This window comes from Marmota monax, unplaced genomic scaffold (assembly GCF_021218885.2).
Source record: "Marmota monax isolate L192 unplaced genomic scaffold, Marmota_monax_Labrador192_F-V1.1 WCK01_AAM20220418_F8-fsc00037, whole genome shotgun sequence".
NCBI lineage: Eukaryota > Metazoa > Chordata > Mammalia > Rodentia > Sciuridae > Marmota > Marmota monax.
The window spans coordinates 995,277-1,139,455 of record NW_026693245.1 but is presented as its reverse complement, the minus strand read 5'-3'; the positions used below and the strand labels follow the sequence as shown (position 1 = coordinate 1,139,455).

General features: G+C 37.1%; 1 long non-coding RNA gene across 1 annotated transcript; it reads left to right on the top strand.

The window, feature by feature from the left end:
• The first annotated feature begins 88,372 nt into the window (after window positions 1–88,372).
• Window positions 88,373–137,915, top strand: LOC131424630 (uncharacterized). Its single transcript, XR_009227983.1, has 4 exons — window positions 88,373–88,486; window positions 130,375–130,583; window positions 134,930–135,088; window positions 137,749–137,915. It is a non-coding gene; the product is annotated as an uncharacterized LOC131424630 (long non-coding RNA).
• Window positions 137,916–144,179: the final 6,264 nt, after the last annotated feature.

Below are 144,179 nucleotides of genomic sequence, written 5' to 3'. Positions count from 1 at the left end.
TCTACCTACTGACACTATTGTGATGGCAAACCATTGCTGGTTTTGGTAGTCAAATTCCTTCCCATTTCCTAATCATTGACTCATTTAGCTTTGCATTCAGATCTTATCATGAGTGAAGGCAGCTACACTACTTCTCTGATAAAGCAGTCACCTTTGGCAGGGGTATGAATGGAATACAATTTTTTCTTTGACAGTTAAGTTGTAGGAGTTTGTACATCTGCCCTCTGAAGCAAGCCCTTTTCATTTCCCCAGTTGTGCAGGGCTGCAGTAACTGTGGACCCCCTGTAGCCTGGACAGGTGAGGCTGTGGACAACTCCACAGGTCTGTACCTGGCTCCATGGGCTATGGCACAGGCTTCCCCATTCATTTAGGGACTGGAATGTATCTACTTTCCATGGAGGAATTATTTAGTTAAGTGATGAACTGGAGAGTGGAGTAAAAAGGTAGTGAGTGATTATATTCATTAAGAAAATATTATATTCATTAAGAAAACTGAAAATTTAGTTCCTCGAAGTGACCATAAGCTAGGCAAACAGAACTGAATGAGTATCATTATGTCTACTTAAAGTCTAAAGGAAATGAACCATGGCAATGAATGAACAACTCGAAGATGTACATTTTCCTCTCCAGCTTCGCAACCAACATTCACTAGGGAAGTAGTCTGGGTATTAGAATAGGCCAATGGAATCTTGGCACTTTTATCGATTTTTCAACAAACTGATCAAATTTTGGTGATATGAGGTTTCAGAAGGTGAAACAGACTGTCCCTACATTGAAGGAAGAAATCCAGGATTGAGATGTTACTCCCTAACTGTGCAGCAGGGACACAGACTGGTCCCAAAATCGGTTGAAATCACGAAAGAGGAATGGATTCTGTGCACATCAGTGTTTAATGTAGCAAGGAGTCTAGATGCAGCTTTGGTGTTGTATAGCATGCCTTCTTCAAATCCACTGCCTATATTCCATATTATATTCTTTGGTTTTAGAGCAAAAATTCTTATTCATCCCCAGTATGCTGATTTCATGTCTTCTTGGAGTGAGTGTGTTTTTAAAGAATGAGCTCTAATTTTTCTACCTGTCAGAAAATTACTGCCACGCCTGGATTATCTGGAGGGTAGAATAAGCCAACCCCCATCCTTGGAATGGCATCACACCTTAAAACTGGAGGAGGAATGGAGGGAGAAGAAAGTATTTCCAATCACAAAATGAGCTAGGATTTAAAAAACAATAACCATAAATAAATAAATAAATAAATAAACAAGCAAACAAACTGAATAAGCAAGTGAGCACTGGAGACTTAAATACCTCCAGGTAGTGCAATCGTTATTTACCAGAGCAGAACCAAATAGCACGCCCTTTGCTACAGTGGGTCTGAGAGCAGAAGCAACAGAAGTGCAGGGAAGAAGCTTAGAGGAGAGGGTAGAAATAGAACAAAATAAATCAAAATAAAATAGAAGAAGCATAGCTCCATGGAAAGGTATAGAAGTGGTGACTGCTTGGCTGTGAACAGGGACCATAACTTATGCAGGCTCTCAGTGACTGTCAGGCAGTGACAGCGGGAGCTTTTGCTAGGTCTGGGAGGAAAAAATGGGAACCGTTATTTGGTGTAGAAACTCATGATCCTACAGGTGTTGGCTCATCAGGAATTGATTATACAGCATGAAAAACTGAGGCTCCTAATTAGGATCTTCAGTTAGCAAGGAAAGTTTGAATTATGCTTGCATATTTTACTAATGAAGGAAAAGAAGTTCATAATACATGAGTTGTTTCATGTAAAAGAGTTTGCATTAAAGAGTTAAACCCAGTGGTCCGGGAAAGTGTTATTTAGAGTTATTTATTCCATAAAATATTGAAAAATTGATGTGGAAATTGTGTTGTACCTCATCACGAAGATAAAAAGATTGGAATTGAATTTCACAGAAAAATAAATAATTGCCTTGAAATGACTGCCATTGTTGTTGAGGCAATTTGTGGGATGTAAATGTTGAAGAATGCAAGGAATAAAGGTAAAGATACATACTCCCAACTTCATACACACTCACAGCCTCCACGCACACCCATGCCCATACACTCATGCACCTCATGCACCTCACACCCCACACACACACATACACACACAACTCCTAAGCTCGTTCACACACACACACACACACACACATATTTACCTCACTTACCTTACAATAGAAAAAAAAACTATGAAAAAAAGCAGCTACTCTTCCTATTTCAATATTTCTGAGTATGAAACCTACCTAGGAGGTGGAAGTGCCAGTAGGAGAAAAGTCTGTTTGTGTACTGAAAATTCTCAGCAAAATGCAGCTCTGGGAGAGCATTCATCTGAAGCCTGTCACCAAGTGACTCATCTCTTCCCCCTCCAAGTTGGCCTTAAGCACACATTTCTAGGGCTTTCTGTGCTCATATATTATTGACAAGTACCATCCTCCATTCCCGGGGGGGGGGGGGCTGCCGTGTGAATCATGTCAAGCGAGCACTTTAGCCAGGGGAAGCTGCTGAGGACATGGATCATGGGTCATCCCAGCAAGCAGAATGGCTGCCCCTGACCTGTCTGCCAACTGGTGGAACCAACAACACTCATTAGGAACAGGGAGGTCTGGGCTTTATAGTTCAATGCCATCACATCACTGCCCCCTTCAAGAAGAGACGGAGACCCAGAAGGAGAAGATTGTTTGGAAGGAATGAAGACGCTTACATCAAGGCTAGATGGAGATCACCTTGGAGACTCCTGGAATGTATTATTTGCCTTCTCACTTTTAAAACACAGGGTTGTAAGGCACATGTCTGGGATGCCCCAGAGGTTGAAGGGACAGGTAAACATTTAGACAGTGAACAGATAAAGAAACAAGAACTGTAATTCCTTGAGCTGGGAGGGAGCTCTGTGTTTGCTTGCTGACCTTCACAGGGAGTCCAGGGTGGGAGAACAAAAGTGATCCTTGTGGCACCAGCTGCCTGCTGGGCTTTGGTGCTGAAGAATGCACAAATGTTTTTTGGGCTAGTAGATTTTCTTAAAACTGCAATAATTCTCTGGGAATTCCTTTGGAAAATTTGAAATATGTCATAGAAACAGGAGAGTGAGATTTTTTTCTCTCTCTCTCTCTTTTCTCCAAGGAGTTAAAATGATCCAAATTTAGACTCAGCTTTGAAAGCACATTCTCACTTTGTCTAAGGAATTCAGAGTGAGGGAAATTAAGTGTCCTCGGTACTGGAACTTTCAATGTGTGTTGGAGGAAAAGCAAAGCCCTGGCTCATTTTCACTGAGCACAATGATGTGAGAGATTTAGAGATTTTAGGTCATAAAGGGCCCACACATTCACTTGTTCCCAAGTTCTGCTATTGGTGTGGAGGCATCTGAGTCTTCCAGGTATCTTGGTCAGGGTCCCCTGCTGTGGTGAATCCTAGAGTTAGGAGGAGGGGGAGGAGGGAGGGTGGAGGAGGAGGAGAGGGAGGGGAGGAGGAGGAAAATGGGGAGAAGGGGGAGGAGGGGGAGGAGGAGGGAGAGGAAAAGAAGGAGGAGGGGAAGGGAGGGGGAAGAGGGGGACCAGGGAATAGGCAGCAGCCAACTGGGTCTCAGAGGCAGGAGTCAGCAGCAAGAGCTTTGGAGGAACTGAATAATTGGAGATGCGGAGCAGGTAGGCAATCAAGAATACCATTCAAGGAGTTGTTCTTGCAAATTAAAATGGAGACCAGATTCAAAGAATCCCTGAGCAGACAAAACCAGTTGGGTTTAGCGACCTAAACCTTACTTGTTTTGTTGACACAAACAAAACTTAACTTGAGCTATTTCTTGTAAATACCTCTATTAAAGAAGGGTAGAATTTAAAGCCCAACCAATCAGAAGTAGCCAATAAACTTATGCTTCTATAACTAGGGACTTTCTTTTTCTTTTTTTTTTTTTTTAATTTGTTTTAATCAGTTACACATGGCAGTACAATGATCTTGACATATCATACAAACAGATGGGGTATAATTTCTCATTTTTCTGACTTTCTAATAGAATAGATCAAAGAAGGCCACTGTGTGCTGAAAGGAGGCTAACATCCCCCATGCTGTGGCCTTCTATAGGTCCTCCCCTGCTTCCCCTTAGGAGGGCTTCTGAACCACTTCCCATTTGAAGCTGGTTGATTCATGAATTATTGTTTCTTAAATAAACTTTTTCAAATTCTATTATGCTTCAGTTTGTCTTTAACTCTGTTGGGTTGACACCATAACCAGGGAGGTGGGGACAGATTCTTCCAAGGCCAATTTAGGGCAACTCTTCCATTCTTACTTCAGACTCAGGACTAGGAAAATGTATTTTCCCTTCTGGCTAAGGTGGGTTCTCAGCTTAGCTGACCTGCCCTGGTGTCATTGTTACTCACCAGGTCACACCAAGTTCTCTTGGAATAGTTGGGAAAGTCCCCAAGTTCATCCTATGCAGCTAGTTTTCCGATTCTCTTTCCCAGAATTCTGGTGCATGCTTGGAGGGAGAAGGAGGAGGCTGAATTATCATCTTTCTTTTATCAAAGCTGTTACATTTCAGCTTTTCTCTACTAGAATTCCCAGTAAGCTTTCCTTTGGGAAAAAGAAGGGAGTTCTGTTGAGTAACAAAATGTATGAAAAATCACTCACCTAATCTCTTCTCGTTTTACAAATGAAGAAACTGAGACCTAGATCTGTCAATTGATGGATCTAGGACTTCACAGTTAACGACACAGATTGAGTTACCACTCTAATCATTTTACACCAGGGTCCTGGTGGTGGTGGTTTTAAAGGAGAAATAGAATACGAGAAGGCTCCGTATGTTATCTGTGCTTTAGCTATAACTCTATTTTATACAGATGCACGGTAGCAATCATCCATATTTGTGTGTCACATCAATTTAAAAATGGCATCACTACGTGTAGATTGGATGACATTAATAAAGTCTTTTTTATTTTATGATGGTTACATAATAATTCTAAAGATCTATTTTGCTGGTTTGCATCTTGTACGACGACAGAACCAAACTCCAATTTCTGGTTTTAAATAATTCATTTGATGACTAAAAATAAACCAAGTTGTAAACGTCTTCAGAGTTTTGAGCCTATTTCTTCAAGAACAGAAATAATTATACTTATTGACCTTTACAATGTATAGGAACATTTAATTTCTTCCCTTTCCTCTCCTTTTTAGTTGGAAATCCAGACCTCCTTTGATCACACTCTGCTTAACTTGAAATTACTGTCCATCATTGCTTGTTAGTAACTGTAGGTGTTTATCTTCAATAGCAAACAAAATGCAATCAGTACCTGGCAGTGAATCATAATACTTAACAGTATTAGCAAACCAAACCAAAGGTCATATAATAGGACAAATTTAAGGTTGGAATTACTGCTGTGTTCCAGTTTCTCTGCTGTCAATTGTCAACCTTTTCTATAAAGCATCCTTAAGACTTTAACTAGCTGCTATCTTTTTTCTTTATTTATACATTTTTTTTTGGAACTGAGAATTGAACCCAGGGACACTCAACCATGAGTCACATTCCCAGCCCTTTTTATATTTTTATTTAGAGACAGGGTCTCGCTAAGTTACTTAGGGCCTGGATAAGTTGCTGAGGCTGGCTTTGAACTCTTGATCCTCCTGTATCAGCCTCCTCAGTTGCTGAGATTACAGACATGCGCACCACCATGCCCCACTATGTGCTGTCTTCTAAGATCATCCCAGGTGCTGTGGTTACAAATGTGAGCAAGGTGTGTTCCTTGCCTTCACAAGTGTACCCTAGAGCTATATAAAGAACATTCTGGGATCCAGCAAGAGGAACAAATAAAACAGCCTGGGCAGGTGGGGTGTGGAAAGACTTTTAACAGAAGCAAGTATTTTCAGACTCGTGTTAGAACTGAGGAATAAACTAAAAGGACAAAAGCTGGTCAGTGAGCACCACCTTTGAAGCTCTTAGCTGCACTGGAAACACAGGCCTTCAGGGACTCTGTAGAGAGGAAAGCACATTTGCGTGAGATGGGGGCTCAGGCTAGATTGTTAAATTTAGTGCAATGAAGTGAAGGGTTTTAAGTGTGGAGTCACAGAGCAGGGCAGCAGTTATCAGGAACAGAGGGAAAGTTAAAGTCTGAGTGAAGGCAAAGGCGTATAATTGCCAGGCAGTGGTGGCCAAGCTGAGTAGAGAGGGGAAAGAGTGTAGTTAAGAAGGTCAAGGTAGTAAGCTCAAAGCCAGAGTGTGGGATCAATCATCCATTTTGAGACAGGGATGTCATTCTCAGCAGTTCAGGGGTGAAGGTGAAGAAGAAACACTGGTAGCTACTAGATGACCAAATCCTCAACAGATATCAGGGAGAGTCAGGAGTTTGATAGAAGAGATGGTCTCAGTATGGTGGAAGAGATGTGATTTGAAGAAACATAGGAGGTGAGGGGAAGTCTTTTCCTTCTCTAAGTCCTGACTGAGTCCCCTGCAGGAGAGGTGGGAGATGGAGTGGGCTCCTCTTGAGCAGGGCTCGAGTTATGTCAAAGTTCAAGGGAAAAGCATCTATGCGTTTTCTACCTAAATGATTTTAAAATTATTAGGCATATATTGCTCAGAAATGATTACTAAATATTGCATAAAGAGCTGTGGCTGTTTCATGGAGTAACAGATCCTGATTACTCAATATCTTTTTGCATTTTCTCTAGTCTACGGAGATATTTGCAGCATTCCTACACCTGTCAATATCTCTACTTTTAGTGCTGTAAGTTTATCTCCATCAATTTGCCTTCAAGTGAACTGAAGTTTCATATTCATGATTTTATGGATATTTAATGTGTTGCCAGTATTTTCTGAGCACTATTGTGTATTAGATGCTGAAAATATAAAGGGGAACAAGTTAGAGAAGGTGTCTCTTTATTCCTAGAGTTTATGTTTGGGTAGATGTGAAGTCTTAGTGGTATTTTTTTAAAATAATTTATATCTTTCCTTTAAGAACCAGAAAAAAATGAGTAGCTCTTTATAGAAACATTATAGCACTTATCATCAAAGATGAATATATGCAAAATGTAAATATATCAATATATAGAAGTGACCATTATTCCTTAATTATTGTGATACATTGATTAATCCAGCCTGTGTTTACTTTTTACATTTGAATTCTTAGAATTCTTTGACATTTTAAAATCACAGTCTATGTTCTTCAATATGGCATTCAAAGTCCCTAAAATCATAGGGGTTTTTCTACCACACATATTCCTTAGTTTTTGGATTAAAAGTAAAGATTTGTCTGTACCCATATTCCTGTTTTCTCTCTTTGAGTCTCATTTTCCTTATGAGTTGTCTACAGTCAATTTAGGCAAATATCTGCGTGAGTATTGAATATCTTTATGACAGTTGGCAGAGATGATCAATTTTTTTCCATTTCATAAGAGAAAGATAATTTTCCTCATTCCCTGTAGAAATTAAGCTCATTTGCTATTTATTTTAATGATAATTTGCACTAAATTTCTCCATAGCAAGGAACCATCTGAGTTGCAATGAGGAAAATTCAGTTTACACTCTAAATTGCTTTTATAAAAGGCTCTACATTTCCTCTCATATTTTTTTTTAAAAAGCAAAGAATGAAAAAAGTCCATCTTAAAAATAAAATTAAAAATGGCTTACAATCACAGGTATAGTAAAACTCCAGTGATTGTTACAAATCCAATCAAGAATCAGGTGGGTAAAATCATAATTATGCCATGTATAGTTTTATCATTTTAAAATATATGTACAAAATTTAAGGAATATTTGAGAGTAATGTGTTATTAGCAAATTACTTTCTAAAGTAATCTTAAAAGGCCTTGGATTTTTTTTCTCTTGAGGTGGTCATATGTAGTTTGCTCCATAGAGCTTTTAAAAGGCACAAGGATCCAAGTTATTTTATCTTACATTTTGATGTAAAACAGTCCCAGATATGGGACTGTTTGTATATAACTATAGACATATATCTACACAATATTACGCTAACAACAGTATGTCCTTGTGGTCATTGTTAGTTGCATATCCAACAGTTGCTTCCCTTTTCTTTTTTTTTTGAAAAGTTGTTTCTCAAGGTTTGAAGAATGATTGCCCTCCATGCCTATAGCAACATATTACCAAACAGTATGCTCTGAGCAATGAGCTATGAGTTGGAATTCCAACTGGGGCTTCTGGGAAAGATTTTGTCTTTTGAGGAAATGGTTACATGCAAGAGGAGAGTTCTCTGGTTCTATCCCTGTCCTTACTCTCCTGCCCTGAGTGCAATTATGTGAGAAAATGATGGTAGTTCTGTGTCAGCCATCTTGGTTGGGGCCACGGGACCACAAGACTAAGGACTGTAAAGGCATCGTAGTTGAGATGACAGAAAATGGAAAAAAGAAAGAACAAAAATCAGGTTAGAAACAAACCTATTCTCTGATGACATCACTTTCCTACTGTACCAAATTTAGAAGACTCTACCTGGTGTTTCATTATATATGAGATAATTAAAAGTTGGCTGTGCCAGGCCCCTGTTGGTGGCTGAATGGTAACTAATATATTATAACGTTTTCCTGACTCATGTCCAGTTTCCTGTTTGATCTGTTATCAGCAGCAGATATTTAAACCTGGTTTCTGGACTGAAAGACTGGTGTTTCCTGTCCTTTTTATCTGTGTACATAGTTACAATTTGTGAAATAAATACAACAGTGTGCAGTGATCACATGAATTCCCCATTCTGAAGAATTTCCCTGATCTCATTGAAGGCCCTGCTTCTTTCTTAACCCTCTGCCCTCACTCTGACACATTGTAGGTGAATTTTCCTTGATGGTCATTTGTCACTGAATGTTCACTTGCCTCGTTAGGACTTTGGGATAGTTGCTGAACATCAACTGTATTCCATAATCCTTATAAAAGAAAAGTTTATATTAGTATCTTTATATATTGCACAGTCTTGTTGAGTACAGAGGGGTTCATGGGACTCAATTTATCGTCACTATTCAATTTGTTAAAAACTAGCTCAAATGACACAGATAGCTAGTTTTCAAATACTTTTTTTGTGCTGTAAACAATTAGTATTAACTACTAATAAGAAAGCAGACCAGTTTGTAATAGTTGAAAAATTACCCATTGATAGAAATTTGATATGTGGGCATTCACAAGAGAGAGAGTGGAGACCAGGAAACTCATGATTGCCTGCCAAGGTCTCCTTTGGAGAGGGTTTGTTGCTTGCTTTGGCTCTTTAATAAAGAAGCCTTTAATATAAAACTAAAGTTTATATGAATTCACTGTTGTTTGAACCTCAGTTTATGTTTTCTAATGTATATGTCTGTATAGAAATTATACATTGAATAAAACCCATAATTAGATGCTACATTTCTATTTGGCCTGGTCTGTAAAGAAGTGGTTGTACTTAACATCTTTCTTCAATTTGCAATGGTGGCAGTCCATCATTTTTTTTCCTGTTGATTTATCTCTTTCTCAACATCACGCACGAAAGATCTATATTTAGATATTTACTATGGGGGTAACTGAAATCTCATTGTGGAGTTATTCATGTACCCAAAGAAACCACAGAGATTCTCCAGTTAAAGCTCATGGCCCAAACTGGGGATTATAATGAGAATTTAAGAATTTGGAATAAGGAAAAGGGGAAAAGCCTTCCAAGAATACCATAAAACTGATACATTGATACATAAGTGAACAAAGTGGAGATTTATTGAGATACTAAATATAGAAAAATCATCCTAGGCCATGGGGACCTTGATTTTTGGTCAACTAAATATACCAATATATTTAAAGAAAGAATGTGTCCAACAGATGGATGACTGAGAAGCTGAACAACATAAGAAGAGGGAATCTATAGGAGATCTTTGTTCTATTCAGCTAAGACTTGTCTGGATATGATGATGTGAACCAGGGCCCTCTGCTTCTAGGCAGGCACACCATTGCTCTGATTATTATTATTAACCTCTAGTATGTGTGGGCTGTTTTCTATGTCAAGTGCTACAGCTTTCTAATCCTCAAAAAAACTTAAATATGTAGGCACTGATATAGATTCCTATCTTACAGACGAGGATGTTAGAATTGAAGGAGATAAAGTTGTTTGTCTAGAATCTTGCAGCTAGTTAAAAGTCTGCCAGTATTTGAACTTGGTCTTGAAAGCCTGCACATGTAACCACAATTGTGAGAATTCATAAGGGTAAATAGAAATCTTCTCTTCAGTTTTGCAAAGAAGAATTGGAGGATCAGAAGTGTGTGACTAGCCCAGTAGGATATGACAGAAGTTGGAATTAAGTCAATAACTTTGGTATCCTGAATCTCTGTTCGATGTATTTTCAGTATACCAGGATGCTTCTCCTTCATGGGGAAGTTAAAGAATAGACCAATAAAGACTATATTGCATTCAGGGTTGAGACAAACACAGAGAACTGTACTCTTTGGAAGAAAGTGACTAGCATAGATCACTCTTAAGAAATGAATCTATCCTCCACTTTCTTGAAGATAGATTATTTACATGAATTGTTTGGAATTCTTCTGTGTAGTACATTCATGTATTCTTACCTATTTATTTATTCAATCACTTTCTTATCTCAACATGGACTCAAGGGCCATTTATTTATTTTTGAGTTATAATTCAATAGATTTTTACTTATTTTCTTGCTCAGATTGTTCCAGCTTTGACCACTGGAGTGTGTTCATTTGAAGTCTGCACCATTCAACATGTCCATCGTTTTATGTGTGTGCATGTGTGTTTATCATTTCACTTTCTGGTACTATGAGATGCTCTAGTTTTCCTCCCTCTAACCTCTGAATTGGCCATGTCTCTAAAGAGCCCTATTTTCTCTTAATAGTGAATGATATTAGAAACCAAGGTCTAGGTTTGTGCCAAGTGTACGAATCTTGCTATAAATAGTAGCCAATGCTTAGAAGTCAAGGTGGTGACTGCTCTTGGAGGAGGGGAACTGGATGGTGACTGGAAAAGATCACAAGGGTCTTCAAGAGCATCTAATCTGTTTCTTGATCTCCATCCTGGTTGTCTGGGTTTCTTCATTTTATGAAAATCCATCATGCTGTATGCTTAATGATGTATGCTTCTCCTTTTATGCTGTATTTCAGTAAAACCTTTTTTTTTAAATTAGAAACTAAAGGGAAAAAACCCACACACCCAAAAAACTAATTCTTGCTTACTGAGTATCAGGCAATCTCTGGAGTCTGAATCTTTGGGTTTACTTAAACCAAATATTCTAGCTATATAGTAGTACCTTCAAGTAAGTGCTTAATTTTCTTCATTCATAACATAGGGAGAGGGTTACCATTTGCCTCAGATGGCTGCTGGGAACATTAAATGGGTCTGCAGATTTTCCTACTTGTTCACATTTATTTGAAACCCTCAAATCAATACTTGTGCCACTTTCATAGTCACTCAAAGCATTTGAGAGTTGCAGGATGCTCATTTTCCCAGTGAACTCCTATGAAGTGAAGCTCTGCCTTCGTGCTTCAGCTGTCACGCTGTGCACAAGTGTCCCTGCTCAGCATGTTTCATACCACACATTTCCCACTTTGTCGTGTTTTCTTTTTGTTGTTGTTGTTGTTGATTTCACTATTGAAAATGGCCCCCATGTGTGGTACTAGTTTCATCTGATGTTCCTAACTGCAGGAAGCCCAGGATGTGCCTTACAGAGAAGATAAGTATGTCCCATAAGCATGGCTCATACTTGAGTTACAGGGAATCAGCATTATAAATCAAAGACAATGCATATAAAACAAAGTTACTGATTGACTGGTTGATGGAAGTGTTAGGCCAGATGCCCTTGGTTGTACATTCTGTGTGTAAGGAACTGCTGAGCTAGAGCGAGCCCAAGGCCAGATGCCCTTGGGAACCTAACCCTGTATTTCTTCTGGAAGCAACAGTTTAGCACTCACTAACCATTCTTACTATTTACATCAACTTTATAGACCATGGTTATGATAATGAAACCAACTGTATACTAGGTATTAACTGTATGTTAGGTATTATTATCTAGGTATCTGGTTAGATTTGCTCTCCAGTACTTCACTCCTAGGAAAGTTGATGATTATTTTTTAGCTCCAAATAGCATTGCTTCTCCACCTTCCTATCCCTGGTAGAGAAAGAGCATATATCCAAAAGCAAATATCCAAGTCTTATTGAACTTACATTGTAGTACAGATTGAAACCCCTCAATTCACCCCTATATAGAGAGCATCTAGTATTTAGTACCTACTACTTAGTCCATACTTGATATTTTTTTATCTGAATTATCTAGAAATATTAAGGAAAAGGTGTAAATATAAAAGGAAAGAACGGTAATGTAGGAGACCAAGAGGCAGAGTAAAGGAATGGGTAAGGAGAGGCAATGCAAAATGAATTCTTAAAAAATTATGCTATGTGCATATATAAATACACCATAGGGAATTTCACCTTTATGTATAAGTAAAAAGAACCAATCAAATATAAATAAAGGAGTGAAAAGAGGAGAATGGGAGGGGAAAGGGAGGATGGGAGGGGAAAAGGAGAGGAAAAATGAGTGGAACATAAATTGAAATAGAATTTTATACATCTATGAATTTCTCAGGATGAACGCAACTACTAAGTATAACTATAAAGCTCTAATAAAATAAATAAATAAGGGACAATGAAAAAAAATAGTAAAAGAAAAAGTGGAGTTATAATGAAGGAAGATCAAAGTTTGAAGTTAAGCTACTATATTAGACTAAAATAGACAAGTATGCAAATGAGCCATGGGTTAGGATTGTATAATGATTTGCCTTTGTCCCGAAACTCAATGTTCTGTGAATAGGTGTCTTGAGCTCCACATAAACGATGACAATCCTGCCTGATATAGGAAATGAACACATGTTCCAGCTTTCAAGTCAATTAGGGCGATATTCCTATTTTTTTTCCTTTGGTTAAGGAAGCAAATCTGTTCTGATGAGATGCCAATTAAACACACGATCTGATTGTTCCAGTTATCCTGTGCCAAAAAAGCAAAAAGGACTTTCCAGGGCTCATTATGGAATATTGAACATATTTGCTGTCTGTAGGCCTGAAGAACAAGCCACTATTAAAAGCTTTCTAGGCAATTTGAATTAGGTTGCTGTGCTTTGAAAACCACTCTATAGCTAAGTGTAGAACACCAAAGAACTTAGAGAACAGGCATGCTTAGAGCATTTTTAATAATGCTGCAATCAAGCATACGAGCAGTACTCAGGGCAGTACAGACACAAATAACATGAGGATGGATTTTAATGGAAGGGGGGGCAGGGCAGGGACGGTGTCCTGTGTGATTGTAATACAGGACAAAGACAAGCCTATTTTACCTGAATAAGAAAAGCACAAATTTGGGGAAATCTAAGGGGTACGATCATTGGTTGAAGTTAGGTGAGGCCCAGAATATGTATGAATATGAAATCATACATAAGTTGTTGCTAGAATTGGGCCCAAATAACTAAGTTCAAAGTCTTCTGGGCTGTCAAACTGTACAACCTGGATGTCTGATTTTTAGGCAAATGATACAAAAGGAATATCAGGAAGCCTACTCCAGAAACATGGAGTTAAGAGGTAGGGGTGAAAACCTGCTTAAATTAACACAGACCTGCTCATATATATTACTCAACTATTTCTAAAGACCTCTTTAATCTCTAAAATACATTAATTGGGAGAAAGAAATATACTATTCTATTTTCTCCTTCCTTCCTTCCTTCCTTCCTTCCTTCCTTCCTTCCTTCCTTCCTTCCTTCCTTCCTTCCTTCCTTCCTTCCTTCCTTCCTTTCTTTCTTTCTTTCTTTCTTTCTTTCTTTCTTTCTTTCTTCTTTTTGTACCAGGGATTGAACCCAGGGGTGCTTAACCACTGAGTCACATCTCTAGTCATTTTCTTTAAGCAACAAGGCCTCCCTAAGTTGCTTAGGACCTCACTAAGTTGCTGAGTCTGGATTTGAACTTGCAATCCTCCTGCTTCAGCCTCCAGAGCCACTAGGATTACAGGTGTGTGCCAGAGAAATATTCCATTGTTACTGCATTCCAGGAATCATTTTATCACCAAAATTGTAAAAAGTTCTACCAGCACACACAACATATACTGCTTGTGTTTTTCCTCTTTGAGGGACTGAAATTCTTCTTTTCACAGGGAAATCTATAAGATAGAGCTAACAAAACACCAAGGTGGCTGGCATACGTGTGGAGGCTTGAGGTGCATTGCTCAGTGTTCTCTCCAGGTAAAGTTGCTTCAAGCTGGGAGGTTGCAAAGGGCCTCCAGGTAATCCTCCTTCTAATTCTGTGGGACACTCATACTAAAGCTATGTTTTCTTGGGTTTCCCTCAGCCAGCAACTGAGCATGGTCAGGGTACACGCACCAGGACATTCCTGCAGAAGGTGGGTGTCTTCTACTGTGTAACCTTTGTTCCTGGGCTAGTCATCTTTCCAGAAAAATTTCTAGAGCTCTCTATAGGCTCAAGTTCTTTATACCACATCTTTCATGTTTCCCTTTTCTGATACAGAGGTCAGAACTTCATCTCAGCTCGAGGACTATCCCCAATGCAATCCCAGTCTTTCTCCTCCCTTCTCCATTATCCTTCATGGACATCCCACTCATCTCTTGAATATTCAACTCTGTCTTCATGTCTGCTTCTTTGAATCATAAATTGATACATATGAAACAAAGGATTTTCTACTCAATACAATTCAGGGAGGAAGAAAGATGATCTCTATATTTCTGAGTCTGGTCAACAGGAACTTTCTTTGACTGAGTACCTGATGAAGTCAAGAACAATAGACACAGACTGGCCCCTTCTTCTTGGGCAGGAGGGACACATGACCCATCCTGACACAGACTGGGGATGGAAAATCTGGGCTATATCTTGAAACACAAGTTGATTTGGAGTGAGAAGGATTAGACAGATTCTTACAAACAACCTCTAATCAACTCCAAGTCTGGCAACTGAGAGGGAAGTTAGAAACTGGCCTAGCAGAGAAAGGCAGAGGTGGTGTATTCAAATTCATGCTATTTCCTTCACACTTTCCATTTTAGATCCAAAAAGTGCTTCCAGATCCTTCCTTTCTTTCAGGGTGCCATGAATTTTCCTTGTCCAGTAACTCCTAAATGGAAATGCTGGATGATGTGTCAGGAAGGAAAATCTAGTTAGAAATTGGAAGTTTCAAGTCTGTCTTCCAAACCCTGTGCAGACTTGCTGTGTCTCTACCATGAAGGCTTCAGACCTTGCTGACCCTCAATGTCGTGCACAGACATATGAACTGATCTAGAATACAATGAGAAGCTCTGACATTCTCTGCCACATATTGCCCAAATAAAAAACTGACACACAGAATATAATCCCATGAAGACATATTGAAATTGGGGTTGTCCTTCTCAATCTGGTCAGTCATCTTTGCAACTCCAGTTCTTTCTAAATAAAAGTTTTTCCTAAGTATTCCATTGGAAACCCTATCTACCTAGAAAACTTAATAAAGAACCTTTGGTAGATATAGAAGTACATTATTCTCTGCTTAATTCAGAGTTTGGTTACCAGGCCTGTTCAACCTAAAAACAAAGGCACTTTACTTAAATCAAAGTTTATAAAGAAGATAGATTACTTATAAAAAAGTAATCTTGTAATAAATGTCATAATTATTCCAGGAGTATGACAAACACATACTTATTTACCCAAAACATTAGCTACCAAATAGAATTTTAGATTAAAATTTTTTAATAAAAATTATTAAAGAAAAACAAATCTCCAATATTCCAACATCTTATATTAATTTATTTCCTGAACTCTAAGCAATCAACTTTATTAAAGGAAAATGGGCTGTGTGAAAAACAAGCATAGGGAAGATATACGGGGGAGTGCAGAGTAAACATAGCAGGCTCATTGTTCAGGTTAAATAAGTATAATTATCTGACAACTGTTGGTAGTTTCCATAAAATACCTCTCCTTTCTGAATTCAATGCTACTTGCATTGCTTTTAATCTCTTTGTGCACCATCAGCAGCTGGTGAAAAAAAAAAAGGAAAAGAAAATTGAAAAGAAAATAGAATCACTTAGGTTTGGCCTTCATATCATTCTGTCCCCAAATTGCACTGAGAGTTGACAGATGGATGACCAGCTGCAGCCGCACAGGACCAGGGTCTCAGGGGACCACCATGCTGCTGGCTCCAAAGCTGCTGAGTCTCCACTGAACACCCAGAATGGTTTTCTCTAGCCAGCAGCACACACTCACAGGGACCGAATGTTGTGTCTCAAACCAGGAACATTCTTTACAGGCAGCCAGGAGTTATTTCATTGCCGTTTACTTTTCTATGTATTGGTTCAGCAGTCACTCTGAGAAGAGGTAACCTCAGCCACAGCAGAGGGGAAGGGCTCTGCCAGGGCTGCCTTCTGACCCTGAAGGGAGATGTGTGAGGGAAAGAACTTGGTCAATTGAAACACCCTTCCAGGAGCAGTTTGCACTTAGGAAAAGAAGACCACCAGCTTCAGGAGTGGGTACCAGCAATAGGTACCCTTTCCTCCATAATGCAAGACAACTTATTCATCTCATTCTGTGAATTAATTGAACACAGAACTATCTTAATTTCTTATTCCACCAGTTCCCAAAATGTGGGCTCTGGACCAGCAGCATCTGATTACCTGAGAGCTTGTCAGAAGTGCATGTTCTCCACTGCCTCCAGATCCTGCTCAGTGGGAGTTCCTGGGGGTGGGGACCATAAATCTGTATTCAGCAAGCACTCCAGGTGACTCCGATTCAAGCTCAAGTGGGCAAATTTCTATTTTATGCTTTGTGCTCATGTTTCTATAATAATATTGATATTTTCAAATTCATACCGTCAGACTTCATATTTTCAATTTTAGACTCACAAAGCATTTCATCCTACACCTGGGAAAACATACCTAAGTTGGATTAGGTGACCTACAATGACAACCTGTGAGTGACAAAACGAGAAAGAGAATACAAGTCTTCCAGTCCAGGAGGCTTCCCATTCCACTGCAATAAAATGCAGAAATCATGTTCCCTCTACTTGGACATTACAGGAAAGAATGATGTCAAGGTCACCTGAGGCAGGTCCCCCTGCTCTACCTTGCTTGGTAAATGCATTTTCAACAACAACCCCAAAGTCTTTAGAAATCTGTATTGTCTGAAATCCAAGGAGGATCAGAGGCCAAAAGCAGAGACCAAAGCTCATGACATAACAACTCTAGCAAACATTCTGATTCTCCTGCAAAATGTTGGAAGAAAACATGTGTATATATATTTAGTTCCATAGCTAAAATGTAAAACAAAATCAAGTTGAGAATACCCTGATTTGTCTACCTGAGAACTGGACCATTTTGAGGCTCAGAGAGGAAAATACAGATAAAAGCTCTGAAAGTGAAAGGTTAAGCAGCAGTATTATTATCATGTACCTGTACACATTTGAGGATGTAACTTGACAAAAAATACTAACTAAATTTTACTAGATTAACTCAATATTGTTGGTGGCCCCCTTGGAATTCACTCAGATTTTCAGCATTGGTATTTAGAGCCCAGCACTTCCAAACTGCCCTGGAAAATGAAAGTAATATCTATACACATCCACTCCTTAATTTGGGATAGAGAGGGTCTCTCAAGCAATTCCCTTAGTTTGCTTGTGGCTGAAACGGCAGTTTCAGGATAAATGAGGAAGTCTAAAGAGGGGAGGGGAGGCTTTGATCTAGAGGCCCTGACTCTGTTTGCTGTCATGTTTGCAGCTGTCCAAGAACTCAGACTGGAAACTTCCTTTTTCTCCCTGTTCTGGCCAGTACTGCTTAGGTTACCCTATCTACTAGATTTTTACAAACATTTCTTGGGGGTCTTTGAATAACATTGGTTCCATTGACAAACCTAAATAAACCCATTTCAACCTGGTACATTACTTAGTAAGCAGGCATTATTTGTAAATTACAAATATATATAGACACACACACACACACACACATATATATATACATATACATATATGGACACATATATATGCATATATAGACACATATATGTACATATATATATATATACATACATAGACACAATAATTGTACATATTTGTGGATTACAATGTGATGTTTTGATACATGTATACAGTATTCAATAATCAATTGATATTTAGTATATGTAGCCACATATATTTGTTATTTTTTGTGGTTTGAACATTTAAAAATCTCTTCTATTTTGTAATACTTGATACATTATTGTTAACCACTGTCACCCTACTATGCAATGGAATGACACAGTGTGTTCCTCCTTTCCAGCTGTAACTTGGCACATGTTGACCACTTCTCTCTATTCTCCCTTCCTCCCCAGCTACCCCAGCCTCTGGTCAGCAAAATCATGTGTTTCTGTGTCTGGCTTATGTCCGTGTTTGTCCGTGTTGCTGCAGTGACTGGATTTCATTATTTATGGATGGACAGCGTTTCATTGTATATGAACACCACATTGTCTTTATTTCTACATCCTTTGATAGATACTTACTAACTACTAATTTTTACTAACACCCTAGATTCTATCTCTTGGCTATTGTGAATAGTACCTCAATGAACATGGAACTGCAGACATTTCTTCAGCATATGATTCATTTCCTTTGAATGTACACCTACTAGTGGAATTGCTGGATCGTGTGGTATTTCTATTTTCAAAATGTTTGGAGGAACCTCCTAAGTTTCATATATATACATGAACTCTTAAAGTAATTATGTTAACTGCCTTAATAAATAAAATTTCCCACATATTAAAATAACTATTACAAATATAGAAAAAACTTACTAAAGTACTAAATAACCATTATAAGTATTAAAAGTATAATGATGTAGTTTGAATCTTAAATGTCACCCACAGGCCCATGATTAAAGTCCTGGTCACCAGGCTGTAGGGCTACTGTGAGGTGGTAGACCATTTAGGAGGTGACGACTGGTGGGAGCAAGTTCCCTCCTCAGGGTGTATCCTTGAGGGTAACTTAGGGATGCTGTTTCCTCCTCTTTCTGTCTTTGCTTCCTGGCAGCCATCTGTGAGCAGGCTTCCCCCTCACTCCTGCCATGATATTCTGTACAAAAGCAGGTCCAGAGCAACAGGGTCAACTGACTGTGGACTGATCCTCTGAAACCCAGAGCCAACACAATCCTTTCTTTCCTTAAGTCTCAGGTGTTTGGGTGGTGTCAGAAAGCTGACTAACACAGAAACTTAATAAGGAGAACCTTTGTTATCTTGGATATTCCAATGTTCTGCACAGATGTAGCATAATTTTTACTTAACATCCCAAATTTAATGAGTCAATTGTATATTTTTTATATTGACATTATTAGGCTGTTACTTCAACAGGCTAAATCATTGCAGGTATTTGAAATGTTTGATATGAAAAGTTTGGCACGAAAAGCAATATATGTATACAATACACACACACACACACACACACATATATATATATGTTAATTCTACTTTAACATAAATAATATGCTAGTATTTTGATGTCCCTGAAATTTTCTTTGATTAGTTATATGTTTTCCCAAGTTTAAAAGACACTTCCCTATTTATAGGAGTTAGCAGCCTCCCTGTTAATTTAGTTGCTTAGGGCTGGGATTCTTGAGAATGACCATAGTGGATTTCATGAAACCCTGTGTTGGAACTGTGTCATGGGCTTTAAAACTTAAAAAACGTAGGTCTCCTTGGTCCTGTAGCTTGTATTTCTGGCTTCAAGTTATACATATTCCCTATTCTCTTTATTCACAGAAATCTGCAAACTCCATCCAAGGTGATTGCTTGGTGACTCTTTATATACTTTTCCCATATAAGACATGTAAATAAAGGTGCCAAATCATACAATGGTGCTGGAAAAACTGATTATTCATATATAGAAGAATGAGATTAGACTCTTATCTCTCATCCTGCACAAAAATCAACTCAAAATGTATTAAAGACCTAGGAACTAGAAAAGAAAATATGCCACTCATAGAAGGAAATGTTGAGTTAACACTCCAACATACAGGCACAGGCAATGACTTTCTCAACAGGACTTCTAAAGCTCAGGAAATAATGCCAAGAGTTAATAAATAGGATGGCATCAAATTAAAAAGCTCCTGCACAGGAGAACAATTAAGAATGTGGAGAGAACCTACAGAATGGAAGAATGTCTTTGCTAGCTACTTTTCTGACAGAGAATTGATATTTAGAATACATAAAGAACTAAAAAAACTTAACACCAAAAACCAAAAAAAAAAAAAAACAACAACAACAACAACGAATGACCCTATTAATAAATGAGAAAATGAATTAAACAGACACTTTTCAAAAGAAGAAAAAAGGCCAACAAATATATGAAAAGGTGTTCAACATCATTAGTGATTAGAGAAATGCAAATCAAAACTAAGTTTTCATGTCACTCTAGTCAGAATGGCAACCATTAAGAATACAAACAGTAATAAATGCTGGAGAGAATGTGATGGTGTGGGGTGCGGGAAGGAACACTTTTACAGTTGGTGGCATTGTAAATTAGTACAAGCACTGTGGAAATCAGTATGAAGATTCTTCAGAAGACTAGATATTGGAACCATCATTATGATCCAGCTATACAAATCCTTAGAATTTATCATAAAGAATTGGTTATCATACTATAGCGATAGATGCCTATCCATGTTTACAGCAGAACAATTCACATAGCCAAACTATGGAACCAGCCTAGGTGTCCATCAATGAATGAATGGATAAGGAAAATGTGGTATATAAACACAATGGATGGTCATAAAGAGGAATCAAATTATATCATGTGCAGAAAAATGAATGGAACTTGAGACCATTGTATTAAGTGAAATAAGCCAAACTCAGAAGGTCAAGGGTCATATGCTTTCTCTCATATGTGGAAACTAGAGAGGAAAAAGGAAAAGAAAAGTGGTGGTGGTGGGAAAGATTTATAAGTATATTTTCTCTCAATTTATTGAGACTATTGATAGAATCTTATGACGTTTAAAATTATATTTTCTATTAAGCGGCATAGATATTTTTCTTGATGTGATTCTGCTTTCTTTCTTGGTCATAGAGCTTTGATGAATATTAAAATTGATATCCAGTTGAATTTTGGATACCTCACTCAGCCTTTTCTGATTTGCTGCCACAATTGATGGGGCCATTCTAGCAACATATACATACAAGCAAGAATTCATTCACAATTGCAAAATCTCAGGTTCACATGTCTACTTTGCAATGTTACCTCAAAATGCTCAACTTTGCTTGGGGTAGAAAGAGAGGGATTGAAAGTTCTTTTATTCCCTTGAGAACTATCTATGTTGAAAATGTAAATCAATAGAAGAACTGAATATAAGAAAAAGGCAACTCATAAATTCACAGTGGATTTTATTGGTATAGGATAGCACTGTAGTTTTTCTCAATGGGATGCCCAACTGGTTTAAAATATCTATTCCTTGAGCCCTTGCTACAGGTCAAGCATGGTTTCAGGTGATTTGATATATCTGAGTGAACCTAATGAGCAAAGATGGATCATAACACCTTAATCATAACACCACAATCATAACACCTTAGTGGTTTGTATAATATCCCAGAAGAGGCTAAATGTTACTGGGAAATGGAACAACAGAGTAGGGCATCATGGGAGGAAGAAGGGCAAAAGCTACGATGTAAATAGGGGGTCTGAAATGGGATGATTGGACCAAGGTTTGAAGGGAGTGAGGGAATGAGCTCTAGAGGAGAGCCATCCAGGCAGGGAGAGGACCTAAGCCAAGGTGTAACTGAGGAAAGTATTACTGGGTCTGGGGAGAGGGGGACAGCTCTAGTGGGAGCCAACTCATGTGGGGCTTAATGTCCTTTCAGGAACTTACTTTTTCTCAGAGGGAACAAGGGAGTCATTGTAAGTTATTGGGCAGAGGAGTGACATGATCTAAAGCATTCGTTCAAAGCCATGTGCTTTGAATAGACCTTTGGGGGACTATATAAGATCCAGCAAGAGAGTAATTGTGGGTTGAGCCACAATGGTAAGCACTAGAGATGAAGAGCAGTGGTTAGGTTTGAGGTAGCCTTTGAAGGTAAAGTCAAAAGCATTTTTCTTTTTTTTTTGCACCGGACATGTATATGAAAATATCACTATAAAATAAACTTACAGTTCAGTAGACATTTTCCTACTCAATCTATAGAAAGAATTTCCAGAATTAATCCAGAGATTTCAGCTTCTAATGAAAGGACCTAATTGCAGTGTATGCAATTTTACATTTTATTCATTTACATATTGTCATTTCACTCATGATTGTGAATGGCACAGGTTTTATTATGTGCAACCAAGAGTTAGATTTGATTTGCTAGTAAATGGATGGAACTGGAGACTATCCTTCTAAGTGAAATAAGTCAATCCCCCAAACCAAAGGCTGAATGTTCTTTCTGATATGCAGACATTGACTCATAATAAGGAGGCAGGGAAAGAAGAATAGAAGTTCATTGGATTAGACAAAGAGGAATGAAGGGAAGGGACAGGGGATAAGAATAGGAAAGACAGTGGAATAAATAACACATAACTTTTCTATGTTCATATATGAATATATGACCAGTAAAACTTCATATCATGTGCTACTGCAAGAATGGGAAGTCATAATCCGTGTAAGTATGTCAAATACATTCTACTATCATCTATAACTAAAAAGAACAAATAAAAAAAATTTCCAATAAGATTTATTAAAAAAGAGAGAGTTAGGTCTGAAGACCTCAATAAAATACAACCGTATTCCATGATGAGAGTGTCATTTGACTTGAAACGGAGCCCATTCTCAGCATTTTTTGGAAGCAGCTTATATCTTCATTTTCATGACTCAAACAGAGGCAAGACAGTTTTCATCCTCAGATGTTATCTAGGTATAGCACTAAGAATATTGACCTAGAGGTAATTTTTAATTATGTCATCTTTTTTTTCTGGTAAGAAGAATATCTGATAATTAGTAAAGAGATGCAATTGTTTTAGAAATACATATAGACAGTCCCTAGCTTAAGATAGTTTGACTTTTGACTGTTTGAATTCATAATGGTGTAGAAGTGATAGGCATTCCGTAGAAACCCTACCTTGAATTTGAATTTTGATCTTTTCCTAGGATAGTTGCATGCAGGATGATATTCTTTCATGATGCTGGTTAGTACAGCCAGCTCCCAGTCAGCCCCCGATGGCGAGGACAAACAACCCAGGTTCCACTGTGCAGCCAGGCCATGATGTGTGGTGGGTCAGGGGTACTCAATGCATTTTCAACTTATGATGGGTGTATCAGGATGTAACTGATCATAAGTCGAGGACTATTTGTAATGTGTAATGGGAGCATGTCCTGTTATTTTGCCCGAGTTTCTCCGTTCAGTGCTGTCAGGGGAAGGCAGCCAGGCCGAAATGTTCCTACCTGCAGACGTTTCAGAAAATTCCCAGAGGTTTAAAATCACAGGGACATTGCTGGGATTGCTCCAGCCATCTCTCGGACTGTGATTAATTTGGTCTCTAGCCATGATTTGTTGGCTTAGGCGGATGGATTTCTGAGTGCCGGGCAGAAGTACTGCAACTCAGCCCCTTCCAGGCAAGTGATACTAAGCGAGCCTCGGGAAGCTTCTATTCCCTGGGACAGGGAACAGCTCAGCAAGGCCTGATGAGATTTCTGTGGGCTCTCCTCAAGCTTGCAGCCTCTCCACTCCTGACCCGAAGGGTTTGATGCCTTTCAAAATAGAGAGTATATTGATCTATTTTCTAGGCAACAAATGCTGAAGCCCTGTCTGCTAATGTGACTTCAGAAGGTTAAATATGGATTTTGAAAGAATTACCAGCTGCCCACAAATGTTTTATAGATGGCTGAGTTGCAGACACGGAGGAGGAAGAAACTTGGGGGTGGGTTTTTGTGTGCATCTATGCATCTCTTATTTTATTTGGCTCTACAATATCCTGGGTCTTTATTAGACAATGTCAGCCCCAGAAGAGTAGTAAAAAATGGGATGAAAACAGAAATTGTGAAGGAAAGGAAAGCAGTTCTCGCTGTATTTCTCTATTATGCATGTATTAATCTGCATGCCTGCCATTCTCCCTGAGTGCCTCAAAAGAAGAAGGTGGAGAGAGGAGAACAGACGTGTGGGGGGGGGGGGGGAGGAGAGAGCAGAGGGACTTCCTTTAGTGGGATGCAGAATTTAAATTTCTTGATGCAAAGACACAAAGAATTTGGCAATATGTTACTAAGCGACAGATTTAGAAAGTTCTTTGTCATTTGATCTTCAGGCTTTTCCTCTTTTTGCTTTTTATACTGAGCGTAGGCAGTAAAAATAGTTGTGTTGGTTTTCATTTTGAGTCTGGTTTCACTTCTTCGTCTTTTATGTGGTGGTAAGCTGCAGTAGACTTGAATTTATAGAAAATACCTCAAGGGAACACTTACAATGTGCCCTTGATTTTTGTTTAATAGAATTTTGTTTAATAGAATTTATGGACTGATTCATATTCAACTGAGTTTTTGCTGACCGTTTCAGTCTCTGAAATGGTTTAAGTCATGGCTGTTCTATCTCCTAACCATGTGACCACTGAGAGGATTATGTCACCTCTCTGTTCACAATTTTTATGTATGTGATGTTTGAGTTCACATGACTGTGCACAGAGTTGTTTGGAATGTTTAAGAAAAAAAGTGAGTTAGTATATTACAAAGTACAAGGCCCACCAAGGGCTAGTTACTTATATGAAACTATTTCTACATTTTTTGCATGCTATTATTAGGAGAGTATATTTTTGAGAAAATTTCTAAAATTGAGCTTGGAGCTTTTCTTGGAAAACAAGAGATGTGGAGACAGACTAAAAATGGAGGGGGGATTTTTCTAAACAGGCATATGGATAAGCTGCTACCTATGAGATATGTCTGTGATATTTCAGGGTGCTGCAAGTGATTTATTGTGGTGCCTATTTTTCTGCCTCTGCTAGTTTGTGTGCAAATGTAATGTTAAAGTATGAATTATATAGGCAATTCAAGGCCATGAGACTGAAAGGTGATGCTGTCCCAGAGGTATAGTTTTGCAGGATCAGATTTCTACTGGGCGTGTTCCTTTCCAGAACTGAAAGACAGCACCCCTACCCCAAAACCCACACTGTAAAAGTAACACAGGGCTGCATGGCTTAGAAAAGTTTCCCTTCTGCTGGTTATTGGGCAGGGCCCAAAATGAAAATGAAATACTGCTTGTCAAGACGAAATGCTTAAAAGCATATGATGTGGTGCCACATACAGCAATATGAAGTTCTACTGGCTTTTCTCTGAAGGGCAAGGCAATGACAATTCTGTCGTGTTCTGTCTGTTCTGAGGGTATTGTGGATTCTCCACAATTACTAATCTGTCCATGACGATGGTTTCCTTCCATGATGTGACAGACTTTGAATGGCGGAATAGATTTGAATCATCAGTTATTTGCTTCCCAAATAAATATTCATGTTTTGCCAGGTCTGGGGGAACAGAACATCCCCCAAAACAGGAGAGTAAAGAAGCATATTCATTTCATAGGTGAATGATATTAATTACAGATGTAATGAGTAGAACCAAATCAAAAAGTTTTCTTTTTCTTTCTTTTTTTTTTTTACTAGTGGATTGCAATTTATCTAAAGAGTTGGGATGTCTGTGACTTTAAAAATACTCTGAATAAACTGCTTTGTGGTTATAACCCAACTATAATACTTCCTTGCTCTGACACTTTTGGGAAGGTTGCTTAGTCCCTCAACCTCAGTTTCCTGCAAAATGAGGGTCAAGCTCATTTGTGAGGATTGTGAGGATTCCATAAATTACTATGTTGAAGGCGCCTGAAGGCATACCTGGGGCATGACACTAAGAGGCAGCTAGTTAGTATTTAAACATTTCAGAAAAACCACTGAAGCAAGGAAATCTCCCTACACACTGAAATCCTTGTAAAGCCACAACAAAAACAATAAGCTCAAAATCTTCTGTTGGCATTTGTGTAATGGCATTTGGCACAATCATTGTTATGCTAATAGGATTGCTGGGAACAAAGGGTGTTGTGCTAGAAGGACCCAGGCTTCATTTTCACTGCATGTCACCTCACTTTGATTAAAGAGGGACACTGAAATGTAGTAATACAAAATCATCCTGATTTGTAACAATTGGGCTTGAAATTTTACAAATGCATTGAGTAAAGTAGGCTTGCTCCAGATCTCCACTAGCTGTCTAGACACAGTTTCTACCCTTGGTCTCTGAGGCACATGTGCTGTGCTTATGAAACACCTGGCAGGTGGCTGTGCCTCAGGGTCTCAATCTAATTCTTCTGGCTGTTCCAGGCGGCACTCTATGTCTTCCTCTCTTCTTTCCTTTATTTTCCCTTTTTCTCTCCCCCTTCCAGTTTCCTCTTACTACACTCCTTACTTTCATGATTTTTAAATTCTTCTTCCTGTGAAGTTTGAAGTTTGCCGGAAGAAGCTTGTAGGTACCTGTTACCACCAACGAAGGACAGAAATACAGAAATTAACAACTTCTTACTAAATAGAGGAAGGATAGCATAACTTGGCCTTTCTAAATGTTAGAGTCCCTGCGCTTACCTTTTGTTTGAATTAGTCCTGGTTTCCAGTAATTACTGAGCTTAGAGTGGTATTGAAAATGAAACTTATTTACATTTGTAATTCTTACAGATAGACTTTGAATATAGCAAGTGGTCATTTAACCTATGCAAGGGATTTAAAAAAAAACTAACAGTGGATGTGCTTCTATTGCTCTGGGGTTGTATAGTTATTAATGTTTTTTGAGAAAATGAAATAGAGATGTCAATAGAGATATAATTATCACAAAGCCAAGGGGAAATGCTGTGCTTTAAAACAATGGAATTGAAGTTAGAAGAATGTGCACTTGGGTAGGGCCCCTGAATGTGGAGGCAGGGCGGTTAGCGAGGACCAGAACACATTTACTGGGTTGAGCTCTGACAGCACAGAGCAGCAGACTTGGTCAAAGGAATCTGTGTACATAGGATCAGTAGAAAGAGAAAGCATGGGAGAAATAGACAAACTCTAGATAGGGCAGAGGGGTCGGAGGGGAAGGGAAGGGGCATGGGGTTATAAATGATGGTGCAATGTGATGATCATTATTATTCAAAGTACAGGTATGAAGACATGAATTGGTGTGAATATACTTTGTATACAACCAGAGATATGAAAAATTGTGTTCTATATATGTAATAAGGATTGTAATGTATTCTGCTGCTATATATAAATAAAAAATTTACATAATAAAAAGAAAGAGAAAGCACTTGCCAAAGAACAGGTGATTAGGACTCACCCAGCCATGGAAACAGATCAACTTTCTTTTCCAAGTTTAGTTTGAACATAGGGTGCAACCACAGCGACTCTCTACATGTTGCTATTGTGAAAATAAAGGGAAAATCGTGATGAGAGCCACATGGAAACAGCTTTTCAAAATGGAGTCTGGAGGCCTGGAGGGAGCAGGACCTAGATTCCAGCTGCTGCCTGGAATGTGAACTTTGGTTTCATTTGTGACTTTTGACTGCAGACATCTGGAATGATGGTGACTGGGTAATGACGCTAGGCCCCAAGGCTCAAGATGCATATCAAGAGGTTACTGGGCTCTTGTGCTATGGACCCTTCCTTTCTGCTTACGTGTTCTTTTCTTTATCTTCTGTGGGTCACTTAGCTCCTGTTCCTTCTCCATGTTCCATAGCCTGTACAAGGTCTCATTTTTTCCTGCTTTCTTCAGAACAGTGATTTAGAACCTTCTGGACCCGTGACTTCTGAATTGCGATTCCTAAGATCTCAGATAAAGTCCTTTTTCTGCATTTTGGGATGATTGACATCACAGACCGTCCTTGGCATGATGGATTGCCCTTCTCCTTTGCTTGTATTACTGTTATCATATATTCATTTTCTAGTTAGGCCGGAAGCTTATCCTGTGTACAGAATTTCCTTGAGTTCTACAATTGCAATGTCATATTTTCTATACTCTTTCTTTCTTGGTCAAAGGATGCTTAGGTGACCGCAAATTTCACCATTTTGGGCATAAGTCAGAATCTCTTCTACATTGGCCTCAAGTTTCTACTGTCATTTCTGACTATCACAGAACCCAAGATGTGTATGCCAAATGTACGGAAGTTGATCAAGATATCAGAAAAACTCAGAGTCCATTGTGATGTACTGAAAACTGGGACAGATACATATTTTTGACCCCACCCCTTGCTTTGGGGCTACCACTAGGATATGTGTGGGGCCCTAGGAAAATATTTTTGTAGGCCTCTTATTATGTAATAAATTCCATCTTGAAATACTGTGCAAAATTTGCAAACATATGTGAGGCTTGGTAATTGCCACTGAAGATTTAGAATGGTGGTTTGAGAAAAGGTAGTGATGTATTTGTTTATTGTCTATTCAGAGCACTTGATGATTCTTCATAGTATTCAGACCTCATCTGTCTCTTTTCAGAGCCAGTGATAATCTCTTCATATTTTCTGTCATCAAATGTGCCGTGCTGGGTAATTTCCTCTCTTTCCTTGTGAGAAAAAGGTAACGGTGTTATTCTTATTCTAGTCCATAGCTAGTTACAGCTTCACGGCATAGAAACAGCATTGCTCTTCTGCACTCTGTTTCCTGATGCCTTTTATTTCTTGATGGTTACATCATGAGACTGCATTATCCATCTTGCTAAGTGAATACTCCCACCTCCAAAGGCAATTCCTGTGCTTCTTAGAAGATGACCACAAATGTGCAGAGTATGCAGGAAAATGTGAGTGATTATTTATTTTATGATTATGTTAAATTTATCTTTTAAAACTTTATGGTGTACACATAGAACAGCACATCTTTCAACTATGTGTTGAATTCTTTAATGTGCAATCACAGCAGCCCTATAATGTTATTTCTTTACATGTTGATTGCACCCCTGGTTTCCACACACTGCCACCAGTAGTGAGAGGTAGGAAAGGGGCCTGTAGGTGAGGTTAGGAGAATGGTCCCATTTTGCAAGGAATCCCTGACCTTCATCTGTTTCAGCTTAACCTGGGAGAGCACAAAGTCAACACATTAAATAGAGGCAATAATAGGTATGAATGGATTGGAAGGACCAAATCTCTTGGAGGAGACAGGTGGAGCTAACCCAACCGGATATTACATGTGGTGCAGAGGGTGGAGGGAACTTCTCTGGGTGCAGCAACAGGGGACACACTCGATGAAGATCACCTGTCACTTCAGATGCAGTAAGTAGACCAGAGGCAGCATTGCAGAGGTAGCATGGTGGGTGACTGAGGATGCAGGAGACCACAAAAGCAGCTCAAAACCCAGGGCTGGCTGTGGTTTGTAGGGCGTCAAGAGCCCTGAGTTCAAAATCAGACACCATTTCGCAACCCTATCTCACACCACCCCATGAGAGCAGCTCTGAGCCTGTCAGCAGAACTGATCCAGTCACTAGACTGCTTTCCAGAACTGGAGTCCAGCCCTGGGGCCCCAGGATGACTTTGCAGGAATGAGTTTTGCAGTTCTTTGGGACATTGTTAGTGGGTAGGAAAGAATTGTAAAGGGTACAAAGGATGATTGGGTGCATGTTTGTCCCCATCCAGGCTCAGGGAATCCACGCCCATAACACTCAAAGCTCCTGCCAGGCCAGGCACAAGAGAGTTGGGGATGGAGGACTCAGAACATGTCAGGGAGGCATGGGTAATTGTGTGTCCCTGAAGCATGAGGACTGAGGCAGAAGCCTCCCTTCCTCCCTCTATTCCTTCTATCCTTTATTGCTTCCTTCCAATCATACAGTTCATATTCCACATATTAGGAGAATTTAAGGTTAAAGAGTTAAAGGAAAGCTTTAGCTAGATCTAGGATGAGTGGCTTCCTGGGGAGAGAAGGTATGAGAGAGGCAAGGTAGGGTTAAATGATCCAGAACTTGTCTTTGGGTATCTAAAGCAGATGAGAAAATGCTATGTAGAACCTGAGTGAAACAATCATGATAATGGGTATGTTTTGGAAATGTGACGTGAAAGGCCTGCTTTATTTTGATTTTAAAATGTCCATATTTCCAAAGTAATAGCTGCTAGGAGCACCACAGCAAACCATATGATTAATAATACAGGCCTTGGGGAAAGTGCCTGTGATTAACCCAAGATTTTTCCCTTTACCACCTGCGTGATCTCAGACCAATTATGTCACCCTTTTTGTTTGTTTGTTTTGTTTTGTTTGTGCCTCAGCTCCCTCATCTGCACAAATCAATAATAAGAGTTCCTGTCAGGAATACCTTTGGCTACAAGTAACAGAACCGTGACTTATAGTGGCTTAAACAAAGAGAAATTCCAAAGTAGGGGCTACTGATCAATAGCGTCAGAGAAGTGAGGCTTTTTGTATCTTTTGTTTTTGCCCCACTTTCTGTGTTGTTGCACTTTTTATGCAAGAAGAGAAGAAAAGGGACATGGGAGAATTATAGCTGACTAGGTTTTCCTATCAAAAAAATCCAAGCTTTGCTGAAAGTTCTTTTAAGCAGAAACTCACTTATGGAACTGAGGAGTGTCTCTTGGCCACCTTGACTTGAAATTTTTAAAACTATATATTGACCAATTGAGCAAATTTATTTATGGGGTGCAAAATGATGTGATTTCTGAATATAAAGTGTCCAAATCAAGTCAAGTAACCATCACCTCAAATATTTGACATCCGTTATAAGAACATTTGAGATCCACTGAAATGCAAGTGCATGACTGTTAGTTGAGCATATATTATGATACAGATCTGGAAAAACATCAAACTTACTCCTCCTATCTAAGTGGGGCTTCATACCCTTTGATTGCCATCTTATCATTATTTCTCACCCACCGCGTCTAATATCTACTTTTCTACTCTCTGCTTTTACAAATTCTAATATTTTAGCTCCCACATATAAGTGAGGAATAGTGTTGAGCTTATTTTACATAGTACAATGTTCCATTCCTTTTATTTCTCACATTTAAGTACAATATAATTGTACATAATGGTAGTATTTATTCATACATACTCTTATATGCACACAATATAACAATATAATTTGACCAATCATTCCCCAGTATTTTCCTGCTCCCTTCTCTCCTCCTTCCCTCACTCCCTTTCCTCTATTCTATAGATTTCCATTTGATTTTTATGAGATGTCCCACTTTTCTTTTTCCTCTAATGTTCATATATGAGAGAAAATGTATGACACTTGACCTTCTGAGTTTGGATTATTTTGCTTAACATAATGTTCTTAAGTTCTATCCATTTTCCTGCAAATGACATAATTTCGTTTTTTAATGGCTGAATAAAATTCATGTGTTTATATGCCACATATTTCTCATCCATTCATTTGTTGATGAACACCTAGGCTGGGTCCATAGTCTGGCTATTGTGCATTGTTTTGCTATAAATATGTATATGTATCTATCACTTTATTATTATGACTTTAATTCTTTAGGATACTGAAGAGTGGTATAGCTGGGTCATATGGTGGTTCCATTCCTAGTCTTTTGCGGACTATAATTTCCATAATGGTTGTAGTAATTTATAATCCCACCAACAGTGTAAAAGTGTTGCTTTCTACCTCCAGATTCTCTCCAGCATTTATTATTGTTTATATTCTTGATGGCTGCTATTTTGACTAGAATGAGAGAAAATGTCAGTGTAGTTTTGATTTACATTTCCAAAACTGCGAATGTCCATCTCAGTTCTTGCAAAGGACAGAACTTCTTCCCTAAGGCAGAAGTTCCATTATATGCAGTCAACATACACAATGTTCCATTGTGTATGTTGACTGCATATAATCCACCTGTTGATAGTTGGGCTGACTCTATATCTTGGCTATTGTGAATAGTGTTACAAAGGACAGGAGTGTCCAAATATCTCTTTTACATATTGACGGCAAATCCTGCCTGAATTTGAAAGGAGAAGGGAATATAGATTTACTCGAGTCAGACAATCAAGAGTGTGGGCTACAATATGTTCCAGGATTTCTCTGAATGTTGAATGAGCTAACAACTGTGGAGTTCTTTAAAAATTTGCGAATGCTTAAATATTAGCTTATTACCATGATTGGTAATATTAAGAAGGAGGTTGAAGTATTTTTACCTACGGATTAAAAGATGCCCCCTGTTTTGGAAATGTTTTCTAAAAGCCTATGGAAATAGGGGGAAAAGGAGGAAGTCAACTGCCCTTCACCATTCCTCCCCTGGAAAAGTTTCAGAAGTAGCTGAGATACACATTCATAGTAAAACACCGGCATCCTTGCCACATCTGTAATTCACCGTCCTGGAAGTCCAGGTAGTATCTTGGGACATACTGCTGTTGAGACAGGCTTACAGATTTCAAAGAAGATGCTGGAATCCTAGAATAGTGCAGGCCAAAAGGTCACACTTACTTGCTTATTTTTATTAAATATTCATGGGATGTATATTTCCCCTTATTTTCCATGCTGATGGGCTGTGTCTATGTTGTTGTTGGTGGCTCCAATTGGACACAAACACTTTTCACTGGGTCAGTCTGCCACTCTTGCCTTTTTGGAGGAGGGGCTGTTTGTCCATCTAGTAGGGCTCCACATACATGAGTTCACTCAAATTTTATGGGTGGATCTTTTCCAAGTTGCAAGCTTGGTACTTTTCAAAATGCGCTGAATGGTTGTTTGGAACTTGTCTCTGCTGACTCCACTGGGCTCAGTGTCAAATCTCTCCTAATCCACTAATGAACCTTTATTAAAGTGGGAGAGAGAGAGAGGTTGAATCAGCCTCTGGAAACATTACTAAAATAAAGTAGGAGCAGTGAAAAGATCAAAAGAGAACGACAATAAAGGAACATTCAGTCTCCACTACCCCCTTTCGGTCTCTCTAAAGCTGATTTTTTTTCCCCCAAAAGTGTCAATATTATTAGTTAATTTCAACAGCCTTTAATTTTGTTCTGCTTCAGTTTTAATTTTATTTGTCAAGGAAGCTCCATGAGGAGACTACCATTCACCAGCAACTCTCGGTAACTTCATGTTTTTAAAAAGTTCAGTTTGAACAGGTAAAACTTGAGTATCTAAATGACCAAATAGACAGGGCAATGCCAACTCTGTAGCATTTTAAAAAATCAATTCGGGATCCAACAATAATTCTGAACCACATTGATTGTAACTTCTACCCTCACCCCTTGGACTCCTCGGCCACCCACTCTCGGCCTCTGTACCTAGGACATCCTGAGTCTACAGTGACCCTGGGCTGAACTGTGAAGGAACCACCATGTACCTTTCAACAATGTCCACTTATCCTTAAAATGTCCACTCATCTCTTCCAGTCAAGGAAGAGATAGCTTCCAGATAAGCAATGTGACTTCCAACACCAGGCCTCCTCTGTTCTAAGGTGTCCCTGTTTTTCTGCTGCAGTCCTTGCCTATTTCTGCTTGTTACTGGTTCACTCCAACATGGAGCAAACAACTTTCTGTTAGATCCTGAGCACAGATGGATGAAAGTCTCAAAGTCCCCAGTCCAAAGAAACCTGCGTTCTGCTGACTAGTTTATTTCATAGAAGCTATAATAATTTGAGTCACTAAGTTGAAAGAGAAAATCTTAATTAAAATTTTGTGCTTAGTGTTTGTTTTTGTCAGTTCCTGTTTTCTTCACTAACTTCTTAATTGGTAAAAACTTACCATGGATGATTTGAATTCTCCTTTTCTCTCTCTCCTTCTCTAAACACACCAATGAGATAGATATCTGTATCTATGTATATCTATATATGTAAATAGCATATGTATGAATAATAGACATTGTGCACATATATTAATAACATATCTATATCTATCACATGTCTATTATTTCTTTCTGCTCACTTGAGCAAAGTTATTAGTTGACCCAACAATTTTTCTAATCATAACTTTAACTTACATAGCATTTAACACTTTTTCGAGTGCTTTTATAATACCTTATCTCCTGTGGTCTTTATAGGGAAGAATGATATCTTCAAACGAGAAAATGGAAACAGTGGCTCAGAGAAATTATCTGTCAAAGGTCAGAAAGCTAGTTAGTGAGGATGACATGAAAGTATGAAGAACACGTTTCATAGTCTATCTTATTCATTCATTCTCTAATTGTTGTTGAGTCCTCCTATGCATTAGGCATTAATTTTGATGCTAGATTCAACAATGAGCAAAAGAAGAGAAAAGATTTTGGCTCCAAAGAGGCTACATTCCTGTGAGAGAGACAAAAAGGAAACTATATTCTATAGACTCCAAGGTGATAAGTACCATAGGCAGAAGCAAGGAAGGATGGGTGATAAGAGTCTTGGAGAGTCACAGTTTATAAATTTAGGAAAGTGATATATGAGCAGAGACTTAAGGAAGGGAATAAATTATGCAGATATCAGGTGAGGAATAGGAAGTGCAAGAGCCCTGGGGCGGCAAGTAGACTGAAAAGGAGTCCTGCAGGAACTGAGGGCAGAGAGGCTTCTGGTTAGAAAGGAAGGTATGGCTCACAGGGTGGATGATGATGGCAGCTACCAAAAGAGCTCTACCTCTCTCTGTGTGTGATTTCAATGTCCACCAGCTGGTTGAAGAAACATAGTAAGCATACCTCATGATCTGGTTTCTTTTAAAAGAACTATATCTTCAAACAAGAAAATGGAAACAGTGGCTCAGGGCAATTATCTGTCAAAGGTCGGAAAGCTAGTTAGTGAGGATGACATTAAAGTATGAAGAACACGTTTCATATTCTATCTTATTCATTCATTCTCTAATTGTTGTTGAGTCCTCCTATGCATTAGGCATTAATTAGATGACTTGGAAAAAACAAAAAAACTCTAGGAGGGCACAGTTGGATTCTGGGAGACCTAGTTTTAACCTAGTTGTAGGAGTTTTTGTTCTGAATACATCCAATGAGCAGTGGCCTAAGGACTCAAGTTCTGTATTCTGTTTGGGAGCCTTCCACTAATTGCTGGAGGGTCTTGGGGCAATCATTTAATAGTCATTACCAAGAGAATTAAAAGCAAACCATGTATTAGTGTGAGCCAGTTTCTTCTTACTCCCTGTGATTCACAGCCTGGTAATATCCTGTCTGTTTTTCTTGCTCTCCAAGGGCAGAGCCTTTTCCTATGCTACCCCACCTTTGCCCTCTTCATGTCTTTGGTAACAGCTCTGACTTTCTTCCAACTGTCCACAGCAGGTACGGAAGAGAGGCAGAGGACAGCAGCTTTGCTAGGCTCTGGGTTGTTCTGAAGTTCTAGGTTACAACCCATAACCAGTGTCTTTCATTAAAAGCCATCAATACTAGGTATTGGAGAGATTTCGGAAGTTGGAAAAAAAGTAGCTGGAACAGCTTACCTACCATCCTATCCTAGAATTTATGTCACACAGTATAAGATAGACAGCTCTGCCTGCAGTTGTAAGGCTGGAAGCTTGTGCACACATGAATCTGCTCGACTTTGGTTTCACCTCACTTTAGTTATTTGATTTGGTGTCTGCAAAATGCTGTGTGAACATTTTTATAAGCCTTGGATGATTTACCTCCAAAGTTGCTTGAACTCTAAAATATGCTTTCAGTTTTGTAAAACCACAAATTATTTATCAAAGGGGCAAGGAAATTGAGGTCACTGAGCTAATTTCTTACATAATTTTGAACTTCCTTTCTGAGTCCTGACATTTCCCAGCATTCCGAGTGATGTTCTTGAGATGGATTTGATAACGGGGAGAAAGGTATGAACAGAGGTAGAAGGTGCTGTGTTCTTCTGCTTGGTGTGGATATTAAACACCAGGAATCCAGCTAGGGCAGCAGAGTGAGATGCAAGGTAATCCTGCCTTTCCCAGTTTATTGTGCTTATAAAAAGTTAAGCAGGAACAGTGGAAAGACTTTGCTAGTTGAAAGCAAAGTTATTTAAGGTCTGACCAAAAATTCTTGACCTAAAACAATAGAAAAAGTGATCATTAAAATAAAATAAGAGAACAGCAGAGAAAATAAATCTTTGAAACTTCATCTGGTATCAGTTTCTTTTGAGATAACTAAATAGTGACTTGGAATGATTTCCTTCCAGATATGTCAAGGGTAATTAGCAAATACCTTAAAAAGATAGAAAAGAGTGAGAATGAAATGACTATAGAATGTATAGGGGAATAATAATTTTGATAAAATATAAAGGATAAAGGAGAAAGAGAAGGTAATTCCTACATGCTGTACTTGAAAAAAATAGGGATGCTAGTGAGTGAAGAAGGAGAGATAAGCATCATTGATCTGAAATTTAAGGACTTCAGGGATTTCTTAATAGATGGCAAATTTTAGTTGTATAAATTTACTTATGATAGATGAGTACATGGGTCCTTTTAAAGAGACTAGGGCAAAATACCACTTTGATTATGATAATCTTTCTCTTCTAAATTTTCTCTTTTCCCCTTTCTGTAAGAGTTGGAAAATGGGAGAGGCCCTAGAAGCTAATGGAGCCTTTACCTTGGAGATTCCCACTTCTGGAGGAAATAGCAGAGATCTCTTCTGGGGCCTCAGGATTGTGAATTGAGTACTGGGAGCTTAGAGTCACCAGAGACACCAGATGTTTTCATGACATTATCAGGATTTAGTTTAATCAATGGATGGAGCCCAGGAAGAAATGAGGTGACTGATGGTAACGAGTGGGGGGTGGATCCCAACTGCACTCACTTATAATTTCAGATATAAAGAGTGTTACAGAAAGCATGGCTCCAAGCATGAGTTTTCTAATTTCATTGTGCTTATGATTTCAATTATCCATGTTTTCCAAAGTGATTAGCAGAGACAGTTCAGCAGAAAAGGCATGTGTGGGCTGGAGAGGAAGGAACTCACTAGCTGCATCTCTGCCCCTCTTGGTAGCCAGGCTTGCAGCAGGGAAGAGATGGTGCAAGCAAGGAAGAGAGAGGTCTGCAGTTTCTGCAAGAAGGGAGGAGGGGAGCACATGCTCAGTTCCTGAAAAACAGAACTTGGTGGGCTGATTCCTCTGGGACCTGAATGCTCGTGCTAATCCAGAAGCTGACAGCTACAATGGATGCTTATTTCTAGACAGGAGGAAAATGGAGTTGAAAATGGACCCAAACGATACAGGACTTTCTGAAATGATTTACATTAAATGACTACATTATGGAGACTCAGGTTAATGAATGAAGTCATTTTAATATCCATTTATGATCTATGTAAAGATCATTTCATACCCAGGAGGACCTCTATGGAGAGATGGGAAAAATTCCTGGCACCTGATATGGGCACTATACACTTTGAGACTTCACCTCTGATTCCACTACAATTTATGTCTAATTCTCTGTTATTTTTGTGTCATGAGCAATCTCAGTCAAGCTTTCTAAAATAATGTGTACACAAAGTGAAAGTGATGACTTAACTTGCTTAACTCCACTTCTTTTGAATTACTTTCTCAATATTCTAATTGACTCATAAAGTCAGTCATCAAAATTCTTCCTACAGCTGGTTTTGTCTGTTTGATATGGGACAATTGGAAACAAATGGCTTCTTTCACTCTAAAAAGCAATTATCATCTTCAAACAGTAAACAATTTATTTATCTTCCATTTGTTTTTTGTTTTAAAATTGTAGAAGTAAATTTCCTTTTAAATGAACACAATTAAAAATAATTTCTAGTATATTCCATTTGGATGTGGACTGCTATGCACATTGACCATCCAGTTACTGGGATCAATCTTTTGACTTTAGCAGTAGGGTCGTGAGATGCCTAGTTATAGTTTTCTTTATATCTGTTCTGTTTGGGTTTAGATTCTTTAATGTGAGCATTGCTTGCTTTAAGAATTTGGGAGAATTCGCGACCATGTTTTCTTTCTCAATTTATACTGTGTTTTCTTTCTTTTCTCTTTAGGAACTCCTGGAATAAAAATTCAGAGCATTGCACTATGATTTGCAAGTGAATGATATATTTTATATTTTGTGGTCTCTAGGCTTTGGTCAAATATTTTATACTGATCTATCTCTGGAGTCTCTTAATCAATCTTTGACCAATGATAAATTCAGCCAATGAGCTCTTAATTTCAGATATTATATTTTCAGTCTTAGAATGACTAGTTTTTGGTAGATTCCCATTATTTAATTAAATTCCACACCCCTTCATCATTTTTGTTATATTTTCTTCCTATTTCTCTGACATAGTGATGATCATTGTATCATATTCAGTCCTTCAATACTAACTATAATGTCCATTTTTTTTTTCTTTGCATTTGCTTTGTTGTTTCTTCTGCTTGGTAACTGATGTACAAAGCAAGTCTCACAGCTCTGCAGGATGCAACTCCTACCAGATTAAACTCTGTAAGGCAGATGAGTTGAAGCTGGGCACTTCAACCTAGGGACCTAGGGGAGCAGCCCTGGGCCAAAGTTTTAAGAGACCCCCCCTCCACCTTTGCTTCTGTCTGTTTCCCTCAGGCCTCTCTTTCCCATACTTCTGACAGAGAGTCTTGAAAGATGGATAAAATTTGGTCAACTCTGTAGCATATTGCTATACTCTATATCCAGATGTGATGAACATATCAGGGAGACAGACCAGCCATCTTTCTGACTCAGGCCCCTTTTCCCATGTAGATTTTTTTTTTCTCAAATGACTGAGGGGTTACTGAAGATTTTAATCTACTTTACAGAAACTCCCTCTCTTGTGCTCAGACGCAGAATTCAGCAAATGTACTATGGGAAAAATTGGATAAACATTTAGGGATACAGTCATTTCCCAGTTGTTGTAGCCACTTGTTTGAAGGCCACAGGCTTTGTTGGGTCCTCTTTCCCCTCTTGTGGTCCTCTGCATGGATCAGTTTTGATTTTCAGAACATGGTCAGAACTGGCAAATGTCCTGGGGAAGAATATGGCCTGTGAAAGCCAGCTCACCTTTGCTTTCTTGAATTTTTGTTCATTTAAATGTGCTTCCATAATTTACTGATCGCTTTCTATGTGATTTTTTTTTTTTCAGTTAATTTGTTGGCCTAATAGAAATTTGTTTTCTGCAACCAACTGCCTACAACTTGAAGTCCCAGAAGTCCCCTTAGGGTCAATTTCTAGAAGTCTGGGGTAGTAGCTATGCCCATCCAATCTAATAGTCTATAAGGAGATCTTCGTCAGTTTTTTAGGAGCTTCAAATGATTCTATTCCTCTTGCATGAAGTAATGAAGACTATACTCCAACAGCCATATTTATCACTCAATTATTTTCCAAAAATGGAAGACATTTGTTAAGGTGATTCTTAGGTGAGAAAATACTGCAATAATTAGAATTAAATTTCACAGGTCCTAATGAACCTTAAAGGTGTTGGCATGGGGTTTGCCCACATGCAAAACTTGTCTGTTCCTTTTGAACTACTTACTGTATAGGAAGTGTAGAGTGTCCACAGAACCTCCTCTGAATCACCTGTGTGGGCAGTAACGGTGATCTATATGCTAACCCTGAAGCTTGCTTGACCTGGGATGTCATCCTTTGACTCAGAGGACCTACATCTGAGGAATTGACTGTCTTCATTCTTAAATATGACAGCTCCTTGCAATTTCAGTAGGCCCTTTTATGTTCTCTGAATAAATATTCCTTTTGGAAAAGTATAGTTTTGGCCCCCCCCCCCTTTTTTTTTGTGTGTGTGTGTGTGGCTTTCCTTACACCATGCTATCTTAACTCTGTTCTGTATGTAAATTCTCCCATCAACATCTTTGTACCTTGGCATTTCAAAAATATTCAAACATTTGTTTGTTTTGAGTCTGACAGTGAACGTACATGGCTTGACCTGACCCAGGTTCCACTTTATAGACAAGGATGCTACAAGTGGAGAAGTTAAGTATAATCAGTAACAGCAGGTGACAGGATTTAAAGCCGGGTCATTTTATTTCTTTTTTCTACTACCTCATTATGTGATTCTATCCCAGCTGAGATGACAGATGGCACTAGAGGGAGAACATTTCCTTGCATCTGGTGTATGGCTAGAAAGTGAAGATTCCCTATAAAAAATATGGAAGGAATCTTTACCCTTTCCTTTAACTTCCTTTTTGGAGCTTGGCACTCACCAAGGTTAGATAACAGAAAAGAGACTTATGTAACTTATGTCAAGGAAGAGAAAACTATATAGACTCTCCTGGTGGCATATGGAATGAGGTCATCATCTTTGGAAGTATAAAAGGTCTGTTGGTTTTAGAGATGGCTTGACCCTTGATTGTACTAGTGAGTTCCAAATTCTTTCCTGCTTCTCTTTCAACCTCAGTTTCTCTCATGGATTAGATAACATTTTTTTTTTCCCCAAAAGGTCCATATTGAGGAAACTGGATGAAACGGGATGATTGGATATCTAGCTAAGGTAAGAAGAGGAACTTGAAGAAGTCGAGATTCACAGGGACAATGCTCTGATAAATTCTAAGAAAGACAATTACATGGGGGAACTGAGACATCAATGAAAGATTACCAAGGTTACTGAGGACAGGGATTAGTTGTATAGGGCAAAGCAAACATTGAGCCGGTACTCTTATTGGATAATCTTGTTTCTTAAATGATAAAATGTCAGCAATTTCAAATGGTTCAACCTAAGGTTTTTATAACTCTTCTACTATGAAGCAAAAGCTTTTTATAGTGCAAGCTATATGCAGTCATTCATCACTTAACAATGGAATAAATTCCTAAAAATGTGCAGTTTGACAATTTTGTCATTGTGTGAACATCATGGAATGTACTTATGCAAACCGAGAGTATCAAGCCTAATACACACTTATGCTGTGTGTGTGTGTGTGTGTGTAAAAATCTATTATTTCCTAGGGATTTTATGAATACATAACAAGAAATTAAATTAGCATAAGAGAAAATGATGCAATGAAGAGACATAGTAAACACGGGCTGTGTGAGGCTACTCTGTTGGCATAACAGGGAAGACTGTTTGATAGTTCACATTTTAAAAAATATGTTAAATGAATACACTCTAAAATAATGATAAAATATAGCACAGTAAATACACAAGCCAGTGGCATAATAGTTTATTATCATTATCAAGTATTATGTACTGTATGTGATTGTATGTACTATGCTTTTATATGACTGGTGGCACAGTAGGTTTGTTTACACCAGTGTCACTTCATACATATGAGTAATGCATTACACTGTGATGTCACCAGGCAGTAGCAATTTTTCAGCTCCATTATAATCTTATGGGTCAATATTTGACAGATGTCTTTATGTGATGTGTGACTATACACTCATGCCTTATGAATGCTACGCCCTGACTATAATATGGTTGCTATTTTAATAAATAGAATTTTAATCATCACTTTCCCCTCACTTGAAGATATACAACCTAGATGCTTACAGTTATATGAAGCCTAGCTACAAATGCATATATTCTCAGGGGTATTATACCAATGAGCTAACACTACAATTTTGCCATACTTAGACCTGTTATTGGGCTAGTCCCATTTTTCCAGGTCTGCCTCCAGTCCTCTCCTTCTTCCTAGCATTCAGGTTCCCTTTCTCTCTTGAGAACTTAGTTATGCATTTAAAAATATATGTAGCTACATTTTAAACAAAGCTTGTTCCTTATTGGAAAATCTTGCACACTGCTGGAAACAGAGAACATGACAGTTGGAGGTGAAGGAAGTAGAGAGATTTCATGAATGATTAAAGCTAAACATGCAACAGCTTTCTCATAATTAAGCATTTCAGAATGTATTTGTAGAACGGTAGTATACAAAGAAGATACAAAGCAAGCTATTTTTAAACCATAATTTTCAGAGCCAACAAAGAAATTCTTAAAAGAAATGTTGAAAGGTTTTTTGTGGTATCTTTAGTTGAAGAAATTTAGAGATGATTAGGTATTGTTATTTTTAATTCAATTTTTTAGAACAAAAGTTGACCAAAATAGAAAGCTTTGCCATTTCTTTCCCCTGCAGCTTTAGAAAGCAAACCTAGTGTTAGGTCGCCATAACCTTTTTTTTTTTTTTAAGTCTTCCTTTGCTTTTAAAGTCATCCACCATCAAATTATATTGTACTCCTTCCTCTTCCACTACCTGGGGCAGGGTGTTTATATAAACGAATCCAGAGCCCTGTGTTCTTGTCTGCTGCTCTGAGTAAATACTGAGAAATCAAAAGCCTGAGCCTGGTGATTTTGTTTCATGCAAATGAATCTTGCCAGAACATTCTTTACAGCTGGGGTCTTGGGGGATTGATTTGTAACCTCTCTTGCCAAGCAAATGGTAGTGGTGTTTACTCTTTCCAAGATGTGCTGTAGTTTCAAAGATTTGTTTGTATTTTGCCCAAGTGACAGAACTTAACAGTCCTTAAAGGTTTGATTAAAAGAATCAAACCAACTCAAACAACATTAAACCATTCCCCTGTTTGCTATATTTGGTACAGCATTGTATATTTTGATTTTTTTTTATAGAAGTATTGTAGGTATGGGCATATTATTGGATATTTAGATTTTTTAAAACCTTAATTGGGAATGTGTAGACCCAGATATTTCTGCTAATCATATAATCCTTTGAACTCCAGTCTGTCTCCTCTTAACATTGGATAAAAGTCTTTTGTGGCTTCTTTCAAAGAAAGCACTATGTATAAATTCAGGGTGCTTTGATTCCGCTTGAGGGATGGGATTGAAATCCCCAAGAAAAAGGCTAAACTGCCTTTTGGGGAGAGCAGGTCTTGTAAGTTGTGGGGCTGCTGAGTAGACATACAACTCTGGGACTAAAGCTTGGAACAATGGCCAGGCAACTGAGCACTCCTGACAATTATTTTTGTTCTCTGGCCACCCTCCTTTCTTTCTCGGGTTCCACCTCACATGGTGCAGACTCTTCTCTAATAATGTTGAAGCAGTATTTACCCATTCAAGGTATATAAAGTAAACAGCTGCCCAGGTTGTTCTCATATCTGGGTTTGGTCCTAGTTGATTAAAAGAATAATGAGGAAATGGATTACAATGGTTTCCGTAGTCATTTCTCCATGTACATTAGTAATTGATTTTTTTTTTTTTGGTGAAGTGTAAAATCCTCTTGATCTCTCTCTCATTCTTCTCTTCCCTGCTTTCCTTATTTTTTCATTTTTTTTCCTTCCAGATTTGCACCAAGAATTAGATGAACATTGACAGTAAGAACAGAGTGATTCGTACAGTATTTTGGAATGCAGGGTTTATCTCCTCAGGGAATCTGGTACTGGGTGGGACATGCAGCGGGCAGGGAAGGGAGGGTACAGTCCTCCACCTTCCTGAACTACAGAAATCACCCTGCAGCCTCCCTCCCCCGAGTGGGAAGGGGTGTTGGTGTTTTCACCATCTCTGAGATCTGATTGCCAACATCTCTATCTAAAGAATCCTGCTATTTAAGTCCAAACAGGAGCCTCCCTCCTGCCTCCTGTGTTACACAGCCTGTGACTGCACCCTCCTCTTGGCATCTTTGAATTGCAGGGGCCCTTTGATAATCTTTCCCCTCCACATGATTTTTTATCCCTGCTGCTTCTCTTTACACTGTCTGCTACAGAAAGTGCTGAGGCTCTTGGCAAATGTCCCTTTCAACCACAGAATATTCAGCAGAGAACACAGACCTTTCTGCTCTAGAGATCAGGAAGAGGCTGTTTGTGAAGTTAGTGCATTTTTCAAAAAAAATGGCTGCAATTAGTTTTGAGATCAGGCAGCACAATTCTCTGTTTGATTTATCATTGCTTACAGAACACAGATATTCATTTACTAAAAGGAAAGTGTGTGTGTGTGTGTGTGTGTGTGTGTGTGTATAAGTATGTGTATGCCAATCTGCACATACTTCTTTTATGTGCCACTCATGGTACTAGTTGAGCGATATTGAGAGTAAATCAATCCTGGTTTCTATCCTCAACCAATGTATAATCTAGGATAAAATAGATCTTCCGTGTTCAAATCCACAATAATGTAATTGCAATAAGATAATTTGTGTATTTAGAGAGAAGCTAAGAAAAATAACAAAAACCTATAAGATGACTTAACAGGGGAATCTTATTTAGCTAACCAGTCTGGATAGAGTGTGGCATTTCAGTAAGACTTTAAGGATGAGTAGGAATTGGCCAGATGAAATATGGAGCCAGGAGTTGGGGGTAGAAGTAGGGGAAGCAGGGGCCATGGATGGTGCTGATGGAGAGATGTGGCCAGGGAGGAGGCTGATGGATGTAGAGCCAGTGTGTCACTGGACTGGTGTAGTGAGCAGTCTCACAGTGAGAGGCCTACAGCAAGGCATCTGGAAGGAGAGGAGCTTACGGGGGTGGTGGTAGAGCATGTGAGAGAAAGTGTGGCTGTGGGGTGGCCTAGAGTGCAGTTTTTAATGATGACCAAATTCACGGCCAGACTGTAGCTGTTGGTGCTTGAGGTGGAGTGAGGGCATAGATCACTGGGCATAAGGAACTACTGGCCAAGGTGCTGGTGATGCATCCTAGAGATGTTGAATCTGCTTTGCATGACAGCAGGCCTGGGGTGATAGGAAGATTCTAGGTTGGGTGCTGAATTCTCTTTTGTGTGTGCTGGGAACTGATGCTGGGCCTTGTGCATGCTAAGCACACACTCTACCACTGAATTACACTCACAGCCCTGTGGTGCTAAATTCTTAATGAGGGACCAGACGGTCAAGTGATGACTAAAGGGAGAAGAAGATCTTATTGCCAGCTGCTCCAAGGAACAGCTTAACAAAAGAGAGAGCAACCATTTGTCTGGAAGTGGCATTGAGTCATCAGAAGGACAGGACCTTGCGTTCACTTCTGGTGGGATATTTGGAGTTTGACAGATGACATCAATAAGAGGAGAAGCAGATCCTTAGGGCACAGGAGTTTCAGTGAAGTTGCGTGTGTGTGTGTGTGTGTGTGTGTGTGTGTGATGACTTTGAGATAATTATGAGTTAGAATGATGTAGATAAAGGTAAGAGAAGATCTTCTTAAAATTCTTACTCTTAGGCATTCATCCAAACTTTGAATTTCTTCTGGAACACTCTTCCCAAATCATAGTCAAATGATCCAGCAACAGCTAAGTCACTATCATGCAATGTAGGCCATTTCACTCTCGTTGGCTCTTTCTATTGAAAAGATGATGCTGGATATGGTAGACATGCTAGCATTCTAACACTTTCTATGTGAATGTGTAGAAAGAAGTGCTTAGAGATGCGTGGTGAGGGTGGTAGGCAGAAAGGTTATTTTATTTATATTTTTTCAGTATGAGAATTTGCTCATGTAATACTTGCAAAGTTTTAAAATATGAAAATCAAATTTATATTTTGACAAAGCACAGGAAAATAATTTTAAAATGCTTCTGATAGGGTTGGAATTATGACTATAACTCATTTTCTGAGAGTTACCAAATTTAATTGTGCTTTGTCCTTTCCCCATTTGAACCATAAAGGTTTCAGAGTTTAAACTTGACAGAATGCATATTAGGACTCTAGAATCAAATTGAAAAAAAAAGTTTAAACCTATTTTATTTATTTTTTTTTTTGAATTTTTCTTTTCTTTTTTTTTATTTTCAAGACATTCTTTTATTTCTGGGCTTAAACCTATTTTAAATTGATTTGAAATATAAATTTCATTTCTTGTGACTTACCTGCATCTTGAAACCCTAGTTGGTGTTTCTGGTGCGTTAGAGTAAGTTCTGTAGTTAGAGTGCCAGTGGGGGTGCTCACAGTGTGAACCTCATTGTCCCCACAGATATTCCTGCCCAGCATCTGCTAAGGCTCTTCTAGGAATGCCCTCCCAAGTCATAGTCCCACTGGGGAGCAAGCACAGAACCTACCTTAGAGAAACAATGGAAATGGTTAAATTGCCTTAACATGCCTGGGACTTATCTTTTCAGGAGAACATTCCACCCACCTCCTCTTTCTCTTTCTCTTCCTCCTCCTTCTTTTTGAAAGTTTGTGCCTAAGGTTTTCCCCATGAGAACGAGGGATTAATTTATTTTTGATTTTTATGATTTTCTGCCCCCCTCCCCCCGAAACTGTGCTGCTTCATTTCGGGTACAAAGCAATAGAGTTGGCCGATCATGTACTGAGACTTCTGCAACCATGAACCCAATAAGCTTCTCCTCCTTTAAGCAGTTCTTGCCAGGTATTTTGGTCACAATGATGGAAAACTGACTATTACAGAGGGAATATAATATTTATATCTACCCGTCTGTATCTATATCCTGGGGATTGAAGCCAGGAGTGCTTTATCACTGAGTCACATCCCCAGCTCTTTTTATTTTTTGAGACAAGGTGTCACTAGGTTGCTTAAGGCCTCACTAAGTTACTGAGGCCAGCTTAGATTCTCTGCCTTAGCCTCTCAAATTTCTGGGATTATAGGTGTGTGCTACCATGTCCTGCTGAGAGTATCACATTTTCAAAATCAGACATATGGTCATCATATTTCTACATAGTGTTAGTCTGGAAACTAAATAAATAAAACTCCTTGATTTTGGCTCTTCCAAAACATCCTTTGTGATTATGAGTAACTGGTTGAAGACTGGATTAGTTTTTAATCTCTGTTACTTGATGGATGAAAAATGAATTTCACAGGCAAGAACTCATCATTTGGACGAGACATTAACAGGTGGATGGTTATTGATTGTATGAAGCAATTTACAAGGAACTTCAGTACATGCCTGACATTGTGGACTAACCCTTGCCATGTCTGTTTTCTCATAATATAAATTTTATAGTGTAGTTTGTGGTGTTAAGAATAAAATTGAGCATGTTTATATAAGCACATTAAGATAAAATTGAATCTGGAGGACAGAGGATTTTAATAAATTAATTATAATTTTGTTTTAAAAAAATAAAAATAAAGTAGTCACTCTAGTGATAAAGTTGCTATTTTGCAGGACAATTCTCCATACACCATTCATATTTCTGCATGTCTCAGGAGTGAAGAAGTGACTGCTGTGCATTCTGGATTATTTTCCTCAATATTTGTGTTGTGAATAGCCTTGGAATCTAGACCTTATATCCTTCTACCAGGCATGCTTACTTTCCAGCATAAAAATATTGGCTTCCCTAAATTTGGACTACTTCTACCACAACACAACTGCTGCATGCAGGTGCTGCCTGGCTATCTTTGCCTCACCTGTCAAGAATGGACCACTGGGGAGCTTCCCCAGGAAATGCTGATGTTCTACTCAATGCTATTGCCATGAACAATACACTATCCTTTGTCTTCTACCAGTGTCCACAATGCATTTGGCAGGCTAAATTGTTAGCTTTAGAGTAGAGTGAATTTCCAGATCCCTCTTTTTCTAGAAAGTTAATGCATTTCAGATTCTTATTCTCCAATCCATAGACTTTGTGTATTCTACCACAAAATATGAACCATTTCAAACTTCTCAGCATTAATAGGTAAAACTCTTAAGTTGTGAATGAAATAACACAAAGAAAAACTATATCTGCTATTTCTCGTGTCCTTTCTGTGATTGTGAGTGAATGTGATGCCTCTGATATCTCAAAATTTTATTTCACAATTTTTACAACTTTTTAATGAGAGATAATGGATTACAAGAGTACATTCAAAGCAACAGATTTGACAAATTGTGAAAGCTCACCATCATTCACAGTTCATTTCTTCTCTGAACACTTAACTCATCTATGCACCATAAAGAAATGTTTTGCTTTCTTTTTGCAATAAAATTTATTGAGGGATAATTTCTGTGTCATAAACTGTACTTTATTGCACTGTAATAAAATGTACACAATTCAACGAGCATGGACAATGGAATAGGCCAGTTAAGAGCATGACTACCACCTAGATACTAAATCTTTCCATCATCCCCAAAGGATTTCATGTATTGATTTGATGCTAAATGAATTTTGAAAATGGGCCCTTATATTGGGACATTTGAGAATAATTTCTGTGGAGAGGTTTTTGCCACTTTGCTATTTTAGTCATTTTTTCTGTCATCTTAGACCTTTGTGTTGTCAGCTTTCTGTCACTGTGACAAATACCTAAGCTAATTAAGCTGACGGCTTTGGATGTTTTAGCCTAGGATCAATTGCCCCTCTTGCTTTGAGTCTGCAGCGCCACTTCATGGTATGAGTGCATGGCAGAGCAAAACCACTCGCTTCCTGTTTGGGAAATGAGAGAAAAAAAAGGCAAGTGGCTGGAGGTCCACAAAGAACTTTGAGGGAACTCGCTCTACCTCTTAAGATGTCACTGCCTCCAGTTGTGCCCCAAGGGGGACCAAGCCTTTGTGACATGAGCCTTTGGGGGAAGGTTAAGATGCAAACAAGAACAACACCAATATATATATTTTTTCTCTTGGTTCTTTTTTTGAGTTCTGTTTTTCTTCTAAAGGTCCTCCGTTTAGATTTTTCTTCTCTTTCCATACCCCTTGGAGCAGAAAGACTGAGAATTATTGTCATGAACTCATAAAAATGGAATAAAGAAGTTGAAACATATCAAGAATAAGTTGTCTTGCAGAAAAAAAGTTACAGGAAAATTGAGATCGCTGGTAGAGTCTAAAAATCTAAACAATGAAAATGATAATAATAATTATTATTTTTTAATTTATATATGACAGTGGAATCATTACAATTCTTATATATAGAGAGCACAATTTTTCATATCTCTGGTTGTATACAAAGTATATTCACACCAATTCGTATCTTCATACCTGTACTTTGGATAATATGATCATCACATTCCACCATCATTAATACCCCATGCCCCTTCCCTTCCCCTTCAACCCCTCTGCCCTATCTAGAGTTCATCTGTTCCTCCCATGCTCCCACTTCCTATCCCACTAGGAATCAGCCTCTTTATATCAAAGAGAACATTCAGCATTTGGTTTTTGGGGATTGGCTAACTTCACTTAACATTATCCTCTCTAACTGCATCCATTTAACCTGGAATTAAATGATGAATTATATATAAAATGTATTATTTATTCACAATAATCATGTATGATTTTAGGATTTTTCCTTCTCTCAATAATTGATGCATTTAATTTTTTTTTAGTTATAGATGGGCATAATACCTTCATTTTATTTATTTATTTATTTATTTTTAATGTGGTGCTGAGAATCAAACTCAGTGCTTCACATGTGCTAGGTGAACGCTCTACCACTGAGCCACAACCCCAGCCCAATTGATACCTTCTCAAAGGAAGCATTTGTTTTTACCTGGATCTATACAATCACAACTTTTAAAATTCAAGGATGGATTTTGAATAGTATATTTCTCTTGGCAGCGTAAAATGAGTCACATTTGTCTCGAGACCTTTCAAAGGCCGAAATGAGCAGAAATCAGGAAGCAACTTTCCCACAGCACTTCTCTGTGTGAAGGGCAAGAAACTTACATGCTGTAATTCTAAATATGAAATCATGCTAAATAATGTCTTTGGTTAGAGCTTCCATATATCATATGACTTGCAATTATAAAACAAGAACTTTCTCTCTTCTCACATCAGTTGGGAGGGTAAACTCAATTTTTTGGAGTTTGGGTGAAAGTGTCTTCTGTGTGCTCTACCTAAACAGAGGAAATGGCCTAAATGATTTGGAAGACTATAAAATGGAAAACTGAGTCAGATACCAAGGATTTTTCATCACTCCTTCTCCAGCCTCTCCCTTCCTGTTGGTGATATACAACCATAAAATGTGGGGTAAGGTAAAACGTGTTCCTCTGATTAGTCTGTAGTGTATCACTTTTCTATTGTAGCTGGAAGTGCTCAGGGTAACCTGTGGAAACCTACGGGAAGTCATTCTATCCTTGTGTGTCTGTGTCTTCCATATAATTTTTGCACCCATGCCCTTTTGTTAAAATGGAGTGATCAAAATATCAAAATAAAAATAATAATTTAAAAAAGTGATTAATTAACTTTAGAACAGTTTAAGTTCACAGAAATATCGAGAGATAGACACAGAGATTTCTATATTCCCTCTGAGCCTCACAGGCATGGTTTCCTCAGTATCAACATCTTCCACCACAGGGGAAGATAGTTAAATTGATAGGCCGACACATCATTATCTCCCAAAGTCCAGCGTTTACATTACAGTTGACTCTTGGTGTTGTAGATCCTATGAATGTGGACAAATATATAAATATATGTCTGGAGAACAATGAATATCTTAAATCCACATGCCACCATTGCTTTTCAGCATTAAATATGAAGCAATTATTGTGCAGTTTTTTCAAAAGTAGTCTAAGGAGCATTTATGTAATCAGAATTTAAGTGGGAGGGAGGCTCAGGAGACCTGCTTCACATGTACATACACAAGCATATCTAGAACTTTTATTGTGCTTAAGAACATGATTTGTTTAGATTCTGAATGTCTAGATATTATACTATAGATAGAACTGTAATTAGGAAGCACTTGGCTTTAGGTAGAGTGGAGTGGCATGGGATCTCCTTGTTAGGATTAGATCAACTCGTGGGGTGTCAAACTCTTACAGTGAATATCTTTAGGGGATCATCCACCCGGTGGGGGAAATTTTCAAAGTTGTACTAAGGTGCAGCATCTCAGGAGAGGGTGTGTCCATCATTACATCACATCATTACATATACTAACATCTAAGGTATTTCATTTCTGATTTTTTTACAACAGAGTCATTGTTATCATTTTTTTATACTTCAGATTCCTGTTAAACATTGTACCTGGTCAGTATTGTTCAAGTAATGGGATGTTTTGAGACAACAGAAAAGCATTTTTTTTGTTTGTTTTAATTTTTTTGGTCTTGTTTGCTTGTTTTCACTTCTGTAGTGGTTCAAAGACACACTGGGCCAAAAAGAAGGGTGAAGTTGAAATAGGGACGTACCAAGTAGGTTGTTCACTCCATTGAAAAAGCCCAGAAAGCAAAGCTCAAGACATACTGAAAAGTTGAATTGGGGAGTTGGAGCCGAGGTGGAAAAACATGCAGCTAGCTAGATTGCAGGTAAGTTAAAGAGAGGAACTTTGCCCTGGTTTCCCTTTTCATGTACAACTAAAATACACACTTGGAATACCAAAGGGATATTAGGATGAAAAGGTTGGTTTTGGGATTCAGACCAGGCCAAAATTTCCAGCCCAGAGAAATGAATTGGTCAAAGAGGAATTGATGTGCATAGTAGATCTGGGCAGGAAATCAGGCTAGAAGAGAAGCCTAGAGAACCAAGAGACTACAACATATGGGTCTGGAAGGAAAAGATCAACAACAACCCTGAATGAAGATTCTAGGAAGGGTTCTTTAGGCTCTTGGTACAAGGACTGAGTCACTGGGCACCAGATATGAGAATGATGCTTGATTTCAAAGCCTAAACCAAATGCCACAAAGTCTCTTTTATATGTGTGCACAAAGCTGATTTGCCTGCCACTTCAAGACAGATTGCATGTGCAGTTTGCAGAAAGTTAAATTCCATCCAATGAAACGTTTGGACAAATGTGGGAAAATAAGTTTCTGGAGCTAGTTCAACTAGAATATATTTGTAATTATAAAGCAAAATCAAAGGGACACCATTCCAGTAGGTGATAACTCCCAGGAAAGAGAAAGTTGCAATCTCTTCAAAGCATCATTCCTTTACATCAAAGCCTAGGAACACGTTCTTGCCAATTTACTCATTAGCTCATTTATTCATTCATCAAATATTCATTAAATTGTCTACTATATGTCAATGGGCTTAACATCTTGTAAAATTAACTTTAATTACTTACCTTCATCATTTGTCTGTTTTGCTTTTTAATAGTGGAAAGTCAATTCTCTCTAATAATATTAGCAATTAAAAACGGAATCACTGTTTAGGCAAGTTCAAACTCTGAGGAATTATGAAATTTACCAGAAGACATTGATGACAATAGAGAGAAACGGAGTAAGATAATAAGATCCTGAGGTGATGGTTCGTGCCTAAAAAATTAATTTGAGCACATATTCACTGAGTTACTTGGCTCTGAGAATGGCAAGGCTTGCATTTGCATGGACACTGTGATTAATTGATGAGTAATATAGAAGCTGGTGAAAGCCATTAAATCTTACCTAGCATGCTTCCTTACACTTAAGGATTGTATGAAAAGATATCAAATTGGGCTTCCTCTACATTTATTATTTGAGAAAATTTCAGCAGGCAGTACTAGAGTAGAGAATGAAATGTCTCCCCACCCTCCCTCCCCTTTGGGCACTGGCTCAAGTGGTTTGCCAGAAATAAAGTTTAAAAGGCTTTCCCTACTGCCATATTTGTCCCTTGTGGTTTGTTGAGCCAGCCATTGTTATCTTTTGAAAGAATGACTGTTTTTATTTAGTTCTGTTTTTAACACAAAGGCAGTGTAAGCATGGGATATGTTTGGAATAGCGGGGACTAAGCGAAGAACACAGGAACGCTCTTCTCCAAACTATAGAACAAAGATAATTATTGGCAATGGGCACTGCACAGAGTAGTCCAGGATGGGAAGTGAGTGTAGGATTGTTGCAGTGCCTGTTTTTCCTAGGTTAAATGATCAGGATAGTTCTATTTATAAAATCCCAGTGTCTTTCCATTTGGCCTTCTATACCTTAACCAAGTTCAGTTCAGCAGGGTCTCTTTTATTAAAAGTTATTTCTATTTTATTTTTGTATTTGTTCTTTTTAGATATTCATGACATTAGAATGTATTTTGACCTACCCTACCTACATGGAGTATAACTTTTCATTCTTGTGGTTGTATATGATGTGGAGTCTCACTGGTCATGTGTTCGTATATGAACACAGGGAAGTTATGTCCGATTCATTCTACTGTCTTTCCTATTCCCGTCTCCCCTCCCTTTCCTTCATTTCCCTAATCTACTGAACTTCTATTCTTCCCTCTCCCACCCCAATTGTGTGTTAGCATCCGCATAGCAGAGAAAACATCAGAGAGATGTTCTAGCCATTGTCTTTGGGTTTGGGGGATGGCTTATTTCACTTAGCAAAATAGTCTCCAGTTCCATACATTGCTGGGGGGAGGGGGCTGCAAATTTGTACATCCACTATGGAAAACAATAGGGAGATTCCTCAGAAAACTTGGAATGGAACCATTATTTGACTCAGCTATTCCACTCTTTGGTCTATGCCTAAAGAACTTAAAATCAGCATACTACAGTGATGCAGCCATATCAATATTTATAGCAGCTCAATTTACAATAGCCAAACTGTAGAACCAACCTAGGTGCCCATCAACAAATGAATGGATAAAGAAATTGTGCTATATATACACAATGGAATATTACTCAGCCTTAAAGAGAAGAACGAAATGATAGCATTTGTCAGTAAATGGATGGAACTGGAACAGTGTCTCTTTTTGATGGGTGATTCCCTAGCTAAATGAGACTCACTGACTTTCTGAGAGTGGAGAAGAGGAAACCAGCAAAGGAAAACAAAAGTGTAAGAATACAAATGCTATAAGAAATTTGTAAGAAATATTGTCTTTATTTTCTTAATTGTTAATGTCCTTTCTTTTTCATGTAATCCTTTCGTGATTTCTGGGACCAAATGCATGCTAAGGTTATGTTGTTAAGAATAAACTCTATGCTCATGGAATGGATTCATGCTGTGGCACATTTAAAATCTGCAAATTCTACTACAGTTTGGTTAAGGGAAGAGCAGGCTGAAATGAGAATTTACCCGGGGAATGATTCTGCCTTTCATTTCAAGCAAGGAGCACAGGAGAATGAGATGAGAGACAGAAAGCCGTGATCTCTCAGCTTCAGCTCCTGGATGTCACTCATAACACAGGTACCTCATGTGCTGAGATTCTGATGTTATTTAGAATGACCAAGCCTTATTTGGTCCTTATACCCAAATACTTATCATTTCTTTTGCTTTTGGTTTTTCTTCCTGCAGGTTAGACTCATTTCCTCCAGCCAGAAGAACTTCCTTCAGCATCTCTTATAATGAAGTTTTGCTTGCAATAAATTCTCTTAGCTTTTGTTTAAAATTAGCCTTGATTTATATTCATTTCTGCAAAATTAAAAGCAACAGGCTTTTCGTTTAGCATTTTAAAGATATAATTCCATTATCTTTTATCTTCCTTTTTCTCATGGGACGTCATCTGAAAGTAAAGTGTCTTTTTTTCCTCTGGTTATTTTCAATATTTTTCTTTTTTAAAAATTTGTTTTAATTAGTTACACATGACAGTACAATGACCTTGACATATCATACATTTGAATCACATGGGATTCAGTATCTCATTTTTCTGAGTATACAGGTTGCAGAGGAGGGGGTGGGGAGATAGGAAGGATAATAGAAATATTTTTATTTTTAATCATTAACTTTTAACTTGGTTTGCCATAGGTGCCTAGATGGATATAGTTTGCCATGCTTGAGTTTTATAACTTTTTAAAGGATCTTTTGGTATATTTTTGTCAGTTTTGGAAATGTCTCTCCAAGTATTTCTTCTTCTTCTTTTATCTCCTTCTGTCTTTAGTTACACATAACTAATCACAAAATATTGTCCCACAGATCTCATATCCTCTATTATGGGTTTTTATTTTGTTTTTCTGTATTTTTGTCCTAAGTTGATTAATTAATTCTTCTATAGTTCTAATCTGATATTAAAATGATTAATGAAATTTTATTTATAATATTGTACTTTTAGTTATACAATTTCTACATTTTTTTCCTTATTGGTTTCTATTTCTATCCAGAGATTTCACATTTGTTTATCTATTTTGTCCACTTTTTCCCTCTAAATTCCTTATCGGAATTCAATTAGATGTTTTAGAGTCTTTGCTAATTTTAACATCTAAATTTTCTTTGGTTTTGCTACTATTGATTATTTTCAGAGCTACTTGCCTTTCATTTATTTATTTATTTATTTTTGATATGTCTAGTAATTTTCAATTAGAAGCTGAACATTTGTGGGAAAACCTTCTGGTTAATGTTATCTTTTTCTAAAGAGTGTTAAATTTTGTTTTGGAAAAATATTAAATTAATAGCATACTCCCTTGATGTTTTGAAGGCTTGATTTTTTTTTGTTTGTTTGTTTTTGGATGAGTGTCTAATTTTAGTTTTTCTCTTGGACCTGTGCCATACACTATGTGTTATGTATTTCTTACTCCTAAAGTGAGGTAGTTCTAAAGTTTTAATGAAAATTAAAGGTATCCTCAGGAAGCTGAGGCAGGAGGATTGCTCATTTGAGGCCAGACTCATCAAGCTAGTGAAGCCCTAAGCAACTTTGTGAGATCCTGTCTCAAAATAAATAAAAACAAAACATAACATTGGGGACGTAGTGGAAAAGTGCCCCTGGATTCAATATACAGTACTAGGGTGAGGGTGAGGGTGTAGAAAAAGAAAAGAGAAGCAAAGGGTATTTATCAAGTACCTCTAATCTAGCTAGTTAGACTTGAACTATCCACTCTCCCACCACGAGGTAGCTGCTGAGATATTTTTGCAGTCCTTAATCCTGAAGTGCTGCTTTCTGTAAAGTTCCTTGGATTCTTACTAAACAGTTGTATAGTTTATGTAAAAAGATGTATATAGTTTATGTAAGGATTTGAGGAGAATTGATATGCAGGTTAGAGATTATCTCCTTCGTTTTCTGTGTTTTATTTCTGCTTTTTTTCTTTCAAATTACTGTTATATTACAAAATTTGAACCCCTACCTTTGTGTCCTCTTCCCCAAAGGACACTGTTTCCTGGTTCACATGAGTTTCTCCTTGCATGGAGATAGACCTGAGCCGTTGTCAGGAGAAAGGTCAATGAATTATGGAGCTCACCTAGCATGCTTTGCTTCACTTAACAATTATACCTTTTTTTAGTTTCTGCCTGCCTTGGATTTTACACCAATGACTTTAAACAATGGTTTCCTTATATTTTTTCTAGATTTATAATTATCATTGCAAGAGGTTTATTCTGATAAAAGCTATTCAGTGCAAATGGAAACAGAACTTCTGAATGAACTAATAGCCAATATGAACTGACTTGTGTCATAAGCCATGTGAAAGATTCACATATACCAAAACCAGTCCAGTATCCACTATAGGCATCATCATTTTGCTGAATAAGAAACTGAGGTACAGAGTAATAAAGAAATGTGCCCAAGTTTATAAAGTAAGGGATAGATGCAGGATTCATGGTTACATATGTTGAACATAAAGATTGTAGCTATGCCAGTGATTTTCAGACTTGGCTGCACAATGATTTTTTTTGGAGAATTTGAAAAATATAAATGTCTCAACTCCAATTAATTTTTTTTTTTTTGGTACTGGGGATTGAATCAGGAACACTTTGCCACTGAGCTACATCTTCAGCCCTTTTTACTTTTTATTTTGAGGCATGATCTCACTCAGTTGGTTAGGGCCTTGACAAATTACTGAGGCTGGCCTCAAATTGTGATCTTCCTTCTTCACCCTCCCGAGTTGTTGGGATTACAGGTGTGCTCCACAGCACTTGGCTTCCACTAACTTTTAAAAGTAACAATTCTTAAATATGACTTAGCCGTTACATTTTTAAAAAGTCCCTCAGATGTTTCAAAGATGCAACTTGAATTGAGAGCTTCTATGCTAGGCTATGTTTCTGGCACATTGACTAAGTCTTATAACTTGGTGATTTTCTTTTTTATTTCTGAATAATTAAAGGATGGAAAGATGATTCATATATTTACTATTCTGATTAACAGCGAAGGAAGGATTTCTTGAACATCTCTGATGAATTTTTAAACGTCAAACCCTTCTTAAAGGTTCTGGTTACTGTGATCTAGATGAGCAATGCTGTTTATGAATATAATAAGTATTCATATTTAGCTTGTCAGAAGAAATTTCTGCTTGCTCACTTGTTTTGTGATTGAGAATAGGTAACTTTCCAAGAGTTATCAGAATACCTTAAACAGTATTTGTTAATCATTATGAGGAAATTGAATGACTAATGATTAGAAAGAAAGCTGTCACTTCCATGGAAGTAATTCTGGATGCCTTATTCCCAGTTGCAGATATGGACTCCTTCATGCAGATAGTGGAATAAAGAACAACACATTGTGGAGGATGGTAAGTTTCAACAGAACCCAGGGGCCTCAGTTTCAGTTCCAGATATTATCCTGGTTTGCGTGACCTGAGAGAGTCTCTCAACCTCTCTGGCCCTCAGTGTTCTACAATGTAAGATAAATGTTGGGATTGAAGTTCTTGTTTCCAAAGCAATATACATAATCAAATTAATTTCCTGCTTGACATATCCTTCATTTGCCTGCTGTCAAGAGAACAGAACACTTACGAGGTTAAGGCACATATGCAAACATAAAAAGTAAAATTATCCCATTTGTACATGTTTCAAGTTACATCTCTGTCTGTGAGTGAACCTTGCTCTAAACTAATGGTTTGGAATTAAAGCAGAGACTGCTAAAAGCTCAGTTCATCAGAAATGATTCCAAACAGAGGAAACTTGATGTAGGCAGAGGAAATGAAGAACGGTGGTAAAATTTAGCAAATATCTAACGAGTTACTTCTAGTCCTCTGGGTCAGGAAGTAACCAAACACAGCATTGTTGGGAGTCCCATGATGCCCTGTCATGCTTTCAGCTGGCAGGAGAAGTTGGCATCAGTGGTTGCCCGCATTCAAGCCCTTTCCAGAATGGTAGCCCTGTGATTTGCTTTAGTCAGGGTTGCTATTCTTGCTGGGGTAGCTATGGCTGTGATAGAAAGGTAATAAACCCACCAAGAAAGGCTCATTTGTGTTGGCTGGCTACAGCATAGAATTTGAGAACAATAGGTGGGATAATAATGTGGTGTTTAGAAGCGGTTTTGCTTTGACCTGGGTATCATTCATAGGTTGAACAGAAAGCTATTTTCACTGGTAGTTAAACATTTGGCAATTGCTGATCAGTAACAATGTACTGGATGTCCTACTAAAGTAGCATGGTCCAGTGGGCAGAACATCGATTGAACTAGAATGTAAAAATATTTGTACTTAAGTGTGTCTGTTTTGCTATTGATTGTTCTTGTGGCTTGGACTCATTCAGCAATACCTTGACATATGTATGTGTGTGTCCATATTGGTTTGCTTTGGGTGTAGAGAAGGAAAACAGTGTGTCCTTGGTGAGAAACATTTAAAGGAATAAAACCAGAATGCTAATAAAAAATCAGAAAAGAATCAAACTATGAAGAATGATATGAGAAAGATGAATGTCAGCATTTGTTTATGTGAACATACTTAAGACAATATTTGAGGTACTTGTGATCCCTGTTTGAGGAACATCAATGGAATGAAAAGATAAAAAGTTGTTGACTCAAATTTGTTAAGCATACTGTATCTTGCTTTACTTTTTATAATCTTTGGATAACATTGTGTAGTTTTAATTATGCAAGTACTCAATTCTCTTGGGTGTAATTCCAGATTGTCAGTTCCTAGTAGAAATTTGAGGCTGCATTCCATTCTTTGAACAAGTTCTCAAACATATCAGAACTCCATATATTGTATCCCCCCCACCTCTTTTTGGCATAAGTGCAAGTGATCTGGCAGGAATCTTTATCTTTAGTCAGTCTCTCTCTCTCTCTCTCTCTCTCTCTCTCTCTCTCTCTCTCTCTCTCTCTCTGTGTATGTGTGTGTGTGTATGAATTTGATAATTTGTATGTAGGCAGAATTTTTTATGTAACTTCATTTTAGTAAGAAATACAGATATCCAGGTTAAACTGTAAGGTAGGCAATGTGGGGAATAGCATGATTAGATGGTAATAATTCCAAGATCCTTCTGATGAAAGGCATTTAAAGATGCTGTGTTGATGTAATCCTGTTAACATCTTTCTACAAACTAGAGAAATTATCTTCAGTGAGGACTAAGCCTGTAGTTCCCTTTCTTGCCTACTTGCCATGGGGTCTGAGGTTTTAAACTTTCATACTGGTGGCTCACAGAACCTGGGAGTGGGAGTGGCAGGGAGAGTGGGGGATGCAACCTCAAAGGCAGATAGTCAGAACTAAGCACTGTACCAGGAAAGACAGAAGATGCAAGATCATACCAGTGGAACTCCCACCTCAATCCACTACTAGGAAACTAGAGCAGGCTGGGTGGAGCGATTCCTTTACAGGTAAAGATTCAACATTTTAATGGACTTTGGGAAAATGTATAATTAGCAATCAAATTTTCTACCAGAAATTAAAAAGAAAAAAAAAAGCCTTGTAACATAGTAAAAGAACAATCTGGATTTTGAGGACAGATTTCATGATACAGGGAATCCATGAGTCACATAAAAGGGAGAATGAGGAAGCAGTAAAAGAAGCTATATTGAGAATGTTAGCTCTGAGGCTTATATAGAATTCACTGTACGTTGGGCCCAGTTCTAAGCTGTCCATCTCATCTGATGCATATGTGTGTCTTCCCACATTGTACTTCTTGGGGGTTCAGCTATCCTCCTCATCCGGAGGCACCGCGATAGAAAGTTGAAAGTCCCAGCTGTGCACAAACACCAGTCCTGCCTCCTCCACCCATCACCTGCCTCTAGGAACATTTCTTAAACTCCCTGGGTCTTAGGTTATTCAACTGTAAAATGTCAACACTACAGAACCTCCCTCATGCGTGTTTATGAGTACTAAGTGAGACAGTTCATAGGAGGCAGGAGGAGATGCTCAGTCAGTGTTCACTGTTAAGAGGGTGGTGCCCTCCAGAGAAACAGAGGCAAAAAGATCTTGGTTTTGAAGTGTCTGGGCCCTGGCGAGCCAGGAGATTTCTCATTATGATGTGTCAATTGGCTAGCAGACAAAAGAATACAGGCAACTGATCTTTCTTAGGTGGAAATGAGAAATTGACAATTTGGAGAGTTTTCGAGAAATGTTGAGGATATATATTCCAACTTCTGAATTTTTGGCTCCACAGAATTTATTCCTTTTTCTTCCTTTTTAAATTTTTGTTAGGGGCATCTCTATTTTTTGCTCCTGGAGAGTGAGTGCCCTGAGGCAAAGCCCTGTCTGCCTCTTGGTTTTGTCCGTCCCTGCACTTGGTGGAACAGCTACGGTGCCAAGACAGAAATCTATTTTGATCATAATAATGTTCCATACAGAGCTTTTTTCCCCCTGGGATTTATTTTAGAATGCTATATTTTGGTAGTCAAATAAATACAGAAGTTTATATTGTTTTCTCTATTTGTACCCAAACATTTCTTTCTTTTTTAAACTTATAGTATTTGGAAGATGACTAAAAGTTTAACTAAGATGGATCTATTACACTTGTTAAGCACATTCATTTTCTAGAAAGTTAATGTAAGCTTAATTGGATACAAACCTTAAAATATTATTGCATGTGATAACAGCTTATAGGATAAAGGTAGAACAGAAAGAGTGGAAAGAGATAAATATATGAGATGGTCTTAGAACGGCTCCCATGGAACTCAGGTCACAGGTGGAGATAATTCACAGCTGAGGGAGAAACCATGATCGTGACAGAAGAGAAGGAGGAAATCTGAAAATCTCATCTGGTACAGATGTGTAGACCTCTGTGGGTAGCAACTGAATGAGCTTTCCTCTGAGAGCAGAGTGGTTCCTTACATTTCTAATGGAGATGGAAAATTCGTATCACCTAGTGATGTCCTAGCTCTTGAAGTTTGTGACCATGCTGGTAGAAACTGACCCCTGAACTGTTGGTCACTTAGAAGTATAGCGCACACAGTTCCATATACCACACAGTCCTGGACGATGCAATGTACTTCACCATTCTTTTAGAGAGCATTCATTCTATGTATTAAACACCGTTACACAATAACAGTTTGCCTTGCTACATCCACAGCAACCGCAAGCATCCTGTGCCCACCACGTTCATGATTACATCAAGAGGCTACGTCAGATGATTGACCCATATATCCAGGTTTGTGTAAGCACACACTGTGATGTTGGCACAATGATGAAATCAGATACTGACACACTTCTCAGAATTGGGTTAAGCAACAGAGGAGTTTAATTTTTTATCTTTTTGAGGGAGGTGACATTGTGATCTGTGAGAGGGAGGAGAATATTGCTTTAATCTTAGAGAACACTAAATAAATACTTATAGAACATATGGTAATAAACCATGTTAGAGATCAAACAGAGGTATTCTGAACGAGTTGTTGGTCACTACCTTTTTCCTCCATTTTCTTTTTGTTTTGGCATTTCTCCCTTCTTAATGATACCCAGTATGGCACCTAGTAGGAATTTTAAAAATAAAATCAACCAATCAACTAATAGGTCTTATTCTATCTCAGAGAGTTTTATTGGCAATACAGTTACAACACCAAAAAAAAAAAAAAAAAGGTCAAAATCGAAACCCTCCAGGCTAACTATATCCCAGAATCAACCTGAAAACAATTAAGAATGAACACACACACACACACACACACACACTTTTTGGAATGCTGTGATTGTCACTTCCTTGGATCTCATGCCCACTAAAATAAGGTATGCCCTGTCTTTATCTTTCAATACTCAAAAGTGAAAGCTAGAGGTGGCCTTTGGCCAGGGAGCAGGACCATGATGGTGGCTCTACCATAAGGCGGCTCATCTTTCTTTCTCTTGTGTGTTTTCTCAGTTTATATTGTGATACTAAAAAAGGAAGCATGAAAATAACTTGTAAGCACAGGGCTTCTTTTTCTTTTCTTTTCTTTTTTTTTAGGTTTTTAGAATTTTATGTACAAAGAGCTAACATGTTCTCTTTCACCGAGTGGCTGTCTTGGGCAATCTATTCAAAGATCACTTGGTCCAATTTAAGCCTATGTCCTTTGCATGCTGATGGAACACTACTGGCTCATGTTGAGGCTGTATTTCTGGACCAGAATGTGGAGGTTTGAGCAGATGCATAGAATAGAGAACCCTGGTGGGGTTTTCACAGGTGGCCCCAGCAGAGCTGTTGGCAATCCATCTTGCCCTCAAGGGTTCAATGAGATGAAAGGAAAGAGAAGGCACAGGGCTAGTTTTTAATCCAAGAGTCATTCTCTCTCTCCTTGTCTATGCTTTTCTTTATTTGGAATTACCTAACAGAAATTTCAAATTTGGTTTTAATATTTTCATTAGTGCATTGTTGTTATAAATAATAGTGGGGTTCATTTTGACACATTCATAAACACATATAACAAAATTTGCTCCATTTCAATCCCTAGTGTTCCCCTTTCTCTCCCCTTGGTCTCCTGTCTCCACTCTACTGGTTTTCCTTCCTTATCGTATTTTAATTGGTGCATTATAATTAAACATAAAATAATGCGGTCTCTTTTATTCCACAGTTTTTCTGCTGTCCCATGCCTTCTCCTTCCCCTTAAGCCTACTTCTGCTGTTCTCCTTTTAATTTTCATGAAAGCCCCATTTTTTATTCCTTTTATTTCTCTAGCTTTCCCATATGAGGGAAAACATTTAGCCCTTCACTTTCTGAGTCTGGCTTATTTCACTTAGCATGATGTTCTCCAGCTCCATCCACTTACTGGCAAATGACAGAATTTCTTTTTTTCTTTATGGCTGAATAAAACTTCATGGTGTATAATACTACATTTTCTTTATTCATTATTCTGTTTATGGGCTCATAGACTGGTTCTATAACTTGACTATTGTGAGTTATGCTGTTGTAAACAGTGGTATGCATGTAGAATTATAGTATGCTGATTTTTGTTCATATGGATAAATACTAAGGAGTTTCTACTCCTATATTATATGGTGGTACTATTCCTAGTCTTTTGAGGAGTCTCTGTACTGTTTTCCAACATTATTGTACTAATTTGCAGTCCCACCAACAATGCACCATGTACCTCCCCCCCACCCCACACCCTCATCAGCAATTATTTTTATTTATATTCTTAAAGATTGCCATTCCAACTGAAGTGAGATGAAATCTCAGTGAAGTTTTGATCTGATTTCCCTGATTGTTAATGAGGTTGAGAATTTTTTCATATATTAATTGGCATTTATATTTCTTCTTTTGAGAAATGTTGACATATTGTTTGCCCATTTTTCAATTATTTGATTTTTTGGTGATAAGTTTTTGAATTATTGATGATTGATATATTCTAGATATTGATCCCCCATTGGAAGACTAAATGGCAAAGATTTTCTTCCATATCTGTATGCTATCTGTATGCTCTTAAGACACTGAAGAAACTAAGGAATAGAAGAAACTTACCTCAACATAATAAGGGCTATATATGACAAATCCAAAGCTAGCATCATACTGAATTGAGAAAAACTGAAAGAATTTCTGCTAAGGCAATGAAGAAGACAAGGATATCGATTCTCACTATTCCTATTCAATATAGTTCTTGAAACTCTAGCCAAAGCAACCAGGCAAGAGAAGGAAATTAAAGGGATATAAATAGCAAAGGAAAAAAAAATCAAATTATCTGTTTGCTGATGATATGATCCTAAATCTTGGCAATCCAAAAAGCTCCATCAGTAGACTTCTAGAGTTTATAAACAAATTCAGTAAGGTAGCAGGATACAAGATAAACATTTATAAATTATTACCTTTGCAATTGTGAATCTGCTGAAAAAGAAATCAGGAAAACTACCTCATTCTCAATAACTTAAAAACATGCAAGCCTCAGGAATAAATCTAAGCAAGAAAATGAAAGACTTCTACAATGAAAATTATAAAACACTGGAGAAAGAGAGTAAAGAACACATTACAACAACCTGCCATGTTCTTGGATAGGCAGAATTAATATTGTCAAAATGACCATATTACTAAAAGCAATCTATGGATTCAATGTGATCCTCATCAAAATACCATTTTTAACAGAACTAGAAAAAATAACAGTACTAAAATTCACATGAAAGAATAAAAGACCCAGAATAGCTGTATTAGTCAGGGTTCTCTAGAGGAATAGAATCAAAAGGAATTATAATTATATAAAGGGGACTTATTAGGTTAGCTTATGCAACCAAAAGCTGGATAGTCCACAATGGCCCTCTTCAGGCTGGAGAGCTGGAAGAACCAGTAGCTGCACAGTCCAACAGGCCGAAGCCCCAGAAACAGAGGCATCAATGGTGCTAAACCAAAGGTTTATGAGACCAAAGGTTTCTGGAGAATTCTCTTTGGAAGAGTGAAGAAGAGAGAGTTAGACATCCTCAGACAATAGAAGCAGCAATTAATAACCTATTCAAGAAGAATTGAGCTTGCACCTGCTGCTGATTCCTTGTTCTTCCAACTTTTATTCCATCAAAGTCATCATTCTGTTGGCCAGTGCTGCCCATGCTTAGGGAGGGTCTCCATTTTAGTTGGCTATGCCACATGCCAATCATTCCTAGACACACCCTCAACAACACACCTGAAATCCTTGACATCTTTTAATCCAATCAAATTGGCAATTCCAATTAACCATGGCAAGAGCCAAAGCAAAATTGAGCAGTGAGACTCATGCTGGAGGCATTGCAAACCTGATCTTAACTTATACTCCAGTCATAGTAATGGTATTGGCATAAAATTAAAGAAACTAGAGAGTAGAAGAAACTTACCCTAACACAATAAAGGTCATATATGACAAATCCAAAGACAGCATTGTACTGAATTGAGAAAAACTGAATTTTTGCTAAAGTCATGAACAAGGCAAGGATGTCAACTCTCAACCACTCCTCTCAATATAGTTCTTGAAACTCTAGCAGACTTAAAGACCAATGGAATAGAGTGGAAGACACAGAGAAAAATCTAAGTAGATACAGTCATCTGATCCTTGACAAAGTTGCCAAAAACTATGGAGAAAAGTTAGCCTTTTAAACAAATGGTGCCAGGGAAACAGGAATCCATGGGTAGAAGAATGTGATTAGATCGATATCTCTCCCCCAGCATAAAAATCATCTCACAGTGGATCTAAGACCTAGAAATTAGACCAGAAACACTGCAGATGCAAGAAGAAAACAGTGTGAGCACTTCAACATATGGTGCAGGCACCAACTTCCTTAATAAGCTCAAGAAACAGAGGGGGAGGGAAGGGAAGGATCAAAAACTGAAAGGGAGTTTCATCAAAATAGAGAAAAGCTCAGTACAGTAGAAAAAGGGGATGAAGAGGAGGAAGTGACTGGCACAGGAATAAGTGTGGAATGAATCTGGCTGAACTTTTGCATGTGCCTGGATGGATGTGGCACAGAGGGTTCCAGCATTAGGTGTATCCAGAGGACATTAATTAAAAAAAAATAAAGAGAGAAGAGGAAATAAAACCAAGAATAAATAAATGGGATGGCCTCAAATTAAAAAAAAAAAAAAACTTTTGAACACCAGATTCATTTTAAGTAGTCTCAGAGCTAACTCCTGAAACCTCTTTAATGCTCAACAACAAATTCTATGTAAATAAAACGAAAAGCTTATGGTCTCTGAATATCTTGGATATTTTTGTGTGTACATTAAAAATCAGTGTCATAATTAAAGTGGTACCACAGGACAAACCAAACAGGAAATATAAGCCATGGTCAACTTAGGGTCACTACAACATTGGATATCAGTTATGTCCATGACAGTTAATAAATTCCCTTGCAGTGGCTAAAGTAGAAAATTCATAAGACATACTTTAAAATATGAAAGCTTTCATCTCTAGGAAGGGGGAGTTTGAATCTTGTACATGTTTATACCATTTCCTCCACGAGGTCTAGAACATTCAATAAAGATTTGCTGAAAAAAATTGTTTGAGTGTGTGGTCTCAAACGAAGATGTCAAGACTCTAGAACACAGCCATCTAATATTTATGTTTCTTTCTTATTTTTAATTTGAAAATTAGAGACGCATCACATTCTCAGTAATGAGTTTCCCCACTTCCCCCATCAGCAACATGTAAATTCAATCCAAGGAAGGTCTGTTAAGAAACCTCTTGGAAACATTTTGCAAAACGAAGATGACTGAGTTAGCATGATTTTTTTCTTTATTCCAACTGAGATAGGAGCAGAAAAGGAAGAAGTTTTTCAGAAAATATTCTTACCGATTTGGGAGGAAGAAGTACAGTAATGAGGTGAAGAATGATATCCCTTTTCAATGGAAAAAATTTTAAGTACTCTTATATTTTTAAAGTAATTAAAAAATTATCCTGACTTTGAAGCTTAGAAAGTGGCTAAGATTATACCCAATGTCTGATGGTTTTCTCTGGAGCCCTATAAAATATGGGCAGGTTCTAACCTGTCTGTGACAGTTTATGTGGAAAGCAACCTAATCCCTCAGGATAGAGGGGATGACTCTAGGTTCTATCATCTCTTAGATATGAATTTTTAAAGAGCTAATTCAGGAGCCTGTTTCCATTTTTAAAATCACATATATTATTAGTAAAACATTTTAGAATACCTAACATATATCTGCTTATTCATAAGCTTTATTCATGTGCTAAAGTCATATTACACATTAAATATTTACTAATATTAAATATTTACTAGTATTTAATGTACAAAATTAATGTAATCTGCCCATCATGCCTCTAATAATAGCATTAGTACTGAAGGTTGAAAAGCCCTATGTGGTTTGCAAAGGCTTGCTCTAACATGTCCCACTGGAGAAGAGGAGGTGAAGGTTCTGGATTATGCATGAATTTTGCAGGTATTCTCATAGTATCATTCTCCCCTATGTTAGTTAATCAAAATTGGTTACTTGGTACCAAAGGGTAAGTCCTCAGAACTTTTAATATTTTAATTATTATGCTCTAATTTTAAGATATATGTTTTAAAAATTATTATGATATTTTTTTCTTATTATTTTTTAATTTTTGTGATACTGGTTATCAAAGTCAGGACTTCCAACATGTTAGGGAAGCACTGTGCCTCTGAGCTACACTCCTACCCCTTTTTTTTTATTTTGAGGCAAGGTCTTACTAAGTTGTCCAGGCAAGCCTTGAACTTTCTATTCCCATGCCTCAGCTTCCCAAGTAGTTGGGATTATAGGCATGTGCCACAAAATATACCTGTCATTAATACTGTTATTTCATTATTTATTCTCAAAGCTCCAGAAATTCAAGTGATTAGATAACCTTTAATTTTACAATAAGGCAGACATTCAGTAATTTTAATATTAAGTGAACTTTTGTGAATTATTATTGTTACATGAGATGCAGATCTTACTGTTATATCCTGTATTCCTAAATATCAGATGGCAAGTCAAAGAAACTATTAACAAAAAAATTTCACTTTGAAATATTAAAATTTAGCCCATTTAATATAATGTTTGATTATATGTCAATAAAATTTAAAAAGCCTATAAAGATAAAGCTTCAACTCTTTATGTATGGATGGACTAACATCTTCATATGCAGAAAGGTGCTTTAAGATCCTATAGTCAGAAACTAGAATCTTTAATTTTGTAGGAGTAAAATCAGAATTGGTGAAGAAATGCTGAGAAAGCAAGTAGCTTAAAATTTGAATGAGTTTAATAATTAATAGCATAAGTGAATTGAAGAAGGGGATGGAATTCAAGCTTTAAAATTTAAAAAAATTAATCCCTAACTTTATTATGTTGATATCTAAAGATTTTCATTAAAAGTTTAAATGGTTGGAAGGATGTTTAACATATTATAAATTTTGTCATTTAAAAATACAATTTCCTGAAATATTTTCAACATAATGCCAATGAGAGTCATTTCATCTATTTTATCAAATACATCAACATGTTAAAAAAAGCTCTTTAACTCTCTACTTATTCTTTAATTTTGTGTCTTTCCATCCACATACTTTTCTCCTAATGTGCTGTATATTTTTTGCTTAAAATAATTTATCTGTTATTTATTATCTGTTTTATTATCTTATTAATCTGTTTTATGCTACTATAAATATATATGTATATATATGTATATATATATACATATATATGTGAATACAAATAAATATTTCCATATTCTCCTCAGCCGAGTTTATCCTCAGATACCTTAATAAAGGACTTGTTACTTTATCACTTGGGGTTTTTTCAGCACAGATTTTTAAGATGGCAAAAATGAAATTTTATGAAATATATTATTTTTACTATAAATTAATTTCTAATTACAAACGTAAATCAGGATTTCTGCAGCAGACAGAATTCTGAAGTGGCCCACACAGGCCCTGTTCCTGGGGTCTGTACCCTGGATCCACCCCTCCTCTCCAGTGTGGGAGAAACCAGACAACTTGATGGGTTTCCCCTACTCTGACTAGGTTATGGATCATGTGACAGGGTTAAACCAATCTCTTGCATCAGGTAGGTCTGATCTAATCATCTGAGCCTTCATAAGAGGCTGAACCTTCCAGAGTCTCAGAGGTTGCCCAGCCAGAGAGAGACTGCCTGCAAGGAGATTCTCCACTCTAGCTGTATAGCCAGAGAGAGCCCTGCTGCAGCCAAGCCTTGAGCACAGCCTGCAGGAGCTTAGAGTATCCCCAGAACCAGAAAAGACAGGTGGCTTTGGTCCCACAGTCATGAGGCATCAGATTCAATAACCAACTGAATCAGTTGCAGCCAGGTCCTTCTCAGTCAATGCAAACTTTGCTGCTCCTGCCAGTCTGAACCTGGAGGTCATCTGTGAGACCCTGTGCAGAGAAAGCAATCCCTTGGAGCAGCAGGACTTCTGACCTGTGAACTAATAAGTCAGTGGGCTTAGTTTTAATGTACTAAATTTATGAGAATTTGTTATGCATAAGATCTAAAACTAATATACTTTCTGTCCACAAGTTTTCTCAAGTTGTGGTCAGGGGAACAAAAACAACAGTGTGTGTGAGATGTGGGATGATAGAGGGGAAACTATGATCCATTCCTCATCAAATGTGGCTCAGGAGAGACACAGCAAGTGTTACAGCTAACTTTTCCAACATTTGTGTGTAGAACTATAGTCACACCTCTGCCCAATCTGCTGAGTCTGCCTTGCCCCCATGGAGCAGGCCTGCACATCCCCCTCCAACATGGGTGTGCAGACAGGTGTGCTCTGTGAGACACCAGGCATGCCCTGATGCCTCTGGGACAAACAACATCCATAAAATCCTAGAGGATTTCCATAGGGACTTGGAAGAACCCAAGGACCAATGAGGGGAGCTCAGGGATCTCAGGAGTCAGGATGGCTCAGATTTAAGGGCAGGCGAAAGGGAAGCCTTGGGAGAACCACCTCTGCTGCAGCCCACACACTGGAAGGAGGCTTTCTAGAGGTGAAGTCCAAGGGTGAGATCCCCCAAACCAAGCACAAAGTTATGTTCTAGCCTAAGCTTACATAGAAAGGCCTGTCCATGAGAGCAGTTTGGTTCCAATCTTCCTATGACAGGATACCTTGCTGGGGCTACCATACCATACCATACCATAATGAGAGGGTCCACCCTGTCATTAACATCTTTCTCTAACTTTGACATTGGCTTCACCTCCATGAATGCAGAAGTCTATTTCATAATCACTTTGAGTCAACGTATAAACCTCTTAGGGCATGGTGAGACATGTTTTTCTGTGCTTCTGAGTTGGAAGAAAAAAGTGCATGGGCCTTGAGCATCCTTGTGGACAGAGCTGCTTTCAGAGAGAAGCTTCTTCCAAGAGCCTATGACAGCTTCATACTGAAGCCTAAAGTCATTAATGACCTGGGCATTTTGTTTATGTTAGATTTTCTGTAGCAGACACTGGCAGAAATGTTCCCTTCATGGTGCTCTACCCTGAGGCCTGGGGTTCTCAGAAGCTCCAAAGCAGTTGTCCTTGTTCACTGTCAAGATCCTCCAATGGATCTTTTTGTGAGATCATGAAGCCATTAAACAGCTTATAGATATACAAATAAGATTACAAGGCATTTTTTTTCTTTCGTGACTGTTTTTATTGTCTCATTGATAATGTTCTATGTGAGCACAGCCTGCAGGAGCTTAGAGTATCCCCAGAGCCAGAAAAGACAGGCGGCTTTGGTCCCACAGTCCTGAGGCATCAGATTCAATCACCAACTGAATCAGCTTGCAGCCAGGTCTTCTCAATCAATGCAAGATCTTTGGATTTAGAAAGGTTGAGTGATCTTTGAATTTAGAAAGGTTGCATAGACTAGGAGACTCTTATCCATTCTCTGCACTAATTTCTGTACCCTACCTACCACGGAACTTTTTTCTAATGTAAAATATTTTTATACCTGGAATTATTTCTCTCTCGTACATTTCTGAAGCAGAAATTCACATAACACATATATAAAATAATATATACTTTGTTTTAAAAAATTTTAATTTTAAGTTATAGGTGGACACAATATCTTTATTTTGTTTATTTATTTTTATGTGGTGCTGAGGATTGAACCCAGTGCCTCTTAAGTGCAAAGCAAGTGCTCTGCCACTGAGCCACAACCCAGCCCCCCAAATAATGTAAACTTTAGTATATAAAAATTTAAAAATAAAATTTGCTGAAACCATAGATTTTAAGGAATAAATAGTTCCTTTAAATTTCTACCTTTATTATAATTATAATAAGCACAATTAATTAAAATGATGTAAATATAACACATTTGTTAAAAAGTGCATCCTAAAACTGAGATGGCCTTTCCAGTTTTTTTGGCGGGTAAGAAGCTTAGATACCTTCACTGTGTTCTAACACCAAGTGAGAAGCAAAATACAGTAAAAGGTCATCATCTCTTCTTGTACTCTCAAGGTGGTGAGGTCCCTGGGCAAAGGGTGGACACACCACATCAGTAGTTGCTGGGGGCTGCGAAGGAGGAATAGTTAGGCTGAGTTTGGAGGACTTATAGACAGATGAAGTGTACTTGATGGTACTGTAAAGTACCATCACTATCCAATCACCCATTCACCAAAAAGTACATAATGAACAGCACAAGGAGGCCCTAGATCCTGTGATGATGGTGTATCAACAGAGCTTTAAAGGTTGTAATGAACACATCGCTCTGGTTTTGGATGTGGCTAGTTTGGGGATGTGGAAGAAGCTATGCATATGTGGGGGTAAGGGTATATGGCAACTCTACATTTTGCCCAATTTTGCTATAAAATATTGCTTAAAAATAAACTCCATTTTCAAAAACACTAATGTGAGATTATTTCCAGAGTAGTGCAATCTTGAATTCTTGTTCTTCAGAGTATGGTATATATGTACATATGCTAGCATAATTTTCCACTACAACTATCAGAAAGTCTGTCACCAGTTGATTGAAATAGAATGTTTCTTTTTTTTTTCTCCTGGGCCAGAAGGGTGGGGGAAGCAGCTGTGACATTGCATAAGCAGCTCTGGGAGGTCAGGACTGGATTCTCTGGGCCTCATAGCATTTCTAACCTGAACACAAGAAAGATGAGCCCCCTCCAGCCATCATACTCATATTCACGATGAAGAGGAACCAGAGGACCATCAATGACAATGACGGATATCTCCTTTGTCAGGACATTTTATGTCATTTTATATTCTTTCCCTGCAGATTTTCATCAGGGTGTCTTTAGAGAGAGGAACACTCCAGGAACAGCCTTGCAGAGTGAAAGAACTCGGCTAGGGAGTGGCTGCTTAGTTGCAACTTTATAAACATGCTTAAAAATTATTAATGTTTTGCTTATTATCATGAAATGTAAACTCAGAATCTCTGTGGGAGCCAGAATTCTGAAATGGGCCTGTGTCCAGGTTACACAGCCTGAATTGTCCCCTTCCCTCATGTGTCTGTGTGTGTGTTTTTGTGTGTGTTGCACACAGCTAGTATTTGATCATTTTACAAATAAGTAAATTTCTCATTAATGGAAAGTTAATGTGCTTGTATCTTTTTTTCATTCAGCAAATTAATATATTCACTAGACTTTTAAATTTGAGCTTTTCCACATGCGACTCTATGATTATAATGCATATCATCTATGCTCTTCCTATAGACTTGCTATTTAAATATGTTAAACTAAAAAATTAATTAACATATTCTTTGCAAATTTCTTCAAATTGTGGGAAGCAAAAAAACCACTATTTGTGTGTGTGTGTCTGAGGGAGGAGAATCGTTCATAAAATAACAGTGAGAACTAAACCTTTCAAGCTTTCACATGGTACATTAACAATCAATCCACCCCAATCTGAACTCCTGTGTCTGTAATGTCTTCATGGATCAGGTCTGCACAAGGTCCATGAACACAGGTGAGCAGCAAGTGTGTCTTAAAATGCCGGGAACCCCTGGGAATCTGCAGACTGACAGCACCCACAGAGTCCAGGAGGACTGTGATGGGGCTTAGAAGAACCCAAGGACTATGAGAGGTAGCTCGAGGAACTAGAGAGTCAGGATGTTCCAGATGAAAGGACTGGTGAAAGGGAAGATGCATGCTTATGTCATCCTGCACCCAAAGACTGAAAGTAGACAACAAAGAAAGGCAGGAAGCTGACTGTGGTTGGAGAGGAAGTTCACAAGGTGCTAGTCCTGATGTCTTTTTTGAGGAGAAGCTGGCAGGGTATGAACTCTATTACTGGTCAGTTTTACTGAAGGTGTGCAATAAAAGTCTGAGGCAGTCCAAACAGCAGGTCACTGTCTCAGGTTGTGGTCATTGCCATGTCCTGTATGGCCAAGGTCATCCTTGGGCAGGTGGGAGAAGAGATCATGGATGTGTGCAAGGTGAGCAGAGAATTGCCACACTGGATCTCAAGCATTGAGGGAGGCTTTCTGGAGGTTAAATTTCCAGGGTCAGATTCCTAAAACAAAGATAAAGAGTCATGTTGTCCAGCCCAGTCATACATGGAAATATCAGTTCATGATGAAGTAAATGCTGTCAGTCCTCGCCCTGGTTCTAGGACTCCTGCAGATAATCAAATTCCAATGTCTTTACATAAATCACCTAGTAATTGCATGTATACCATGCACATTCTCCTGTATGCTTTAAATAACCTCTAGATTACTTGTATTATCTAACATAATGCAAATGTTAATACAAATAGTTGTTACATTGTATTGTTTAGGAAACAATAAGAAAAAGTCTGTATGTGTTCCTGTCTCTGCTGTACACATTCAAGTACTTTCAGTCCATGGGTGCTTGAATGCAAGAAGGCAGAATCTGCTCATTCCAAAGGCTACTTACTGGGTCCAGTCCTTCTATGACAGGAGACTTTTCCTGATGGAGTTAATCTACCTCTGTCCAGCCTGGATTTGCATGATTTTAACATTTTTTTCGCACTCTTGATATTGTCTTTGCCATGATGGAAGTGATTACCTGTTTCATAATCACTTTGACCAAATATTTAGACCTCTTTATATACAACCAGCAATAGAAAATTCCCCTGGCAGGGTCTCCTTGGATGGAAATCTCTGTGACCTCAGGGACAGTCAATCTCTAATGAGGGTTCCAATGATTAGCTCAGACCCACCTGGACAATGGTAATTGCATGTACTCTGTCATGTGATTCTTAAGCTAATCAGAGTGGGGAAAACTCCTCAAGTTCAGGGGTTCCACTCACACACAGAGAAGATCCAAGGGTGGGCGCCATGGGCAGGGAAATGTGTGGGTCTTTTCAGAATTCTGTCTGCAACAGAGATTCAGCAAGTTTATATTTCATGATAATAAGTGCAATATTTATAGTTTTTTTAAAAAGTCATTTTTTTATTTTTTCAATACATAACAGCAGTGGAATGCATTACAATCCTTATTACACATATAGAGTACAATTTTTCATATCTCTGCATATAAAGTATATTCATGCCAACTTATGCCATTATACATGTAGTCTTTTTTTTGCATTACAATTTTTAATACACATATATACCACAATTTTTCATATCTCTGTTTGTATACAGGGTATATGGGCCCCAAATTCAAATCTTCATACATGTATTTTGTATAATGATGACCATCACATTCCACCCTCCTTGCTAATCCCCATCCCCTCCCTTTCCCTCCCACCCCTCTTCCCTATCTAGGATTAATCTAATCCTCCCATGCTCTCCCTCCCTACTCCACTATGAGTCACCCCCCTTATATCAGAGAAAACATTGGGCATTTGTTTTTTTGGGGATTGGCTAACTTCACTTAGACTTATCTTCTCCAATGCCATCCATTTACCTGCAAATGAAAAAAAAAAGGCATTTTTATACTGTTGCGCACCAGACAATTTAATGCCTGAGCAAACACTCCCAACAGATAGGAAGTAAGTCCTGCACGAGGTACGCCGAGGCTGAACCCCGCTTGGAGGGAACATGGGAAAGCTAAGCAGCCACCCCCAGCTGAGTTCTTTCAGTCTGCAGGGTTGTTCCTGGGGTGTTCTTCTCCCCAAAGACACCCTGCTGAAAATCTGCAGGGAAAGATGATAAAATGACATAAAACGTCCCAACAAAGGAGATATCTGTCAGTGTCATTGATGGTCCTCTGGTTCCTCTTCTATCTTGAAAGTGGGGTGATGCCTGAGGAGAGGATCACGATGGAAATGATATGAGGCTCAGAGCCTAGCCTTGAACTTGGGAAGCTGCTGATGCATGGGCACAGATGCTGCCTCCACACTTCTGGACCCAGGAGAAAAAAAGAAAAAACCCAGTTGAATCCATTGTTAATAGAATTTTCTGGTACTTACAACAGAAAGCAATGCCCACCCCATGGCAATGCATGTATCACAAATAGAACAAGAAAGTACATGGGAACCATAATTACTAAACAAGTGAAGATCATTACTTTTCATATGCATATTTAACATGTCTTTTAATGAAAGTGATTTAATGGAAAGCATATATTATTTAGGACTAACTCCCATGGCATTAGCTCTGAGTGCTTTGGGAATTTGGAGGTGTCATTTTTTATTGATCTTGCTATCAAGGATGGTTTGAAGGTTTTTATATATAAAAAGTTTATATATATATGTATTTATATATATATATATATATATATATATATATATATATATATATACACACACATATATATGGTTAATTTAACATGTATATATGTATGGTGAGTATTAAAAACAACATTAAATTAATTAATGTGGTGGAACCATGAATACTAATATTTTGTATCAGATATAAATTTATTAGTGTTACATTGTATAATCTAGAGAAATGAAGCTTGGTGATCAAGAACTTATAATTCTTAAAAGTAGCCCTGGATAATCCAGACAGATCAGATTTCTGGTGTCTGTAGGTCAAAGAAAACTCTGCTATTATGGTAGGAAGACATATAAAAATTATCATCTTGACAAGTACATGGGCAGGGTATTGATTCAAAGAGATCTTATATCTTATGATTAGTTACTACTTTTTGTCCACAATTCTTACAAAACAACTAGAAAATTCACCAAATGGATATTAGTGGGCTCATTAAATACAGAAAGGTATTTCTGAATAGTTTTTTTGGTAGATTGATTCAAGTACAATATTGAGGTCAAGATCATTTCTTAGATCCCTGGATAGTCTAGTTAATTTGCACAAAGAAAATTACATTTTCTTACCACGGACTTTATGACTAACTTTGTCAGGTCACTTATGAAATATGTGTCACTGGTCACAAGGGCAATTGAGTAAAAAATTGCATAGACATTTCAGAAAAAATAATCATTATCTTCACCAAGAAATGAAATACTGGAAAACATAGAATTGCAGAATATCTTATTCATGCCATAGCTTAGTGGTTTTTGATAAATATTTGTAAATGTAAAATTCTTTTTGTTCCAAATACTTTCATGGATGCCTCTACATAAAACCAGGTTGTATTGGATGATGAAGGAGAAAAACAGGGGTCTGTAAACCAATGTCTTGATTGATTCTTAAGCCTTCTAACTCTATTGGTCACATTTATTCTTTCACCAAAAATGCTCTCTGAAATAACATCAAAAATGTGAGTTGAGATTTTTTGAAACTGAGCTGTTAAAACACTTACCTAGCCAGATATTCTCATTTTAGAACCAAGAAAATGACAATTTGTTTGTGATCACTCAGTCAGGTAATGGCAAATCTGGGACTTTTACTCAGGTAGTGGAATTCTTTCTTTTAGTGTGATTCATTTGCATTTATTTATCTTCTACTTAACACACTGAGTTGAGCTTTGCAGACTGGTGAGCAGCTGTGCTCTACACATCCATCTCCTTTCTGTATGTTTGCATGGACATATATTTTTGTTGGTGTATTATAATTATACATAAAAGTGGGATTCATTGTGGTATATGCATACATGCATTTAGCATAATTTGGTCAATTTTTCCCCTTAGTTGTTCCCCTCCTGACCCCCTTAATCCCCTACGTTGTTTCTACTGATTTCCTTCTAATTTCATGAGATGCCCCTGTATTTTTATTGCTTTTTTTATCTCTATATTTTGTATATAAGGGAAAACTTTTTGCCCTTGACTTTCTGAGTCTGGCTTATTTCACTTAATCCGGTGTTATCCAGTTCTATCTGTTTACCTGCAAATGAAATAATGTCATTCTTCTTTATGATGGAGTAGAACTTCATTGTGTGTGAGTGTGTTTTGTTTGTGTGTATACACACCCACATATACATGTATACATACTATATATGCAAACAATATGTATGTGCAATTGTGCATTATAACATATATATATATATGTGTGTATATATATATATATATATATATATATATATATATTTGTACATATATCACATTTTCTTTGTACATTCATCTGCACCTAAACTGGTCATATGGTGGTTCACTTCTTCATCTTTTGAGGAATCTCCATATTGATCTCCACAGAGGTTGTACTGATTTGCAGTTCTACCAACAATGAATCAGTGTTCTCTTCCCCTCATATGCAAGGATAGATTTTGATGGACAGTTGGGCTACTCTGTCATCAAACACTTTTTATTCCTACAAATTCAGAAGCAAAATATTATCTTCATTTCTAATAATAAGCTTATTATGTTATAGTTCAGAATATCTGTTTTATTTCTCACTTGTCTTCATCCATTTGTGTTACTATAAAAAAAATCTTACATTGGGTAGTTTAACAAAAGCAAAAATCCTTTTCTTATAGATCTGGAGGCTGAGAACTCCAAGATCAAGGTATCCACTTTAGTATCTGGTATGGGCTGTTCTCTGTTTCCAAGATGGTGCCTTGTTGCTATATCTGCTATATACCTGGTAGAAGACCAAGAGAGGGCTGTCTTCAACCTTCAACCTTTCCATAAGGGAGCTAATCCATTTATGAGGGAGGAGCCTCCATGTCCCAATCACTGCCTAAATACTCGTTTCTTAATACCAACATAGGAGGAATCAAATTTCAACATAAATTTTGAAGGAATACATTTGAACCATAGCATCACTGAATTCTCATGAAAACGAAGAGAAATTCAGAGAAAAGTAATATCCTGACATTCCTAAAATTGAGCTTTAATCTTTAGGAAGCACAGTGTAGGGATCTTCTGAATTAATATTTATCAAACCTCTAAGAAAGACAATTTATTAGTATAAATTATCTCCATATCCAAGTTATGAAATCTTTTTATTCCTATTGCCTTAAACATACTTCAGATTCTATAGATTTTCAGCTTCGCTTCCTAGATTATAAATACCTTGAGGAGAGTATGAGGTATTATCTGATTCTGTATCTTTGTGGTTCACACAGAATGACTTACATGTAGATATTGAGTAAATCTCACGTAAGCTTAAATCTATTACTGCCTAAGTGGTGACTGGATCCCTTACAGAACAATATTCTATAGAAGTCTCACTTGATTTGTCTTGTGAGGTTTTCATTACTTTGATGAATTAAGATTTGATAATAATATTTTCAGCATAGCAAAAGGACATGATCTACACATTAACATAAAATATTTTTAGGCAGATTATTTTGTAGATAATTTGAAATTCATAGATGAAATTCTGGTATTATGATCCCATTGGTCCATAAGTGCCTTATGCAAGCAAATACCTCATTTTCAAAAAAGATAAAAGAAATACTTGGTTGAGCTAATATGCAGTTTTTTGGGATCAATATATTGTACATGATAAAATACTAAAAGAAAGACCGTAACTTGGTGAATTGAAGAACCAACAAACAAAAGCAAAACCTCTCTATCGCTCTATTTATTTATCCTGTTACTTCCTTCCAGTGGGATTTCTGGCAGTTCTGAAGATTAAGAAAAGTTATATTGCAGGTAAGTGGGGTCACTGACTGTGTATGGAATCTTTTTTTAATTTTTTTGGACAATGTTTAACAAGCAAAGGATTAAAAAAAGGATCTCAGTGAAAGAAGGTTGGAAAAGGAAACACTCTTCTACTTTCTTTTGGAGATTTGAAATAAGCAATGTTGTAAATGATTTAAGGTGAATTGGGTAAAACAATCTGTTTGAATTCTTTAACACTTATCTCTTTTTTTGCATTTTTTGAATTTAATATTTACTGTAAAAACATAAACTAACCCTTATCTTTTCTATTGATTTGACTCTGAAGCCACTCAAAACATCTATTATTGCTTTGTTGTTCACAAACTCATATTTGTTATCATTTTTTTTAATGTAGAGGACTAATCTCAAGAGAATATAAGAGGAAAATAAAAATATCACTTCTAACTACCCAAACGCATAAAATAAAGTCAGTTGTAGAAATTCATATTTTCTCAAAATTTCAAATTTTATTTACATAAATAGTATTGCCAGAGTTTGAAAAAGCAAAAAAAAAAATAGTTTCAAGAGTAAATATGTCACTTTTTTTAGTTTCAGAGTTTTCCCTTACATGTATGTGACATTATGTGGACACATAAATGTTGCCATACACTTTGGGTTCCTTTGCTCCCAGCTCTACCTGCCTCATTTCTTCACCCTTTCATCCACGCTAACATTTTTGTCTCTACTCCAGAGAATCACACCACCGTTTACACAGTATTCTATATATTTCATGCTGACTCAGATGTGAAAACCACACCCATGCACATTTAGGGACAGGCCTCTGGAGGTCAACTTCTGAGATTCACACCTTGGTTCTGACATTTGCTATACATATGATCTTGGAAAAGCTTCCTAACCTCTCAGTGACTCAGTTTCCTTATTTAAAAAGTGAAGTTGACAGTGATATTGTGAAGGTTAACTGTATTAACTGCAAAAATATGATCCTAATTAGTATAAGTTATACTCCATTCATGTATAATATGTCAAAATACACTCTACTGTCATGTATACCTGAAAAGAACAAATAAAAAAGAAGCAAATTTCAAAATAAAAAAGATAAACTGTATTATTCCATGTCATGTGCTTATAAAGGTATCTTGCATATTGTATATAAGAAGTATTATAACATTAGTGACTAGTGTAATTATATCACTGTGCTGTATATGATCATATATGCACAATTCTCACTCAATTGTTTTCATGTGAAAAGCAAACCAAAGGAGCTAATTTACCTTACGTTGATGTCCTCATACCATCAGATGACATAGATGTATCATAAATCATTCAGCCATTCTGCTAGCGATGGACATTCATTTTATTTCTTGTGTGACTGTTGTAAAAGAAACTACCATAAATACCTGGGTATGGACGACCTTTTTGTATTTGTTGATTTTCCCCTGAAAATTAAAATTTTATTGTGGGTAAAATACACATAACATAAAATTTGCCATCCTAACTTATTTTTAAGTGTACAGTTCATCAGTGTTAACGACATACGGTTTCTGTGTACCCAATAACCAGAACTTTCTTCATCTTGTAAAACCTAAATTTTGTACCCCTTAAACAAGGACTCCTCATGCCCCTCATTCCCAGTCCTGGGCAGCAACCCTTCTACTTTCTGTTGTATGAGTTTGTCTACTCTCAGTTCTTCATATAAATGGAGTTAAACCATTTCTGCCTTTTTGTGACCAGCTTATTCCACTTAATATAACCTCCTTAAGTTTTGTCTGTGTTGTAGCCTGTGCCAGAATTTCCTTTGTTTTTAAGGCTGAATAATAAATACTCCATTGAACACACTTACACATTTTGTTTTTCCATTCATGCATCAGTTGGTGGATACTAGGGCTGCTTTCACCTTTTAGCTAATGCAAATAATACTGCTGAGAATATGGGGGTAGGAATATCTTTACGAGACTCTTCTTTCAATTCCTTTGATGACATACTGAAAGTGGAATTGCTAGATTGTATGCTTATCTATTTTTGTGTTTTGAGAATCTATCATACTATTTTTCAAAGTGGCTGTTATCTTTCTATTAAAATTTTTGGCTCAGCACAATTCACAATAGCTAGACTGTGGAACCAACCTAGATGCCCTTCATGAATGGATAAAAAAAATGTGGCATTTATACACAATAGAATATTACTCAGCACTAAAAAATAACAAAATCATGGTATTTGCAGGGAAGTGGATGGCATTAGAGCAGATTATGCTAAGTGAGGCTAGCCAATCCCTAAAAAACAAACGCTGAATGTCTTCTTTGATATAAGGAGAGCAACTCAAAACAGAACAGGGAGGAAGAGCATGAGAAGACGGTTACCATTAATCAGGGACGAGAGATGGGAGGGAAAGGGAGAGAGAAGGGTAATTGCATGGAAATGGAAGGTGACCCTCATTGTTATACAAAATTACATATAAGAGGATGTGAGGGGAAAGGGAAAAAAACAAGAGAGAGAAATGAATTACAGTAGATGGGGTAGAGAGAGAAGATGGGATGGGAGGAGCCGGGAGGAGGGGATAGGAAGGGGATAGGAAAGGCAGCAGAATACAACAGACACTAGTATGGCAGTATGTATAAACGTGGCTGTATAACCAATGTGAATCTGCAATCTGTATGCGGGGTAAAAATGGGAGTTCATAACCCACTTGAATCAAATGTATAAATATGATATGTCTAGAGCATTGCAATGTTTTGAACAACCAATAAAAAATTGGCTCAGGGCAAATGAATATCTTTTCAAGGTTATTAAGATTGGAATAAGAAAAAAAAGAACAAAACAAGCAAAAGTCCCAACATAACTTACAAGAACATGTGGAATCATCCAGAGAGGGATCTAGAAGGACTGGTTTCGAATTGATGCAGCTATTGTCTAATACACCATAAATAGTTCTTGGTAATTAGATAATCACTGCTGTAGGAACCAAAAGGTTAATCTCCTGACATTTAGGTATACAATAATTACATTGTCATGTTCATAGGTGTTTTTGGGAGCTGAGAATTCGTCTTTCTATTGGAGAATGTCAGCACCTTTGCTATTAATAACTTATTAAGTCCCAGAACTTATTTTTGAAGCAGATTCTATGTTTTCTATTCTTTGAATTTCTATTCTTTGAGAAAATTCATTCAATTATAACCTGCTAAACTGATTCTTCCTTTTTTCTGTCTGTCATTCCACAACCACCATATTCTTCCTAACTCCAATCAACACTTTTCCTTCTTTGCACCTTTTAATTGTTCCTGTTTGGCACTGTATCACCTAAGCCACTAGATCAATAATTTCCAGTAACCAGCATTTCAACTTTTAACAGACTTGAAATATTGTCCTAATATGTACATAGATGTACTGTAATTATGTGTAGACTCTTTGTAGTTATGATGTAAAATACTATGGTAATTAGAATTCTCATACTGCATTTCTAAACATAGTGAGGGAGTAATAATGATTATATCATCATTTATCTAATGGTGATACTGTATTGTGTCAAATAGGTAAGTCATATATGTCCAATAATTTATTATTGCACTTGGAGAAATATGATTGTCACATTGGTATTCATATAAAACGTAAAAGTCTTTAATTTTTTTATGCTAGGGATCAAACTCAGGGCCTCAGTTATGCTAGGCAACTGCTGTACCACTGATCTACAGCCTCAGACCACAAAGTTATTTTAAGTGGAAAGAGATGCTGATGGGAAGGAGCATAGTTTCGCAGAAAATAAAATTAGTTCTCAGAGTCAGATAAAACTTTATGGCCTGGAAATTCCCAATGTGCTGCAGGGGTCCAGATGTTGAATCATGGATTGGGGACTTGGTTGCTCTGTAAGATGAGAGTATGGAAAGTTGGATGGAAAGAAAGAAAAAGACACAAGACTGAGATTTGACCTCAGGGGTGAACTGCAGCCACCAGCCGTGGAGTTCATGATTTTAATAAACAGTGAATAGAAGTTCAACTCACCAAAGAAGAAAAGCCAAAGAGAGAAGAAAGGCTGCATAGGATGCTGTCTAGATCTCCTTTCTTAAGGAGACTGGCCTCCCTATTCCTTCGTCCTCTTCCTTTTTTTCCCTTTCTCTGTGAATCTTTGACTTTCTCCCTTTCCTTTTTAATTTTCTTCCTCTTCAACTCTTGTAGGCATTGTTGCAACTTCAATATGCTTTGCATTATTAGAAAGGAAATCAATTTTGGAGTTATATGCAAATATCTTGATTAATGTATCCTGGCAACATAGATATATTCCAAATGGATCTCAGCTTGAAATGTGTTAATATTAGGTAAGAAACATATTTATAAATATTTACTTGGAAACTCAGAACTCAAAAGAAATATAGCTGTAATAGTATAAGCATTTTACACACAACAAAAATATTTTGTAGATGAGAAACATTAGGGGGGTCAGGCGCAGTGACACATGCCTGTAATCCCAGTGGCTCTGGAGGCTGAGACAGGAGGATCGCAAGTTCAAAGCCAGCCTCAGCAATGGCTAGGAGCTAAGCAACACAGTGAGACCCTGTCTCTAAATAAAATACAAAAAATAAGGCTGGGGATGTGGCTCAGTGGTCAAGTGCCCCTGAGTTCAATCCCTGGTACCAAACAAAACAAAGCAAAACAAAACAAAACAAAAACCAAACCAAAACAAAACAAAACAAAAGATTAAGGGGAAAAACAGTAACTCACAGCAAGATGCCTCTACTTCCTAACATTAAAAGATATAAAGAATAATACTTGGCTTATGGCACATATGATTATGCCATATGAATATAAACTACCTTTGTTAACATTTTTATATTTTTATTTAAGCAGAAAGATGATGTTTAGAGCCCAAACCAATTCCTACTTCCTAATTTTTCCATTTAAAGTAGAAAATATGAGTCATTTAAAGATGTATGAATACTGTTTTAATCTTCACTTTCAACAAGAAATTTTAAAAATCTCTCCATGTATATATAATAACAGATATTCAAAACAATTATAAAGTAAGAACTAGACACACACCCCACATCTTACATTTTAATCCAGAATGAATTTAGTTCACTAAGGTGGTTAAAATAATCTCATCCAATATGTTCATATATACACACAAATATAAATATTATTGATTCTTAAATATTAAAATGTTTCTAGAAGACTCATGAAACATTAGAATAAAAATAGCTAAAACATATGTATTTATTGTAAAGTCTGCAAGTCACAGAAGAGATCGTTTTTTGTGAGTTTTACCAAGCATATTTTGAAAAACAAAATATGAGTAGATTTTAATATCAGTCTACTGTAATAATGCATTTTGTCTAATACATGCTAAGCACATAAATAAACTCAATGCAAAGTAATGTTTAAAAATTGTAAGTCATTGCTTTTCTAAATCATCCGAGGTGTTTTCATTTTGGTCTCAACTCACAAGTTCTTTGCTGATCTCCATTTTAAAATAGTCCTGCCGTTCTCTATCAAATCACCTTATTCTGATTTCTGCAGAGTACTTTTCAGTACCTGAAGTCACCTTGTTTATTTGTATCTTTAATGTTCACTATCTGTATAATTTAGGCTCAAACTCAGGTTTTGTGGAGTCTGATGATTGCATAATCTTGGTGACCCTTTTAAAGAGGATAATATAATAATTTGAATTATAAGTGCAAAATTAGGTATCGTAGAATATACATAGACCTGTGTATGTGAATGGCCCTGAAGCTTTGCTTCTTAGCTTCAGTATAAATCCACTTTTGGTCTCATCTATGATCTCATTAGATAGATCCCTGGAGCACAGACTTCAGGTCCAGTTCATAGCCGTATCTATAGCCCTTGATGGGCACTTGCTACATATTTTTTGAATGAATGAATGAAGGTGCATGCCACGAGCATACTTCCTTTGTTACCTATCACTACTTTTCTACAGCAAACACAAACTTCTGCTGTCTTAAATAACAAGATGCAGTGATCTCATATTATTTTTATTGTTCTGTTGGGTTTCTATATGTGGTTGCTGTGAGTGCTCTGTGGGAAAGCAATTTTATTGTGATAAGGACTGCATGGCATTTTCCAGGATATATTATATTTCAGTGCATTTCATATAATTGTGAAATATTTACCAAGATTGTTCTTACTTTCCCTTTTGGGGAATTTTATTGATAATCACTTGTATTTAATTTTTGCTTATATTTGTGTTTTATGACTTTTTTCCTCAGTGAGTATATATTGATTTTTGGAATAAGAATAATAAAAAGAAATTCTTTTGGGAAAAAAGAGTAAGGTGTTTTTACAGTTTGTTTGATGCATATCAGCATGGAAAATTCCTATTTACATTCCCTACTCCTAAATTTTTCTTTCATTGCGATGGTGGTTTGTCTTACACTACAGGCTGATGTCTGCTGTGAGTCAAAGTGTTTCTCAATACATAGCTCTCACGTCTGAATTTTGTTGAGACATCTTGAGATTCCACGAGAGGTACAATATTATTCTTACTTGTTTATTCCACAGGGATAATGTTAGCTGTTCTCCTTTCATTTCTTCTCTGAAATTCTGTGATAGAAGAACTTACATTTGACCAGTCTAGGTATATTTGATTTTAAGCAATTGACTTTAAAGCATTTGGGATAATGTGGTATGGATATCTGAGCAGAGAGTTTCAATACTCTTTCATTTATGCAAGCAAGATGCATCAATTTAGAGTGAGCATTGTAAGATGAAGAGATGCACATCTGGCATGAACATGGGGGGAGATTGAAGTCAATGGCTGAGAAACTTATTGTAGGACACTAACTAGAAAGAAGTTATAAAAAAGTTTGAATTAGCTAGAATTTTCAAATAGTTTATCCATTTTAAGGATTAATTGTAGCTAATTTTATTACTATTCTCTTGTTAATATAACTCAGAATGCTCTAGGATAACTAGTTGCTTCTTAGCACTATTAACTCATGCTAATATCAGCTCAAGAAGAATATGATTTAGAAGAAAATCTACTGTCTCCAAAATAGACTACTGAAAAAGCACATACATGGCTGTAGGTTAAATAGAAATGACTTTGAAGTGTATTTATTTGATTTGAACTATCAGTTTCAGAATATTCCATTAGTAATGGCAATCAATAGCTTTTCTCTAGAAATTCTAGTCAAATTGGGATATGTGAAAAAATATGATCAGTGAATATTCACGGATAGAATCATAAGGCAAGCCTGTGAAAAGTCCTCCCTATCATCAAGTCCACAATTTCCAAACGTCAGTTGAACAGACCTATAATGGATGCCAGGGAATCAGACTACATCTACAGTCAATATTCTTGATGGAATATGTAGAAATAATTCCAGAATTAACCAGTGGGAGTTCTGTGACCTGGCCTGATGGACCAGGTCTTCAGGGAGGATCTGGAGTGGGTATATCATGGAGGCCCGTCAAGGCACCTTCTACCAGATGTTATAATCATGATTTTGGGGCTGTTTATTTGCTCTCTCTTTTTCAATCTGAATGTTTGTCAGGTATCTTATAGCAGTGATGGTATACAGCATTGGCTCTCAAGTCTAGATGCACATAAAATGCTCTGGAGGGTTAATTGTTGAAGATAGATTCCCTGCCTGCTATTGTTTCAATCTGGAATGTTCCTCAAAGGCCCATGTGTTAAATAAAGGCTTGGTCCTCATATTGGAAAATCTGGAAGGTGGTAGAACCTCTAAGAGGCCTGGTAGGAGGTCTTAGGTGACTGAAGACATGTCCTTGAGGGGCTATGAGATGCTGGTCTCTTCTTCTCTTTTGCTTCCTGGCTGCCATGAGGTAAGTAGCTCTGTTGCTCAGCATGTTACCTGCCATGATATATTGCTTTACCGCAGGCTGAAATGCAACAGGATCAACTGACCACAGACAGAAACCTCTGAAACATGGATGAAATAAACTTTCTTTCTTTTTAAGTTGAGTTCCTGAGGTATTTTTCCAAAGCAACAGAAAACAGATGAATGAATGTATTGCTTTTCCTAAAGCCTCCTCTACCACAAGAGTAAGTCCCTAATATTGATAGCCCTTGGTCCACTCTGGGAATCATAGAAGGCAGCATTGGTGGGCTAAAAATTATTCAGATGTGTAGTTTTATTTTGTTTTGTTTTGTTATTGGGAATTGAACTCAGAGGATCCTAACCACTGAGCAACATCCCCAGCCCTTTTTAATATTTTACATTTTGAGACAGGGTTTCATTAAGTTGCTTAGGGCCTCTGTAAGTTGCTGAGGCTGGCTTAGAACCTGCGATCCTCCTGCCTCAGTTGTGTGTGCATAAAGTTCTATGCCACTGTATCATGTGTAGATTTGTGTAACCACTACTATATATAGTCGAGATAGAGGATTTTTTCCTTACTATAAAGATCTATTCATTCCTTTATGGCAACATCTGCCCTCCTCTTCCTTGTCCCTCATCCTTTAGCTATTCATTTTTGAGAACGTGTGTATTTTGTGCTATTGAAGGTTCACTCCTGCCCACACTGGCTAAGGTAAAATTTAGAGCTAGAGGGCATTGGTGACCCAGATTTCTATAGGCCATCAGATCTGCTCCAAGCAGGTTTTAGGGCCTTCTAAGGTAAAGTGAAGGCACTGATTTGTACAAGACAGAGCTTTGTTTACAGTGCACAATGTAGGGCAGTATTTCCAGTTTTCCATGCAGATGAGAAGAGATATTCCCATGTTGAAAGGTCTGCACAATGTTTTAGCTAGAATGTCTCGGAATATTTTACCTTCAGCATTCCCACCCTCATTAAAACACTCTAGATAAAAGGCACCAGAACACTCTACGGGTTGTGTTTGATGGTTGTGATGAGAGTTATGTCCACACTGAATGGAGCTCCTATAAGCTGTCACCACTGGACTGGCACTTAAGTAAGAAGTGAGGGTTGTTTTTTTTTTTTGTCTGAGTCTAAAAGAAAACGAGATCTTAAGGGTAAGAAGTTGCTTAACGATTGAGTCAAGTTCCTTTGGGTAGCAAGAGGTACAGCACAGGCTGGGAGGAACTTGACAGGAGGTCAAGGCCATGAGCTTGAGTACAAACCTGATCTGTAGGCTGGCTCCAAGTCATGATGCTGTGTTGGCACACTGTGCCAAGGTGTTGTAACAGTGTCTCCTGGCACTCGTGACCACAATAGAAAGCAAGGTTTGCAGTACCATTTATCTTTAAAGCCCCAACAAATCTACTAGTAGTATAGTGACTTATCATTGACTAGAATGAACTGAACCTGGTAGGCAGAAGTGAATGCTAAAAATTCTCTGCTCATTTTCTAGTCATTGCTTTTTCTTTCTTTCTTTCTTTTTCTCTTTTCACATACAAATTGTGAATTTGAATGCCTGAAAATATGCATGCAAATTTTCCTTTTCTTTCTCTCTAGCTCAGCTATTCTCAACATTTGGTGTGCCTAAGAGTGACAGTACAGGATTTTAGACATAAAATATTTTGTTGTAAAACATTTTCATTGTTGAAAAATGTAAGAAATTTTTAAAGGCAATTTTATGTAACTATATAGAATTTTTTTAAAAACTAGTTTTATTTATTTTTTGACACAGACGGAACACAACTTTTCATTTCTCTGGTTGTACATGATAATAGAGTCGCACCATTCATGCAATCATCCCATACATAGGGGTAATAATGTCCATCTGGTTCCATCATCTCCGCCCCCATACATCACCTCCCATTTCCTTCCTCCCCTCTGCTCAATACAAAGTTCCTCCATTCTTCCTTTCCCCTCCCCCGCCTCCATGGTTCAGCATCCACATATCAGAGAAAACATTTGGCCTTTGGTTTTGGGGATTGACTAATTTCACTTAGCATGATATTCTCCAACTTTATCCATTTACCTGTAAATGCCATAATTTCATTCTTCTTTAAGGTCAAGAAATATTCCATTGTGTATATATACCACAGTTTCTTTCTTTCTTTCTTCTTCTTTTTAATCTTTGTGTGTGTGTGTGTGTGTGTGTGTGTGGTGCTGGGGATTGAACCCAGGGCCTTGTGCATGCTAGGCAAGCACTCTACCAACTGAGTTATATCCCCAGCCTACCACAGTTTCTTTATCCATTAATCTATTAAAGGAAATCTAGGCTATTTCCACAGTTTAGTTATCGTGAATTGAGCTGCTATAAAGATTGAGGTGGCTACATCACTGTAGCATGATGATTTTAAATCCTTTGGGTGGGTATAGACCGAGGAGTGGGATAGACAGGTCAGATGGTTATTCCATTCCAAGTTTTCTAAGGAGTCTCCATACTGCTTTCCAAAGTGGTTGCACCATTTTGGAATCCCACCAGCAATGAATCCGTGTACCTTTCCCGACATCCATGTCAGCACTTATTGTTGCTTGAATTCTTGATAATTCTGATTGGAATGAGATGAAATCTTACAGTAGTTTTGATTTGCATTTCTGTAATTGCTAGAGATGTTGAACATTTTTTCATAAATTTGTTGACTGATAGTATATCTTCTTCTGTGAAGTGTATGCTCATTTCCTTAGCACATTTATTGATTAGGTTATTTATTTATTTTTTTTTGGTGTTAAGTTTTTTGAGTTCTTTATATATCCTGGAGATTAGTGCTCTATCTGGTGTGTGTGTTGTACAAATTTGCTCCCATTATGTAGGTTCTCTGTTCACTTCATTAATTATCTCTTTTACTGAAAAGAAGCTTTTTAGTTTGAATCCATCCCACTTACTGATTCTTGATTTTATTTCTTTCACTTTAGGAGTTTTTTTAAGGACTATATAGGATTTTTGTCTTCAAATTCCTGGCTAAGATGTTACTCCACTACTGGTTTTCATGCTTTATTTCTTGTGATGTCACAACAATCCCATAAAGCAGAAAAAGCAGATACTATCACCATTTTGAGAATGGGTAAGTAAGTCCAAGAACTTACGTGCACAGGGAAATAAGCTTTGAAGTATTATTATCAATCATTGTGCTTTTCTCTTCTGTACTTCCTTGTTTATGACTCTCCTTCCTACAAAGGATATGTCCTCTGCCTGGAGATGAGTTGTGATTTTTATATTAGGAATACAAGAGAAAGACCCAATATCTGTAAGAGCCTAATTTTGTTGAGAGAAGAAGTGCTTTTGAAAGTCAAAAAAGAAGAGCCCTGAAGGAGGTGAGATATAGTGTTTATAATACTGTATTTATAACAGTGGTCTAGAAAGGAAATAGAAAAACTCTCCTAACTTGCCAGGACACCAAGTCAGAGCTTCCTGGTGGGAGAAGGAGGGTGACACTGGAGAATTTGACCTTGAGGTTGGCCAGTGGATCCTTGGGCATATGGCTCACACCCAGAGGGTCACCCGGAAAGTCAAGTCAGCATTAAAGCACTTCATGCATTGACTTTGAACCAAAGCCAGGGAGTGAATGAGCACTCAGCCAGCATCTGTGATGGCCCTTACCTTCCAGGGAGGCCTGCATGGTAGCTGTGCTAAGCAGTAGTGAGCTCTTCTCTCAGGGCTACCTGACATGGCCCTGAAGAGGACTGTGTTGGCTAGTACCCTCCCACTTCTCTGAGTTCCATCCAAAATGACCCATATGGTTACTCTCTTTTTCAGTGGCAAGGACACTTGGTAACTCTGTCACCCCCATAGAGATAATATGATGCAGAAAGAAAGGAATGGTGGTGAAAGATTTTTACATGATTTCAGAAGGCTGAGGAAGCAGGTAAATGGAGCTGGCCCTTGCCCTTTGTCTCCATAGCTCTGTCTCCTCTGCCATACCAACTCTCCCTATTTACTGAATATCATCCAAATAATGAAATAATAGGCTCATGGATGACTATGTGAGATAGGAACAGAAAGGAAGGATCAAAAGAAGCAAACAAGACAAGACATCTATGTTAGAGTTTCAGAGATGCAGACTGAGTCATTTTTATCTTCCTTAGATTCATGGCCAAAAAAAAAAAAAAAAATCCAAAGCAAAAACAAATTGTACCAGTCTTATGCAAAGAGTGTAAGACATGGGATTAATTATCATTATTCTTTTTCATGTAATTCCCATAAATTTACATCTGCCTAAATGAATAATTTTTAGCCCATTAATATTTAGCTCTTGCCTCCAAATCTGTTCATTTTTTAAAGGAACATTTATTGATTATTTGCCAAGAGTAGGCCCTGAGGCTACAAAGATAAATAAGTATGGTTAAATAAGGAACTAGAGAACATGACATTTTAGTAGCCTATAAAAGGTCAATTGCATGTAAATTGCAGAAAGCATTAAAATAGAGGAATAGACCAAGTACTATACTGCATGGGTCAGAGCATGAAGCAACTACCCCTGCTTGCTATGTGAGTTCATGCTGTAAAGATGAATGAAGGATAGAAAAGGAAAAGGAGAATGCATTCCAGCAAAGGAAAGAGGAGATATAGAGCTTCAACACAGAGTGTCTGGGGTTGTGATAGGAGATGAACCCACAGAGGGAAGACAGTGGTAGATTATGAAGGGCCATCTAGGCTAAACCGAGAGTGGCTTCAAGGTAAGTGAACTTGGAAGTCCCTCATAATCTCATCACCACCCCACAGGACACATGTTCTCTCTACATAGGGAACTTTTCAGTCTCTGAAGCCCACCACCACCTTTCTGGACATTTGCATACCTATTGCATTTCTATTGGAAATATTTTCCTTTATCACCTGATTCCCAGATGCAAACATGTCACCCTTAAATATGTGTTCCTTCTCATCTCTCAGGTTTAAGTAAAACTCGGAAAGAAAGGTGATCCTTTGTCTTCTGAGCAATTAAAAAAAAAGGTTACCACTTGCAATTTTCCCTCCTTTTTAAAAATTTTTCTCACAGTATATATCCAGATTTAGGAATGTGAATGTTCATTTATAACATAAATAATCTGCAGTTGTTGTTTTTTAAAATATTTATTTTTTAGTGATAGGTGGACACAATATCTTTATTTTATTTTTATGTGATGCTGAGGATCAAACCCAGTGCCTCATGCATACTAGGTGAGAGTTCTACCTCTGAGCTACAACCCCAGCCCCTGCAATTGTTATTTTTATTACTCAGTTTTTGATTGCCAGTTTGACCTAAAATTACCCACCACATTCCTAGAATACTCTCTCTTCTCTCCAATGCATTTCAAAATAGTACCAATCCCTACAGATCATAGTGCCCAGAGGAGAAATCAGGCTGGAGCATGAAATTTTTTGCTTGAAAAATAAAGTATAAAGCCAGAGGCTGGGGGAAGAGATCTTCTAGGAAGAAAGTTGAGAGAACTTTAACATAGTTTGCAGGCTCCAGTGAAAAATGGGTGAGTCTCAGCTTGGGGGTGACTGGCTCCAACACCAAAATGTCATCAGGTCTCCTGATCTGTTCTCCAGTCTGTGATCCAGACCAGGACATCAAACCTACCTGATAATCCTATCTTCTTATCACAAAGTCATCTGAAACTCCACATGTCCAATCCTTTCTGATCTTCCTCAACAAACCTTTCTCCTTCTGTACTTTCCTTTCTATCATGCAATTACTATGCCACTCAGAAATGTCATCTGTCATTCTCTGTCATCTTTCCTCCTTCATCCTCTAAATAGTTTGAACTGTGAGAATGTTTATGAAGGTTGTGTAAAAGTATTTAATCAGGAGACTTCATGTAGTCTGAGGAGTCAGGTAGAGCTTCTCTGAAGAAATCATTTTTAGCCTGAAGTTTATTTAGAAGAACCAGGTTCCTGAGGTCATAAGGGAAGATGGGGAAGGAGAAGTATTGTTGGCAAAGGACCAGCAGCCTTGAGTCAGGTGGTGTGGTTGAGAATCCACACCAGTGGATTCCGGTGGGGCTGGAGCAGAAAGAGCAAGTATGATATGGGAAGAAGAAGAGAGGAAGCCAGCTGTAGGGCCTGGGGAAGATCGTGGTCTTAAATGCAATAAGGGGACCAGTGAGGCATTGTAATAAGAGTGAATGGATTCAGTTAAAAATTTTCATTGTTAAGTAATATTAAATTTGCTAACAATGTTGGCTCTTCTGGGGACTAGACTGTAGATGTCACATGGTGGGACTTTGTATAGCGTCTCAGCTGTGGGGCACTGACAAGGGGGTAGATCAGGAGATGTGTGAATGGTAAAATTTTTGCTTGATCTAATCCATTTTGGGCCTTTGTGTCACTTCTGTGAACTCATTCTTTTTCTTGGTTACAGATTTCCTACTATTTTCCTTGCACATTTCATGGGATTCATATTTGCTTCTTAGTATGGATTTTGAGTCTCTCTACAGTATATCCTCAGTCTTTTTTTCCAATGGTGTTGAATATTTCTGTCAATGTCTTTACCCATAACATAATTTTTCATTATTCTTATACAATTTTTTTTTCAAAACTTTGGACTCTAACTTTTATTGCTTTTTCTTTTATACTACATTCTCTCCCCTTCTCTTGATGTTTCTAAGATTCTACTCAAGTGTCATATCAAAGACTATCTTCAATAAAAAGTAATTTCTGCCTTAATGCAAAGTAAGCCTTTTCTTTCTCAGACTCCCAGTGCTCTGATTTTTCTTTTCAATTGAAATGAATTTGAGCTACTCACCTGCTACTCACTCATGGATGCATTTCCACCCTTGATTTGCTGCACTCTGCATCTTACAGTGCTCACCATGTGTTTGCCACAATTCCTGGAAAAATGGCTTTCTTCCATGGGAAGCTTGGGAGGGAGCTTCAGGAGTGAGATTTGAAGCCAGTGATAATCCTATGGTGTTTGGGTTGCTGATTTTAGAGGACTTTAACTCTGGTAGAAGATTCACATTGTTCTCCTGAATCAAGAGTCTCACATTTACAGTGAACATAAATGGAGGATCATAATCCTGATCCTTAAGTGTACAAGAAATATTCCTTCCTGCAAATACTACAGCAACTAGCCCAGAGTTTATACAATCGCTAACTTATTGGCCTAGACAGCATGGTCTGGTCCTTAGCCTCTGGAGCTTTTGATTTTCTAATATGGATAGAGATTGTTTATGTTTCCCAATTATTAAAAATGAATTCCTATTTTTCTTCCCAAAACTCAGTCCCCAGGATGTTCCTTTCTATGCTTGATCAAGTTTACCCACTGGCAATTCTACTGTGTGCTCATTCTTCAGACCCAGCATCTTGCTTGCTTTCTATTCCCTCTGGACTCTTCCAGCTAAATCAGGTGATGACTGGTCTGAATATAACTTCTTCCTGGAAGCTCTTATGTTATGGTCTCATCCCTGCAGGCATCTCTCACGTAGTACTCACTCCATCCAGTCCAGTGGGCCTGGGCAGTAGGGCTATGTAACATGATCACATTATCTCTGTCTTTCCAGACCTGCAGCTGATAAGGACTTGCTGATCTTTGGCATGCCTCACCTTTCTGTCTTTGGTCATTAAGCTCTTGCAACACCGTTTAGTTTCTTCAGCCAAATTCCTTCTGTGAAACTTCTTGGCATGATTTCTGCTTTTCTGACTAGATCCTGAGAGAGTGATATAGTAATAAATAACAAAACCAGAGCTGTATTTAACATTAAAAGAACTTAAAAATAATTCCCACCTTGCTGCTTATTAACTGTTTTTGAGCAACTACATCTTTCTGAAGTTTTGTCCTTTCTTTTGTAATATGCACTTGTCTACCTTATGAGGTTAATGTATAAGAATTAAATATGATCTATAAGAATTAAATATGATCATAGATATGAGAGTACTTTGGAAAGTGTAGGTAGAAGCATAGCTTGATACATGTCCTTGGTCATCACAGTGTGTATCTCTGTGTGAATTTGTTTCTTATCCTCCTAAACACACTGTCAACTTCTTGTGGTCACAGACATTATCTTGTACAATCTCCTAGTGACTTCTACATTATTATTGCTCAACACATAGTGGTTATTCAATACATATGTACTGAGTAGTCTGTCTAAAATAATAATGGTATTATCTACAATAAACTGTACAGTTCTGGTGCTTTCAAATATTTGCTAAAGAAAGCATATAAATATGTTTTCTACCTACTGGAGATTTGAAATTTTGAAACAAAAACATCCCGAATAACAGGTTTTTCAGAATAGTTTTTTTTTTTTTTTAAATTAGAGCTTTCTAAACATTCATAAAGGTAAAATTCACTGTGGTATATTCATATATGTACATAGCATTATTTGGTCCATTTCATTCCACAGTTTCTCTCTTTTCCCATCCTTCCTCCCTCCCCACAATTCCCTTTCCTATACTACACTGATCTCCCTTCTCTCATGATATCCCAGCCCCCCATCCCCCACCTCCCACAACTTTCCCCCTTACTTTGCTCTAGCTCTTGCATATAAGAGAAGGCATTTGGCCCTTGACTTCCTGATTCTGGCTTATTTCACTTAACATGATGTTCTTCAGTTCAATCTATCTACCAGCTATCTTCTTTATAGCTGAGGAATACTACATTATGTATATATACCACATTTTCTTTATCTGTTCAACTGTTGACAGGCACCCAAGCTGGTTCCACAACTTGGCTATTGCATTGAATAGCTTTTGACTTTAGTAACTTTTGTGACTAGAGGGCATGACATAATGGGAGTCGGGGAAAAGTTTTTTGACTACTCGAAACAATACTGTTTTAGTCAACTTTTTCATCACTGTGACCAAAAGACCTGACAAGTACAACATAAAGGAGGAAAAGTTTATTTTGGCTCACAGTTTAAGAGATTCAGTTTATGACCAGCTGACTCCATAGCTCTGGACCCAACATGAGTCAGAATGTCAGGGCAGAAGGCATAGAGGAGAAAATATGGTGGCCAGAAAGCAGGGAGAAGCTCCACTCATCAGAGCCAAAGTATAAATCCCAAATGCACACCCCCCAGTGACCTACTTCTTCTAGCCACACCCTACCTGCCTATAGTTACCACCCTATTAATCCATATCCATGGATTAACTCTCCAATTAGGTTATAACTCTCATAATCAAACCATTTCACCCATGAAAATTCTTGCATAGTCACACATGGGCTTTTGGGGAACCCCTCATATGTAAACCATAACAAGAATCTTTCATCTTACTCCCAAGAGATATTGTTAGTTTTTTTTTTTAATTTTAGAACTGTGAAAAATTGCAAGATGCTGCCTTTAACAGTCAAAGCGGAAGTCAACCCATTTTCATCCCAAGGAGGTTACTCAGGACTGTCTTACCTCCTGGGGTTCCAGTATTGTACAGATTTTCTAATTGTTGTAATTAGAAACAGAAAAAGGCAGTATCAAAGGAAGCAGAAATAGAAGGCAAGAGCTATTGGTGGTTGAGGAAGGAAGCGTATACTTTAAGAATTGGACTTTGAGTAATTTCAGACAGATAATAACAGCATGAAGTCAGTATGTTAGTTTCATACAAGGAAGAGATTAGTTTGGTGTACAGGAGGGAAGGATAGGAAGTTGCAATGTGAGATCGAGAACTACAGAAGGAGAAAGCTGCACCAAGGTGATGTCCTCTGGTTCCAGGGGAGACTGTTAACTCCAGAACCTCATTGCAATTATTCCCATGTATTATTTAATATTAAAATTCCAACATACCTTAAATGATTTGTACATAAAACACTTAATACTTTTCAGTCAGCTCTCAAAAAATCACCTGGCTGTGTCAACATGGTTTCAGGTTAAACAGAACACTTGGGAAATGTTTCCATTAGGATCCTGGGATGGTAGACCCAACTAATATTTTGCCAAAAAGACCCCTCATAAAAACACTATTAATTTTTCTCCTGTTGGCCAATTTCAGTTGTGTGTGACTTTTTAAAAATTCTGAGTATGTGTTTTAGTGCCTATCTATGTGATTTTCATATGTCTACACGTGAATGTATTTATTTTCTTAGATACTTTCTAAAAACTCATGTGTATGAAGGCAGTTGCTGCCTTCAGAACATTAAGTTCCTCTCAGTGGTTACTTTCATTAAGCTGAGAAAATTCAAATGGGGTGATGTGATCTAAGAAATTTGCTAATTTTCCTGGGGTAGGATTAACATACATTTATAGAATGAAGGGGAAACATGTGGGTAGAATTCTAGCTTTCTTTCTTTAGTATTCATGATTTAATAAAAGTATTTTCCTTTGTAGTTAGCAGAAACCAAGTTTATAACTCAAAATAACTGACTTAGTACTGGGTTTATTTCTAGATTTATCATGAGTGTAAGCAGCTATAGTTACTGTTAAAGTAGGTTGGTTTAGGCCTGAGATGTAATTAATTGAATGCAAAAATATATTATTTCCTGTCACTAAATATGTGTACTGGACATCTTAAAATCATTAGTTAAAGACATGAAAAATTACAGTGTTTCCTGGGTACTGAGAAATCTTCATAATTCTTTCAGGCTTCTATTTATCTTTTGATAAAGTCTACCTCATGAATTGTTATTTCCGTTATAAAGATTTTTTTTTCCCCTTTAGGTTCAAAGATCATGACTTTGTCCTTTGAGAAGGGACGAAGTATAGTTTAATAAACTATCATATTGACTTTTGAAAATAATAAAATATAAAAATATTATTTGGAGCCATCATTTTGAATATTTGTTTAACGTAGTGATGTGCTGGTTAAAGCAGGGATTTGGAGGTAAACAATTTGACTTGGTTGGATTTCTAAGATCATAAACTTGAAGAGATTCCCTAAGCCTAGCTGCTGAATTTGAATAACAAAAAGTTTCACATTCTAGTTGCTTCACTGATTTAGTGTTAATTAGTTTGATTAATTTTTTTTTTACTTAACAATCTTCTTAATTATGCTGACTCAAAATAGAGATTCTATTGGTGTACTATAGCAACAGCTCCTTCCCTGTTTATCCTAATTCAAATAAGCACATATGTTATTTTATTTATCCTATAATGGCTAAGTGGTATGACTTAAGATATTTAAATTTTCTTTATAATACCATCTCTGCTGAAGTTTGTATAATCATTTAGGGGACAGTCATTCCTGTAAGCTACAAACTAATTTCAATTGAGCAAAATAAACTGTTGTTTACATTATTTTTCTGCTTTTAAACTGTGGATAGTTTCTTGATCCTTGCAAATTTCATAAGGATCTTTTACTGAATTGAGGGCCTTGAATCCTAATGTTCCTTTGCTCTAAAGCCTGTAGGTTTTTGGTTGCTATGGATGCAAGAAGAATGCTTCATCACTGCCCAGAAGATAGCCTCACCCAAACTTTGCTTTCTTATCTCTCCACCCGGCAAATCCAAAGACTCCACTTTCCCAAACACACTACCTGTACCTGTGACTCACTTCTCTTTAAATGGTTTTACTTGAACTTCTTGGCTTACCTCAAATACAAGGTCTTTGTCTATGTCTTTTCTGATGAGATGCAATGAGATGCAATTATACTCACCTTAATTCCAGTAACTTGATGATTGAACTTTTGGAGATCCTATTCCGCTTGGAATTAATAGCCAATTGTTTTAGTCAGTTTTTTTTTTTGTTGTTGTTGCTGTGACTAAAAGACCCAACCAGAACAATTGAAGAGTAGGAAAAGTTTATTTGAAGGCTTGGGGTATCAGAGGTCTTAGTCCTTCTATGGATTGGCTCCATTCCTCAGGGCTCAAGGTGAGGCACAACATCATGGCAGAAAAGTATGGTGGAGGGAAAGAGCTCACATAATCCAGGAAGCAGACTCCACTTGCCAGATACAAAATATATACCTCCATGGCATGTCCCCAGTGACACACTTCCTCCAGCCACACCCTATCTGCCTTCAATTACCAGTCAATCCCATCAGGGGATTAATGCACTGATTGGGTTAAGGCTGTCACAACCTAATCATTTCTCCTCTAAATCTTCTTGCATTATGTTGCACATGAGCTTTTGGAGGATACCTACTATCTAAATCATAACAGTGATTGTGAACAAACCTCTTAACACTTTGAAGGCAGGAATTGTATGGTATCATCCTTGTCTCCTTTCATATGTTGTACAATGGTTTGCACATAATAAATAGGAAGATCTTAAACAAGAAATGTCAGGGCATCTGGAGGCCAATTTCAGCTGTCCTGAACCTGCTGTGATGCTACAATGTGTGGTGTGCCTTGGGTAAGCTGCACATTGAGTTTCCCTTTGCTTCCACTCAGTTATTAGACTCCATAGCCATTAAGTCGGCACAGACTGGTGGCTAATGGGCTTTGAAGCCACCTGTGTGTGTTCTAATGCTGGCTTCTCATGTGCTCACTGTGAGACCTTAGGGAGTTTACTTCAGTACCTGGTGTCTTGTTTACACACCTGTAAAGTGGAATGCAGGTGGAAGCATCTACCTCATTAAGAAGGTTGTGATAATGATGTGAATTAACATTTTTCAAGTGCTTAGAACAGTCCTGGGCACATAGTGTCATGTGTTTGCTAAAGATAATTAGGAAAAAAAAGTTCTCTTCATTTTTAAATAATTAGTTGTATAAAACATAGGATCAAACACATTTTATCTTCTTCTGACACAAGTTCAATATGCTACAAGAGCTTCATCAGAAAGCAGTTTGGTTTTAAAGAGGGGCAGCTCTCTTTAAATGGGCTAATATGTGGCTCATGAGCTCACACAGGTGCACACTTCCTGAGATGTATTTTTCTTCACATTGACATCACTTCTCTCTACAAAGGTTCATTGGACTCTTATTTGGGTAAACAAAAATGAGTAAGAAGCTTGTTTACACTTGCTACTAGTGTGCAGTGACAGACGGCTTGTTACATTAGCCTCTGCAATCACTTGGACGGTAACACCCAAGTACTCTTACATTTAGATGTTCATAGAAGTGCAAAGGACATTACTAGAGTTTGCAGTATGTAGTTGGAAACATTACATCTAATACATTACGGATAAACATTACATCTAATACATTATGGATACGTTTATATTTTTGTGTGTAATGTTGGGATGAAATCCAGGGTCTCCCACGTGATACGCAAGCCCTTTACCACTGAGCAACACCCCCAACCCTTTTATATTTCAAGAAGTACCTATATTTCATGCAATTCTTTACTTTAAAAAGCTAAAATATTTTATTTAAATAATTTAAAATAAAACTGTTGTTGAGGTCTAGTCAGAGTACAAGCAGTTGATGTATACAAGCTGGTGAGTTTGGACCTGTGTCTACCTGTGAGACCAGGGCCATAATCTAAACCATTTGATGCTCTTAGAAAGGGCACATACGTGCCTGTGCCTTCTGAATCCTGCGAAGGATGCATTAGGTACTTGTTAGGTACTAATCATTTACAGAGTCCTCAGGATGGAAGCCCAAGCAAGGTCTGAATTTCTTAATAACTTCCTTGTTTTCTGTCAGTCGCTCTAATGTACTCTTCATCAAGATGTGAATTTTTGGTTTCCTCTTTTGACTCTGCTTCCTCAATCTGCCATCTGCTTCTAAGTGTCTTATCTCCCATTGATATAAATCAATCTTTGCTCTTCTGATTTTTAAAATATATGGTTCACAAACATTTCAGTGGAAGAGGATGCTTCTCTCCATTTTGAAAAGTGGGGCTGATGAAGGTGCACTTATTATCCTCAGGTTCTTCCTCATGCCAATAGCAGATCTTCCTTTGTATGCCTGACTACTTGGAAAACTGTGGAGCTCATTTTAACACTGAAGGGTTTAGCTCCAGGATATGGCTAGGAACTTAAAGGTCTCCCACCTGAAGATTGGGGAACCCAGCTCCAGTCTGATTTGCAGACTGGAGGGAAGGACCCAGTTCCACTTTGGCCCCTTGTTTTGCTTTCTCATGGGGAACATTTTTATTTATAGTCATACCTTCCAGTGAAAGTTCGTCCTGTCTGAACATCTACATCACTGCCAAGCAAACAAGATTCAGATATTGCTCCAAGCCTTTAGTTTCTATATTTATGACAAAATCTACCCATAGCTGCCTGCTTACATTACTTTCAGCCTCTCTGGGCTTGACAAATGCTGTAAATTAGGATAAGAAAAGGAGAGAAGGCATAGGGATAAGAAGGATGAAGTAAATCTACAAATTGCTAGACTCTGATGAATTTCTGAGGATGCATATTTTAAAAGATGAGATTTCTTAGAACTCCAGGTCCTGTGTTCTGCAGGGAATTTCTTTTCATACAAAGAAATTAGAAGTCTGCCTTTTCTAAGCAATGCTCGGTTTTCATTAAAATGTAAATAGATCAATTTATTTCTATTTGCAGGGGATTATTTAATTTGACTTTTATTAACTTCAAATTTCATAAGCAATTAAAATAGTTTAATAAGGAAGGTGCACACAATCAACAGAGTGATGCATGTGTATGAAAACGTCAGAGTAAAATCCACTATCAGTATAATTAATAGGTGCTAATAAGTGTAATAAAACGGTGATAACAGAGGACCACTGTTAAGGAGAAAAAAATTTAAAAAGACCTATGTATTAATTCATTTGAAATTTTATTAATTGGTAAGTCTTGTGATAAAATTGTTTTGTTTCATGACCACTTCTGGATTTTATTATTATTATTCTTTAATCCAGTAGTTGGTAAAGTGACAACAGTAAAAAAAATGTGGTAAGTGGTAAAAAATAGCGCGAAAAGATATTTTTGCTACGGACAATTTAGCTGTTACTATGCTGAGTGTCCTTGGCATTAAGATAGTAATTTAGCAAGTATTGGGTCAATAATTTTTATTATTTTCATCTCTAATTAGTTTGTTTTTTTCCACTAGTCAAGAGACAATCCATGTGTGTGGCAGACATGCATACACATACATGCACACTGCCTTGCCATTAAGCTTTCAAGCAGATAAAGGACTCATATGTGAAAACATTTTTAACTAGTGCTCACAAAATCATGCCAAAAAGCAGTGTCCAAGGGTCAGTTGTGAGGACCAAAGCAGCTATTGTTGACCTCAAAGTTACATGACCATGATCTCATCCTGATGACCAGGTATGAATTTCCAATCTTTTCTTTTGTATTCTACATTAATACACTGCCAAAGGCTGAATTTCAAATTGTTAAACAAAATTTTGCCTCTGGAAGCTTCCCACACTAATGTGTGACCCACTGGGTTCATGGCCTTTCTCTCAGGTATATCATCGTTGAGAAACCTCAGCATTGATTTCGACTTCTCCAAATTCTCTTGGAGTGCTCAACTCCTATGGAGTCTCTCCTGCCACCACATGGTGCCTCCATTCATATATCTCATTCCTAAGTGGCTCTGATAAACACCTAACTGGTCTTACTATAACAGAATGCATGAGATAATTCACTTATAAAGAGAAAAGTTTCATGTTGGGGCAATGTTTTGAAGGCCACAGTCATGATCTGGTAGACCCATTGCTTTTAGGTCTCACAGATGGCAATGGTAAGAGGAGTGTGGTATGGCTAACTCCTCATGTCAGGTCTTGGAAACAAAAAAGGAAAGCATTGACTTTCCACCACCCGCTTTGATGACATATCCCTATTGACCTAAAGACCTTACACAAGGTCCCATTTTCAAAAGGTTCATAGCACTTCACAATAGTGCCTTGGGGACCAAGACTTTAAATATGTGCCTCTGGAGGATATTTAACATCCAAACAATAGTAATACCTTGATTTTCTTTTTCCAAGCCACTCATACTCCAGTTATCCTCTAAAACATATAGAGAGATGAGACTCCACAAAGTCCTTCAAGATTTTTGCATTTTTGAAGAAGTAAAACTTCTAAGTGTGTCATTCTAGGAACTTGTTGATATGGTCTCAAGAGAACTTTGACAATTTTAAATTGTGCTTCTATGAGACTATCCTCAAAGTTGTCTGCTCTCAACTTTTTCCAGTGAATTTCTGCTTGTGTGTCCATCACTTCACCGCCGGACCATTAGCTTCATCAGTCTGCACTTTATACTATTTAATTTGGTCCTTTTAGCTAGAATTAATGATAAGAAGTGCTAAGGACATCTAAAAAGATAAAGCTATGTGTGAAAGAATAAACCATTATTTTTGTAAGAGAAAAACATCTTTAAATCCTACTTTTTGTCTTTTCTATTAAGAATAACGACCTTAATACTAAAAAGAATAGCATAGACAGGTTATGAGAGAAATGATATACAAGGTGTCAATGGTGGAGATAATTTGAATGACTTCATGACATTATCTTTTCACCCAGATAAATTACCTTTGTCATGATAAAAGAATTTAGGACATTATTGAAAACTCATTGTTCAGACTTTATGTTGCTCATATGGACAGTATGGGTTTTTTATAATTTTGATTGACACATAATAATCATGCATATTTATGGTGCTATCATGGTGCTTCTATACACATGTACATTGTGTTATGATCAAATCAGGGTAGCTAGTCTATCCATCACCGTAAACATTTCTGATTTTTTTGCAGTAATTACTCAAAATTCTTTCTTCCAACTATTTTGAAGCATACAGTTCATAAAACATATCACATTATTTCCTCATTAAAATCCTTCAATGGTTTTCTATACTTTACCATTGCATGCAGAATCTCTCCACAGCTACCTCCTCCTTATTTCTCTAATCTCATCTTCTGCTCCTCCCTATATCCTCCTATGCCAGACTGTTCTCCCATTGTATCTAATGTGCATCTTAATTATAATAATTATCATACCATATTTTTTACTTGGTTTACTTGTCCTTATCCTATAGTCTTTTTGTAGTAGGCATTCCTTTTACTTTTCTCTAGGCACAATGGAAAGAATTTATATTCCAGGATTATCTAGATACAGGTTTAATCCTGGCTTTTGGTAATCCCAGTCTTGGCAGAGAGGGAAAGATTGATGGAATGGGTGTTCAGTTAGTAACCAAGATTTCCTAGCCCTGCATATATCTGAGTGTGATTCTGTGATTATTAATTATGGGTTGTGAGTGGAATTAATGTGTACTGTTTCCTTGGAGGCTTTGAAGAAGCACGTTGCCTTCTTTAAGTTTTGTTCCCACTTCTTACTAGATTAAAATGTTACAAGACTGAAAATTATGGAAAAGTCCTTAGTATCTGAATCACTGTGTGGAGAAGAGTTGCCTGATGACCAGGAAAACTATCCTTGGATGTCATATATAGAGACATAATATGTAATGTGCTTATTTCTTGCTTGTATACAGTTGTCTCTGAGTATCTACAAAGAATTGGCTCTGGGATCTCAATTCTCTTACTAAACATTTTGCCAGCAATATTTGTTTTCAGATATATTCATCTTTTCTTTTACATGTGAAATTATTCATAGACCTCATACATAATTTTCCCATAAATTAATTCCAGAACACTTTAGTGTTCCCTCTCTGTTTCTTGGCACTAAATTAGATTCAATTTGCCTCTACACAGATATAATCTATCACTAATCTCCAATTTTGTTTTTCAGATAATGGTAAATTATAGTAAAATTATAATTAAAAAAGAAAAACTATAGCTTTGGCCCAAACCTGGTCTACTATTTTTTTTTCCAAATAAAGTTTCATTGGAACATAGCCTCATTTGTTTACATATTGTTTCGTGTTACTTTTGTGCTACAATAACTGTTGAATAATTATGACCGAGTTCATCTGGCTCACAAAGCCTAACACAGTCACTTCTGGACCTTTATTGAAATGACTTTCCAACTCTTAATTTGTAGTGGTAAAAACGGTTTTGGTTGATATATTTTAAAAGGATATTAATAAACTAGAGCGAGTGGGCCAGTGTGGCAATGAAAATTGGAAAATGTTGTCATACAGTAATGGGAAAGGTCTAGGGAATTTTTAATCTGAAAAAGAGAAGTTTTGGGGCAATTTATAAATTAAAAAGGCAGATTATGTTGGCACATATCACCTCCTCTTACAACTGGCCTACCACTAGTTAGCGAATAAGCTAGAAGGTATTTAAGAAGGCAACCTGGAGTTCAAAGGAAACACGAATACTTTTGGATTTAGCAATTATAGTGTGGAATTGATCCTACAGAAATGTTTTAAAATATGTAGGAAGAGTTATAAATGTGTTGATTAGAGCTTTTGTTTATGATAATCAAAGCTAAGAAATAAGCCTAACAAATGGGGAATGATTAAATAAAATATGGTGCACATACTTTATATATGTTGTGTTAATTGAACAGATGCAGCCATTAAAAAGCAGGAAGTAGCTCTATATTTCCAGTTTCAAAAGCTTGCTAAGATATGTTATCATTCTACAAGATAATATGATTCTATTTATACATTAGAAAATATCAGAAATATTTGCATATATGGTTAAGGCTAAATTAAACTGCACATAATAGAAAATCTAAAATGATAGCGGCATAAGCAAGATGGAATTCCTCTCTGTCATGCAAAGCCCAAGCAGAGAGTCTGGAGCTGAGTGGTGAGAGTTCCTCCCAGCTGGTTGCTTGGCCTTGGATGATTTCAGCTTTGGTAAGTTTAAACACTGGGCATATTTGTTCCAAGTGGCACATTGAGGAATTGGGTGATGTTCACAGATGTATAATTGATTTTATATAACTTTGGGAATTTAAAGGTTTCTGTTGTGCAAAAGAAAAACATAATTTGGTCACTGTGGAAGCTGCAAGAGACAATAAGAAGTTCATTTGTTAAATATGAAGTGTTTTCTAACAGGAGGTACAATACAGAATTTGAAAAACAATAGGTACAGAAATACTAAAGACATTTAAAGCTACAAGGAACATGAAATTATCTGATTTTGAGTCATTCATTTTATATCTTTTATTAGAGTCTCAAAAGGTTAACAAGAGAAAAAGGAAAAGCTGACATCTAAGAACTTGTAAAAGATGTTAACCTATTATGCCAGAAATAACTTTAAAAATTATGCATGTCCCTACAATCACTTGTTTCCTTATTTTTATATTATTTTATATATGTATTAATTATATATGTATTAATGTGTTGTATACATTATCAGATGTTCACCAAAAAAGAAATTAAGATTAGCTACCGCTGAATGAAATTTTTAATAAAAAAGTTATTGCTAATTATGATGGCTTCATAATGTCTTAAGAAAAATATACACATAGGACAAATTTCATTATTTAATACATACTTTATCTTGAATAGTTTTATTGGTAATTAAATCTTTTCCCACAGTAATTTACTATTACATCTACTAGGCCATCACTGTTCTTACCTAGATTTGTGGCTGAAGAACATATACCAGGAATAGAAGAGTTGGTTTAGCCACTTTCCCGTGGTTCATTTGATGGACTCACTAATATTTACTCAATTTGATTTATTTGCTATAGTCTTTGAATCTAGGAGTATGTTGTATAAACGCTAATCTAGTTAACATTATGTATTTCATAAATTCACATATTCATAATACAGGTTGAACATTCCTAATCCAAAAATATGAAATCTTAAATGCTCCCCACTCCTAAACTTTTTATGTGTTGACATGATGCCACAAGTAGAAAATTCTACATCATGAAACTTTTTCATACACAAAATTATTAAAAATATTCTATAAAATTATCTTAGTCTATGTGTATAAAGTCTATATGAAACAAATGAATTTCATGTTTTGACTTGGATCCCCTACCAATATTTGTATGTAAATATTCTAAAATACAGAAGCAAATACAAGTCAGAAACATGAAACACTTCTGTTCACAAGCATTTTAGACAAGGGATATTTAACCTGTAATGTTTACTATATAATCTACAATGACAATGTGTTATAATTTGCCAATAGCACATTGAGAAGATTCTGCAGTTAGCCCTTGCATCTTACAGAGTTCTGTAGTTTTAGTTTTCCTTCAGGACACTTAATATTTTGGATTTAGCAAGTGACCCGCTCACATAGGAGGCTGAGTGAGGGTATGAATTTTATTCTGTATCACAAATATTAGCCATGCTAATTTCTGCATTTTTCTCTGTGAAAAAAATTAAATAGAAGTAGATAATATAGTAGTCTATTTTAATACTCTGTCAACCAACTTGTTCCACCTCTACAATGTGTGTACCTGTTGATTCAAGTGCTTTTCCAACTACCTACTACCTGGGTAGCTATTTGAAAGTGCACAGAGACTTAACCTTGGGGCCATGAGGTTATATGTGCGCTGGGAGGTCAGGCCAGTTTTTTTCATATAATCACTGTTAACTAGTTTTTCAGTTCTAACTTTTTATGCCAACAAAGTATTTAAAAATTATGTGTATACCTCCAATTACTTCTTTACTTATTTTAAGATTATTTTATGCATTGCTATGCTAATATATTGTGTATGCAATACAGAACAATTTATTGTATAAACTAATAGCAGTTATTTTAAAAATGACCCTAGGAATGGTGTGGTGGTGTTTGCCTATAATCTGAGCAACTTGGGAGGCTGAGGCAGGAGGATTGCAAGCTTAAAGCCAGTCTTAACAACTTAGTAAGACCCTGTCTCAAAGTAAAACACAAATAAATAAAAAGGCTGGAGATATAGCTCAGTGCTTAAGTGTCCCTGGATCCAATCCCTAGAACCAAAATAAGAAAGAAAAATGATATCATTTTTCAGAGAATTCCTTTTGTCAGTATATGACCCATTCACACCAAAACTCACTAAGTAAGCATGGTATAAGTAGTTTATACTTTGACATTACTATTTCAAACAAAGACATGCTTAAATGTTCCTCTTTATATCATGCACTGGTCATATAATAACATGTCAAATGCATCTGGAATATGTACCATTTTTAGAAGCACCAAAAAGTTTTCCTTCTGTATGGGACCAAACAAGGAAGATGAAGTAACAAAGAAATGACCTCAGACATCAAATAAAAATAGTTTGACTCAAAACCAATGAAACTTTTGCTTTCTACCTTCAGCTCATCCTCTCTGATTAGTGAGATGTGTGCATTCTGGGGTGTATGTATTTTTAACTGCTAGATTTAACTTTAATTGGGCTGTAAATTCATTTTTTATGCTATAACTTTAAGTGTAATTTGATTGCAAGATTTAACATTGAGCCCCCAGACTCCAGTTGAAAATCTGCTGAATAATGTAGTGCAGAAGAAGGATTCCACATCCCCCCTTTCTATCCACTATGATCCCTTTCTCCTTCAGTGACCATGATAAACTTCTATGTCATTACCTATCCAGTACCTGGAATTTCAATACTTTATGTACACATTAAATTCATTTTCTTCCGACCTGCAAACTGTACTATATAATCTTGCTTTCATTGTTAAACTGTTGTATATTTCTATGTATAAAATTATTTAATGATCTTAAATTAGATGTAATATTTTTTGTGATTTTTCCCCCATAAATAGATAGGTATTTTTTAACTTGATGGCAGGGGTTCATGAATAAATTGAAGTTGGTTAATAAGGATATACAGTGACTATATTTCCTGAACAAATTAGTCATCTTTTCTGTGCTTTAACTGTTTCATCTGTTAAAAAAGAACAATATCTCACTGGATTGTTAGTAAATGAATATTAGTCAATAATAACTCATTTAATTGATACTCCTAGAAAGGAGAACTGAATTTATAACCCAGAATAATACAATGTTTTATGATTTAGGAATCCGGCAGAGAACTTAATGCTTCCATTCTCTTGGTGGCTATTTTCTTTCATAGAGGCATATGATAAGGTCATAACCATGAGAGATTTGGCTCTGGCTTATATAAATTTTACATTGGCAATCATAAGAGGAAACCAGGATGTTATTGGAAGAAATTTTAGAGACCCTTTAGACCATAGACCTCATTTTATAGATTGGGAAATATAGACTCAGGGTTTGATGATTGACTAAATTCACAGAGATAGTGGGATCAGAAGTTGGATAAAAATGGAGGGCTTTCACTTGCCTATCTCTAATTCTAAACATTGTACATCATGGTAATAGGGAAAAAGAATAGGGTGTCTTCAATATTTTAGACTAAAAATATGAACCCAAGTTTTTATTGGAGATAAGTGTTTCCTGGATATTTTTAAAGACTTATTTGTTTCTTGTCTTGTGGAAATATGGTACATCTCCTTTGAAGGAATAAAATGGACAGGCAGTTGTTCTGATGTGATCTTTGTTCTCTCTCTCTTTGTTTGTTCTATTTTCTGTCTTTTGAGGCATAACATTAATAAAACGTGCATTGTAATTTTAAGAAGGCCTCATTGGGACAAGTATAAGGAACTAGGGGCCTTGGAATTTACTTGTTAATCAAATGGGAAAATCCAAACACTTCTGGATGTGAAAATATCTTAGTTTTCTGGCTCATTGATTTAATTATAAGAGCTTTGATGAGCGAAGATAGAACATGCATAGTTTGCTGGTTTTGAGTAAAATTATTTTTATTTAGTGTCGGAAGTAATTTCTTCTTAAATTGTTTTTATCTCTGGAAAAATCAACTAAGGAAAAAAAAAGCAGTTGGCTATGAAGCATCATGCTAGTTTATCCACAAGTTAACACCTATGTCTCTCAGGGTGCTTCTTGCAAATAATAATTCCCACTCCAGCTGGTTAAAGCAGACAGGAATTTATCATGGGATCTAAGTTTGTTTATGTCATTTCTGGGAATGTCAAAGAGTCAAGTTTGTATGCTATGCTAGTACATTGGACTCACCCAGTGGAAATCTGCAACTGCCTTCTTGTCTGTTTGTTGGCACCCATCAAAGGGAACCTTAGGAAGCTTCTGCTGACGCTATCATGGGAGTCTGATGGTCATGTTGCTGATTGCTGTCTTCCATGTCTTAGAGGTTATAGCGCTTAATAGAGGAAACTAGTTCATATGCAGAATCCTCTTTTCCAGGGAGACCAGGAACTGCAGTCTGACCCTTGCTATGCTCTGATTTTTAGGGAGACATGCTACAAAGAGGTTAGAATAGAGTTGACTTTACAAGATTGTTAAGGAATTAGACAATGTTAGCATGGGACAAGTTTATTAAATTATTACTATTATTTTAGAAAGAGAAAGTGACAGAGGAACCAAGACAATATAATTTGCACAAAATATATTATGAGATAGAGAAAAAAATACTTACTAAATTCAATTATATAACTTGGTTTTTAGATAGCCAATTCTATGTCAGTGCTACAAGGAGTGTTAAAAGAGACATTAGAATACAGGCAACTTTTACTTTACAACATGCATGGACTTCAGTTAACACAGTCTAGTTAGCATTCACAAAATGGTTCAAATTGCAGTTACCAAGGTATATTGACTGTATGTGCTTACATAAAGTATAAACTTCATTACTAGCTCTTCAGTTCAAAAATCCTGCATCAGTAACAGATGTATATCATGATCAATGACCACTTACATCAGTTCTTTAACAATCCATTCGTAATTGGTCAGTGCTCATTGCTGATTCAGTTCACACACGGAGCTAAGCATGTGGTTGTGTTTCTTCCTTGTTTTCAGTAATAAACTCACATGACATTTCACAAAGCCAGATAAAAGTAAGAGGAAATTGGGCAACAAAGATGAAAGTTCAGCAAAGGACAAAATAAGATAAGACTGGAGTGAAACTTGTAAATGTAATTACATTTACATTGGCTGTGAGAGAGAGGATGTTCATGGCCACCATTTGTCCAACCTGGACAGTACAACCAGGGAACTTCGTGTGTGAGAACTTACCAATATAAATGAGGACAGTGGCTGTGACAAAAGAAATGAAGATGTCAAGAGGAAGTGATGCTGGCCAAAACCTCACATTAGAGGAACGCTCAGAGATATTTCATGATATTGAAAGCATAAAGAACACCATGTTGAAAGCCTGTCCAAACTTAGAATAGAGAGTCACGGTTCAGCAAAGCCCAGAAAAGATGTTCAACTCATACTGTAAATTTTGAGACCAGAAGAAGGCAAGAGCTGTTTAAAATATTCATGGTAAAGTGGTTTTTAGTTTTCATTTTTAATGAATGGGGAGAAAAGAGGCATTTTTACCCTTTTTTGTTAAGAATTGTATATGATTATGTGTTTAATAGAGTGTTTTGATATATATATAGTGAAATGATTACTATAGTCATTGAAATTGTCATATCCATCACTGATGTCACATATATAGATGAAATCTACTCTCTTAGCAAATTTTTGGTATAAATACCAAGTTTCACCTTCATTAGAGCCCCTAGACTTATTCATCTTACATAACTACAGCCTTGTATTCCTTGACCTGTATTTCCTCATCTTTTCCAAGCATTGTTTTATTCTGTTGCATTTTCACCTTTCTTTAAAATTCCGCCTATGAGTGAGATCATGCAGTATTTTTCTTTTTTTGCTTGGCTTATTTTTTCACTTAGCATAAATGTCACATTTATCTATGTTGTGGAAAATAGCAGAACCTCATTTTCAAAGCTGACATATATATATTTATATCATATTTATTATATATACCATAAGTATGATATCATAAGTATTATATATATCATATTTATGTTATATATCATATTTATGATGTATGTATATCATATTTATCTCATATTTTCTTTATTCATTCATCAATCTTTGGACACTTAGATTGTTTCCATAGTTTGATTATTGTAAATGCAATGAGCACAGGAGTGCAGGTGCTTTTATGTGGTATTGACTGAGCTTCCTTTGAGTTTAGAATAAGCTCAACAAGATGCTCCAGAACAGGAATTGCTGGGTCAGCGTTTTAATTTTTTTTTTTTTAATAAAGAAGGAAAACAGTTTAATTCTCTGTGTTTTTATTTTTTTAAAAAAATAAACAGTAGTTTTACTAATTTTTATTTCCATAACATTTATAACCAGCAGTTAGAACAATTTTAATATTTTGACAAAAATATTCAAAAATTACAGAATAGTTATAACTATCTCCCATTGATTATTAGGATCACATTGCATAGTTTCAGTTTATGTGTTCACTTATATTGTCCATACTACCATACAGAAAGAAAACAGTCTATACTTAAAATAAGTTTATGAAAGCATCTCATATTCCTATCTTGAAAGGCTGCATTTTGGGGCTAAGAGAGGTTAAAGTACAACTTAGGCACTACTTTAGAAGACACTGAGTCACTCCTTATCAATAGAGAATTTTAATGTAAAGTAGAAAAACTCATCTCTTCATGAAGACACTTCACTGTTCTAAATTATAATGGTGACAGTGGAAATGGTGTCTTTAGATTGGCCCTGCATTGCACTGTATGACCTGTTGGGGAGCATGGTGGTGTGGTTTCAGGGAGTCTCAATCCACCTTGCAAAGAATCACACACAATAACTGGATCCCTGAAGCAAGGGGGAAGATATTGCATAAGTGGAGCAAGCAAACAAAATTCAAAGTGAGCAAGGATGTCCATAGTGTCTTGATGTTTGATTAATAACCGGATTGGGGTTTGGAAGGGGAAAGTGAGACAGAACCACGCAGAGACTGAGACAATTCTTGTCTTCATTGCAAGTTCTGATATCTTGCTTATTATGAATGTCTTGCATTAATTTTAATTGAAAATATATTTAATATTTACCTGATGGAGTTGAAAATGTATTTTTGTTCATACAAAAACCTTCATAGAAATGTTTACTGCAACTTTATTCATAGTTGTCCAAACTTGGAAGCACACAAGATGTCCTTCAGTACATGAGTGGATTATAAATCGTAACATTTAGGCAACATAATGTTACTTCAGTGCTAAAAATAATGCGTTATCAAGCCATGAAAAGATGTGGAGGAAACAAATGCATACTGCTAGATGGAAAAAGCAAGTATGAAAAGGCTGCATACTGCATGATTTCAAATATCTTAACTTCTGGAAAAGGAAAAGCTACAGAGATAGTCAAAGGGTTAGTAGTTACCAGGAGCAAGAAAAGGGAAGGATGAATAGGTGCAACACAGGAGACTTTCAGGGCAGTGAAATGATTCTGTAGGATGTTATTATGTCATTATATATATGTCATTATCTATTTGTCCAAACCCACAGAATGTGTGGTATCATGAGTGAAACTTAATGAAAACTCTGTCTGTGGATGCTCACAGTGTGACATGACTTATCAATTATATAAATGTACCACTCCTGTGGAGATGATGGTAATGGGGGATGTTGTACATCTGTGGAGGCAGGTATATAGGGAATATCCCTTCCAATGTTAGGTTCCTGTGCACCTAACATTGCTCTAAAAATGACATCTATTAAAATATATTGCATTAAAATGTTACTGATTTTGACTACTGAATTTTGTAATTTTGTGTTGACCTTATTTACAGCCCTGGTACTTCATTAGGCAAGTTTATATTTGTAACTGCTGATTCACTAAAAACACATGAGAGCTATGTGGTAAAGGTGCTGTTAGTTATTAGAGGGAGAAAAGAAGGCTGGTTCTTTTTCTAATGTACTTTGTTGTCCTGAATTTAAAATACAAAAAGCAATCATGGGCCAGGGTTTGTTATAAATGTCATGGAACTGCTTATTATCTTCTTAATATTCTTAATATTCTTCTTAATATTTGCCAGGTGTGAGCATTTGACTCTCTCTCTTTCTTTCTTTTTTTTTCTTTCTTTTTCCCACCCCTGCCCTCTCACTTTCTGTGCTGGGGATCAAATCCAGGGTCTCACATGAGTTAGGCAAGTGCTCTACCACTGAGCTACATTCTGAGACCCATGACTATGACTTTATGACAGGCTGAATGATATTTTTTTGGTTGAAAATCCAGATAACGAATCTCATCTTATGTACAACTATATATTGCACCAATAAAAATATGGAAAAACGTTAATAAAAAGAAAATCCAGATATAGCTTGACACCCAGGTAGGATTGTTGGTTTCAGCAAATAAAAATAAAAGATATCCAGCTAAATGTGAATTTTAGACAAACAGCAAAGTATATTTTAGTATAAGTATATCCATAAAATATTTGGGATAGACTTATACTAAAAAATAAATATTCATGTGTAATTCAAATTTAAAGGAGTGTCCTTATTTTATCTGACAACCCTATACCTTGTATAATTGTAGTAGCTTAGCTCCCATCTTTTGTCTGAGTTGTCATTACTACAATGTAGAAACTGTGCCATGTTAACATGCCTTCAATGTGAAACACTTTTTTAAATAGTTCATTTCTCTATATGCTAATGTTTATGTCTTGAAACAAAAGCTTAGTTTTTTTATTTGCTCCTCTTTTTATCTTCTAATACTGTGATTTCTTTACCCTTTTAGATTTTTAACATATAGATATTAGATTAATACACATCACCCTTTTTCTTTCATTTTATTCCTTTGACAGTTAAGATCTGAAAGGGAAACCACATGAGACCAAAAGACAAAGGCAGGCACCCACATCCTATTCAATGTTGCTTGGCCCCTGGTCCATGGATTAAGTAAATAATTAGGTACTTAATTTCAAGCAACTTTTTTTCCTAGTCCATATAATTAAACTGACCCCACCATTTATTTTGAAGTGAAAAGAGGTTATCTATCTATCCATTCATACTTATATCGTAGCTGATATCTGTAGTATAATTAGTTGGATGACTGATTGTTGATCTATTATTCAAATATTGGCAGTTAGGAAAACTGGAAAGTGATTTATGCTTTCTTTTTGTATCAGAGAAATCCTATTTTGTTACACTTTTCATCCTTCCTTTTGTTTTTGAAGTTGGATATTTCCTTTGTTTTTAAATTTTTCTATTGCTATCTTAATGCTAGGGTCGATTCAAGGCACAAAGCTAATTTGGTGCCATCTCTGCTCTGGCTGACCTTCTTGTCCAGTCCAGTTCTTTCCTTGCCTGAAAGGAAGATCACACCATTTCTGGTCTTCATAACCTGCTTCTTGCCACTTAAATACAGAGCATTAAAAACAGCCAACTCTGTCCTATTTGTCTTCTCTAATGTTTGTATCACTGGTGAGATGCCATTCTTTTCCTGTTCTGGATGAATCCACAGCTGAGCTTTCATATCCTTTGGGGAAGTAAAGTCATTGGGAAACCTGGGTGAACTAAGAACTTCTCTTTCATGGAGAAGAATGACTGCATGAGCTTAAAGGGCTCCTGGAGCCAGAGATTCTGACAACTCGCCCATCACAGTGCTAGGTGCTAAGGATGGAGTTTTGAATCCTTTGCTTTTAAGAGTTTACATGATCGTGGGAGAGAGAAGCGCCCGCGCACACACACACATACACACATAATTTTACTCCAGCGTTGTCATTCAACACAAGTACTATGCATAGAGAATTAGGTGAGCTGAAGTCAGAGGGGATAAAAGTGATCTTCTCAAGCAAGGTGGGAAGGAAGCTCTTGCCAACAGAGCAGTGGTGTGCCCAAAGGTTCACATGATACTGCTAGGTGTTTCCTGGCTTGAACCCAAACATCAGGTTCTGTGAGTGCCAATGTTGAAATCAAATTGCTTTGGCTGCTAAGCACCAAGAGAGTGGAGTAAACTTAATCTCCTTTTCTTCTCAATATGAACAACTAAAGCAGCTCCTGTCCGAATCATGGCCCTTCTCAATAGTAAGCTCTGAGAAATAGAGCTGAGAAGAGGTTTGCTATGAGATGGATTTGATCTGGAAGGGAACACTCAGTGTTTGGCAGACTTCCTACCAGTTTGGGATTTTGAGTAGAAATGTTGCAAGCTAAACGCCAAGGATATGTGACCATTCGACTGTCTGCAAGCAGTAAAAGTCAGTGAGCTTTGGAGGGAGGTCATCCTAGATTCCTGAATATCCTCACAGCAAGAGCTATTAAATGTGGATAATTTTTCTGTCCTCAAAAAGCATATATTTTTCCCCTTTTATGAGCAGAACTTGAGAACTTGAGCAATCAAAAAAAAATTTTTTCTAGGAGGAGATAAAAATTAAGGCGGCGGAAATGTAAGGCATTTGGGGGTTTATGATCAAAAAGCATTTGATATTTTCTAAAAGTGAAATCTTAAAGGAACTTCTGAGGGTTGGGGTAAAGACTGTCTGTGTAGTACTCATCTCAGGGTAATAGAATTCCTATTTGAACCTGACTGTGGTGTCCTGGGGGTCTTGGCAATGAACTGTTTTAACAATAAATCAGTTTCCACTTTGGTTGCTATGGTTTTGGAGTTGGTGCCTGTAGGAGTGTGAGAAGACCCTGCTCTTTCTGAGTCAATTCAATTCAATTCACCATTTATTGGTTATCCCTATGTGCCATCTATAATAATTGGAGTAGTGGATGTATTGGGGAGAAGCAAACTCATTCGGTTATCCATAATCCACATTTCCTGGACCAGATTTTTGGAAATGATTGTGGTTCATTTTGAATTGCTTTGGTGTGAACGTGACATGCACACAGACACAGAGGCAGCCACAGAATATATTCTGTACCTAGGATCCAATTAACGTCTATAGAACTCTAATCAGGACTACATACTCCAGAGGTTGGTTAGCATTTGAAAAACTAATTAAAACCCAGAGTCTCCAGAGTTGGCTGACAAAAGTGTCCTAGCTAACTATGTCTTCTCTGATTAATTCCAGAAAATTAAAAATTTCGTGTAGTGGATGTTGATAAAATGATTCATGTTCGATACAGCTTTGCTGAAAATGTTGTATAATCACTGCCCTGACCCATCTTGTGTGAAGGGAGAGTCATACTCTAGCTGCCTAGTGGGCCTTCTGGATGGCGATGTTACCTGGAATTTTGATTAGTCTTATGGACAACTGCATGGGGTGGATTTTGCTGTTCAACTGTGATGAGCCTGCTAGGTGAATACTGTTGCTAAGATATTGCCCAATCTGTGCCAGGTGTGGTGGTGCATGCCTGTAATCCCAGTGGCTCAGGAGGCTGAGGCAGGAGGATAGTGAGTTCAAAGCCAACCTCAGCAAAAGCAAGGCCTCATCAAGTTCAGAGACAGGGTATCACTGAGTTGCTTGCTGAGGCTGTCTCTAAATAAAATGTAAAATAGGGCTGTGGATGTGGTTCAGTGGTTGAGTGATCCCCCAGTACCAAATAAAAAGATATGTCCCAATTTGTTTCCAATGAGCCTATCAGTTGAAGGGCATCTATATGGAAACAAAGTCATAAAGACTTGATTTGGTTTTCAGAACAGGCATGTATGACTGTAGATGCATCTATATGTAGAACTATCTTGGCTTGTTTATGCATATGGCCAAGTTCAGTTGGCCAAATACATTCTTTTATTGTACATGATCTAATGGTTTCAGCACCAGAGGAGAGAAGCCCCATGACCTTTACTCACCTCTTTCTGTTGGTAACAGCAATGTCTACCAACAAAAGAATCTGACTTGCATGAATGACTCTCCACTGGTGTGTTTGCTGTTTCAACGAATAATTTAATGGCATTTTTCTCCTTCAGTAGCACCTGAGGGGAAGGACTTTGCTAATTAGGAGAAAGATGACTGGAGAATATGATGTGGCATATCTCTAATTATTTTATTTTACATTTGGTTAGAACTTCTAACGGTAGTTCATGTTTGAAGCATTTTCAAAAGAATTTTCCCTGTTTATGCTCCATCTACCATGACACCCTTTTTTTTTTTTCTGGTAGCAATGTCAGAGAAGGGTATTTTGAAAGGAAATTCTGTTGCAGTGATTAAAAGGAACATTCACAGGTTATAAAAGTAGTTATCTGTGGAAAAAGTCTGGTGCTAAAAGGAAGGTCAAGCAAAGGATAGGAAATAGATTTCCCCAAACCTATGCAGAGGACACACTCAAAAACCTTATCCATAAATGACTCTGGGATCTAAATATTCATTTTATAGACATTTATTTGGTGATTAATTTAAACAGCATTTTGTAGACTTAGATTAAATATATGAGCATTTTGCTTATAGTTTCTTTTAGATTAATCCAGAGGAACACTGATGAATAGATTGAGAAAAGCAAACTTATTAGTTCAGCAATGTAGCTATTGAAACAGAAGAAAATTGTTTGATTGAAATATATTTGCCTTTTCAGACTTCTGGCCCTTTTGCTGACATTTGAAGGCAGCACTGTGAGTTTCCAGGAAATAATTCGTCTTTTGATATGCTCTCCCCTTGCTTGGGTATGCTACTCAGGCTCTCATACCGTAAAGGAGAAATGACTTATTATGAAGCTTTCATTCCTTCCAGAAAATGAATTTTATCAGTGCCTATCGCTTGCACATAACACTTTTGCAACCACTTCATTTGCTGGAACCAGGTAATAAAAATGTGATTTCCTCTCACAAATGATATTCTGACATTCATAAAAATGAAGTAGTAGGATCAGTCAGCCAACTTAGGAGAAGGCCACATGCCAAACAATAAGTGTTTAAATAATATAAAGTGCAATGTCAAAGTAGTTCAAGTAGTAATATGCAAATTTCCATGAAAAAGTAGAAAGAAGAAGAAGACGAATCTTTTTTCAATAATGTACCTTAAGGAGCCTGGGGTTCTACATGACTGGCTTGGATATGGCTAATAAAAACCAACAGTTGGTACAATCTAAAGGGCTCTGAATAATTTGTCTCAAATTGAGACTCAGAGGGAAAATAATTGTAATTCTATAAGAACTATTATGAAAGTGGAAAACTATCCTTTGTTCTTTAAGTGGTACAAATTAAAGCTAAGTCCTATAATTCCAGGATAGAAGATAGCTAAATGAATCAAATATTGGTCATATCATAAATCAAGTTGGAAAAAATGATCTGATTCTATAATTGTCTTCCATCTACATTGATGTCATTCTTACCTCTACTTTATGATCTTGAAACCATTATCTTTAGACTGAAATTGTGGGAAGTAGAACACATACATAGCTTTTCATAGCAAAGCCTTTTGTCAATTGTCTTCATTTCTACTTTCTACTAATGAAATGGTAATGGCCAGATGCGTCAAGAAATAGTGACTGATTCATAATTGGATTTTTAATTTTTTTTTGTCGAGACAGAAAAGGCAACATTTGAAGGTCAAGGGCTCTGAAGCTAACACAGCTCATAATTAATGGATTTTTATAATATGCTGTGAGATTCTGGTACGAACACATTTGTTAATTCTTTTTTCTTACTATTTTCTGTCTGAGTCACCATCATCTTAAATTGATCCCTAAAGTAAAATTGTTAACCAAAAATATTGTACAGTTAAAACATAAAATGAAGTTGCAGTCATAAATATACCACACCGAGAGAGTCAATGCTCATTATAGAAGTTTTTTTTTTTTTTAAATTCTCTGTATTTCACTATTTTCTTCTACTAACCGATATGGTTGATAGTCTTGTACTGCAAGTAAGTAAAAGAGGTGATTCGTGTAACTGGTTAAACCTTGGAACTAAAAGAATATTTATCGTTCATGTACCCCAATTTCTTTACTTTCTATTTGAGAAAGTAGAGGCTGTGTAGGCGCTGTGGCCTGTCCACAGTCACACAGGACATGCTTCTATTCTGTAACTCCTTTATCTAACATTGTATTCAATTGGCTTCTGTGCCAAAAAAAACTAAAAGCCCTTTAAATACTTTGGTCTCTGCCCATTCTTTCTTCCTCCATCTGTGTGTGCATCTGTTCTCCATGTTTTGTGTTGCTTCCTTGGGATCTGAATCCTCTTTTCTCATCTGACTCAGTACCTCTAAGCTGGCCAATCCACCCACTTGCTCAAAAGATGGAGTCCTAGGAGTTGCTTGGCTCAGGAGAGAGCTGAAGGTTTGCAGTGGTGACAGTTTCTGCTAGTACTCCTAATTAGGCACACCCCATGGATTGAGCCTGCAGGGGTACAAATTAGTTCTACCATTTAATCATTGAAAAATATTATTTAAATAATCATCTAAGTGGTGTGTATTTTTTCCTACTCTTAATGAAAAACAGCCTTTCCATATCCATTCATAGATCAATGAATTTCTATTAATCATAATGAAAATATCCAAAGCAGGGAATAAATCTTAACTGTAATTTTGAAAAAGTGTGATCAAAGATATACTTCAAAAAAGAGAATAAAGACTTTAAAATCAAGTATATTTTATCTTTAGATGTTAGGATGAGTTTTAATTCTTTACCCTCCTAGGAAATGAAAGAAGACTTTTAGAATAACAAGAACACATATTATGAGATATCATATTTGATTAGTTTTTTTTATTTGAAGAGAGATTGCAGTCAAAATTTTTGCAGTGTAACTACAGACAACAAACATTGGGGATCTAGTTTTTACAGTTCTCTCCTTTTAACAATTTCTTTTTGGTGTGCTTTTCAGATTTTGATATTATAGTATGCCAGCTTTGAGAAATAAATTTGTATTTCCTCTTGTCTAAGGGAGAGATCATAGAAAAGAGAATAATCCATATTCTAGGAAATATACCAATATTGAACTATGATATATACATTTACACTTGTTACTCAAATTTATTCAGGTTCTAAGCTGGGATAGTGAGAGTTTATTAAAATCAGATAACAAGGAACATTTAAATATAGAATACTCTATTGAAGTCTTGAATTCTAGATAATGAGGGGTGAGAGCTTGGAAGTTGAGGTACACCTTTCCCCAAAGTAGATTTATCTCATCATTTTCATTTGTGTCTAATATTTCCTAAAACTGGAGAGTTAGAGTTTTTGATAGGATATTTGCTTGTGTTTTTGAGGCTTAGACTATCTACTACTGTATTTCCCATGAACACTGAGTAATTTTTACCCTCAGTTATCTAGATAGACAATTCAGGACAAGAACATAAACAGAAGTGGGATGAAAAGCATCTTCTCTTCTTGGGGTGTGGGGTGAGTTTGCATTTAGATTTTATGTCTTGAAGTGTCTGAAGTAGTTCTAGTGAAGAGAGCATTTGGGCATATGGTGAGTATGATGCGATTTTATTCAGGTGGAGGTGACTGCAAGGTGCGAGGGAGAGAGAGAATGAGAGGGGGAGAAAAGAAGAAGGAGAAGAAAAAGAAGGAGGAGGAGGAAAAGAAGGAGCAGGGAGAAGAACCATGCCCATAAAAGAGAGGTCTGGGCTTGAGCACCAATTCAGCCTAGTAAAAGCTGATAGTTGACTTTTCTTGCATATATGGAATTAAAAAGGAGTCTATTCCCCTGCCTCATTGAAGTTGAGACAGACATGGTAAATGCCTCATGTGACCAAAGGTAGGGATACTATGGCAATCACTGGATATAAAGAGAAGACTCTAAAGAGTAACCTAAGGAATATCAGTGGCTAGGGCAAAGGTCACCAGAAGTAATATCAATATGAATGCTAATAGTGGTAATGATAATAATGATGATGATTAGTGGTAATGATAATAATGATGATGATTAGTATTATTAAAGGCTATAAATGATCCCATTAGGTCCTTACAACAATCTTGTGAGTTACTATTATTATCCTCTTTTTGCACTCAACAAAACTAAGATATTGGAGATTAAAGTACATCCAGGAGCACATAGCTAAGAAATGGCAGAGCTGGACTTGCATGTTGGGCAGTCTTCATGCAGAGCTCATGTAACTAACCACCATATTATTCTACAAAGCAATTCCACAGAGCCAGAGGATAGTTATTTGAGGGTTATTATGTAGTTATGAATATGGTAATCTTTTTAAAAAAGTAATTTTGTTTTGCAATCTCTTTTTTTTTCAGTACTTGTTATTCAACCCAGGAATGCTTTACCATTGAGCTACATCCCCAGCCCTTTTAAATTTTTATATTGAGGCAGGGCCTCAGTAGGTTATCATAGCTGGCCTTGAACTTGCTAGCCTCTTGCCTTAGCCTCCTCAGTTGCTGGGATCACAGACCTGCAGACCATGACTTATAAAATCTTATTTAAAAACAAATCAAGTTTGAAATATTGTGATCAAACTATATTTTTCTTACTGTAAATTTTGTTAGCGTTAGGACTGAATTTTTTTCAAGAACATACTAAGATTTTCCTCTTAAGGATGCCTTTAGAATATTTCAACCCATTTTATAGGTTTAACACATCTATGATGATATGAAAGAATAGTGAAAAGGTTAATTTTATAACTTTTATATCTGCTACAGCTTATGTTGATGGTTATATTGACACTTACATGATATGATTATGGATTTTTATGAACTGACAAAATATTTTATTCCAGTGTGTGTCCAGGGAATTTATCTGTACCCAAGTAAATTGAATTCATTATATCTGTATTCAGAGATATTTCTGAGAGCCCAACCTGAGGCGGTACAAAAGCTGATAGTCTAAATTGCAGGTGTTAATGCAAGGCACACCAGAGCTGGAAGAATTCTTGGGACCAACCCTGTCACTTGGGACAAGGACGTGAGGCTCAGGACCAAGGACAGCAGCAATACCACTTGTACCCCCAGCATAGGATTCATATTAGAGGAGTGCAGAAAACAGAGTTCATTAATATCCAGTGTCTTTGAGCTTCAACCAGAAAAATGGTCATTTGAAATGTATGTACTAGAGAATAAATTGGGAGTCACAGTGCAGAAAGTTGCCTTTGGGTTGGGAGAAAAATCTTATTTTTGATTGAACTCTACTTTCCTGTAACTTTCATTTCAGGACTAAATGTGGAAAATATTACCATTTATCTCCTTTCATCTTATATATTTTGCTCCTATATCTCAGAATAGTCACTGAATTTTTTGTTTGTTCTGAGGTTTGAGAAAGAAACAGTATTTTCCCATTTGACTTTCCTTTCAATTTTGCTTAATTAAAATTTGATATCATGTCAAGTGATTCATTTGTAACATTTATATCTAGTCATTTGGCCCAGAAGCCCTGGATAAAAGCAATTACGTTGGGTAATTCCTAATTATCCACATGTGGCCCAAGCAAATCTGCCTTTTAAAATATCCAGATGCCACTTCAGGAAAAACCACAAAGCATCACAGAAATATACTGTGCTCAGCCAAAAGCCTCATTTGGAACAAAGTTCTAGGTAACAATGATGCAATAGCTCAATCATGCATCCTCAATCCCAGCATTATCACCATTTGGGGCTGGAAAATTCTTTATTTGTGGAGGCTACCCTATGCTTTCTAGAATGTTTGACTGCTTAGATGACTGAATGCCAGTCACTCCCTGACACACAGTTAGTTGTAACAACCAGAAATGTTCCAGAAGCTGCTCAATATTCCCTGTAGGGTAAAGTCACCCTAGTTGAGATTTCCTGATATAAATAAACATGATACACATCAAGGTTCCCTTCAGCTTTTGCTTTTGGGAGGCGCTCTTTTGAAATTTCCCTCAGGCATGTGGAGTAAGGAAAGCTTTGTTTTAGCCCTCTTGAGGTTGCTCAGTGGTGTTTCTTAAGCAGGTCTCATTCATGCATACATTTTTGTTAGGTACCCCATCTCCATAAAAATAAATAGTATAGCAAATTCTTTCAAATTTCTAAAAATACAGGTTTAAAAAATCTAACAACATCTGTACACATGAATAGTAGTTTTCAAAGCACATTTAAGTTGCTTAAATTTCTATTCATAAAAGCCTTGGTAAAGTTATGTGGCATGTTTATTAATATTCCTATCATGGGCTGGGGATATAGCTCAGTTGGTAGAGTGATTGCCTTGCATGCACAAGGCCCTGGGTTCAATCCCCAGAAACACACACACACACACACACACAAATATTTCTATCATCTTATAGATGAAGAAACTCAGTCACAGTCTAATTCCTCATACAAGTAGTAGATTTAGAACTTGAGTCTCTTGCAATCCCAAAAACTCTTCTCAGAGAGGCCTTAACGGGGAGTGGGGAATGGAGAATGTGTGGCCTGAGATTGCTTGGTTACTAATTTTGACTCTACTGATTCCTAGCTGTGGGAGATTGGCCAATTACTTAATATCATTATTTTACAGAATCTTTATTGTAACATAATGATTATACTTTAGAAAGTTAAACAGTACTTTATGAGTTATGTAAGATTGTGAAGAATAAATGACCAATGCATGGTATATAAGTGCACAGTAAAAATTAGGTATTGTTTTTAATGCTGATAAGAATAAGTGCACCAGTATTGTTACTATTATTGAGAGTGAAGAATATACAGACAGAAGACCTAGATTGGAGCCAAGCTCCATCACTGACCAGCTAAGTGACCTGCAGTCCTGATGAACCTTTGTTCCACCTTTGTTTTCTTATTCATAAGAAGAGAAGGATGCACCTCCCCGCCTTCACAGAGTTGTTGAGATGCTTAAAGGTTATATAGTAAAGGGTTTCTACATGTAAATTATAATGACAGTGATAATGATAATTATTATTTACAAAATTCATTGGATTTTTTCCAAACTTGACTAAATTTGAGCTGTCTCCGAAGTCTTGTCTGATTTTTCCTTTAGCAGTCAAAATTTTTATTTTTAAGCTAGATAAAGCAACACCTGTTATCTTATACAGAAAGGATTTGCTAGAAAGATGTTGTTGGAGGGTTAGAATGAGGCTGAAGGTGTGGGTTGGGAAAGGGAGCAGACACTAAGGGAGGTCAGACATGTGGAGTTCTAAAGCTCACCAGGGAGTCACCTACAGGGGCAACAGCCTCAAGAGTGTGAGCTCACAGTGGCAGAGAGCATCCATCAGGTCCTCACATCCTGTGCTGGGGAGTCAAAGGCCCAAAATAGGGGTCTGCTTAGCTTCCCCTGGAAGTGCTGGACTGGGGACAGAGGTGGTGGGGCAAGCTTTACCTCTCTCCAGAAAGGCACAGCATAGGTGGAAGATGTGTCCATAGACAGATCTGAGAGGTATTCAAGGGAGCTGGTGTGGTACACATCTAGGCTATCACCTACAAGTTAAGGTGGGGGTGGCAGGGGTAGGGAGGACTGCACTAAAAATTAATTGCTATAGTACTACAAGAAAAAAAATTTAATTTTCACGATAAATTACTTCATTGAGATAGATAAACTTCTCTATTTTGTGCCTGAATATTTGTTTTGAGTGAAGTCAAAATCAATAACTCACAAGTGAGAATGATGAGAAATTACTAAATACTTAAGTCATTTTTATTTAAATATATACTATATTAAAATAGTAAAATAGAAAAAAAAGTTACTTCACTTTAACTACTTTTAATTGAGCATTTACAAAGCAACAAATCCTGGGCTGGTGCTAGGACTGAAGATACAGAGAATGTAAGTCTTTCCTCCGGGAAAGCAGTTGCCCAATCGAAGATATAAAAATATGATAAAAACAAAACAAAACAAAATGTAGCTGTGATATTGAAGACAAGTGTTTTAATACAGGCATTATGGAAAAGGTTTTGGAATAACATAAGGACATAATTAAGGAAGTGATATGAACACAATGCTGGAGTGGATCAAAAAGGAATAAAGGACATTCCAGGAAGAGAAACATCAAAGGTGAAAGAAAAATCCCTAAGAAAGAAAAGGCACAAATTCTAGGGCTCTTCGAGCTGCGTGTTCAATCATACCTCATTTGTCTTTTTGTCATTTTATGTCCTTTGTGATTTTTTGTGAACAGATGGAGTTGCTGTGTAAGAGTCAACTGTCCTGATAGATCAGGTTGAATGTGAAAAGCCATGTTTTGGCATAATTTCACACCAGGAGCATCTCTGGAAGTGTCCTCAGTCTACACTGCCATGAAGATAGCTATTAGACACTTTGGGAAAGGGGTAGGATGCCAGCATGTAGCGTGCCAATTTAATCCCATTTTATCATGTTCAGAAGCTCATTTTGATAAGACTTAAATCTGCAGGTCTGGCTCAGATGCAACCGAGACTGTATTTGTTCAGATAAAGTGCTGCAGAGGGTGGTGCAATCCTGTAATGAATTAGCAACCTCAATTACCTACCAAAATTAATTAAGGTAAAGACAGACATTAGAACAAATGATCCACGTAAACGATTAGAATAGTTCTAGATACATTAGATAAATCTTCCTTTTGTTTTTCCTTCCTAATCATAGTAAAACAATTCAGAATTTACCTCATTTGAAAATTACTAAGAGAATAAAATAGATATTGGAAAGCTAAGTGTATACTGTTTTTTTTTGGGGGGGGAGGGGGTGCCAGGGATTAAACTCAGGGGTACTTGGCCACTGAGCCACACCCCCAGCCCTAGTTTATATATTTTTATTTATAGACAGGGTCTCACTGAGTTTCTTAGTGCCTCACTTGTTGCTGAGACTGGCTTTGAACTTGTGATGCTCCTGCCTCAGCCTCCTGAGCTGCCGGGATTACAGGGGAAGGTAAGAAATGGCAAACCCAGATTTTGGACTACTTACTCTGGTGGTCAGAGGGGTTTTTCTATAAAGGGACAGAAAGTAAATATTTTATGATTTGGGGACAATAAGTCTGTGCTAAAACTATCTGACTTTGCCATTGTTGTGTGAATGGAGACACAAAGACTATGTAAATGACCAATCATGGCTACATTTCAGCAAAACTTCATTAATGGGTGCTAAAATTTGAGTTTTGTTTTGATGGGAAAAGAAGTTTACCTCAAAGAACTCTATTCCTTGTTTATAAGTCTTGCCCAAACTTTATCAGCATATGTATTTATAATCTCACAATATGTGTATAACTGTAAATTATATACATACATTACTATGTACGTTAAAAAGAAACATAGTCAACAGAACTTTAAAAGATCAAGATAAATATAAAAATAGAAATTCTACTATTTTTCTGCCCAGTCCCGTAAACTATTGTGTACTCCTGGGGTCCACATGCCCTACTCTGGAGATCAAGTATTCTGTTGCCTCTCAACGCTAAGGTTAAAGGGCATCTGCTCTCTGCTTCACAAAGATTTTGTTGTTTAGTGACAGCACACTTACAGTAGCATACAAAACATTAAATCATTTTGGGTTTGAGGACACAGAACTAAGCATAGAGAATATTTTCTGGTTTAGGGCCTATGATGAGCTTGGTGAATCTGGAAATTTCCATGATGAATCAGGTTGTTCCTGGGCAAGGCTGGGTGATGCATCTCTTCTGAAATGAAGAGGCCTCCAAGTCTTATCTTGCAGTGGCAAATACCACAAGAGCATGCACTTTGATATAAGCTCAATTATATATTGATTCTGAGGACTGAATTAAGATTGTTCTTATTGCACCCTAAAAGCACCATTTAACTCATTCATGGTGGGCACATTTGATTTGATGCCACAGTGATGGGACCTAGCACTATGTGTACCATGGATGTAACTCATTATCTCCCCAGTATGAACTGTAGGCCCTGTGACATCACTTTCTGGGATATTTGAAAATGTTGAGCAAATGCTTTTCCCTTTATTAGAAGAATTGGAAAAAAGAGTGAAGATTTGGAAGTTATGTAAGAGAGGTTAGAAAGCTTCCTGGCATCTGAAATCACCCCATTTATTGACATAATCATCTGTTCTTAGCATGCCTCATGTTTAGGCCTGCTAAGGCTGTATGGCAAGAAAAAGAGAAAGGATAATATTGGAGAAGGCTCAACTTCTCTCTTGTGTTGATGGACAAAGGAAATTGTAACTTTTTAAAAATATTTTTTTTAGTTGTTGATGGACCTTTATTTCCTCCACTTATATGTGGTGCTGAGAATCTAACCCAGTGCCTCACATGTGAGGCAAGTACTCTACTACTGAGCCACAACCGCAGCCCATGAAATTTTAATTTTGAGAAAACAATCTGATATATTGCATTCTGCAATCATGATCTTAGCCTCTCATCCACATTGATTCTAATGATGAAGACATAGAAGTAAATAAAATTAACTGAACACTTTCAAATGGTACCAAAATAGAGAATACTTTTAAGTAAAGTAAATAAAAGAATGAACAAAATGGGCAAAAATAGGTGAGTAGGCAGTAAGTTCATTAGAAATAAACAATAAATGGTGCCCAGATGGTTTGGTATGAAATATAGGACTGCAGAATTCCTTGTTTGTTTTTAGATTGGAAATGGCATTTCACTGGCATGCAGAAAAAAATACTAATTGATTACCTGGAACATTTCTTAATTGATGGTTTAATAAACTACAGGTACTCTTACACTTTAGAGCTTTGATGAAAGATTATATAAAACAAATGATCTTTATTTTAATGAACTTCATTAGTGATAGATTAAAATAAGCAAAACAGTGGTAATTCATGAAACAACTATGCAAAATACTAACAAGATCAGTAGTATCAGCAATAGACCGGTAGTTGTGTATATTTTGAGACCAACAAAAATATGGAGACATCAGGATCTGATTACACTTAAGATTAGGATACATTTATATTTGAGATGCAATAAACAGTCTATTTAACATGGTAATTAAATTTCTTTTGATATGAATGAGTAACAAAGACCAGGAAGGATTCACATAATTCTGTCAATACTCTGTGCTTTAATAGGGCACATGGACCCCCTCCCACAGACCAAATTCAATATATACTTTATTTATATTTTTACCAAACATATTAATATGTATTATTTCCTTCAAAGCCTTTTGGAAACTAACAAAGATTCAAAGGAGAAATGGACCCTTTGGCAACTTCAAGGCCCATTTTGAAATGGAAAATCCTCTTGCTAAGTTTAGACTGTAGATCTGTGGTGTTTGTAGATTTGGCATAAAGGTTTCTTGGGTTCTGATGATAAATCATCAATAAAAAAACCACACACATGTTCTCTAGCATCAAATATCTCTTTATGAGTAATATTTTGGTAAGCTGAATTTAAACAAATCAAAACCATGAATAATAGATTCCTTTGGACTAAAAAAATGTGGAGGGGAAAAAGTGGTAGTCAGATGTGACCAGAAACCACAATTGTCATCTTTTTTTTTTTTTTTTTAATGTTCAGAGAAGGCACCAATCAAATCAAGAAACAGTTCTGTGAGAGGGACTTTAGTGATAGACACTATTCTTGGGTTGGGTCAGTCACTCCTCAGGCAGGACTTGGTCTTGTCCCCAACCTTCATTTATTTCCTTATCAGCAAATTATTCCTTCCCCATCCCTCCCTTTCCCTTTTCTGTGGGCTTCAGTTCCATATTTCTCAAATGCTATATGCTCTCAAATGACTAGTTTTTCCGTCCAATAGCTCCCACAGTTATCTTTTTCTCTTTGAAAAATATACTCACATGTTATTAGACAAGTTTCAATGAGTCTGGAGGTCATCTTTAATACCTAGGAGGAAAGTGCAGCTCAGATAGTTAACTTTGGTTGGAGTATGGAACAGGGCTCTAGAACACAGATCTTCGGACTCTGAGTCCTGTGAATTGATTATTACTCTACAGGGTCTCACCTAGATCAAGCCTCATTACCAAATACTGGGACACCAGGAGAAGGCCCTTGGATTTGATGTCTTCCTTTTAAAATAATGCTTGTAGCAGGTGTTTTGCCAGGAGCTGGGCACCAGTCTGATTTGGGTAGGACCAACTACATAATTTAGAGCCCCATTGTAGAATAAAGATGTAGAGCCTGTTGTTAAAAATATTGTTGATAATTTTAAGATGGCAAGAGCAGAGCATTAATTTATGTGTAGGGACTTTCTGAGCTAGGACCCCATGGACTCACCACACAAGTCAAAAGTTGGTGAAGGTGACCCTGCCCATAGATTAATTTTCATAAAAAAATCTTCATATTGTCACCGTTCTGCTTGTAAATTTCTAAATGGTAGTAAGTGCTGTTTAAACTCTAAGAACTCTCCACTTAGGGCTGAAATCTGACTATTCATCCTAACTTCTCATGCTTCTGCTAAGCAAGCATTCTTCCTGCCTAACTAACAGAACAACATAGAGGAAACAGTGTCCATGTTCTTAGTAGCTGGTAGCAGAAAAATAGGCTGCATGAGAAAGAGTTTTTATGAATCTCCCAAAGAGAGAAGAGACCCTCAGGAAGATGCTCAGATAGCAAGAGGAAGAGGGAGACTCTCTTCCATCTAACAAAGAGAGGGGTAAGGAGGAGGCTAGATGGGGAAGATCCTAAGGGGCACAGTCTCAGGAAGAGACTTGGCTTCTCTGGCAGTAAAGCTTCCATGAGAAGAAATGAGTTGAGCTCTCTCTTTGTGTGCTGTAGAGTGTATTATGAAAAATCTTCTTTCATCATCTCCATAGAACCTTGCAGTGAACCTTGCTCCGTAATGTATCTGGCATAGAAATTTTGGATCTGTGAACAGGTGCTGAGATTGCCAGCAGATGGATTCTGGCAATTATCTCACCATTTCCTGAACGCAACCGGCATGCATTATTTCCATGTCACCCCTCTGAACCCCCTGCCCCCGCTATTCCTTCTTCTTTGTCCCTTTGCTTACTTAAAATTTACACATACTATCAGGTCCAAATTAAACTTTTCTTTCTTTAAGAAAACTTAAGAACCATCCGGCCTTAAACTGATCTCTTTTGCCACACAGACATTTTGCCTGTTACTGTTTATTCAGCAACAGCATGGTTTCTCTTTGTGGAGAGAAATGTTATATCCCCACTAGAGGCTCACTGAGGGCAGCACTTCTCTTGTCACCTGATTTTACTATCACAGCCAGCCCCGTACTTTTCTACATAGCAGAGATGATGATGACCCTACAAAGGAGAGTTGATGGAGCTGGAGAAAAACTTAATGTCAAAGAGAACGAAAAAAAAGGAGCAGAAAATATTTGAGTTTTAGAGACATATCTCTGTAGCCTGACCTAGCAGCATGGGGTGGGTATCTCTGAGGGAGGCAAAGCCTTCCATAAAATCTATTGATAAAGTCTATTAATAAATAGTGTCTTTTGAAAGATGGCATTTTGATCAGGTACATTAGTAAGCCTAATGCTTTTTAATAATCTTCATGAAGCAAGTGACCAACATCCCACAATGGAGGTTATGGATAAGTACAATGGAGGAAACATTGGGAATGTCCAGGCTGTTCCAGAACATTTCTGTGACCCATGAAGTAATCACTAGTTCCTTGGAAGGAACTTGAGTTTCCTACTTGTTCTCAGAAAGCATTCTATTACCGTCGTCCATCAGCATATTAAGTTCTATAGTTTTCAGGTAGCGTATGTCCCAATCTTTCTGTCTAAATTACTTGCCACATTGATATTGTTCTGCAAGTATTGCTTATACAGATATCCTATGGGGCACAAACCATAATTAGTAAAGTCAATGTTTTGGTGCCTACAGTGAGCAAAGGCAGGTAGGCTGCACATCTTTGAGCATTCCAGGTTAAACATGGTTATTTCTGTGTGGCCAGCCCTCCTGTGCGGAGTTTTATTGAAAGGTAGGGAGTTGAGATCAGGTGAGAAAGAAAGAACCGAGACTGTTGCTGGACAGGCTCTCAAAGCAGGAATGACTTTTATGCCAACAGGGAGGGTAAGTTTTATACTTGATTTCAGATGTGATATCTGAGAAGTCAAACATGGTCTGGCAGTAATGATAATGAGTAGATGGTCCCACAGCAGAAAATTCAAAAGGCCCTTTGTCTATGAAGCCAGGTGGGTCAGTAGCAATATCGATTAATTGGGAATTTAGTCATTTCAAAAAGAAATGACACTTATTCAAACAGATTTTTTTTTCCTTCAAGACGCTGTTTTTGTGGAGCATGCTTTTCTCCATGGTACCTGTTGCAGCAGTATTAGTCTTAGAGACTTGGAGCCTGGTTTTGCCAGGCAATTTAGGCTCATCTATCTCTAAGGTTCATATTCATATTAATTAAATTTGATGCTGATATATGTACACAGAATATAAATTTGTCCATTTAGAAAAGCTCTAACTTGTCAGAGGAACCAGGATCCTCAAGTCTTCAGCACAGATATATTTTCTCTGTTTAGGTCATCCTGTAAGGAATCCAGATTCCGATTAGAAGGCTTGCCAGTGTGGCTTGAGAACATAACATCAGTTTGATGAGCTTGAGCCATTATGGCTAACTTAGCTTGTTGTTGTCACTGTTTCAAAAAGAGAGATTATATTCTGTTTCCTGTAAGTAGGCGCATTGCCTAGTCAACATGCTTTTGAACGTTCCTTTTGAGTCTTCCATAACTCACCAGACACGTTCAGGATCAAGATATTCTTTTCTTCCGTATGCTAAAAACTCTATACAGTTCTAGACAGATCCTGCAGGCTTAGGTCTTTAAGGTGAGCTTGCAAGTTATAATGACTTTTTAGAATTAATCTTCTTGTTTTCTTCTACTTTTTTTTTTCAGATCATCAATGATTATTTTTTAGTCTGTGGAAAATAAGGAGAAAATCTTAGTCACTTCTTTGTAGTAGGGGCAAGGTTGTATTATGGAGAAGTTTTGTTGGAAGTGACAAGTTCATCAAAAAGTCACTGGGAACGGAGAGAACATTCCAGTTGCAGGAGACACCAGTGGGGAGAAGATGACTTGTATTGATTCAGCTGGATGGAGATGAGGTACTGACCTACTGATTCAAAGAGATTACCTTAATGCTTTCTAGGGCATAAGCCCATGGTGGTGGACAAAAAAAGCATGATGATTGCTCTCTGATCAGGACAAGATGGTGGGTGCTAACCTTAGCAAAGATTAAACTCTTAGATGCTCAATGCTTGGAAAACAGACACGATGCAGGAAAAAAAAATGTTTTTTTCTGGAAAATCTAATTCTACCTTGGTTGATGGAGTAAGCAAAGAAGGTGATATTTTTACTTTGCCTTTATTTTTCTGTCTAGTCTGTCCTCCTTTCACATAGAAAGTAACTATATTGGAGCATACAAATATTTTTCTTTTGGAGGTTTAACTAATATGCTCATAATTTGGTTTTCTTTTTGAATGAGCATTAGAAGAAAAATTTTATGTTACTAAGTGAAATAAAATAAAAATAAAACTCTCCAAATCAAAACCAACATAAAAAAAGCAAAACCTTATGAAGGGATCGTGTCATTAGTTTTCAGTAGAGTTCACTACCAATCTGAATGTTGATAATTGTAATAATTGTTGAAATTGTAATAATTCTCTTGTAAGTTAAGATCAAGACATTATTGAATTCTGAGAGAGAGAGAGAGAGAGAGAGAGAGAGAGAGGCTCCAGTTGCTTAGTTGATAGGTCCTTTTCCTTTCCCAAGATATAAAAAGCAAACTTTTTTAATGGTGATATAAGTTGTACCAGGGTGCAAGCCCTCTTAATAGTCCTGTTCTGTGAATATGTAACTATGGAAACTAATTTTTCAAGTATACAAGCGTGGGATATTTGCAAATATCTCCTTGTAGTCGTTAAGCACAAAGCAAATCAAGTTATTTAATTCCATTCAGGTAGCATTAAATTCATTTCAAGGCCTTCATTTTCAGGATTCCACTCTTACTGTTTATAGTACATATTGATTCTCAAGAGGGTACTTTAGAAAAGAGAGGGCAGTGTAATTACCTCAATAAGAAAAGAAATGTTGTTTAGGGGTACACATTGGAGTGTTGGTATAATACTGCTCAGGCTGAAGCTGTAAATCTAGTTTAAAGATATGCATTATATACCAAATTTTCTTAGTTAAATAAATGACTTTTTGTGTGCTTTAAGAATGGATTTCCTGCCTATCCAAGAACAAGGGAGATCTTTCTATCTTCTATGGTCTTCTTTAATTTCTTTCTTTAGTATTCTGTAGGTTTCATTGTAGAGGTCTTTCACCTCTTTCGTTAAGTTTATTCCCAAGTATATATTTTTTTTGAGTCTATTGTAAATGGGGTAGTTTTACTAGTTTCTCTTTCAGAGAATTTGTCATTGATGTACCAAAATGCCTTTGCTTTATGGGGTTTGGTTTTATATCTTGCTACTTCACTGAATTCATTTAATAGTTTTACAAGTTTTCTGGTGGAAGTTTTGGTTCTTCTAGGTATAGAATCATATTGTTGGCGAATAGTGTTAATTTGAGTTCTTTTCCTATCTGTATCCCTATAATTTCTTCTGTCTGTCTAATTGCTCTGGCCAGTGTTTCAAGAACTATATTAAATAGAAGTGGTGAAAGAGGGTATCCCTGTCTTGTTCCAGTTTTTAGAGGGAATACTTTTAATTTTTCTCCATTTAGAATGATGTTGTCCTGGGGCTTAGCATAGATAGCCTTTATGATGTTGAGATATATTCCTGTTATCCCCAGTTTTTCTAGTGTTTTGAACATGAAGGGGCACTGTATTTTGTCAATGCTATTTTTGCATCTGATGAGATGATCATATAATTTTTAGCTTTAAGTCTATCTATATGATGAATTACATTTATTAATTTCCATATGTTGAACCAAATTTGCATTCCTGGGATGAACCCCACTTGATCATGGTGCACTATCTTTTTGATACATTTTTGTATTTGATTTGCCAGAATTTTACTGAGAATTTTCACATCTATATTCATTGTTCTGAAATTTTCTTTCTTTGATGTGCAATTGCATGGTTTTGGAATCATGGTGATATTGGCCTCATAGAATGAGTTTGGAAGTATTCCCCCTTTTTTCTATTTCATGAAATAATTTGAGGAATATTGGAATTAGTTCTTCTTTGAAGGTCTTGTAGAACTCATCTGTGTATCCATCTGGTCCTGGGCTTTTTTTTTTTTTGGTTGGTAAGCTTCTGATAGCATCTTCTATTTCATTGCTTGAAATTTATCTGTTTAACTTATGTATATATCATCCTGATTCAGTTTGGGCAGACCATATGTCTCTAGAAATTTTTCAATATCTTCAATATTTTCTATTTTACTGGAGAACAAATTTTCTTTTTTTTTAATTTGTAGATCTCATATAATTTTTTATTAGTTGTTCAAAACATTACAAAGCTCTTGACATATCATATTTCATACATTTGATTCAAGTGGGTTATGAACTCCCATTTTAACCCTGTATACAGATTGCAGAATTACATCAGTTACACATGCACGTTTTTACATACTGCCATACTAGTGTCTGTTGTATTCTGCTGCCTTTCCTATACTCTACTATCCCCCCTACCCTACCCTACCCTCCCATTTCTCTTTCTACTCCATCTAATGTAATTCATTTCTCTCCCTTGTTTTTTTCCCTTTCCCCTCACTTCCTCTTATATGTAATTTTGTATAACAATGAGGATCTCCTTCCATTTCCATGCAATTTCCCTTCTTTCTCCCTTTCCCTCCCACCTCTCGTCCCTGTTTAGAGTTAATCTTCTTCTCATGCTCTTCCTCCCTGCTCTGTTCTTTGTTGCTCTCCTTATATCAAAGAAGACATTTGGCATTTTTTTTAGGGATTGGCTAGCTTCACTTAGCATAATCTGCTCTAATGCCATCCATTTCCCTGCAAATGCCATGATTTTGTCATTTTTTAATGCAGAGTAATACTCCATTGTGTATAAATGCCACATTATTTTTATCCATTCATCTATTGAAGGGCATCTGGGTTGGTTCCACAGTCTAGCTATTGTGAATTGTGCTGCTATGAACATCGATGTAGCAGTATCCCTAAAGTACGCTCTTTTAAGGTCTTTAGGGAATAGTTTGAGAAGGGGAATAGCTGGGTCAAATGGTAGTTCCATTCCCACCTTTCCAAGGAATCTCCAAATTGCTTTCCAAATTGGCCTCACCAATTTGCAGTCCCACCAGCAATGTACAAGTGTACTCTTTTCCCCACATCCTCGCCAGCACTTGTTGTTGTTTGACTTCATAATGGCTGCCAATCTTACTGGAGTGAGATGGTATCTTAGGGTGGTTTTGATTTGCATTTGGAGAACAAATTTTCAAAGTAATTTCTAATTATTGTCTGTATTTCTGTAGTGTCTATTGTGATATTTCCTTTTTCAACACAGATATTAGTAATTTGAGTTTTCTCTCTCCTCTTTGTTAACATGGTTAAGGGTTTCTCAATTTTATTAATTTTTTCAAAGAACTAACTTTTTGTTTTGTCAGTTTTTTCCACTTGTTTCTTTTGTTTCAGTTTCATTGATTTCAGCTCTGATTTTAATTATTTCATGTCTCCCACTGTTGGCAACAGGTCCACCTTGGCCCCTGGAGCCCTACCTCCACTAGTTTGTTCTGCATGCCAGTGTGGCCAGCTCACAAGGCCATGGCGAACTTGCGGTTTTTCTGTTCCTGCTTGTCCGTCTGAGACATATGTATCCCACGGGAATGCCTTGACCTTTTCTGGTCTGATGGACTTATTGTTAAGGGAGGTTTCGGTACCTGACAATAATAGATGTTGAAACTAAATTTCTCCCCCCTCCCTCCTGCTTTTGGGTAGTTTTCCACTTCTGCTGCTTGGGGTATAAAAAAAGGTGTGTTAGCAATAAAGATTATTGACTCCTGGATGAAGAAAAAAAAAAAAAGAATGGATTTCCTTATGAGACACAGAACTTCCTAGTATGCTATTGATTTGTTGTTTTGTAATTTGATGAACTTTTTCTAAATATAAAAAGTATAATTATAGTCAGTTCTATTATAATATAATATATGTGTTTGTAAATAAATCACCCTGCTAAGCAAAATCACACAATATAAAACACAGAGCTTGTGGGAACCAGAGCAAAGGCAGACACATAAAAATAAGGCAGGCATTCGGTAAACAGGTAGCATAGTTTTATACATGTTAAGTGGTTGATAAATAAATATTGCAATGAATATGGTATTTTATCTTGAAAAGACTGGAAGTTTGCTGGTAGGAGAGTCAGTTTGTGAGTTTTTGTGAAATAGCGGAAGAACAGGGTTCTGTTTGTGTGTTTTATACTGGGGATTAAATCTAGGGGCACTCCACCACTCAGTTACATCCCCAGCTCTTTTTATTTTTTATTTTGAGACAGTGTCTTGCTGAGTTATCAAGAATGGCCTTGAACTTGTGATCCTCCTGCCACAACCTTCTAGTAGTTGGGATTATAGGCATACATCGCCACACCTGTATGGAAAATCAGTTATTTTGAAGTCACTGGAAAGTTGCATTTCCAGATAGACTGAGCTAAGTGGTAAGTGCTTGGTCTTCATGTGTTTTGTGTGTTACTATGAGTCTCATTTTAGTTGAATGCCTTTTCCTCCATTATCTCGGCATTTCTTGTGGATGAAATGATGATTATAAGTAACTGTGAATTGGAAATCCTTGCTATTCACAATTTCCCTCTGGTATAGCAATGCTGGTTGAACAAATTTACATCAAAAAAGCTTTTCACACCAGAATTAATTAAATCAATTCCAAGTCATGATTGACATTGTCATCATCCTTTAACATCTTATTGAGTTAGTTTTATAACTTTTTAGACATAAATATTATCTTACAGTTTTACTTAATTTTTAAAATAATAAATCTTGGAAATAATCACCTTTCAGAACATGTTAAAATCACTTCTCACAATTAGAGAATAAATGTTAGATAACCTGATAATCTAGCACTTATTTCTCTTTTCTGTAATTTCTTTTTTTTTTTTTTTTAAGTCAAGTGTGCTTTGCCACTGAGCAACATCCCCAGCATATTTTATTTTCTATTTTTTTTTGAGGTAGGTACTCACTAAATTGCTGAGGCTGGCTTTAAACTTGCAATCTTCTTGATTCCGCCTCCCCAGTCACTGGTACAGTCATGCACCACCAAGCCCAGCTACTTATGAAGATTTTGTTGTTAGCTCGCAGAGTCTTCTTGAAAGCAAATATCCTTCTGTTATTTCTCCTAGTTTTAGGACAAAAAGCTATTGACTTGACTTACCTCAGAAAGTACCAGCTATGTAAGGTTAACTTATTTTTTAAAAAAATGAAGTCACACTTTTTTTGGTTTAGTTAATTTTTTAAAATTTATATATAACAGCAGAATGCATTACGATCCTTATTACATATATAGAACACATTTTTTCATATCTCTGGTTGTGTACAAAGTATATTCACACCAATTTGTGTCTTCATACATGTACTTTGGATAATAATTATCATCACATTCCACCATAATTTCTAACCCCATGACCCTCCCTTCCCCTCTAACCCCTCTGCCCTATCTACTGGCATTTCTTCTAAAAACTGGAACAAGACAGGATTGTCCTCTTTCACCCCTTCTATTTAACATAGTTCTTGAAACATTGGCCAGAGCAATTAGTCAGATGAAAGAAATTAAAGGGATACACATAGGAAAAGAAGAAATCAAATTGGCACTTTTTGCTGATGATGTGATTCTATACCTAGAAGATCCTAAAAGTTCACCAGGAAACTTCTAAAACTAGTAAATGAATTCAGCAAAGTAGCAGGATATAAAATCTACACCTATAAATCAAAGGCATTTCTGTATATCAATGACAAAACCTCAGAAAGGGAAATGATGAAAACTACCCATTTACAATAGCCTCAAAAACAAACAAACAGCAATAGCAACAACAACAACAAAGCAACCAAACAAACAAACAAAACTTGGGAATCAACTTAATGAAAGAGGTGAAAGATCAATATAATGAAAATTACAGAACTCTAAAGAAAGAAATTAATGAAGACCTTAGAAGATGGAAAGATCTACCTTGCTCTTGGATAGGCAGAATTAATATTATCATAATGACCATACTTCCAAAAGCACTATACAGATTTAATGCAATTCTGATCAAAATCCCAATGACATTCCTTACAGAAATAGAAAAAGCAGTCATGAAATTCATCTGGAAAAATAAGAGACCCACAATAGCTAAAGCAATCCTTAGCAGGAAGAGTGAAGCAGGTGGCATCACTATACCAGATCTTAAACTATACTACAGTAACAAAAACAGCATGGTATTGGCACCAAAACAGACTGGTAGACCAATGGTACAGAATAGAGGACATAGAGACTAACCTACAAAATTACAATTATCTTATATTAGACAAAGGTGCCAAAAACATGCACTGGAGAAAAGATAGCATTTTCAACAAATGGTGCTGGGAAAACTGGAAATCCATATGCAACAAAATGAAATGAAACCCATATCTCTCACCAGGCACAAAACTTAACTCAAAATAGATCAAGGACCTAGGAATTAAACCAGAGACTCTGTGTCTAATAGAAGAAGACTCTGCATTTAATCCATCATGTGGGATTAGGCTCCAACTTCCTTAATAAGACTCCTTTGGCACAAGAATTAAAATCAAGAATCAATAAATGGGATGGACTTAAACATAAAGTCTCTTCTCAGTGAAAGAAATAATCTGTGAGGTGAATAGAGAGCCTACATCTTGGGAGCAAATCTTTACCCCTCACACATCAGATAGAGCACTAAACTCTAGGATATACAAAGAACTCAACAGGCTAAGCACCAAAAACAACAACAAAAAAACAAATAACCCAATCAATAAGTGGGCCAAGGACTTGAACAGACACTTCTCAGAAGAGGATATACAATCAATAAATAAATATTTTAAAAAATGTTCATCATCCCTAGCAATTAGATAAATGCAAATCAAAACCACTCTAATATTTCATCTTACTTCAGTCAGAATGGCAGCTATTATGAATACAAACAACAATAAATGTTGGCGAGGATGTGGGGAAAAAGGTACACTCATACATTGTTGGTGGGACTGCAAATTGGTGCAGCCAATGTGGAAAGCAGTATGGAGATTTCTTGGAAAATTGGGAATGGAACCAGCATTTGACCCAGCTATCTCTCTCCTTGGTCTATACTTACAGGACTTAAAAGAAGCATACTACAGGGACACAGCCACATCAATGTTTATAGCAGCACAAGTCACAATAGGTAAACTGTGGAACTAACCTAGATGCCCTTCAATAGATGAATAGATGAAAAAAATGTGGCATACATACATAATGGAATACTACTCAGCAAGAGAAGAGAATAAAATCATGGCATTTGCAGGTAAATGGATGGAGTTAGAGAAGATAATGCTAAGTGAAGTTAGCCATCCCCCCAAAACCAAATGGCAAGTGTTTTCTTGATATAAGGAGGCTGATTCATAGTGGGGCAGGGAGGGGGAGCATGGGAGGAATAGACAAACTCTAGATAGGGCAGAGGGGTGGGAAGGGAAAGGAGTGGGCATGGGGTTAGAAATGATGGGAGAATATAATGGTCATTATTATCCAAAGTACATGTATGAAGACACGAATTGGTATGAGTATACTTTGTATACAACCAGAGATATGAAAATTGTGCTCTATATGTGTAATAAGAATTGTAATGTATTCTGCTGTCATATATAAATAAAATAATTAATCAAAATTTAAGGACTACTGCATGGGGAAGGCTATGGCGATGACTGCAGTGTCCCAAGATGAAAGTGCATTAGGCTTAGTCTTCCAGGTGGGGAGTGGGGGTTTGGATGGGTGGGTGGCAAACTCGGACCTAATCTGGACCTGGGTCCTGCACAAGTTGGTTTGGGTGGATCTAGGCTAGGCCTGGGCTCCTGTGGTGGTCTGCTGGTCAGAAGAGGTGGTCCTGTGCCAGAGGCTCGGCTGGAGTGGGTGTCTGCCCAACCGGGCCTACTGTGAGCCTGGGTCTCCTACAAGCCAGTGTGGGTGGATCTGGGTGAAGTTACCCTTTTGGAAGTACTTTCCAAAATCAAAGATTTACTTCAATTACTTCATATGAAGTGTAAATATGTTCTCACAAGAGTCATGGCAAGGTATCTGTGTGTGCAGGTGGTAGTAAGAATTCAGGGAGAAACTACATTTCATGTGCTAATAAAAGGATGCATGTGCTTGATTCTTTACCTGCACTTTATCAGCGGGGCTCCTTTTTCTGTAGCACTTAAACCTCCCTAAGCACTGAGGTGAGGAGTACTAGGATGCCTACTGCATTTGTGGCTCCCAAGTGCTCCTGGAAGACAGAAGGTACTCAGTTTCTAAAAAATGACTTGAGAGCATCCACTCTCAAGCCACAATTTATTGAAATGTCTGTGAAATGAATTGATTTAATTCTAATCATATGACATGAATCTCTCAGGAACTTAATACTGAAGGGAGTCTGGACTTTCAGTCCATTTCTTTTCTCTCACCTCTAAGTTCTTAAGAAAAAAATAAGAAGTAAATGCAGAGAATTCCCTTTAAGACTGGTATCAAAATTTGCACCTAATTTTTCTAGAAAATGTAAGTATAAATATATTTATATATATAAACAAATATATGTATATATATAAATGAGTTGTAGGCCTCTTGATGGTGTTCTACAAAATCAAACTGGGGGTGAGAGTGCGAGTGTGAATTAATTAGAAACTTGATGTTGCAGAGGCCAGGAGGAGCAAATTTGAGAAGTGTACTTGTTGGTTTAAATCACATGAATGTAATTTTTCATGATTGTCAGTAGCCCTTGTATGGCATGTAGAAATTCAAGAATACAATGAAGACAGCTAAACCAATTTCCCAAAGTCCCACATGCTTAAGTCCTGAAACTTATCAGGAGAAAGAAAGTCAGATCATGAGTATTGTACAAATCTGTATTACTACTGAAAATATAAACAAAAAAACTATTTTATGCATCATTTAATTGCTATTAAATTTATCATTAGTGATTTACTGATTTATAATGATGCTAGAGAAAAGAACCATTACACAATGATGAAATCTCAGATACTCTACACAAGCCCTTCAGTTAAAAAATACTTGTTATGTGATCACAAATACATCAGATCAGGTAAGATGAATGAGATACTTTTTTGTTTATATTTATATTGAGCTAAGAAAATTAAAAACATTCAATTTGTAATCAAAAATTTGATGCCATGAAATTTTCTTATGCCTGCACAATAATTGTACTGAATAGTGAGTATCTCTGTGGCATATTTGCACAAGTATACAACATAATTTGGCCAATTTCACTTCCCAGTACTCTCCCTAAACCTCCCCTCCTTCTTCCCCCAACCCCTTCTTTTATCCTGATAATATTCCTTCTGCTTTCACAATGTCCTTTTCCCCCACTTCTCTTTCTAGCTTCTGTGTATTGAGAGAAAACATTCAATACTTGACTTTATAAGTCTGGTTTATTTTCCTTAACCCAATGCTCTCCAGTTCCAACGATTTTCTTGCAAATGACACAAGTTTGTTCTTCTTTATGGCTAAATAAAGATTTTTTTCTTTATCCAGTCATCTGTTGATGGGCACCTAGATTAATTCCATAACTTTGCTTTGTGAATTGTGCTGTAATAACATGGGTTCACATGTATTGCTATGGCATGCTGACTTCAGTTCTTTTGGATAAACGTGAAGGGTCATGTGGTAGTTCTCCTTTTAGGTTTTTGAAGAGCCTTCGTATTGATTTCCCTAGTGACTCTATTAATTTACATTCCCACCAACAGTGTGCAAGTTCCTTTTCCCTGCATCCTTGTCAGCATCTCTTGTTCTTTGTATTCTTGATGTTTGTCATTCTGAGTGGAACTATATGGAATCTCAGTGAAATTTTGATTTGCATTTCTCTTATGACTAAAGTTATTGATTTTTTTCCCTATAATTGTTGGCCATTTTCTTCTTTTGACATACGTCCAGTTCATTTAACTATTTAATGAATGAATTATTTTATTTTATTTTGTTTTGTGTGTGTATGTAGGGGGGTGGTGAGTTCTTTATATTCTTTGTCAGAAGGGTAACTGGCAAGACTTTCTCCCATTCTGTAGACTCTCTTGTCACACTTTTGTTTCCTTTGGTGTTTCAGGAGATTTTAAATTTGATGTCATCCTGTTTATAGATTTTTGGTATTATTTCCTGAGCTATAGGAATCCCATTCTGGAAGTTGTTGCCTATGCCTATATGTTTACATGTTTTCCCTGTGTTTTCTCGTAGCAAATTTGAAACCAGGCACTGTGATGCCTCCAGCATTGCTCCAGCATTGCTTGCCTATTCTGAGTATTTTATTCTTCCATATGCATCTTAGGATTGTTTTTTTCTAGGTCTGTGTAGAATGCCATTGGTATTTTGGTGGGGACTGCATTGAATATGTAGATAATTCTTGGTAGTATGGATGCTATGAAATCTTATGCTATTTTTCTCAAAAGACCAAAGGGTTATAGAATCCATGTAAATTCAATATTTAAGAATGAATGCTGTTCTTGTATTAACTAAACAGCCAAATAAGAACAATGACATGGGAATGGGGTTGTAGCTCAGAGGTAGAGTGCTTGCCTAGCACGTGGAGCCACTGGATTTGATCCCCAGAACCACATAAAAATAAATAGCAAAATAAAGGTATTGTGTTCATCTACAATTAAAACTATTTATAAAAAGGAGCAATGACATAAAATGTATTACATACAGGACCAGAAATTACATATCAGGTATAGGGTATGCATTGAGAAGAAAACTTTTATTGTTCAGAGTTGGCATTAGAGGTCTATACTTAAACTGTGTTGGAAAATCAGGAGAACAAAGTTGGAATCATGAGCTTTCAGGGTCAAGGTTCTTGCTGTGTGAGACAGCCAGTTTGCAGCAAGGGGAAATGAAGCCAAAATATACCAAGACACTGAAATTAGAGGCAGGGAGAAAGCCATGTTGTATGAGCCCATGGATTTCCCCCATCAGCCCTCCCAATGTGACTCCATGCTTGCTGTTTTTGTGTTCTATCAATTCCACAAATCAGTCTATTTCAATTTTTGCTCAAGCTGCTTAGGTTTCTACCAGTTACAACTACAGCACTACAGGGGCCTGTTTATGCCACATTGAGGGCTTCCTGTGGCTCTGCAGCCCTGACATTCCTCCCCAAACTGAAACCCTTCCTTCCAGACACTGATGTTTCTACGGATTGGATCTCCATATGAACTGTCACTACATCATCGAGAGTACAGCCCACTTGAGTGGCAGAAATTAAAATTGCTAGCTAATGGACCAAAAGGGGTACTGACTGCAGCTGCTTCAGAGACTAAGGGAGGGGCAGACTCCCTCTCAGGGAAAAATCATCGTCCTCTGAGATTGCTCATCGTTGGGGCTTTTCAGTTAATAAGGGAGTTATGTCCAGGCTAGTGTGCTTAGTCAACATTGAGGCAACAGGAAGCTAAATTGTTCTGGCTGAAAAAGGAAGAAATACCTTTTTAAATTGGACCAATGTCAGAATAACCCCGCAGGGTCGAACAGCATGTCTATGTACAACATAGCAACCAATAGTCCAGCTATGCAGAGCAAGAGCCAGTTTATTTCCATGAAGAGATGGAACCCTCCTGCTTCTGAGTGGCTGGAGTTTCTGGTTAACAGGAACTTTGGTGGCATGTTCAGAGTTGGAAAGTTAGGCTCATTTGTGTTCGTTTTGACAAATTCAGTAGATTCATGAGTCAAGTCTCTATGGGGTGAAACTGAAAATGTTTTGAACTTCCTCATTTTGGCTGAGATCCGTCTCATACATAAAGGCTCCACTTTGCAGCCACAAGAGCAAAAGCATCACTTCTTCTGGGGATGATCTTGTTCCTAAAATCTGCTTCTGCTATTTATTACCTATCTTATTGATAATTAGCCTGCTATATTAGTTTTTCTTTATATTCTTCAGCTGATTGTGCTTCTGCTTTTGTATCAGACTTTCAAATTTGTGATTTTCATGAATTTAAGGAACCTGAATTTTAAACTAAGGAAGCTTATGCATATTCTGAGGGATGGTTGCTCATAACAATAAGTGACATTTATTTAATTTGTGCATGTTGGATTAAAATTTTGGCTGAGGGATCAATATGATTTTCCCCTATGATGGGTTATTTTGAAAGATAAATGTGTGCTTTAATTTAATCCTTCAATGCACTCTGCCTATGAATAATGCTTTTTAATGAATTTTACATTAGTTAAAAAAAATCCTGACAATGCTTTGCAAATCTAGGCCTAAATGAGGAGGGAGAGGGAACAGGAAGTGGGTACAGGGTTGCACAGGGAGGGGACAGCCAGTGACTATGGATGGAAAGCAGGCACTTGTGAAGGGACAGTTGAGTGAACCCAGGGCAGTGGGTTTCTCACAGAAGCTGGTGATGGGGTTGAATTCTGATCTAATGTTACACAGAGGTCGAAAGAGAATTAAATTTATCAGTAAGGATCCTTTTAAATTTTTCTTAATGATACAGAACTATACTTTTAATATATAAAAGTAAACTGTTAAAATTAAGTTTTAATCCAAAACCATGAGATGTGCCCTTCATGGTGTAATATCTGCATCAATATCATTAACAGAAACACAGTCTAGTCATAAAAAATAATTAAAAGCAGTCAAATTAATTATTAAACATGTTGTGGGGGACTTTCAATCTAAGATCTCTCTCTTCTTTCCCTTCTCTACCAATATCTCTCTTGCATCCGTGACTGGATTCCTAGCAGAAACCAATCCTAAACCAACTCTAACCCTATCTCAATCTTCAACCCCAACCCCAACCCCAACCATCTCCAACCTTAGTCAATAGATACTTGTTGAACGTGTACAGACTGTTGAGTTTAATTTTGAATGATATGGCTGCATCTGTGGATAAGACAGAGCAGGTCCAGTTCTCATGGTCCTCTGCCCTTTGTTCAGCAAAGCAACGATAATAAAAAGGTCAAATAAGTAACGTATATAATAATATGTCAGCGATTATAAATAATAAGAACCAAAAGCCATGCTAGTGAGGTCTGCTGGAGGGGTAGTGGCCAGTGAAATCCTCACTGAGACATGGATTTCAAGCAAAAACTTTAAAGAAGTGGAGAGGTGAGCCATGCACAGTAAGCACAAGAAAGTCTGGTGGGAGAGTACTTCTGGCATGTCCAAGGGTGGGGAAGAGGCCCATGTGACTAAGAGAAAGTATGATGGGGAGATTAGGAGGGAAAAAGGTCTGAGAGTGTGTGACATTACATGACACAGCCAGAGCTCCTCCTCTCTCCTGCATGTGATGGGGCCCCTGGTTGATTTCTGAGCAGAGGAGCGACATGGCCTGACTATGTCTTGAGAGGTTGAAGCGAAGCAAGGGCATAGACAGGAAACTCAACAGGAGACTTTTACACTGAGGAGAGAGACATGGTGTTTTAGACCATGGTAGTGGCAAAGCCGATGGTGGAAAGGGGCAGAAATCCTCAACACATTTGGAAAGTAGCACCAAATGAGATGGCTTTTTGATAGACCGTGTTGCTCAGAGAAAGAAGCCAAGCTACAGGTTGAGAGTGAGGATTGTTAGGCAAAT